At 39.3% G+C, this 144,179-nt stretch overlaps 3 protein-coding genes and 1 long non-coding RNA gene across 21 annotated transcripts in view; all 4 read left to right on the top strand.

Moving 5' to 3' along the window:
• The window catches only part of LOC111251477 (secretin receptor-like), a 112,434-nt gene extending 82,986 nt beyond the window's left edge, over positions 1–29,448 (top strand). Inside the window, exons 4-12 of one of the 6 annotated variants that reach the window (XR_015328793.1) lie at positions 7,248–7,368; positions 10,196–10,355; positions 10,476–10,536; positions 14,599–14,665; positions 14,952–15,043; positions 17,423–17,561; positions 25,006–25,189; positions 25,541–25,757; positions 26,365–26,505. Coding sequence is in view for 5 of the 6 variants with exons in the window: in XM_086990638.1 (XP_086846764.1) it covers positions 7,248–7,368; positions 10,196–10,355; positions 10,476–10,536; positions 14,599–14,665; positions 14,952–15,043; positions 17,423–17,561; positions 25,006–25,189; positions 26,365–26,573 (1,033 nt within the window). In the remaining variant the exon portion in view is untranslated. Of the gene's footprint in view, positions 1–7,247; positions 7,369–10,195; positions 10,356–10,475; positions 10,537–14,598; positions 14,666–14,951; positions 15,044–17,422; positions 17,562–21,232; positions 24,837–25,005; positions 25,190–25,398; positions 25,488–25,540; positions 25,758–26,364 lie in introns of those variants that run through there. The other 5 variants (XM_086990639.1, XM_086990640.1, XM_086990638.1 and 2 more) reach the window with 5 other exon arrangements.
• LOC147755222 (uncharacterized) lies at positions 18,151–21,204 on the top strand. The gene is made up of 2 exons (XM_086990654.1): positions 18,151–20,288; positions 20,772–21,204. Exons 1-2 carry the CDS (start codon positions 19,704–19,706, stop codon positions 20,790–20,792), a joined length of 606 nt encoding a protein of 201 aa, XP_086846780.1. The 5' UTR covers positions 18,151–19,703; the 3' UTR covers positions 20,793–21,204.
• A 3,743-nt stretch (positions 29,449–33,191) lies between the features above and the next one.
• Positions 33,192–40,980, top strand: LOC111251987 (uncharacterized). 2 transcript variants are annotated; one of them, XR_002674062.2, is made up of 3 exons: positions 33,192–33,316; positions 39,253–39,512; positions 40,110–40,980. It is a non-coding gene; the product is annotated as an uncharacterized LOC111251987 (long non-coding RNA). The 2 variants fall into 2 exon arrangements; XR_002674063.2 differs by lacking the exon at positions 33,192–33,316 and adding an exon at positions 33,982–34,116.
• An 11,261-nt stretch (positions 40,981–52,241) lies between these two features.
• LOC111251572 (secretin receptor-like) lies at positions 52,242–134,808 on the top strand. 12 transcript variants are annotated; one of them, XR_015328447.1, is made up of 12 exons: positions 52,242–53,087; positions 82,899–83,184; positions 97,482–97,677; positions 98,886–99,009; positions 99,222–99,381; positions 99,781–99,841; positions 111,713–111,785; positions 113,099–113,190; positions 113,891–114,029; positions 116,846–117,023; positions 122,878–122,993; positions 123,295–134,808. XR_015328447.1 is itself a non-coding variant. In XM_022808247.2 (11 exons), exons 1-11 carry the CDS (start codon positions 53,046–53,048, stop codon positions 122,880–122,882), a joined length of 1,356 nt encoding a protein of 451 aa, XP_022663982.1. In that variant the 5' UTR covers positions 52,242–53,045; the 3' UTR covers positions 122,883–134,808. The 12 variants fall into 12 exon arrangements, 8 of the variants coding, with proteins under 8 accessions (XP_022663982.1, XP_022663981.1, XP_022663980.1 ...); XR_015328445.1 differs by having other exon boundaries at positions 122,878–123,506; positions 123,870–134,808; XR_015328446.1 differs by having other exon boundaries at positions 122,878–124,033; positions 124,507–134,808.
• Positions 134,809–144,179: the final 9,371 nt, after the last annotated feature.

The raw sequence follows: 144,179 nt of genomic DNA, 5'->3' as shown, positions 1-144,179 counted from the left end.
AAAAGATCGTAGCCATTTGAAAATGTCTAATTTGAAAAGGCCGTCCAATGAGGACAATGATAGGAAAACGCGAACTTATACAGAACAGACCGCAAAGGCTCACGAGTGATAGCCGGTTCAGGAAAATATCGGAAGAAAGTTTTATATTCATGTTCTAATCACTGCTATTCGCCATCACTACTTCGGCTTTCGGGATAAAATTTATCACTGTATTAGGTTTAAGCTTTTGGGCTTACAGGTACTTTTGTGTGGACTAATAACAGCGCATTGCTTTGCAAACGCTATGTTCAACTACACATAATCGAAACTAAATAGCTTATTTATAAAGAGGGCACAAGTAATGATATAAATTCAGCATAATATTATAACAAATTCGAATCCAAACCTAGAAGTGTCCTACTACGTGTCCGTCGTACTTTTTGTCCTTTGCTCCGCTTTTTTCAGCCTGCGACATGTTTGGCAGTAGAGAGCGTGTGTCTGTGCAACGGCCTTGCCTCGCTTTTAGCGGCTCAGGCCCTCCGCCCGTTTAGGGTAGTACTGCTAGGCCGGCTTAGGGCTTGCTTGGCATCTCTGCTACTATATACATACATATAAGCTTTAAGTATTTCCTTGCCTGTTCCATAGAGTTGTCTTCAAAGAGTTCTAGTGGGATCAGACAAAGGCTTACAATCTTTATGAGACTTGCAATGGTTCGAAACGGTCTTTTGCTCGTCGTATTTCAGGTCGGACTTATGCTGAGCCATTCCCGAGTTGACCAATATACGGTTTTCTCTATTGTATACATTGAATATTGTATACAGCATCGTGCTCTTCTAGGAGAGTCATTGTCTTTTTTTTTTGGTTTCTTTTGGCCATTCCCGCAAAAAGACAGTAAAAAGTGCGATGCTAAAAAATCAGCTAAATGAAATCTTTCGAATATTCGGTGGACCAACTAATTAATCTACGACGATTCAAGGAAAGATGATATACTCTACTTAGCATTAGAGAAGACGCAAAAAAGCCTCCTTGCCATGGCGGTCCAAAAATGAGCCTAAGATCGAACGGTATTTTACGATCTGAGACAACGCCCCAAGTTCCCATAATAGCGGAATGGAGTGTACAGTACTGTGTCGCAATGTGGAAGAAAAATTATACGAACAGGAAGTTTATTAAAAAAGGTATAATCTATATTTTATGATGCGAATTAATAATTTATTTTCTCTATGAATTAACCCAAAATAACCGTGGAATATGTGTAGAAGGTATAAGATAATAATCTCTGCTACTTAATACTAACTTACCCGTAACGATATAAATTAGAAAGTGTTTACAAACTTATAGGGGTTCCGACATAAGAGTAGTATAAAACTGGACAGGTAAACAAGTGAACTTTAACAATATCCCCCCTTGTCTAATGAACGCCCGTTAGAATGTTCAAAGGCCTTTATGGTAAGGGTCACCACTTAACATTGTTATAGGCTTGTATATGTAAATTCTTGTAGGTCACTATTTTATTGATCAGATGCTATTCAAGAGGCGGCAATCGAGTGTGCTAACAAGTGCGTCCCTGCGGATCCAAATGAATTAGGGTGTTATGAAAATCTTCCTATGCCGCGTTAACTATACCTCCAGTACTACGAGCGGAACATGTTACATATATAATTTCTCGGCTTGTTAGAGGCGTTAATACTTCTGGAGGTGTTCCAATATGCTTATCTAAGAATATGCTTCAGAAAGAAAGCAAGTTTTGCTAGGACTATCGCTTGTGCATCTAAACCAAAGCTTCGCCAAGTCCTATTCCTTATATATATTCTTTCCGTGTATATATTTTCCTAAATAAAAGAACATTCGGTGCTTGAAGGCGTCGAAATAGAAGTTTAGGCTAGTTGCAAAAGCCTTTCGCTCCCTTTAGATGATTGCTAGAGGAATAATAGCTATTTTGGGATCTATTGTCTTGTAGAGCCGACTATTTGAATCAGAACATCTTCTAAATATTTTGAAATCTATGTGACAAGTTGGACAAGAGCTCGTTTGAGCTTAAAATCTTTCTTAAAATAGCTAGAGAAATTAGGTCGTATAGATCAACCGCTGATCATTTAATTTACAAGCTAATTACGGTCTAGGGACTTACAAAAAACGTTCTACGGAGGGAAATAGAGCTATATAGGACTATACAGGTCACTCCATTTTTTAGCAAAAAACCTTCAATTTTTTCGAGATGCAAACAAGTCAGGTATTTATCACAATTGGCATTACTGGAGATTTTGTTCAAATCTTAAAACGTGTGCTGCTTGGAGCACCTAATTATTTTCTTTGCATTTCGTCAAAACTAGGCATAATATTGAGTATCAGACCTTCATGTGGATCCGTGGTAGACGAATTATAATTTTTTTACTTGCCTAACTTGGCGCTAAATATCTATAACGTATTATCTTTATGTATAAAGTATCTCGTTTAGCCGTAACAACAGCCCCTTCTAAGAAGAAAAGCGTTTTCAGTTCAGTCTTATTGAACGACAAATTTTTTCGCACGAAGTCATTAGTGTCCTATTTACACTCACAAGATGGAGAGATATGGGCCAGAGGCAGAATAACGACATAGCAGTCCTTCTCTAATTGATACTTTCACGAAGATAGACCAACTGTATTAAACCCATTTAGACCATATGATGAATAATCCGTTGACCAGTATTCACTTCCCTGGACATCTGCATAGAGAAAAGTGGAGCTATATGGGACAGGGGCTATATTTGCCACTTCGTTTTTTTTTTTTTTTTTTCGAGCAAGGGAACGTGAATTTTCAATTTAAATGTTATTGGGCCAGAGATTCGCGCACACATTTTTTTCCTCGATCAAATTTCGAAAGATGGGGAAATATGAATAGTAAACCGTTCGTTAGAGTTGTATTGAACGATGAAAAAGCAAAATGACCGCCCCGTTTGTCTACCATGGTTTTACCAGGCATGAAGCTAGGATTTTTGAAAGTAAATTAAAGAAAACAAAGTTGCGTTACATGAATATTATTAGACCAACTTATCTTGCATAACAACTTGTGAACGATATGGGTCAATACGAGGTGGAGCACCACAAGCCAGTGAGTTTCAAGCGTGTATAAAATCTGATGCTGGTGGCACTAATTTGATAGAAAATTGAAGGAACAAAGTGCCTTAAAAGTACAACTTAACTTGATAGAAATGCGAATATGTGTATATATGTCAGGTTGAATTAACACATCTTAGTTTCGCACTCGTTGTAGCACACTGAGCATAGTTAACGTGCCACCTATGTCTTCTAAAGGAGCGTTTGACAATATATTAAGGTAAAGTATTGCTCGAGTAACATAACATTGTCGCCATAATCATTATGACTAATTATTTGTACTACGATCATCCATGACCATTACCTGAGCTGATTTTGGAGCATATCAGTATTATTTCGTTTAACTTCTCGAACGAAATGCAAGTTGTTGATAGGCCCATGTTTAAGCCACTCGAAACCTCATTTGACACCGCGTAGCAGAACTTCATGTGGACCTATGCTAGGTGAGTCACGGACCTTAACTTGGCAATCGATGGTTAGTTCGCATCGCCTTTTCCGATTATGATCTTCACACCCCCTTTGCAGAAGGAATTCTTTAGCTCCGTTGTTCATACAGAGTCATTAGTAGTCTATATAGCCCTAGCTCTGATCCATAAAAATGCCTATAAGCTGCTAAGTAGATGTTTTCGACCGATGTCCTGTTACGTAAATGAACTACGGCGAGCTTATTTAGGTATCCTTCGACAAAGATATTAATATAAGGTTTTTCTTTTTTATGGCACCGGCTGTTTTTAACGATAGCGTACAGGTTTTGGTTTATATAGCCACATCTTACGCTATTCAGATATTATACGATGCTCTTCTCGTTAAATAGGTGGAGATACTTTGTGTACTTACCTTTCATAATTTGGAACAAGTTAATAAGAAAGCTGATAACTTCGGGCTTTAGAGGCGGGTTAATGTCTTGTTAACGGTTGCTTTTGTTATAACTTGATCTACTTCGCCTCATAAGGCCAATATGTGAAGTGATTAAAGTGTATGCTGGCACTTGATTTATGCGGTAAAAATAACCTTTTTACGTTTTTCATTGTTAAAGATGCAGCTTCCAATTTTTGGTATGAAGACGCTTTATGTATATATATATATATATATATATATATATCAAATATATTGAAGCTTTCAAAAGTTTGATATCTGAAATATTCAGGTTACATAATTGGCAATTTTTCGAAATTATGCTTGTGCCTGTATTACTAATATATTCGAATATTAAGAAAGGAATAGCTACTTGTATTGATTGGGTCCTCTCTCTTTTATTTACTGACCCTCAAATGATATACACCGCTCTAAATGAATGATACATACGGAGATGTCGTATTTCTTGTTCAGATCACAAAGTTTCAAGTTGGGACTCTAAACATATGTATGGCGGGAAGCAAAAACTTCCATGTTGCGTGTTCGACTCGTTATTAATCTTTCCGCCCAGGTCAAAAAGCTGCCAAAACAACTAGATACGGTACGTTCATGGAGGTTTCAGAATACTATTTGAGAAAACTTTGGCATATTAGAAAATCGCATTTTCAACCTGTTAAGAAAGAATCGTCTTAAACCGCATTTTAAACAGGAACATGTGTTAATTAAATCTACTGTAATAATGCAAGCATAATATAAACTGATAAATGAATACAGGTGTACCCCTATATGAGCGAAAAGAGAGTCATTATGAAGCTTTCGTTTTTGCTCTCGTTAAATTGAACCAATCCACTTAAACTTTATGATCACGATAGGAAGGTTGGCGATATGGCTGAAGATGCGGAAGAGCCGCTTCAAGTGATCATTGATTAAAAACCACCCCTAGTGTAGTTCGACTAGAGGAAACCCAAGTGATAGGCTGAGGAGCACGAGCAGTTCTCAGGAAAACAGATATGGGCACCGGACCAAGTCGTGAAGCGGGGACGTAGAAATTTGCGATGAGGGGGATAGACCCGGTTCGATTTTGAGATCGATTAGAAAGAAAGAGCTTTTAAGCGAAGCTCTGGGAACGCTTCCCTTCGTGGGAGAGTGTCTCGACAGTCCAATTACTTTATCGCTGCAGGAAGACTCGACTTCCAGCGAATTCGTATGTGCCAAGCAGCCTCTGCTGGAAGAAATAGGTGACAAAGGGTTTGGTGGAGTATTCTTGAATTGCGTTCAAAGATTGAGAAGATCCGACCTTTTTGTCAAGCTTTTACAGCGGCAACCAGTAGCTTCACATGGTAAGCGGATTCACGTGGTTCCGGACTACGCGGGAAAAGTCCAATATCGGGGCCACATGAAGGCAAACACAACCGTACTTTTCCTAGACAAGAGGATATGAGCTAAGGCAAATACGTACATAGGTGTGGCCTATACGCGAGCACCGGCTTGCAGGAAAAAAAACTAAGCAAGTGCGCTTTCTTTTAAATTGTCGGTAAAGGTGGTTAGCATCGGCGAGTCCATGGGGTTCGAAAGAAAATTTTCCCCCCGGCACGCACCCGTACAGACGGATGTAATGGAGTCAGGAGGTGGTCGGCAGTGAAATCAATAGGCCGTAAGAGATCAGTAGGCTACGCCGGGTACGCATGATTTAGTTGTAATAATGCAAATATAATCAAAAAAAAAAACAAAAAGGGGAAAAATAAACAGGAACGTGTATTGCGCGAGAAAGTAAAGAACCAGGACGAACGGCATCGATTGTTTTTCTTAAAATTATAAATTTTAAGGAACGTAAGAGAGGAACTCTCGTACGTTCCTTAAAATTTTCTGTATTGGAGAAATTTAAAATGCGATTAACAACATTTTACCGCAACTACAAGGCTAGAAAAAAATAAAAAGACCTTGACGATAAATGCCACGATAATTAATTAGATGTAACAACTGATGCGAACTCGGCACCTATCATGACAGAAGTGCCAGGAAAACCATTAGCTACCATTTTTTTACGACAAAGATAACGATAATGTCTAACGTTACTGAAGGTGGAACAGATGCTACTCACAGGCTATTTCGGATGTGGTCCCAGGTTCCCAGAAGGTGTATATTTTCACCTGAGATGATCTGCTTCATTTAAGGTATTTTCGATAGTATCTCAGGCCGTCATAAACGTAAAGCCATTCATCGTATTTAAAGTGCTGTCACAAATTCTTCCGTAGTTATTGTTGCCACGGGAATCAAATGTTAAAAGCCAAATGGACGCGACAAGCTTGAATAGATGCAGCAAGTAGTTTGAAAATTAACAGCACCAGCAACCAGCTTTTTTTACGTCTAGTCTTTTTCTGATGTCAATTCGTGGCTTTTTGATTTTTGCCCCATTCTTCATGATTTCTCCCTTGTGCAGGATTAAGCCCAGCAGCCATGGGGTGGATGGCTATCTCCTTGTTCTGTTTTACCCATTTTTTCAACTATTTTGGGGAAAATCAAAAAAATGCTTTTGGTCCTTCATCCGACGGTTCTGCAAGATATACAAGTAACATATCTATCTAGTTTTGAAAAAGCTGTTCTTATTTAGCCTACGCCAAACGGATAAATAATAAGTAAGTAATAAAAACTTGTACATTGCTCACAGCTATAGTGAATAGTTTCAAGCGCTTGAATTTTAAAAGTACAACTCGTATTTCCACCTAACTCAAAAAGAAACAATTTCTAACATCTTGTCTAAAAGTTGTTTCGGATTATATATGTGGAACTTATTGTTTCTTTGCGTGTAGTTATCTAAAATGGATTCGGTAGCTATCATGCAGCGTGTGTACTTCAAGTAGGGAAATCTACTGTAATAGGTTATATTAAGAGGTTTTACGCCGCAGCTAATTAGAAACGAAGAAACACGTAACAAAGCGGCATTTTTTTTCTATGTAAGCATCGAAATGTTTCGCTTCAACTTGTAAGTTTCATATTGCAAATTCATGTAGGTCTTCCAACCCTTAACGACAAGCTTCCTGTAGAATTTATATGCAGAATTAGTGGTGGGATTACCGCCTGTAATAAGCTCTGTGATAAAGTATTATTCTCCCAAAAAGGATACTCCAAAAAGTTTTAGTCAAAGTGGAAAATGTTTTGTAATTGTACTCTGTTGTGGGGAACTCGATGTTACTACATTCAATTTGTTGATTCGTTATGTGGTTTGTTGTTTAAATTGTCAATTTGGCTATTATGGGAGACTTCTAACATTGATTACTCTTCCTTACTTCTGAATCATTTCTGATTTAATTACAGACGGCTGAGATGCGCGCGGAACAGGTTACATCTGCATTTATTTGGGTCATTCATACTCCGATCTACGGTTCTCGCCACCAAGTTTGTTGCCTTCCCAAGAGGTGTTCAACTTTTCGGGCTGGTATGTATGTTACATACATACATACATATAATCCGTAAAGAAGACGTACGCCACATGCTTGAAAGTCAGTTGGCTAAAATTTTTGAAGGAATCCATCATTAAAAAGTAGTTTTGAGACAGCTGTCCTGTAGCTATCTAGGCACTTACCAGGAATGGATTCCAACTATTTTAGGATGCTTGTTGTCAATTTGACGATCTAGAAGAGGGCACCAATCGATTTAGTTAATGCTTAAAGAGTCAGTTTATCATTCCATCTTCTTCTATAGCGCGATGTCTGTCAACGTTTCTTATTGAATAAAGAGCTCGGCAAAAATGTTGTTTCGCACATGCAACATTATACAGAAAATTATTTATCTATCTACTTGCAACTACCAGAAGGTCCTAAAGGAGAACGAAATCTTATCTATGGCTTGTTATCTGTTTTAAATGCGTATATTAAAATATGACCGCACAACCAACTCGTTGCCATCCAGAATGACCGTTCCTTCTCATAAAAAACGCCCCGCTACGATTTATAAACGATGAAAAAGCCGTTAGTGGGTTATTTCGGTGGCGGAACTATCAGCTTCCGCTGTGAGCGTAGCATGAACAAAGTTTACTAGTGCGAATAAGAACTGTGCAAACGCAGTAGATATTTGCAAAACTGGAAGCGATAGATAACAGTCGCCAACGTTCACCGTTCATAGGTCCTGATACTGCGTTGAAAGTTAGGCCTTACAACCTGTACGTGTTAGACCACATCAAGTGGGAAGGGGAGGGAGGAGGGACGGTAACGAAAACGACAACAGTAAGGGCGACGAGCACTTTTTTGCCCCTACAGTGCCTCTTTTGCCTGGGTGACTCCTGATATCTGCACAATGGACAGCACATCAAGATCAGCATTTGACCATCATACAAAATAAAATCAATTTCAGAATACAATGTTTCTAATTTATGCAATTGTCTACATTACAATATAAAATGAATAGAACCGTACGTATGTATGTCGATGTAGGAGCAGTCTACATTGAATCGTAGTTTGTGCTTTTCGATCTTCAACGATTTGGAAGAAGCTGTAAATTGCGAAGGAAGAAGGATTTCAATTCTGTGGAAAGCTGATCATCAGACATTAATTGAAACCCATTCATATCTCCTGACAGGTCATGTGATTGAAGACTTCTTGCGGGCGTAAAGGTGTATACGGCGAAATCAGGTGTTATTGAATAATAGCATAACATTGCATCGTCCAAAAATTGTTTTAAAACCAGAACTGAAGTAAATATTATCTTTCATATTATAAAATAATAGTACTAAGCTTTGTACGCGCCGTTTTGATCGATTCATTGCATTTAAACTCGATTAACAATATTAAAAGGGTTCTGCAAGGACCAAAGCAGACGTGGTCAAATGGTGCAAGGCTCGGGCTCAATTGATGCCAGCCGGCTAAAAGCGTATATAGCCTGGCGTCCTTCATTTGGAAAACGGCGCTTTTTCTGTATACTAGTTACGGTTAATTTGTTTCAATGCGCTGTCATAAGCTTCGTAGCTGTTAATAGTAGATATCGAGACCAAACATTTTGTTCAGCGGTAGCAATTCATAGTGTACGATCCCTTTTCATCAAACGCGTAATATCATTTTCCTCGACGTCAGCCTGGGCACTGCTACAGATTGTGGAGCAATTTTTTTAATTTTCGTTTTTATTTGCACATTATTGTTGTACGTAATCTAGCTTTCATGACCCGTGACAAACAAATCGAGTTGCGTTTCTGTCAAATTTGGCAGATGGCATACGCTCTAGCAAATTCTCTATGCCGATTTTTACAGGATGCTGCCTCTTTGTGCTGCTTATTCTACGAACGCATTTCGACTATAAACAGTAGATAATTTTTTTTGATAAACCTAGACAGCGATTGTGCCTTTGTCCTAATAAAATTGTAGAACATAACTAGCGAAAATTTCCTTCCACTCCCTTAAGTCTGAATGGAGGTATTTCCACAACTTCAACACATTTTTTTACTGCCAAATGTACGCTTTCGAACGACGCGACTCATATTATCGAAGACGCACGGCTTTACAGCCATCTAACTAAAAGAAAAAAGAACAATCAATAATATTAATATTATTATCGTTACCTTAAGGAGGAGAGAGAAATTATGGACGGTTGTGTAAGGATGGATATCGCTGGACGAACTTTTTACGCATTATGTTTTTCACGGAAGTACTTACTCGATTGTATTAAAAAGTGCTGTGAACGTTATAAACGCAATTCTGTTGAGCAAAAACCATAGACCATTGGCGGAAAACACATTAACAAACAATTGACCTTTTACATAACGAGAGTCTTCGACTCTAAACCCAAACGAGGCTATCGCAGTAGATGTCGACCAACGGTACTTACTGATCATAAGCGTTAGCCAAAATAAATACTCTACCAAATTGAAGCAAGTCTGTTCAGATGAGGCAGGCGGCGAAAGGAGCAGTCAACTCGATAGGCCTCTCTCGGTTTTTCCGACGTCACGGCCCGTAAGGCTTAGTAATTAAAGAAACGTATTTTTCAATCATACGTTCTAAAAAAAAAACTACCGAACAAGTCATATTAAAAAACAGTCGTACGATGCAGTGCTACGGATTTACTGAAAAGTCAAATTTGAAAAGCAGGTCCCTCGAACGCAGAGCCCGAGCTACCCGGAATGGCAGCATGGTTGTGCTTTCATGTGAAATATTCGTTAACGCTTTGTGAGGCACGATTTCCTATTTAACCTCAGCAATTTTTTGTGTCGTTCAGTTTACAGTTTCGAATATTATATTAGCGCGTTATTATTATTATTATTGTTGCTTGTGCTCTAGAGTTATGCGGGATGCCGCTGCTTCATGGTGTTATTTCATTATACCTTGGCCGCCAACTACTGCTGGATTTTAATGGAAGGCTTCTATTTGTACAACCTCATCTTCATGTCGGTCTACGCGGATAATTCCAAAATCACCAAATATGTCACCATGGGCTGGGGTAAGTTGGCAACATTCAATCAACCAGTGACTTAAAAACTAGCTACATATGAACCTAAGGCTCACGTACCACATTTGTGTTACATACATTCATTTTTTTTTGTGTGTTTGATTTTTCCAGGCTTGCCAGTACCCTCCGTATTAATTTGGATCATCGTAAATGCAATCATGAGCAACACTGAGTAAGTGAACCCCTTACTGTTAATCAATCATCCGTCCATTATCCGGATTTGCATTTTTCAGTGCTTTGCTTAATACTGCCAGTAGACCATTCAAGCTACCAGCTTTCAAATACAGACCTGCCATATTTGATATCCCGTATACAATGGCGGAACGGCAGCTTATCGCGTATAAACATAGCATCCGTTTCTACTGTATTCAAGCTCCGCTCCAACAAGTACCTAAGATTTTTAATCAGTTCAAGAGAAATTCGCAGAGCGACAAATGTTATTGTGTGTTTACATTAAGTGTAACGAGTTTATGTATTAGCAACATCCGCGGTTTTCGTTAATACAGCAAGTGAGATAAACACTTCATGCGCATTATATATATTACTACTGTTATACTTACCTGCACGGTTGCCTCGAGTAAACAATAGTTGAATCGTTTTTAAAGGAACTAGGCTGAAGAGATAGAAGAATATCAATAATAGAACGTGTGTTTCATCAAGTCGAACTCTTGAGCAATAGCAAGCAGCAACAAATTTATATTTACTTTTCGTCACTTTTATCAACCTTCTCTCGACGTTTCTTGTCGTCAGAAATTTTCAGCTTTGGTATTGAACAGCCAGTTATTGACACCATCTTCATTCTCAAATGTACAGTTACGAGTTTCATTTCCAATAATTGGAACAGGTGGCTGCCTGTTGGCGTGAGAAAACTGCAGAAGGCCTCCCGCGCAAGCCCCTGCAGGGCAACTATAACGATGTTGGCCATGTGCGGCCTGCTATTGTCGTGCAAAAGAATAACTTTGTCTTGTCTATTTGACCTTCTCTGTCAAATAGCTTCGTTCCATAGGCGCAATTGGACCAAATAGAACCTCTGGTCCCATGACGGCACTTAATCTGTTCGTTCTATTCACGAGGTTTGTGCCAGCCGTTTTGCTTCGAGGGTGCCTTCAAGGGGTCCTCGTCGACTTCGGATAGTCGGGCGGTATGAGCACATTTTAGCTCCAGGATGCCATTTTTGAACGTTGTTAGCGAGCTTTTATCATTAGTCGTACGCATACGATTCGGATATTTGACTGCCTTGGCAGTTGTTTGACTTCGGCAAGAGTAAAGCAGGTGTCGAAAATGGCATCTTTCTTTGTCAGGAGCATTTACTTTTCGAGTCTGAACTTGCCCTACCATTTCACATATCATCGGGCAGCGGGATGATAACAGATTTATTCCACCTTCAAACTGTGTACAGAAATGTGAAAAGGAAGAATATATTTAAGAATATACTACAGCGACACCATTTGAACTACAATAGTTAGTTAACATATAACGCTACGTACTTTCGATCCCTAGTCGGGCGATTCCTCTCTCGCTAGAAGATGTTCAACAAGGTTTCAGGTAAAGCCCAATTCAGACGATCGTATTCCTGAAGTTATTACTTAGTTGAATATACATTATAAGATGAACATACTCATAATGATGGGTTGTTTCATTGATATAAATTGTAGTACGTATCGTTGACAGGCGTTGAAGCGGCGACGTCTCGTCCAACGTATCGGCAGCGATCGCATATGAAATTCATCGGTAGTGCAGACAACTTCTTGGACGTAAATACGTTCGCTCGTAAGGGAAAGGATATAAAACGTACTTAAAATGACCCTATACATGCAGTTAAGGAAGTAATGTGATCAAAGGGAAAACTGAAAGCATATGATTTAGCTAAAACCGCATGATACGAAGTGAGCTAAGTATATTGGGAATACAAACATAACGCACTCAAGTTACAATACAGAGATTTATTTTTTCTCTTTTTTAACTGAAAACGGCTTTCCTAGTAGGTGAACTAAAGTGAACGGTGCCACTTTTCTAATGAGCACTAGAAACAAGAAGAAGGTAACAAAAGTATATGCCATGCAACAAATACACTACGTTTGTGAAGACTACACCTACCGCTGCTATACCGGCTGTTTAAGCATCATGCGAATGTGCGATTATCAGCCACTGTTTTTGCAGGTAACAGCGTTGCTATAAATATAATGTTTGATATATTGATTTTCGTCTGATCCTGCTAACATTTTCACAAATCCCATATCTTTTGATTATGTGGCATTCGGGTTCAGTTTTCGATTAAATATGTTTTTTACGTTTAGAATGGCCACGGTGCGAGTCTGTGGGCAGCTTGGCCTATAGCATTCATTGTCATATGCAGTTGTGATAGTGTATCGTTCTTAAAAGGCACACGTTCATTATATTTCAATTTAAAAAAAAAGAGAAAAAAGCACAGAGTAATATCTATAAAATCTCCTTTTCGAATATATTTATTCTTCAGCATTTACCGAAAACGTGTCTGGCCTGAGCATTTTGAAAGGGTAGAGACCTTTATCCGAAACCAAAACTGAATCGTTCGTATAGAGACATAGCTCACGCTAATAATAATTGCAAACCCAACCGCCCGACTTTGCCCCAGGTCAGCTTTAGCATTGTGGTAATGTCACATCAGGCATAGTCCATTCAGTCAATAGCTATCCCGTTGCACTGCTGCATTATTGCACTACCTGTCTAAGACTATTCCATCAAATGATATATTTAGAAAATAAATTCCCTCTTAATAAGTTACTACTAAAATTAATTGTATTTTCATAGGGGGAATATTAGCTTAAAAATAAAATTATAATTTATTAATCATTAGGATTTATTTAATCATTAGGAGTTGAATGAAAAATTGAATTCTATTCTCTTGTTTACATCGGCCCATTCTGATAATGGAGGCTTTAATAGGGTTACAGCCAATTCAAGATGGGCTGCAGCTTGACTACTGACTGCCAGAGTCACAGCAAATTTTGTCAGACAGAGTGGTACTAGTTCTTTTATTTCATAGCTGGCCTGTTGTTACAGTTATTAAATTTTTATAATTAAATGAATTTATGGTTGCCATCTCTCAGGCACTCAAGAGACTCTTTATTCCAGTGTTCTTTTCCCGAGTTCCGCCACATGACACAAAACTGAACCCGTTCTTCCTATTAGTTACCCTGCTGCATTTCTACTATTCAGGTTGACCTCATTCTAAATTAGTCGGTTTTTGTCAAGTGCTGCTTTACTTCTGAGTACAATCTCCTTATGAATAGCTTCCTACGCACTTCTCCCAGTGACTTTATCCGTTCAGATAGTAGATAGCCTCCTCATTAAAAAAAAAGCATCTGTCTCCTGAGTGAGACTTCGAACCCAAGAGACAGAAAATAGGTCGTTGATGTCATCAATAGTAGATGGAGCTTTTGGCTACTTAACATTAATTTTTTTTTAATCTTTATAGAAATATCACCATCCGACACAAACGATATTAAACAACAAGTGAGTGCTCAACGGATGCGCAATTATATCATTTTATCTTTATGTTGAGGTTGAAAACCTAACATGAAGGCGAATAGATGACGTTCGACTTAAATTTGCAAATCGTTAATTCATCCGATACTTAAGACGTAACGTACGGCTTCCATTATCAAACGAAGGTTCGTGATCCTAGATCACCATGTGTTTTTAAACAGAGAAACACGTTAACTGCTGCGGTTTCATGGCAGCAGGTTGATTCGTCAGGCCGATTCACCGCAAACTTAAGGACTTTGTATTCATAGCCTAACAGTGTCTTCTCAAACTGCGCCAACAACAAAAAGAAACAATCTAACCACTTTCTGTACATCGATCCTAACTGTATCGTAAGCAATCACTTAGCAGACGCATTAATTTTAATATTATATTAGTTCGATCGTAACGGGTGAGCATACGTTATAGTAACCTAACAATGTTCACTAATCGCTCATAAAAATAGTACGACGATCCAAGTATTATAAATGTTATGTTGCATCTCGTGAACTTGAAACACTATGCTTAGCTTCAATCGAACGTTCGATCTAGCCTCTTATCAATTGTTTTCAAAGGAACGAAATAAAAAGCATTGTAAAAATAATGGCGCTTGCTATGAGGTGCTTTTGACCGACAGTCTCGAAATGAACTTCGAATTTTTCTAAATTGTCTACGGTTGTTTTTCAATGTTGCCAAACAATTAATCATTACAGTTATTCTTCGATTTCAGTTGTTGGGTAACGAGCCCACTAGCAGTGACATGGATTCTTCGTGGACCAATAACATTTTCAATTGTTGTAAGTATAACGAGAATCCAGATTGCTTGAAGCTTATCATTTATTATCTATAAATTTGCAGATCTAACCAACGCTATATAGTTGGGTCGATAATACGTGTTTAATCTGTGAATAATCGAAGGAACGAACGAAGGAAGGGATAGTCATCGTCATGATGGTGTGCGCTCCTTCTACGCGCTTCTGAGCTAGTCGATCACTCAGCCATACTCGTATAATTACCATTCTAATGAACAGAATGGCACACGTGAGCTTTTTGGTACCACTGATATCTCCGTTACAATTTCAGTTAAACTTCTTTTTCTTCCTAAGGATAACTCGGGTGGTATTTTTGAAAATGTCCTCAGCATCCTTTCGGGAAAGTCGACATATGCGTTACAGGTGAGTTGATTAAACTGAATGCAGCTTTAATGGATAATTTAGATTAACGCCGTTCGGCTATTGGCGAAAGTTGAACTTAAGAAATGTTTCTTGAGTAAACGTATCTAAGTCGAAAATCATGCCTAAACATTATATGAAAAAGTGATAATTAACAAAAGGACAGGTTTAATTGTTTAGAAGACGGGATTCACGCCGGATGAATCGACTTCTAGCCAGTTCACTTATAAACCTCCGGAAGTGAGGAGATACTTCACAGTACAGGTCGGCAATGTTTTTTTTTGAAGGACGATTATGTAACGTTAACGTAGAGCTCTTTGTAGATTTCTATCATGACGTACTGGGCCCTGAAATATTTTTTAGTATTGATCATTATCGTTTGCAGCCAATATAGCGTCCTGAGTATCTTTAAGAGTATACTTTATTAAGATAAGCTCATAATCTATTAAGCTGCTAAACACCAGCTCGGCCAATTCTTGACGAATACAGTGAATAGTGAGCAGGTCCAAGTGAATTCCATCACGTCATGGCGTACTACAATCCAGTGAGTGCAGGAAAGAGTACTATTAGTTTCATTATTTATGAAGCCGCATTAACAAGCGACATTTCTCTTCATTTAAACATGAAATATAGATAAAATTCACTCCGAAGCTGAAAATCGCCTATGTTAATTTAATTAGATATGTTTGATTGACTTCAAATTAACGAGACGACATTTTACATAAGCTCGATTGTTTTTATTGAACACAATCGTATGAAATGTTCAACGGAACTCGTCTATCATCATCATTTTGTATATGCTACTGTTAACATTTCATATCTGTTTGGCTCTTGCGCGTAGGGACTTAACCGCTAGGGGTCCTTCAAAATTATTTTCGTCCGGAAGCATATGAACAGCAGCAGGTACTGATAATGGCAAAATTATTGTTCTTAGTATTACCTTCCTCAATGCTGAGTTCAGGTTAGGTTAGTATCGGCCGTACGAATATCTGGATGAACGAAACAGTTTTAAGGAAAAGTCCGCTCTATGAATTGTTGAATATGGTCTCGTGATGCCGGCAGTATACACGTATGACTTTGCATTTGCAATTTCCCATGAAGACGGCACGGTAGATCCTTAGAGGATCAGACCTCCAGAGCAGCTCAAGAAAGACTTTGAAACTTGTTTGAAGCTTTCCAGATAAGATGCAGATACAACGCACTAATCACAAATTATCTTTCGTGCTATAAAATTCTGCACTCTGTGTGTTAACAGATCGTTAATCGGAAATGTTATGTTTGTATTGGATACTTATGCAGGCTTGGCGCTGTAGAAGACTCTACTGTTATTACGATAATGAGGTCATTTTTCATATAATTTGAGTTTAAATCAAACGTTATTTAGTCCGATTGGATAATAGGTTCCTGCGGTCTTCTGTAAAATTTACCTGTCTTACTTGTCTGACGTTAACTTGTGATATACCGTTAGAAAATGCTGCAATATCACCTTGGAAGGATTCGTCAAAGGTGGATGCCTCAATTGGTAGGAAGTGCATTTTTGATATGTTCTATATATCATTTGTCCAGTGTACGATAATGTCACTGTTGTTGAAAACACTGTGCAAAAGTAGCCTGTCAAGTCTCAAAATCGTGTCCATGACCTGGAGGATGCCCCCGCTCTGCCGGCGGTATGAGTTTAATGACGCTCATCTAAAGGCACTTTTGAAGGAACACGGCCGACAGACCACCTGGCAACCGGCTGAGAAAATGGTCTGCAGCCACAAGACTGTTGTTAACCGTCTCAAGTACTTTAGGTTTTGCAAAAGCTTGGAACCTGGGTACCTCATGAATTTTCTGAATCCAACAAGGAATTACGGCTAAACGGTGCATCTCAACATAGCGTTCAATATTGAAGTCACGTGGCCGATTTTTACACGAAATTGTCACCAGTCATGAAAAGTGGTACCTGTAACTCTGCATGAACCAGACATCAAAATGAGCGGCCTAGGGTTCAACCGGACCATCATCCAAAAGCGATTATGCTATTGTATTTAGTGGGGCTGCATAGACCTGATTCACTGGTAATTGTTTCTTATGGACTATAAAATTAATCGGCACGCTTGTCTACTTCAGTTACATCAAGACAGCCAGACTATCTACAGAAGGCGCAACAGAAGAGATCACTTGATCTTGTTCCATGGTCACGCACGCCAAACATCGGCAAAAAAAGGACCGCGGGAGCTTACTATTCAACGTGGCACACAAGAAAAGCTATAAGTGGTACCATAACATAGAATAACCAAGATACCGAAAACTAAAAAAAAATATGGAATCTAGAGCTATATAGATTCGCAGAAAGAAATCCTTATACGTCATGAACGAAATGATCTTTTTATATTCCAGAAAATGGTTTCGATCGACGTTGTTGCTGGTTCCTCTTTTCGGGGCTCACTACACTATCCTTTTCATCGTATCGCTTATAGATAATGATCTGGTGCAGATTTACTGGCTTTATATCGATCAAATATTCTCCTCGTTTCAGGTATGTGCATATAGGCCGACATACCTAATATATGTAGATAGGCTTCAGTTTCTAATAAATGTTACAAGTTTTACGCCCGGTATTGCGTTTAAGTGTTGTATCAGATAACAGTAACCTGTAAAACCTAGGACAAGCATTTCGTTATAGTTTGTATTGGATTCAATTTACAAGATGGTAATTATTCCTGTTTCTGCGAAGAGTAGCAGAAACAAACCCATACTTCTAAACAACAATCTTAAGAACTGATCGCCATCTCAAAATAGAATGCATGCTTGCTTGCTTTGGTACTAACTGTAACCCTCAGAATTTTGGCTGAATTTTTCTCTATCTGCTTCAATCTATTATAAAAAATGTTTTGCTCCTAGAGACGTCATTCTAATAAAGTTATTTTTCTCAAGTGGTCACGTAACATCAGCCTTAGGTACGGGTGTGTCTAAAATTGAAAACGCATCTACTCCACCTGCAAACCCCAATTTTTTTCATGACTGTAAGCCAATTTCTTCCAGTTGCATACTCACGTTTTTTTTTTCACCGAACCCGCGGCATAGATTCGGCTTTTCATTTTTATATATTGGTTCTGCCCCAGATATGAACCACGGGATATCCACGAAAGGGCACTTGGCAAAACTGGGTCCATTTCATTCCTCCGCCGAAACCCGCACAGGGCAGGCCTATATTACAAAGTGTCAGCTTCGACGCCAAGTATTGTACGTTTCTTTCTTTTTGATCCGAATATCTCGCCTGGCTTATCTAGTTTTTTCCAACAGATTTATGAAACGGCATACCCCTTGCTGAAAATGACCCAGCGATAACTGCGCCGATATATATACAACTCACGTAAATTCCCACACATTACGATGTTTTTTTTTTTATTTAAGGACTAACTGATCCCCCATATTGACCATAGAATAGATAAATAGAAATACTTATCCAAAAGTACTTTTAGCTAAAAGAGCAATGCAGTACGTAAGAAATATAAACACTTTTATTACTAACAGAGAGACAACTTTGTATGGCTACTAATAAAAGTATAGCCATATCTACGCGAAACAAACCTTTTGCTTACAATGTTCATCGTTGCAATTTCGCAGCGAGCTGGATTAACGAGCGACTCCTCTCAAGTAGGTTGTGTGGGACTCGTAAAGCTTGCAACCTTAGGCAAGTTTATTATTATCTCTAACATCAGAATTATGTTGATTTTGTCAGTAATGTTAACGAGGGCGAAGAGATATCGTACCTTTGAAAAAAACTGGACCGGTAAAATAGGAAAAGTAAACATTTGTTTTGTTTCATACAAGGGAAGGCCACTGATGTGCTCGGTCTGTCCGGTTGGGTGCAGCTAAACTATTCATTTAATTGAATAGAACATGGTTAGCCGTACCCCCAACAGAGGAAAACCTTGAGCAACGCATTACACACGGGAAAGATGGCCTTGGATATAACCACAATAGAATACGATAAACGTGATTAAACGTAACACCTCTATAGATCTTTGTAAAAAGCTACCTCTATAATGGCCTATCACGTTAGCTTAGTATAGACAGCACGTATATTAGATGACTGAGAAAACGATTTATTAGCATCTACCTAAAGCATTCTAAATAAATGCAGTCAGTGGTTGGAGTAGCGCATTCGTTTTTAATCGCGCAGGTGTAGCACTAGGAACGCTTCAGTGTCACGCATCGGAAGATAACAAAGGACCATGATTTACGTATGAATAAATCAATAAAGCGTCGTTCAATGGTACCTTAAACTCTTAGTTTGCGGCCTGGTTAGACGACATAACTGGTCACATTTAGTTGTAAACAACGATGATTCTAGATTATGACGAGTATAGAAGTTCAGTTCTTGCCTATTTAAAATGGACTTCTGGCTATCTTTAGGTGGACAGTAGACATGTGGGCATGTATGTGCACAACAAGTAGATTTCGATATAGATATCGTGCCTAATGTCATAGTTACTCTCCCAGAGTCATCTCGCTAACCATATGACACATGTTAGGCAGCCGAGCCTAATATAGGATCTCAGTGTAGGGGGGTTATATCTAAGGCTTTCAGGAAACAACGTGCACTGGGCGTTCATATACGCTTAGTGACATAACCGTCCCGTATACCACAAGTCATCTTTTCCCAAGAACAACGATGTCTCGCCAAACGCAAAAATCTGTATCTAATCCACTTCCAAGAATTCAAGATGATGCGCCACCCCAAGAGTGTACAGACTTGGTTCCTCTGGAAAAAACAGTTATCGAAGGAAAAAATCCGGAAAAGACAGCTCCTGAAAAAATGGCTTCTAAAAAATCATGTAAGGAGACACCAAACTTAGGTCAAGCAGAAGCCGCTAATCAGAACGTCGTGGTTGCTGTAGAGGACCAGGTTCTGAAAGTATTGGCTGCGGCAACGAGCAGTCGGAAACATTCACAAGATCTCACAATAACGTCCGTCAAAGTTATCGATAACAGGGCTCAAACGCGAGAAAAACGGAACAAACAGTTTAGAGAGTCTGTTAAAAAGTCACTAAACACACAAAACTGGACTGCCGCCGAAGGTGAAAAGCAAGCGAGGACGTCATCCGCTGCTCGAAGTCATCAGGCGTCGAAGCAGCAGTACAGCCTTTCGAAATCTCGGCAAGCCCAGTCGAATACCGTTTATGGTGGATACTCTGAAGGTTGTCAAAATAGGTGCCTGGATTCAGATCTCGAAGAGCTGTCATATTTAATATCACAGGTATGATAATTAGCTCTTTTCATTTAAATTTACGCTGCAACACTTCGTGTTTCGGTGAACATACGTTATTACAGTGACAAAAATATGGCCGCCTACCTGTAAAGTAGTGATCAGAAGATGGTTTTTCAATAGTACTTTGAATTGTATGTTGTTTGAGCCAGTGAGGCGAGACACGTGCTATTGCATAATTTATGTTCATGTATGGGATTGCCTACAGACCTTTAATATTATTTACAGAAATCGCATCACAGCGCAGTAATTTCGCGCTAAGACTCTTTCACAGAACGTTCGCTGCATGCCATATTATAGAGAAAAAAAAAAGAAAGGAAGAAAAGAAAAGAAAAAAACAAAAAAAAAAATAACTAGTAAAACAACCATGATGAATGTAAACTTTTTTTTTACTAAAAAACTTTAACAAAAATCACCTTACAGCGACATTTTCCTAGCCTCGTAATCATACGTGTATAATTGATTTGTCCACAGCGATACGTAACGGTGGACTGACTTCGTCGTTTGAAATTGCAGACCACTATTTTTACAAAGGCTATGACGCACGTTACTAACCCTAAAGGAAAAATTAATTAAATTCTAGCGTTCATTTTGAGCACTTGTGAGTGTTTTATGTTTATAAGTCAAAATACGACCGATAGATCGAGAACCAAACTATCCTAATGCTTAATGAAATAACATAGTAATCACCAAAGTAAGAGCGTAACGTCTTGTATTGTATAGCGTCAATGATTAAATCGCTACGTTAACGTCTTATCTATCAAACGTGCTTTTTGATTAACTGAGCTATAAAAATCGTTCTAAAATAATTTGAAATGTGGAGCAACTAGAATAGGTTCAAATGCTTGCCATTAATAGCTGATCGCATTGAGGACTGTCTGAGAAAAACTCTGTCAAAGATATCAATAGATTTTTCGAAACTTTTGTGATGACAGATGGAGAATCTCGAAAAATTGGTGGTGCGCAAAAGTCGAAAAAAGGGTCTCCGAAGTTTCGAACTCTCGCAAAGTCGGAATTTAATTGCCTGCGGCGGTGGCAGTGCCAACAATGACGTCACCGAAGTCGTTACGTCACCGAAAACCATTACGTCTGCTGAACGCGTATCTGCTAGCAGAACTACGCCGTCTGCCACTGCCGGCACCCCCAGGCCGACTAATGAGTCCAAACGTTTTTTAGAAACGGAATGATTGAAACGAGAACGAAAACTAACTCGTTGGCTATTTTTTGTTTTTTTTTTTTTATGCAAGTGCAAGAAAAACGTCTGCTATGCGTTTGCATGCACGAAATTTGCTAAGTAACTTATGCGTTGCGTTCTGTTGTTATCCACATTACAAATGTGCGTAGCGGTATTTCTGCTTCGTTCATACATCACATAATGTTCACATTGTTAAATTTACTATTTTACACTTATGATGTTCTAGCGGCTTTTTAGATTGCCAGGTTAGTTTGAGTAATGCACTTTTCAAAATATCGCTCTTATATACACCTTACGTATAGATACGGAAAAAAAAAGCTGGCGGCGCAGTGTATACACAATTTTGCGGAGTCGGCGTATATACTATTTTCTGATTGAGTGGTTTCTATTATCGTTTGTTCAAAATTACAAAGGAACACGAAGGACAAAATTTCGTAGCAAATTTCCATATTTAAGCGTCTTGAATCTGCTGGCTCAATTAGTAGGTCTGAGCTTCCTTTTTCCAACGAGATTGTTTGCTTCATATTTCAAGCCTACAAAATAGAAAGTTATTCTATGCTAACGCATATTGCGCTACGTTATATCGACGCAAGTACATACTCGATAGAGGGAACTTAGGTAGGTTAAGTTCCACGCTCCAAGACACCCAGAAGCTCCTATTACGCGTGAAGTCTGCTCAGTCATAGGGCTAACCGGTACCTTACCAAACCATTTTGTTAATATGCTTGATGTAATGCATGGAAAACGTGTTTGGCAATGATGATTGAAGTGTACCGAGCTCTTCGATTATTTTCTAAAGAAATCCACCTGATATAATTATAGTATACACATAACTTGCATGAAACTGTCATGCAGGCCGATCTTTGTAGCGGTAGATCCAACAACGTAAGACCTAGAAGTAAATGATACTAATTGACTTCGCTGTCGCTCATTCTAACTGAGCATAACTTATCGCAACCCAAAGTTTAGCTCTCGAAATTCCCCAATATCAGCTAGAGAGCTAAGTAAATCCTTCCGTAACATTCTTTAGATTCTTATTTGTTCTTGTAAATAATACCACTGTTATACCCTTGGTGGTTGGTATCATTAACAAGTTCTGAGTTATCCTACTAGCATTGTTTCGTAATAGCTCGGCCTAGCTTACATATTGTTTTTATGGAGGTATAATAAATATAAGCTCGGAAGTAACAATATACTACGTCGGATTAGATTTACTTTGTTGTCCTTAAATCACCTGCCCGTTTATCCCTGGGGTACACTCACTGGGATATCCTGACTTTTTTTTAAACTATGAATTTCACTGTCTATACAATTTCTATTTTACTATGATTATTACAATTATTATTCAGCCACAAATGACACGTTCTAAGGACTGTCTGTCGTTTTAAAACGTTTGAATTATCCTCATTGACAGTTAAGACAGTTAGCAATGTTCAAAATGGTTCGTCTTATGGCTTTTATGAACTTGTTTAATTAATTAAAAGTTAAGTAACTAATTTTAAGTAACTAAAAATGTATACATTTTCTTAAGAATTCCCTACATCTTTATAAGGTATGTTAATTATTACATACCTTTTTTAGGTTAATCAGAATAATTTTCTAACATAATAAATAATAAACGACAATTTGGTAACTACAAGTAAGAATAGGAATGTACAGATAAAGTAGATCCGGTGAATCTACTATTTAGAGCAACATAGGTCCTAGAATATAATACGACCAAGATATATAATTAGATAGATGCATATTACAATAGAACTAGACTAGTATGACCGAATCTGCTCGTATCTTGGAGACATAGGTTGCGTCGTACTTTAAAAAAATGTTTATTACACAACTTTTTCTTCAAAGGCATCGTGTAGTTATTCTAGACAGAACGACAGCTTCAAATGTAGCACGTGGTTACGAAAATGCATTGCTTTTAGCCCCTGTCACTACAATCTACTTTGCAGAACTTGTGTACGTTTATCAAAAATAATGATGATTGTTGATAAAATATACTACTATTATCTACTTACTGGGTGCCATTTCTTAGGAAAACGTTCCTTTATTAAAGGGTGACACAATATAAAACCTGCTGTCATGCTAGAAGCGACGGTGAACTGACATTCGGACCGCGGATGAAGTTTTGTGTTCTATACTAGCGAGAAGCGGCAGGATAAGACTGACTACGACGGGTGGAGAATTTTCATAAACGGAATGCTATGTATATCGCACATGCCAAAGCATGTTAAAGGGCCATACCACCGCCAGTTGTGTTGGTAATAGCATTACCAATCCGTCCTTAACTCTGCGTAAAATCGAAGCTGTACATTACAATTGTCGCATCTTCGATTAACAGTGAATGTGCAAAGAGAGAACACTCGTAGTTTAGATGTTTTTTTAGGTACACTAATAATAATGTAAACATTGCGCGATATTCTAGAAGTTAGCTTCAAAATAAAGAGTCCTAATTGTCAAGAGCCAACCGTTAAAGCATCTCCAAAGGTCTCGGCGGAGCCTATAAGCTACAAGTTCGGGTCCTGCAGAGGGAGGCATACTTTCGCTGGTCTTGGGCCTAGGTTGATATACTTACGTAACAAATAAAACACATTTTAAAAAGGACTTTTGAATGCTACCATTTTTATGACAATGAAAAGTGATTCTGTGGCCAGCCTCTAGAGATATGCAGAGGATTTAGACCTCTGGTGTAATTTTTTCTCTAGGTGTACATAAGAACCGATTATAGTGTTTTGAACGCCGCGTCTTTCCTAACGTGTGTTCAATAAGTGTGGGAAGAATTTCTACTTAGACTCAAGGAAAATTGTTAAATTTGGAGAGCACTAAAATGAACGATATATTGGAAACCAAGAAAAACCCGGATGTGCTTGGTTTCAAGACAAAGAGGAAAAATATAAATTTTAGTATAGCATATGTAGTATATGTATATGTAGCCAAAGCATGACGTATTTTCCAGAAAAAAATCCAACCTTTTTCGGGGATTTAAATGAATGAAGAATAAACAATAAGCGAGCAAAGAGTAAAAAGGTTGGATATTAAAAAAATTTTAGCTAATCCTCGAAAGCTTTCCGCTAAAGTTTGTTTGCCAAAGAATATTTGGCAATTTGGAAAGTGTTTAGGCTAGCTATACCGTTTTCCGCAAAAGCGTTTGTCAATTAGGTCATTTTATCGAATCGACTTCAGATAAAGATGTTGCATTATTATCACTGAAACATCGTATGACCAAATCAAAAACCAGACGTACAAGTTATTTTTTACATATGCGCTTCCTACTTTTTGAGTAATTTTAATAAAGTGTCGCGTACTTACTGCAGGCAATTTAGCGCCGGAAAAGTTGAAGTACTTCTAAAAAAAAATGACAATTAAACCACCATATGTCTTCACTTTATTCCTCTAGCGTTAAGTAGATTAACCGTTGTACAAAAAAAGCTATAATTACTTCTATGGAAGGTACACCCAACTAGCAGCGCATGTCAATTCTGTTGTATGTTTGTATGACTTACGCGTTTTTAGGGATCGCTTGTTGCGTTGCTGTACTGTTTTTTGAATAACGAAGTGCAGTCAGAGGTCATTCGCCTGCTTCCACAAAGTCTGAAGGGCAAAATGTCATTTCTAACTCGAAGGCCGAGGACGTGCCAGTCATCGGCTAACTACTCTAAAAGAGATTCCATCTTGCCGCATGTCGTCAGGACTAAATGTATGTAGATACACAGATACTTCCACTTTCGGTATTGATTTAAATCAATCTTACAGCGTTGTGAGAAAAATATGAAATTTTTGAGTACGCAAACATATGTCTGATTGCTTTACTTTAGCTGACGTAAAAAACACAGGTAGTAGGTTTGCTGTTTGTCTAAAACCGTGTATGTCTTTGTCACGTCGACTTCTTTTATATTATCGCCTCAGTTTCTCAGTGTCTGCCAAGGCATCATTCAATGGAAGCGCATAATAGTAAAAGACCCATTTTGTCGTCTGCGGGGCCCGGCGCACATACAGTAAGTTCCTTTTACCCAGAACTAGCGTAATCTTTCCACAATTCTGGTTTCAGTTCCTTTTGCGAAGAAACGCCTGATTCTCAAAAACAAATTGCTGGATACGAGAGACATTTTTCCCATGGAACATAACGGGGAGCTTGTATGAGTCTCAATGTACCGGTATTGTCCCTCTAGATATTTCTAGTTTTCTCCAGTGCCTGATCGCCTTCGCTTACTTGCCGTATTTTATTGCAAGGCCAAGTTTAAGGTTTAACGTTGGAGACAGCATCAGTAAGTTTATTTTTGGAAAATGGTATAGAACGACAGGTGAAATTAAAGCGAGAAACACCATACTAACAGATAAACTAGTTGTAATGCAAATTCTAAGAGATTCATATAACGTTAGGCTATAAATTCTGTCAGCTTTAGGTCATCACTAGAGACATATTGTGTTATTGACTATAGATACATCACCCTGCGACATAGAATCGTGTTTCTTCTGCCTATGTCGCGGTAACCTGATTTACCTTTTATGGCCAAAAATCTAGAGCCCACTATATATATTTAGCAGGAGATTTTCAAATCAATTATATCGAGCCGCTCAAAGCCGTTCGATGTAGCTTTCCCAAAAAGAAACCATAAGCACGCTTCTGATACGAATTTGCACAATGCTGACAATCGAACGGAAAGTAAAAAGATATATGGGGCCATTAGACAATATATGTGGAATAATTTATTCTCAGGTTGTCTTTCCGGTTTGTAAATCTACACAGTACGAACGCTGAGCATTTCTAAATAGATGCTGAGAAATAAACATATCTTTTTGGACACTTGTTCAGTGCTGTGTCGTATTCGAAAAGCGTTTACCTTTGTGATTTATATGAAAACCCATTTTTAGATGAGCGTCGGCAACCAATGCAGGGCGGTTCAACAACGAAAGAAGAACTGGAGCAAACCTGTCTTTGCTCTCTAGATAACAGGAGCCCCCCTTTGAGAGCAGCGAACGCCAGCCTTCACAAGGACAAACAAGGTCATTCGAATGGAGATGTAAGTGGGGGTCGACACGAGTGCCCGCGCGAGAGGACGTGCATTGAGTCGGGCATCTGAAGGGCTGGCTACGCACGATATTGCCGTTTGGATTTTTTTTTTATTTGAATGTCATTTTACTCATTGTACTGTTAACTGTAAGAAGACCATATATTCGGATATAAAACTTCGTTATCAGGCAAGATATACGGAAACGAAGGTTTGACATGCCAGCTCTTCGATCGAACCTCCCTCTTCAATCCGAACTGCACGTCAGGGTGTATCCCATTGGGTTCGTGGCAATATATTGCAGCCAGGTAGTACATATTAGCCGTATAAGTAGATGCAACTGGCGGTGTTTGATGACGGAAACAATTTCTACGGTATCGCGCTTGATGTTTGTATCGCAACTTTTGTATAGCAAATGAATACGATTCAAATCAACATAATGTTCTGCTCGGATACAGCACTAGAGATCGAAAAACGATTGCTTGATTGAACCCACGAATACAACTTGCCATTGCGGATTTACAAGAACTAAACGGCTGTAATGAACATTACCCCGCAGCACCCTCACGCGGTGTCCATCTGGTTGAACTTCAGTTACTTCGTCTGACAGAAAGTAATTCCTCTTGTCTCCTCCAGGAGCTGTACTACATGTACCCATGCTTAACACAACGACATATATTTATTGCACGGAGCTAATTTTTAGACTTATAAATTATGCGTATTTACCATGACCTACCAAAGTCCAAACATCCAACACCTTTAAATAAATAGACTAGAAACACCCAATTTTCCATTATCTATCTAAATGGTCCTATGTTTTTTGTTAATCGTAGATCATTGCAGGCGGATGATATGGCTATGTGCAAACGGAATAGAATTATATGCACCCCATTAGAAATCGTTGTGGATCAGCAATTGCCGTAAGCTAGTGAGTTGTATAGAAGGAAAAAAATTTTAATTGGCAGGTCATTATCTAAATTTTGTTGGTGTACACTTCGCATAGAAATATTTTTTCGAAAATGCACCGAAGCCCCAGAAGCAATCGCTTCGTTTCTGGGCATACCCACTTCATTATTAACGATCATGAAGTGTCAGTGTCACGTGCCTTATGCTCTAGCATGTGATCAGCGAATATATATACTGAACCTCTAGTTGTTTGGTCAACTGTATTTTAGGCGGATAGAAATAAAGCTCTTGTCTCAAAAAACTGCTCTTCGATGGGCCGGGTTATTTGGCCTGACTGAAGTGGCGCTGTGACTTGATCGCCCTGTTCATAATCTTACTGGCCTCACGTTATCTATGAGCAGGTCGACTTCTACAACACCAAAATGTCGTTTGTGTTCTTTGGGACGCTATGATCCATTCGCTATTCAGTTTTCACTAAGAGCAAACCGTTGTTAAACCGCTCGACGGCCTTCTGACACGAGTGACACATGAAATTCTAGGCAGATTTATGAGGCACACTTTATATATATACACACACACACACACCAAAGAGCCCCTTGACCTTTGCGCAGTTCGATATATTTATTGATATTATGATATGATCTCAGTCGGTTATTGACAGGCCGTCTACTATCATAGGCATCAAAATTTCAGGCAGTCGGATCGTTTTTCTTGTTTTCAACAACAGTCATACAGTTATGAAATAATATACACTATTTTGAACATAAGTACAATGGTTTAGCAATTTGTTTTTACAGGTACATACTTCAATAGTGTTGTGCAATGTAATAAAGTCGCTGAAAATTTTCCACGTGACAGCTGACGCAATGACCAGTGTGGGATAGTATAGCATTGCGTATCAGCGTGGCGTCTGTGTGAGAATGTATTGGACTGCTGAGGACGTGAACGCACCTAAAACAACTTTGCTGCTATCTCACTAGACAGATGCCTTATTAAGAGATTCAATAGCTAACCGCGATTAACGAGTAACTAAATTGAATTCCCTTACCGTACCTATGCAATTTGCTCTGACCTAGATTTTCCGATCTCACTAGCTTTACGTGTTACAGAGTATCGTCTATCACCCAGATCATGCGTGAATTAATTACATAACAATTCGTTGTTACTCTAGTAAAATTACGTAATATATGTAATGATTTGATCCGCGGACAATAAAGCAGGGAAGTGCCTTGTGTATAAGAACGGGTCACGCTCTAAACGCGGATTGCGAGGCTGATAGACAGCTGCTTTCACGCATGAACATAAGCAAAGCTGCTGGTTTTCCCTTTAGAAAAAGGAAGGAAAGAAAAAAGCAAGTATACGAACCTGTCAGTTCGGAATGACCCTAAAATCAAAGACAAACACGCTCATTTGTTTGATTTCAAGCTACATAAAGGTTGTTTGGTGCTTGTGAACTACCATCAGAAGCGTTGCAAATTACGCGTAGAGCCAATAATAGGTTGAGCACTGATACAGAATTTTTTAGCTTCTATTAACACATTAGTAGGCATCCTCCGTGATTGAAACTAGTACCTTATTGCTCAGTTAATTTGCCAGACACTTGGGCATCGTTGTACATATGTAGAGTATTATCGAAAAGTAATTCACCGTGTATATAACGACGCATACACGCATGTTCATACACAGATCATCAATATATAAGAGTGAAAAGTGCGCGGAGTGATATCAACACGTCTACCTACTCCTGTCTGAGCACTAAAGAATTACAAAGTAACATAGATAGATCAATATAAATAGCATTTTATCCTCGATAGAGTAATATAAAAAAGGATAAGCTACTCTGGTGGGGCAAAAAAATTCGCACGTTTTTCTGGTTGCAATACGCGACATCTTTAGGCTCTTTAAACAGATACGTCTCGTTAATTCAAGGACTACCACTTCATTTGTTTTTATGAACAGCGCAGTAAAATTTCCTGTGACTTTGTAATAATGAATAAACTGTTTTCGAACACCTGGGCCGCCTTGGCTTACGGTAACTTTATACAGTGATTGTTCGCTTTTTATGTTAGTGCTATGAACTTAAAAACCATTTTTTCATGGAAAGAACGTATGCTAGCCCTTGAAGGTCGCGACTTGAATCTAATGTCGCAAACATTTATGTTATTAATAGTAAATTTGTTCGGATATTATCGAAGCGGAGTGAAGGCTGTACCAAAAAACTTTCGCTCTAAACATAATGAACAGCTCTTAGCATTTTTCTTACTTTTAAAAACCAAGACGCATTCCTTTCCATGGCCAAGACTTAAGTGAAAATTTTACCTAAGCACTCTTAGATGAAGTTATCATCTCATTATTAGGAAGCGAGTTTATAAATAAGAAACTTTATTACTAAAACGGAAAGCTCAATTGTTATTTATTTTTATGTACCATGTTATTTATGAACTCCAACTTGTTCAGTTCGCTGCTATACAAGTTTTGGGTACGAGAATTTAAAAACATTCGGCAGGCAGCTTTAGCTTGATTTAACGCTATTAGCGAGAATTTTAATCTGTGGTGCTAGTTTGGTGGATATGGGTGGATAAAAAACCTCCAAATGTACCTCCCGCATTTTTTTTTCCCGTACCATGATTTTTGTTGTGTGAAGTCGCGGAAGAGAACTCGTCAAACTTTAACCAAAAATCTTCGTTGTTACTAGTCTATTCCTTTACTTTTCCGATAGTTGAAAGCACATTTCAGTTGTAACTTACCAAGCAGGGCTCGTGAAGCTGTAGTAGATAATACCTGTAGTCAACGATCAAGTACGTTATGAGCTATTTGCTATATATCTAGTTTAAGATAATGTCCTGCCACTTAAATAGCATCCACCCACAGATGTGACCATGCGTAAATTTTGCAGCAGATACATTTCTGATCTTAACAAGCAATTCAGGTACATAAACAGCGATATCTGTTGGGCTAGGCCAATTCAGTGTTTCAGGTTTTAGAGAACTGAAAGGAGATAGGCACACTTAACTGTACCTAATAAGAGTTTGTACAGCGCCTCCATAAGCGCGCAATATTTGACAGTGTAATTCAAAAGATCATAGTTCTTTCACAAAATTCCCAGAAACTGAATACTCTTACTTGTTATAGGTCGTGATTTTCAATAGCGAGAGAATATCTTCAAATGTAAACGTTTTTATATACATACATGATTTATCGTAATAAGGTAGCTTTACTTTTTACATTGCAACGACAATATAACAAACTTAGGTACGGTCGTACACCTAAGACTGGTAGTCTTAGGTGTATAGCGGGAAAGGATCTTGCTTTCGATTTCTAGACTGCGCTTGTCTACTTTTCAAGTCTACAACTTCAAAGCATAACGATTATGTATGTCATCAAGCTTTTCGAACGTTTTATATGTTTGCTTAATTATTCCAGCATCCTGTCAATATAAAAGAAAAATCCAATGACCCTACGAGGTAAAGGAGAGGTGGTTTCCTGGATATACTTCTGTTCTGTTGCTGACCGAACAACTGCAATCTTAATGCTGTGCGCAACAGGACAAGGCGCGCAGGGCTTCCAAGCTAGCTAAATCTTGTCTAAACTATCGTGTGTACCCGAAAAAAAACCTTGCCCCTAATAGCTCATTTCTGTTGGACTTCATCGGTTATAGTTAGGGCATTAGCTACGATAGGATTTGTGATCTTCATGAGGAGAAATCGTGATTACCTGCAAACGCAAATCATCATGATCGCATGCTTTGGTGGATCAATTTATACCATCGTATACTGTAGTTGTTAGTCAATTATATTAATATTCTAGCGCTTTGAATTTTAATCTTAGAGCTCGAGTGGCACAGACGCTCTTTTTCGGTGCAGCTCCTTTTATACTAGCTACTAAGCCTCGTTTTAAGGGCCATTTTCGGCGACATGGTTTGTCTTCAAAAGTGACGTTCAATAATAGCTCGTATTGGCTTTTTTCTAGCATGTGCACCCTTTTATAATACATTGGTATCAAAGCTCTCAGGGTTGGATAATAACAAGCTTATCTAGAGAGAGGGAAAGGAGTTGCACGTTCTCTGTCTATAGGTTACCCCGTTGGCGGTGATAAATACTTCACCGATATCATGAGTACAGAACGCTTCTTTCTGGACGAACCTTCCAATCGTTTCTTAATGTCAACCATTTACGAAAGATTACTCTAGAGCATTGCTTAGTATTTCTATCTTATTCAGGTTCCTACGAACACGAAGAATGTCATTGCAATGGTTGGACTAACACGTGTCTTTGGCTAGCGATTCTAACCGTGCGTACATTGCAATACAAAACAATCCGCGGCCCGGAATATTTATATTCTATTTTATCTGTTACTTACTGAATCTATTATTCTATATGACCCCGCATGTGGTGGTCTTTCACTGCTTAGAAGCAATATTTACACCTAATATAATATTTTACGCACTAAGCACATACGTGATTTGATACTATCTACATATATGTAGGCATCATTTTTAGAACCAAGAGAAACAGCGGCACACAGGGTCTCCGAATGGTAGCTCTAGCCAGTATGCGGTGAAAAGATTACGTTATTATTGTGTATCATCTTTGCTACTGTTCCCTACACCTTCCTCTGTGCCTTTCGGTCTAACGGAAAAACAAGAAGAGGATACAGACTGAATAGGATATTCAGGTCTCTATATAACACCATACTCTTTCAAAGCAATCCATACTATCGACCCGGTGACAATAGAGTTAAAAAGGAGGGCCTTCCAGGACCGGCACAGGACGTCACTCGGTATGGGCCTTACCGATTTTGGCTCAGATCTCCGCCGATAAGGGTCTCGTTTCAGTTTTTGAAAGGTCCTATGAAAATGTTTTTTTCTTGATATGTGATCTCTTGCTAACAAGTGCATTGTTTCTGAAAAATGGACTCGAACTATAAAACACAGGTCACCGTTTCGATGTTTTGGTTTTACCTACTTTTTTTTTTACCTATCGAATACAATCATCATAGAAGTTGTATATTACTAAGTATTATGATTTATCACTAAGCATAAAGGAGCGAAATTCTCCAATAGAGTCAAACGATACTGCTTTATGCACGCAGCGATTGTCGTGTATTTCTCCTACATGAAAATCAATATGTGTTGCGTGTTCGGTTTCTTTACCGAGTATCTTGAGAGATTTACCTGTCGCCAAGATAATTAGAAGATTTCCAAATGCATTGATAAAACGCCGTACACTTCAGGTAGTAGCAAGTGAACGGCCGCCGGCAGTCGACATCAGCCGATGGACCATTTATTAGTAGCTTAGTTGAGTGTTCGACCAATACTCACTAGACGAGCAAGGCCTTACTTTACGTACCTGTTTTTTTTTTCTATCAACATCGATAAGAAAAAAATAATCGTAAACTCATATAAGAAATGAACGTGTTCTTTTCTTAGACCTACTACGACTATCGTATGTTTTTGCTCAACCAATTTTCATTAGTATACTGAGATTGGAAGTATAACGTCCTTTGGGTCCTTGTCTATTCTCAGCTCCTCAATCGAAGCAGTGGTTATCGCGCATTCGCATTAACTTCAAATATATATATATATATATTATATATATTATATATATATATCTATCAGTTGTATACACACACACTTAGATTTTTCGTGGAAGAGGGAATATAATAGTTTTGTCGTCCCACTGGGAAAACGTGTTTACTGAGCTACGCTGCTACCAAAAAATATCGATCTTAAATTTTGAAACACTCATGGTCAATTGTGGTACATTTTAGATAGCGAAGCGGTCACAAAATTTGCTTTTGCATCTATCGACTGAAATGGATTTCATCCCCTTTCCATGAAAAAAATCGGCGTGTATTTAGCTCTCGACGATGACGGCAGTGAGAAGGGTGTGTGGAACCTACCTCATGCGGTACGTTTTCTGCATTTGAAGAATTCTCTTAGTTGACTTTTAAATAATCGCTCTTTGAGGCTGAAAGCATTTTGAAAGTATATTCATCGTCGTACGTAATTGTTCGCTCTAAGAGCGCCTAAAGATGATCAAAAGTCGGTCAGTGGAGTTAGCTTGGGAAGCGCACTTGTTGCTTTTTTTCAAAGCTGCCTGCACCGTAATCCTAAGCCAGTTTAACCGTTCATCGATTACCGAATAGTTTTCAAAATCTCAGTACCTTATAATGATTGGCTTTAAAAATTGCTTCGGATTTTGCGATTTGCCTAACTATAAGACGAAACTGTCTAAAACATTCCCTCTAGCTCCATCGGCGTTCTCAGTGCTAAGAGACGGCTTCACTTCATTGATAGAGTACATATACAGTAGCTGTACACATACGCTGTTCTTTTTTTTCGTAGCGAGAATGGCAGGGACTTTCTATCAAGCATATTTTCTGTTACATCTGTTAAATACAACGAAGCAACAGATCCGTTGCTAGTTTGGCTGTGACCAAATACGCCTTGAATCTTAACTTTGAGTGCATTTCTTATTTTTAACATCAGTTTAATAACAAGGGCCAGTAATAACATGGGAAGCTATGACAAAGCGAGACGATTCGTGTGACGGAGGTAGTGAGCACTGTGACCCCGCCATTAGAAATAGCAGACACGTCAAACCATTATTTGCGTATTTTTTTTTTGCCATGAACTTGTTTTCGCTTCTGCTGTAGCGGAAAGCTTATTCACTCTGTGCATGCTACTCCATCTAAAAAAATCGCTAAGGTAAGTATTTCTACTTCGCGAATTTGCCGCCGATTAGGGCCTGAACTAGGCCACACCCAATTCTAGTAGTACGTTTGAGCAAAGCTTTCTGTGTATTTGGATCAAATCTTAAATGAAAAGTACATTATATATCCTTCAGTCTTTTGGCTTTAGAAGATAGGACTTTGATTGAATTCGAATTTTCAAACGATTCGGCTGAGTTATACCGTGCAAAAGATAAGTTGTATTTAACGTTTCTGTTTCACCATAAACACCAGCTCTAAAAACTCAACTTTGATCCTTAATAAAGATAGTGAAACAAGTCAACGGAAGGAAACTATCAGTTTAAGCAAGATATTAGATTTTCCTTAAGCTATATAGTATCTAAAGCTTTGCAGTCTGTATATTTCTCCCTAAAACTAATTTTCTCCCTTGCTGAACGTCTCTCAAGTGAACGTATATTATGCCAACATTACGATTGAAAACTACGAGACAAATACTTTAAACATAGAAATCACCAGGCAATCCCGTAGAAAATTGTTTATCTTTTAGCCGTTTTTGATGAATTGAAACGTCTGAATGAACTTCAGCTCACTATTGTCTCATACGAGGGTGATTAGAAACGTCTTATTCAATAAGTTACTATTGAATACAGAGTGAATTACTAATTTCCGTAGAAATAAGTTAACGTTTCAAATTTACGCGCGGTCGACGCTTTTATTTTGACAAAACAAGAAAGGACGAGAAGCTCTGCGAGTCGTTACATCACAACTTGAATCTATTCTCTGCGACTAAATAGCGCGGTTGAGGCAGCATCGAACAAAGACAACCCATACAAACCGTTGTTCTTTGTGACAGTACTTAAACGAATTAGAAAAGCCTCGCACAGGAGCGATGAGATAACGATTGGCTGCTGGAGCTGTACAATATCAATCGGTGTCTACGGTGTCTCGTAGGTGACTGTCAGACTATCAGTCAGTTATTATCAGTACTTGCCAGCGGTACCCGTTATAGCAGTATAAGCTTTGCCATCTAAATCGGCAAAATGACGCGTCTGCATTAGAGTTTTCCAGTGATGTCCGAGCGAAATCTTTTACATGTCCCAAAAGAGTCATTCCTGGCAGCCATAAACATTCAATGTAACCACTGTTAAATTTAGAGCCCACTACTAAGCCGTGAATCAAACGCTATTCGTTGGCGCTAGCTCGTTGAAGTGCTTGTTGCATAGAACGTATGTTGAACTGCGAATAGACCAAACGTCCAAAGTTAAACAATATAAAATGATTAGGAGATCAAAATCAAAAGGGGCGAAAATGACTTGTTGGCGAGTGATTGTTTTATTTTACAAAAGATTGACTTCCTTCTGGCACGAGCAGTAGCCGACGAACGATGCTTATTTCAACCCAGAATTTGAACGAAAAGTGTCGTGAATGAACTGTCTATTCAATATAGCTTCGGCTTATTGCAATTGCAGCTAGAATTTTCGACGAAACCGCTTAAGGGCTAATTTGAGTTTATTCCTGTGCAATAGGCGAACGTCTTCTACCCAAGCAGGCTGGCAGTTCAGAGTGTAGACTGGATGGACTTTTGCTTAATAACGCTTTATACATAGTCATCGAACAGACTCAGGTCTGGGTTATACGAAAATCATAACCGTTTGGCATAAATAGGCGCACTATTTTGCTGCAAGACATAGGGCCTTCGATTAGACGTTAGACATTGACGAGCGCACAAGATACCGATCAACCTCTCCAATACAGCGTACGTGTTCTTAGAAGTATAGTGACATTACGTCTTTTTCATTCGACTTCACACTGAGAACACGAGCATTGGCCGAAAAATCGATTTACTTGCAACAGGTATACACCTTTCACCCTGAGAGCAAGTTAATGATCATTTCTGCGGTTAGTTTTTGAATTTTTAACTCAGAGAAAATTCGAACATGACCCGCTGCTGCACCATTGAGAGAGTGGAGAAGCAACTAACGCCTATCCAATCGTCCGGCTCCATTGAGCTCACGAGGCATCTGTCTGACTTTTACGGTATATTACATGTACGTGAGGTTTTTTTATGACTAATTAGTAACATGGTAGGTATACTCGCATGCAATTCCCTCTTCAATCTAATTCCAGGGTCTGCACTGTTGTTTGTTAGTCATAAAGGTCCTGTGCTGTGCCGGCATCGCCTTTTTCCTTATTTGCATTCTTACCTGTGACTCCGAACACTGCCGATTTTCGGTAATCATACGAGTAGCTTATAGTATTGGTAGGAATGCATCCCACGTGAGGGGATTGAATAATGGCTAATTTCTCTCAAATCACAAGGACCACGCGGTGTTTTCAGCAATCGTTATATCTTTTTACATCATTGTCATTTAATATTACCTATCTGAGACGAGCGCATTCGAAAAATCACTAGGACCAGTCGAAAACAGTTCCGCTTGAAGCCTAACACTATACGTAAGGGTAGTAGGGCTCCGTATGCTTATAGCCAAAGCAAGTTGATTTTAAATTCAAGTACTATTAAAGTTTTCGATTTTTTCAGATGAACACCGATCAGGAATTTAGCACAATCTGCGTTACTGATTCTTTTTGACCAAGCTTCACAAGATGAGGCTGTATAGAATTTTGTTGTACTTCATTGAACGCTCCTTGAGTGGTAAAGAAGCAAAAGAGCGATCTCATTTTTTTCCATAGCAGCTTCGCGTCCCCCAAACTTTAATTTCAATGCCAGACTGAAAGCAAGTTACGCCTCATAAAGGTCATTATAATGGGTTATACTATATGACCACTTTGAAAGCAACATGGGCCAGCATCATTTTAGCTTTAAATAACAAAATGTTGACGATTATTTATTATACAGAGAAATCGGAAGAACTTTGAATACAGATCACCATGATGGCTCTTTCTAGCACGCCCGGATCAGCTTTTGTGCGAGGCATCTTAAAGAAGCCCTTAGCATGTGCCGCGAGTTTAAATAAGGAAGCAGTTAAGGTTTTGCTCAAAAACTTCAGGAAACTGATAAAGTCAAGCAATTTTACTTTTTCAAGTTAAGAAAAAAAATACGTCTATTCATAAGGTAAACAACCCATTAAAGGTACTATGCCTGAAAGAAGTAGCTACCCTAGTGTCATAACAGTAATGCGAGATACTGGTTACGATGTTGGCCTTTATTATCGCAAGTCGAAACAGAACTTCGTCGCTTTAAGGAATATGTGCCGATGGATGAACTAGGGTTATGAATCTAAGGTTTCTTGCTTGTCCAGATGGATTGCAAAGAGAGCGCTTGGCAATTTGCTTTAGGCATTCACTGGCGACCATTTGCTGTTTCTTAGAGAAGTTATGCCCGCTAATCCTAGATAACCACGAGATTCACCCAACCCTGCCTAAGTGTGACCAGGTTGTCCTTGGAGAATGGCGTGTACATCGTCGTACTTCCTTCACGCTGCCCGAATAAACTACTACAACCCTTAGACGTGGCAGTTCTTGGGTCGTTGAAGGCTTGACTTTGTACAGGGCGTACAAGGAGTTATTTATGACGCCAAATATCGTAAGAGGGCTTCAAAACACAGGTTTCGTGTCGATGAACAGAAACGTATTCACAGGAAATAATTTTCTTTTTTTTTCAGTAGCACAGGCTGATAATTAGCCAGGGCTGCTGGGCCATTACGAAACATTATCCTTGCAGGAGAGCTGTTCATCGTCGAAAATGGAGACTCTATTGCGGGCAGCTTGCCACCCCATTGCAAACAGAAGCCATAGATCGTCCATTAGTCTCACAAAATAACATTAGTGTCTCCGTTTTCGAAAATATGGGTTTATTTGCTCCAATAGAATAGAGCTGCTTAATAGGATCAATTACAAAGCTTTACATCTCGATGATATAGCCCCACCAGGAGAAGCTAGGTAGGCCAACAACGTAGGTGTCTTTCATGAATTATTTTTTGAAACCTAACGATTTATTTTTAACCGTTAATAGGCCGCAAGGTAAAAAATTCTTGGCGAATTCGTCTTTAGTACATTTTGGTTCATATGGATCCACCATCTTCTCTAAATGGTACGGTTTATATAAAAAAAAAAAAAGGAAAAAAACAAAGACTCTATTTTTTCTCTAGCAAAAAGATATAGACTTACAGGCTGGATATTGTTAAATTTTCAGAATATTTTAGAGGCATACACATCAGAAATTTGGTGAAATCCAAGTTAATAGTTCTTTCTCTAATCAATTTCTGATTCTGTGTAGAATTAATTCTATACACAAAATAATTCTATACGGAACAAATAACTCTTTTGAATTTGATATAATTTTTGTTGAAAAATTAAGAAGCAGAATAATCGCCTTATTCTTTCACAACAGGTTCGCCTGTCCCAAAGTTACATTTCCAAAAGCAACCTAGGGGTAAGTTTGTTTCATAAAAGTTGAGTTAAAGTGATCAATCTGAAGGCTATATGGGCCATTGCATAATGGGCACGTACGAAACTAAATGGTGCCGATAACAATCCTGTAACAAAAAAATTAAAGAATAAAGTTGCTTCAAGATACAGATCAGCTTGGTAGGAATGCGTATTTGCGTACATATGCCACATGAGCCGAAGTCATCGTAGTTTTGGGCCATGAAAAGTTATACAAGAATCATATAGTCACGGTAGTTGTACACACTTCATTCATTTCGTCGCGAACCTTTTAGAATAACGATGTATACGTTATTATTGTTTTCTTCTATTCGCGTATGGGTTAGTACCTGAGCTATTCGAAACCCGGTTTTGCATTCCACAGAAAAACCTTATGTGGACCTAATAAACGAATCACAGCCGTTAATTTGTTTGCTTAGCGGTAAATGATTTCCAGAAATCGGCTCTTGTCACGACAATGACAGCTCTTGCTAGCTAGAAACGTATTCATTGAAGTATTTATTCATCACTTCTATATCGTTGTCCTAGCTCTAGCGCATATAACTTCAATTTGAAGGCTTACATTTTCTTGTGCAAAGAAATCAATGTTTCAACGAAGCTGTAATTACTGCTAAGAAAAACGATATTTAATAGTTATTTGCTGCCAAGTTAAATTGATAAAGAGTTTTGATCCGTCTACCATAGATTCACATGAAGCTCTGCTGGGTTTTAGTTTTAAATGGCCTAATTATTGACGTATCTTCAGGTCCTCCTTGCGCATGGTCCTGGGCTTATGTGATATGAAGGTGATGCCGATTGTTACCTACGGAAGTTAAATTGTTTGCGAACATCTTTGATCGATAGAACTGGAAAAACTCGATGAAATCAAACTTTCGCTTTTAAAGCACGCCATACACCTATATTGTTGTTCAGTGCTAAACAGACGCAAGCTTTCTATCAGCCGCCGCCAATTCGGACCCTGACTTTCACTATACGGGAGCTATAACTAATGAAGAATGGAAAAAGGTCAGACACAACAAACCGATGCATAGTTACCCTTTTTGTAGTACATGGCTTTTATCGAATCGTATGCGGAATGTTGGCTTTTTATTTCCCAGGGGCTATGTGTATCTGTACAAAATACGACGCCATATCTCTCGGGTATTCCTCATGCAGAGCCATGTGCTGCAGTACCATTGTCGGTCTTTCTAAGCGGGCACTTAAAGTTTCAAATTTGAAACTTTTGAGTTCGTACAATACAATTTTATTTTCCTAAACATAAACAAACCTTATGTACTACTATATGTAATATCGCCATACAGTTATTTTACAGTATTTGTTGTTTTACAAAGAATTCCTTTTAATACAACCGAGTTTGAATCAATGATGTCCGGCTTTGCTAGGCGGAAACATAACTGTATATAGCGCCGATGTATAGATTTACAGGGCACAGCAGTACCAAAATCGAATTCCCTTAGAGAAATATATTTAATAACGAATTAGCCATTTAAAATTTGCATTCAGCCACACAGTAATAATTTGCCAAATTATGACCACTTTTATCTTCGGCAACTTCCTCGTGTCCTTATTCTGTCTTAGCGGATTGTTTTGTTAAATTTACAGTAGATGTACGTATTGATCGACGTGTGGATGGTCCAGCCTTGCACTGACGTCTCCAATAGCCATCTTCAAAAATCCGTCGTAGGAAAAAATCCAGAATCCATTTTTGTGGGCAAGCCAAGCAGTTTAAGAAATGGTGACACCGACCCGTACAATGAGAAGCTAGGTACCATTCCAGTCTAAAGATTTACATAGCTTAAAGACGAGCCATTCAAGAAGTCTCCCGTCTCAACTTCAATCCAAACCAGTGCGGTGCACGATGCGCGCAGTCTCATCCGTCAATTATATACATTCAGAAAAACGAAAGATAATGCTCAATACTCACACCACGATGGGCCAATACAGCGACTGCAGACAACGGCATCTGGATTGAGCTAGAAAACTGTTCAACATTGCCCCCTTGCAGCCTGGGGCAACGCCTCGTACTACCTCATATCGATAGCTTTAGGTAAATCCATGTAAACTTTATCATATCACAAAACAGGCAGAGAATCAGGGAGAGCTAGTAAAATTGTCAAACAAAAAAATTAATCATTGACTGCATGTCAATCACTGACGAAACCGGTAGCAACGGGAACTCGACCGCCTCCCGTAGCTCTAAACTTTTAGCAACGTTTAGTACAGAAGCAAACCGTAACAATATCGTTACACCTATAAACTGCAGACAAGATGAATTACTTCGTGCAGACCACCAATCGAAAATCCCTCCAGTACGTTTTGCAAGAAAAGCCACGCTGATCATAAATCGATGAAACGTGTGATGTCCTTAGATTAACTAACTGAAAAGGAGGGCTCGTTCCTGATGCCTTCAGGATCGAGCATGAAGAATTTATTCATTCCTCAGTTAGATGCCATAATAAACGAGTTAAATTTACGAGACACGGTATTCCTTTAATGTATATGATGGCGGTTCCATTTTGTAATAGCTTACTTACTAGACCATTGCTTGAAATGGAAGCTGAGGTAGCTAAATTTGTACTTTGATCGCCAGCGTTTCAGATTGTAGAATATATTTGTAGACTTACACTAAGTCAGTTTTAAATCAACTTTAGGAGCTTCGAATCTATATATTTTTTTGTGTCAGCTATGCTTAGAGCACTCCATATAGCTTTTATTTTTAGAAAAATATAAGCTCGATTAGAGCAGACTTCCTCCCAAAGGGTTTTGCATAACACTAAGATTTTTGCAAATCAGAGGTTTGAAGGTCAGTGATATTTAAGATCATCTGGAGTCACGTTCAATCGAAGTGCATGTGATCACACTTACTTCCCATAATCTATGCGAAATCAAGCCCTACCATGTCCGTGTTATTATTAACCGGTGCAGGTAGTCGGCTCCGACAAGTTACAAAGAAAGCAATAGGGACACAGAAAAAGGATTAGTTTTTATGTAAGCAACTAGTTTGCCTAAAACTAAGAGATATTGCATTCTCTCTCCAGATCGAATGTGTCGATATATCCGACTGCACCAGCAGATGCTCTATTAGGCGCATCTGAAAACCTAAACCCCTCCGTACCACTTTTATGCCATCGTTATCAACTAACTCTTTTGCGGATTATATAATCACATGAGTTGATGTCAACGGAGAACTATTTTCAATGATACTAGCGAACGGTATTGTACTAATTAGTACACCTGCAAAAAAAGCTTACCTGTTATCTGTATACTCGTGTAATACTCGAATATAACATGTCAAAGTATACTTCGTTGATTCAAAAACTAGCGTTGAATTAATAAATTTAACTAGTATATTCCGAAAATTAGCCGGCCCTTATTGGCTGTTTCCAATATAAAATCTTAGCTCAATTTGTGGTAGCGTCGATATTGTGGACGTAGCAGAAAATGATGGATGTGTAGTAATTGAATACCGTGTCTCGTACTTAACCCTTTAACTTCCTTTAATATATTGTTTGTTTTCAATTGCAGATACTGAGCATTTGAACGAATTTCTCCGGGAACACAAAATCTCATATGAATCATATATATCTATATATATGATTCATATATATAGATATATAACAAGGAGAAGTGCGGAAAAGTGGTCAGTTGAGCTTGTTTTAATGGTGATGTCAGCGTTGCATGAGGAGCTAGTCAGTCTATGGAAGTTAGATGCAAGAAGCTCGAAAATTAGTCAAAATGGCCCAAAAATATTTTTTGTGCACATAAGTCTTTGCTATAAAAACTAGCAGTTGCTTTATACAGGGGAATACTAACTGTCAATCGGCTCATCGAGACAGGCTCCAGAGCCCAGTCCGTTTAAGATTTTTAGCGCCCTTTGTAGATCTCGAATTCTTTGAGCGTTTGAAACCTTTGCACTTTTAGCCTGCAATCAAGCTATACTTTAATTATGCTAAAATGTTTTTTGTAAAGCGTATTCGGACGACCCTTGCGAGTTCGTATACATAAATATTGTCCAAAGCATGGTTTCTATTAAAAAGTTACCTGCGGATTAAAAAAAGAATATTTTACGAAGAAGTTAGCGATTTAAATCTCAAATTGAACTTGTAATCGCGCTGATTGAGAGTTACGCTGAATAAACGCGATCGCTGAAAATGACACTCCTAGCACTTGCAAAAAAAATGTGTTAATTGACCTGTTCCTATTTAGATACAAAAAAAACTCTCAAAGAAAGTTTCAACAATTTTAATTTTTTAAGTAAACTGGTCGTAAAGTTATTTTCGTAAAGACCTATTTAAATGTTTAAGATTCCAACACAATATTTTCTCTCTGGTGAAGCGTTTTACAGGAGGTCGAAATATGACAAGTCGATGCGCTCACACACTCACTACTAGCCTTTTCCATAGAGTAAAGGTTGTAATTCTTCGGGCAGGTGGTCACTGGTTATTCTGGTTAATCCTAACTGTTTTTAACTCATCCGTAGATTTTAACTTTTCCAAAGATGAAGAGGAATTAAAAAAAAATGTTTTTAAAAACAGCACCAATAAGAAGATGTGCTTTAACCAGTGGTTAGTGAGATTGAATCACGGATACCAGAAGAGAACAATGGTGGGCGTAGAAGAACCACATTTTTTTGGATTTACTTGATAAATATGCACTTCAAGAGACAACGGTTATTTACCTTGGGTGTTATAGTTGGTACCAATATACTGATATATGAAGTGATTGTTCTAGCTGAAAGTTGTCCTTGGCATCAATAATTGAAGATTAACTTAAAAGAGGCCAGCAAGTATTCTCCCTTGGGATTTTTACTTATCAATGAATGCATGTTTGGTCGACATGCACGGATACATAGCATAGCTAGTAATTACATTTTTAATAGACTTTATCTTCAAGCCTTTCGTAAGATACTCACTTTTTGGAACTTGCTACGCCGATGGCGAGTCAATGGGTAAAACTTTTCCAGAAGCCAGCACAGTCAGCGGCTTAGTCCTGAGTAGCCCCTATACTACAAGTGTACCGATTGACCTATACAGAGTAATCGTACAAAGGACACTCCGCTGATGGTAGGGCTACAACAACAACATAATCCCAAGTCACACGAAGAAAGTGAAAAACAGCGTAGATCTGCGTAGAATAATGTTCCGTAACAACGACCTGCTCAACACAAGCCAGTAAAGCACTCGCTGCTGTTTCGTATCGCTTACCCTTTGCCAATCATCTAAAGGGGCCAACTGGCAGACAAGATTACCTCGTACTTAGGCCAAGGCTTTGCCTCAATCGGCTTCAATCCTTCTCTTTCTCTTTTTTCCCTTTTACCCGTTTTCCCTTTTCTTTTTGTGAAAATAGTTGTCCTAGAGTAAGCGTCACTGACATCTGTCGAGATAGCGACCAACACGTGAGCACACAAATTTGTGCATCCATGAATATCTGTCCCGGCGTTGGTCCATAAGGGTTTTTTTTTTGTTATGGAATGATTTAATAGCATAAACGTACTACAGGGGCTTCAGTGTCCTCAGAGGATTTGATTGCACTTAAAAAAAAAAGAAAGAACGAATCAAGCGGACTTTCCTTTTACTTTTGTGCTCAGCAGTTCTCTTTTCTATATGAGAGATAATCGCAAAATAGCCACCAAAGCTTTGCCGGTACTAAAGGAAGCAAGCATGTAAAATTTTAAGAGTCAAAGATAACTACCCTGATATTTTTTGAAGTTTTCGATGGCCTTTGGGTCAAGGATTGAGGATCGTGATCTATCTACTTAACAATATAACATATATGTATATATATATTATTAAAGTCAAAGTAATTCTCTCCTTACGGTGCAGATACTTTCCTGCGAGAAAGAGCTCTGCAAAAATGCTTGGGTACAAAAGTTCAAATTTGAACACACAACTTCCGTGAGCCGCTGAGGCTGTCGTTCTTTTTCTGGGTCGTTTTTACATGACAGGCTTAGAGAGGTTCGATTTGATTGGCAGACGACGGTACTGCTCTGACGTCAAGCTCGTGGAACTACTACGAATCGAGTGATGAAACTGGTGAAAAGGGCGAAACCTGAATTCTACATAAATATTTCGAGTTAAGCGTCGCTTCTAGTATGAAACGAAGTATGTCTACGCTTCGTTTCAAACCGTTTTTAAGAGCAGCTAATGCAGTGTGCAAATCAGTCTTCAATGGTAAAATTTTTGTCTTACACCGGGCGACGTTCATCATTTTCGAATCTAGGTTACCTTAGGTGTAGCTCACTTGGAAAACACGCTCTATCTAGCCATGGAAACACCTAATCCATTCTCTAAAGAGTATCTTGCAACTGGCCGTGAGGTGGCGCCAGTAAACATATAATATACGACCAGTATAAACAACAAAAAAGTAAACGTCTTGATGAGCGTTCAGTCACCTTCTATTATATTGGTGCATTGTTTGTAATACGAAAATCAAGAGATATGAATCGAACGAGCCGTTTCATATTGCGGCTTGATTCAGTAGATATCCAAGTGTTGTTAATAGTTATTAAAAGATATGAAAAACTAAGTTAGACAAAGGGCTTATTGTACCAGCAGTATACATCTTCTGTGCCGCTCATGCTAGCTTTAGCTCGAATCGTCTCTTCGTTCAGTTGGCAAAGACCGTGGAGTTGGCTAAGCTAGACAATGAAGACAGATAGATTAATAATTCAGTCAAGTGTTTATTTATCTTCTCTGCGCTTCCCGAGCACTAATAGGAAACACGCATGAATCGCACCTTTTCCCAGATGGGTATCTTCTTTTTGCCTTTCGACAAAGTGATCTTCTTAAACAAGGCTCGGATGGAGTTTTGCCTCGGTATATCGACTCATGTTAGAAATATTTTGCTCCTCTATATTAAACACTGTTGCTTTCATATCCACTACAAAGTGCGGCTGAGACTTGAGTAAACTGGTCGGTGCATGTTACGGATGCTAGATTACAGACTCTCCTAATGAATACGTATGCCATAAATTATATTGCAAAATGCAACGTAGTTAAAGTTGCCAATAAAACTCTGTAAACATGTGTATTTTGTGTTTCCATATTATAGAGTTAATAAATAAATTTAAGCCATCCAGCCAAATGAGCCAATTTTTAGCACGAGACAATGTGGGCCTGCGATCGGTTTTGATACTGGGCCATCGCACTTAAGTGTGCTCAAGTTGAATAGATAAATACGTTACTACTACTAGTACTACTGCTCCAGATAGAAGGAGGAAGCAACGGAACGCTCTGTGTGCTTAAAACAGCGTAATGTGCGTACAAATGCTACCTTGCAAATGAAAATCTTTTCGCAGGCACCAGTTTCAATCAGTCTGATGTGCAGCCATCCATATTCTACGACTGATGGGAATGTACGCCCCTGAGTATTCTCAATAGGTAGATAATACCATTAAATATCACACACTTTTACGCGAAGTTTCAATTTGGTAGTTGTAGTGTTTTGCGATCACTACTGTTAGTTATATTCGAAATATTTTCTTAGAGGATTTTTTTTAACAGACAATCTTTACTTCGGCATGTTTGTTGCTCGTGATGCAGACATCGCATCCTTTTAATTCAATAGATATGCTAACAGCTATAGAATATATATATATATATATATGTACACCGATAACGAAAAGTGTTTGCTTTATAGGTCGAGAACCCAGGAAGTAAAAATACGAAGCAAGCGTTTAATGATAATGTCATCCAAAAGATGCGCAATTGCTTTCCTGCGACTGGTCGAATATTCAGTTAAATAATTAGGACTCACTTCAGCAGAAAAGGTACATAAGGGACAAATTTGACGCTGTTTCAGTCGTCATTGCACCGCAGACAAACCATCTAGTTATAGTTGAAAAAATTTTGTCCTGTTGCCCGGGCTAGTGCGAACGGAGCAAACATAGGAATAACTACAAGTGGGTTAAAAAAAAGTTTAGCCTGTTGACGCATAGGTCTGCAAACACATGCAGGAACATATACACATGTGCTATAGTTGTATTTGAAATAAATATTAGAGAAGACTGCACAGCATGGATAGAAAGTGATATGGGGGTCAATTCATATTTACAAAACCGTTATAATGCTGTCTCACAATGTCAAAGATTTCCAGAATATCTTCGGAAGGTTGTCAGAACTTTCCATATTCTCTTCTATTTTAGTCACTCTACGGCTGAAAATACTCCATCATACACCAAAAAACCTTAAATATATCGTTAGAGGTCCTGCAATTTCATCCATTCTCTATGCAACCAATCACCTTTGCGCTCCTATTTGATCCCTATCACTATTGTTATTATCAGTCCGCTCTGACGAAGCTCGGCAGATCCAGCTCAAAGGCTTGCTCAAAGGCAAATCGCGCAACATGCGTTCCACTTTAGGTGGAACTGCTTTAGGTGGTTTGAAGGTACTCGAGTCTGACTCCGCGAGATTGTACCCTGCAGAGTTGTTCGATTCACACGATACGTGCTACTGTTCTACCAAATTATAGAAAATTGTGGCACGAGGGCGAAACGCACCGCATTGTAGAAACGTTTCTAGATTTTGGTAATAAATAGGTTGCATTTTACAAGGTACCTGTCTGAAGGTAAGTTACTAGGCATACGACTATCCCGAGGACATATCTGACGGCAGACGCCGCTGTAGATGCTTATCACATAAGGTACAAAGCACAAAACTGTTCAGCAAATAACAAATGCTTCCTTTGCCTTTGGTAAATCTTACACTGCCAACAGGAAAGGCTCTCCCCCGGACAGCTTAATGGAAAACGTATTTTTCCTGCTAATGTTAGGGTTCGAATCCGGGCATGGACAGACTTCTAACAGAATGCCGGACAGTGATACCAGATGTGAAACTCGAAATAATATCTCTTGGTTATTTCGATTGCCGTAGCCTAATATACCAAACCAGTAAGTTGTATGGAAACAGGCTTTTATTACCAATGCGCTTTGACTGCCAACAATGGTAAAAGTGCTTCAGTGCAATGCAACTTCGATCGACAATGACAAGTATTTAATTTCCCAAAGAACAGTACAATAAAGCAAAAGCTCGACATGAACCTAATCTTTAAGTCAAGCAAAGATGACGTTTCTTTCATCGATGACGGATATACAATCTTCTTGGCAGAAGACCTATATAGACCGTACGTTTTGTACGAACGAGCTGGCAGAAGAATATGTACGCTAGCTGAAGGGAGGTTTCAGTAGAGCACCTCAGTGAAGTTCAAGAAGCCAGGGTCAACCTTCGCAAAGAGCTAAAGCGGAACAATCAGAAGAAATGGATTGAAATGTATTGAGGAAAGCTACAAAATAGTAAGTGGAAGAGGCCTAGGCGGAGGGCCGCCCAAATTAACAGATTACGGAGACAGCAGAAAAAATGTTTCCGAGAAATCAGAGCTGTCAGTGAGTGAAATTTAGGACAAAGCTAAAGGAAATCGTGATGCTGAGTTGAAGAATACTGGTAGGGCAGGCGGCAGGGTGGGAGAAAATATCATCGGAGGTTGTAAAGCGTTTACTGGCAAATCACTAGGAAACATCTGACAACACGAGTAAAACGAGGCTCATAGTAAAGCCTGGCAGGTATCTGTACCTTCTCAGATCAATGAATAAGGCATTCGAAGCTTTCATTATCTATAAGTTGACAAGCAAAATGTACGAAAAGGGAGCGCAGACAACTAGTTCTAAACTTAAACGATCACGTCGAGCACGCGTAAAGAGAGCAAAACGGGAAAAGGTGGCTATCCTTCTGCATGTAAGGAACTCTCAGCTGAATCAGCTAGTACTAAGTGAACCCGGATACTCTTTAAGTAAGAAGAAGAATTACTCCGCATCTTCGGCGAACTATAAGTAACCGAAATATTCGACATTCGGCAAGAATGCCGTGAAGCTCTACGTTAGAATCAGTCTCGTAAAATCCTACTTATGACGGACTGTTCAAATTACTCATACCAAAAAATGCAGTTGACCTAGCGTTGATGATTATTGCCGCCATTAGGAGAGGTTTCGTAAGAGAATGAAAGCATAGCCCTGAGCTATGTTACATAAGCCATGATATCTATTGGGAAAGAAAAAGTGCGTCAACCTCAACACCAAACTGGAATAACCGGCCAGTCCAGCCAGAGATGACTAGGGTTTAACTGGGGCCCAGGAGCGGAGCAGCCTTGTCTGCATCAAGTCAAGGCTGACGCTGAGGGTTAAGAAACTGTGTGAGAGACGGAAAATGTAAATTTCTATAAAATTTAAAAAAAATGGCAGATTCTATCGTTTTTGACGCGAATACTGGTTGGGTAAAAGGAAAGTACGCCACATGTTCGCTTTCTGAAAAAAAATTAAAAAAAAAAAACTCCTAACCGCTTCAACTTTGCGGTTATTGTCCTGAGTAATTTTATGACTGTTTTCTCGTCAAGCTTACAGAGAAAATAGCAAAAATCACTTGAACTTTTGTCGAAACGCTAGGCACATATATACTGACTTACAGCTTTTAGCGAACCCGTTATTCAATGGGTTCGAGTTATTCCGTGACTTTGTTGCGCTACGATATTACTTAACCTTAGCCATTCGATCACATTTTTTGGGGTAATTCCGTTACTGCAACGCTTTAGTCGCCACAAGTCAGACAGTCTTCTATTGTACCTAAATTAACCCGTAGCCATGCAAAGATATAATCCTGCACCCCATCGCAATGAAATTGTCACCGTTACCTCCGAAGCATAACACCTAATAGTTAGCCCGCTACTTCAATCTGGAACAGATCTCGTTCCTCAAAATTGCTCATAAACATCACATCATTATTATCAAGGAATTAATGTGAAACGCGGATATTTTTAATTATCCATCTTGTTTCAGGGAAGCCATGTATTATTTTATAACATGAATGAACGCCAAAAGTCGAATTTTATGACATACCACCAAATACATTTATATAGACATATATACAACAAGTCTAAATTATCTAAAAGTACCAAATGAATATAGCAATACAACGAGGTGCACACGTGCGATATGAAGTTACGATAAAATATGTACATATCGAAACATCGTGGGTGTGTTACATTTATATTAGGTAGGCACCGTGTTCGTATCGTTTGGCTAGAAAGGATTTTCAGGGGTTTCCGTCACTGAAATCTCATACTAGACGTATCTATAAGTTCTGAGTCATTTTTAGCCGTTCGATATCAGTAATACAAACATGATAAAAGAGATCTGTGTTGCCACTCGCTTGTTGGGTAGACATTCGTGCATTCGCTAATGGATGCTAGCAAGATAAATAGGACAGTGTTTTTCTACAAAAAAAAAGCTTAGTTAATAGTTTTTAATCTGAAAAAGACCGCGAAGCACAGAAATGCCAAACGACATCTTATTTTTATGCTTAACGTAGTGGACGCAGATCTTTTCATTTGATTTTCGTAACATAGCCAATAGCTCAACCTAATTATTGAGCAAGCCTAACACGGAACGACGCTTACATACATGTCGCTCGTGCCGCATACAAGGGTACCAGGTTTATAATGATGATCGTATCTGAATCAGGCGCCTGTTCAAAAGTATGATTTGTAAAAATATCGTATGCTACATGGATGAACGAGACTTTCTACACGAAGCATTGGTACTTTCCGATGCAGCCATTTTGGGGCCCCTAGCTTTCGAAAAAAGGCCTAACATATGGCTTTTGTGATCGTCTGGCCTATTTATAACACATACCGTACCTTTGTTAGATCGTTGATCCTTTTATCTTGGCTGTAATAGTGAGGAAGGCGGTGTGTCATCAGCTGTTCACATTGAACTGTATATTTATTTTCTTAGTAATTTTCTGTTTTACAAAAATCACGCCCCAAATATGAAACTAAAGGTATTCTTATATGCTCTTCATCTGTATGTGTAACATATAAGGACTGCGACTCTCATGAGCGTGATTTTCCGTCGGTTCATTGTGCTCATAGACCGAATGGCGAACATGGTTGTCGCGCTTTTCCAGGTTCAACGATCCATGGCCAGACTTAGATTTAAGCTCAATGGACAGATCAAAGCTAATCGTTTCTAATCGAGGAATCCCTTTACAAATACAGTTTTTATGTTACTTGTTTTTTTTGAGCACCGAGCGATATCAACGTATACCTGCAGGCGCTCTAAACAAATCGAGTTAATTGCTCCTCAGGGTGCATGATTGGCTTCTTCAACATTTAGCTTTACAGAACGAAAAGGACAAGGTACTTCAACTGTACAATGAATTATGTCTAATAATTTCTGGTGTTGAACACGATTCGTTAACGGCACTCCTTACAACTAATAAATTGAATAAGTTCTCAGTGGATCTGCAAAACTTCGAGACTTCAAATCGCCAGATAGATTGATACGCGAAGTAACTGTGTTTGAAACATTTTCACATCTATACATATATATTTATTGAATCTAATGAAATTATTGCGGCTGGAGGGAACGTTCCTGTCTTGCTTAAACAATCAATTAATAATAGGCACCCTAATATCTAGAAGTTACTATCCGAGAAGCAGAAACTTATAATAATTTGATTGAAGACACAAAGCCTTTATAGTTTATAGTACGAAATATTAGTTGGATAGCTCACGTTTCATACCGAAAAAGGTACCGAAAAAGTATTCATACCATAATGAGTAGCTAGTTAAAGAACTCAATCAGCCCTGGAGAACGATGTTAGACCGCTTTTATTAAAAACAGAAATAATTATAAATTAATTAAACAGAAATATTAATTGAGAGTAAATTAAATTAATTAAACTAAAATATAGAACTCTGAATCGCCCCAAAAAATGTTCATGATTTATGTAAGCACTCACCGGCTAGATCAAGTCGAGCAGGTCACCGCTGGGTCAAATCGGTTTACTAGGTACAAATAGAGATGGGCTGCCTAAATACTTAGAAGTAAGGTTAACGTTACTTGAAAGGCGTCGACCTTCGTTGTTATTTTCATTATTGAGCACCCAAGTATATAACGGTTATATAAGTATAAACGGTTTATTTGCGATGCAATTGTACACTGAAGTTAAACATTTGTCTAGATTTAGCACCATTTCAATGACAATAAACATCTACCACCAAACAAAAAAGTATCGTCACGAAAACGCAACATTAAATACATAAAAGTGTATACAAATAACAAAATATGGATGTACGTGATGAAAATTACTTTTACGTATAATTTCCCTGTACGATAGTTACCTTTTTATAACACCCCTAAGTAATTCATTAAAGATCAGCGACCAACTACCTAATTGTATATCTGGAAAATTTCTTTCTTCGCAAGTTTCCTTCGGAAACATTTTTTTTACATAGTATAAAAATATTAAGTATATAACTAATTAGTTGAGAGAGATACCGTTGTTGATGAACGACGATGCAGCACAAAGGGAACTTCCCTAATATTGCCTTTCGAAACAGATAGAGTAATTTCGTTTACCATCTTCATGCTTGAAACGTACGGTCTGCTATGACCTAGCACATTCACAACGAACGAAGACGGTAGAGATAAGACAGGCAAATACGTACTCTACTTAATTTCGTTTCGGAATGTGGAAGAAGGCTATTTTTCCCATCATTATAAATAAAGAAAGACGGCAACAATTTCCAGCCTGAAGGGCGCGATCTGTCCTTTGTGAAAATGGTCAGTCGCTTACCTTCCCTCACAGGCAAGTGATGTCAGAAGGAAAGGGTCGCGACAGAGGAGAGAGAGAGCACTCACGACGCGCTCCGAAATAATACATTCGGCCTTTTGCTAAATAACTCTCCACTGGGGTCCCTGGCACTCTCCACCCCATCTATCGACTTAGCTCGAGCAGAAAGATGTCGAATACATGCGAGTCGTCTATTTCTAACACTTGTTACGTCATCTCTATCTAATACGTATCGCTGTTGTTGTTGCCGCCGTTGTTGCCAGTAGCGGAACTAAAGCAGGTTTAATTTGCTGTGCCCGCATAACAAAAAATTTGTTGTCTTTGATAAAGGAGGCTCTAGTGATAATATAGTAGTTGCTCTTTTAGGGACATGTGAGGTAGTCTAACTTTAAAGTCAGGCGTGGACATACTTCGTTTCGTGCTGGCAGGGGTCTGCCACATGAAACGACGCCTATCGGTAGTACTGAACATGAAACTCAAATGATTTGGAAGACTCATGTATGGTGACGTTACTGTGACATTAAATTCAGAGTAAATGGAGTCTAACGACATTCCAACAAAAACAAGTGGATGACAATTTAGATAATTTGTATTTCGATCAGTGATTGACTATATGACACCTACGGCTCCGAATTACGATACTTGAGTTGTGGAGCAGGCGAGATTCTGTTGTTGTAGAAGTCCCTTCTCTGTCTCTTCCGTCCCCGTACCGTGAAAGCTGACGTAATAGCACGGCTACATCGTGAAGGCGTACTCAGTTAATTTTGTAGTTCACGCATGAGTATCAGATCATAAATTGCAGTTAAGGGAAGATTAGTGCAATTGTTTGGAGTGAAAATCGTGAGATTCGGTACCCGGGAACGACCTGTTGGCATCTGACTAGGTCGCGCCTACTACCGCCTCTGCCGCCGCTATGGATTGGCGTAACGCGAACGCGACGGACGCATCGCTTAACGTGAGTTCGAAGTAGTAGATAAATAATTCAGCTAGCGTTTTTCCTAGTTTGTCTGATATGAAGTTACTGAGCCCATTGCGTGCACTTATTAGAAGAAAATGTTTTATTCCAATGGTCTACTCATACCATATCTCACACACGGCACGATGCTGGCCAGTGGCGATCTTAAAATATACGCTGCTAACAGCCCAATAGTTGTCAAAATATACTATTGGGATCTATGTACTTATAGCGGCTGCCAAAACTATTCGACTATAGTGCGGCTGCAAAATTTACTGAATGATAAACATGAAAAATCTATTTTCTCAATTAGCAGCCTTTACAAGTCTGCAAAAAATCGAAAAAAAAAAAATTAGATGAACTACGAAATTGAAGAAATAGTCAAAATCAGTCCTTCTTAAGCGTTCGGCTGCCCACTATAGGACACGAAGTATATAGTCAAGGAAAAGGCAAACAAAAATTGATAGTAGCTTTGAGAAGTAGATTATACGATGAATGTAAAATGCCCTGACAAATGTAGGGCAATTAGATTACTACATTGGTCAGTCAGCAATCGGAGGAAACGCAGCGTCTTATAAACTAGCGGGCAAATAGGTCTGCTGCGATCGTAAGCAAAGAATTCTGTAAACGTGTGAGGAGCATGACGAAAGATCTTTTCACAGGAACAAACTGTCACGGTTACTTGACTTGTATCTTATTCTAAGTACAAGTGTAAAACCGAAGGAATCAGCTAACGTCAGCTGTTGTGTGAGCGTAAAAGCATACCTTGACGATTTTTGAAAGTTTAAATTAGAGCCCTTAGAACGTAAGTTTGAGTACAAGTCAACTACCCGCCATAGTCCTCTTTCTGCCACGGTTACTATTCGGCAACCCATAGAGCACTTAGGTTTCCATTATTGACAATTTTTTGCGTTAGGGTGTACAGCCACTTCTTTCACTAATTTGCCTAAGGTATTGTTGACTTAAATAGCTGGATGACTAGATCGGTTGCTGTGGCACAATCATTTACCTTTGTCATACATACATACACTAGCGATATAAACGTTCAGCAATTTTCGCCACCTTCTTTGTCTTTCTTTTGCGATTTGAGTTCTGTGCGCTGAATAAAAGAAGGAACCGCAAGAACGACGACAACCAGCTGATCAACCATGTTCGAGAGATATCACTACATATCAAAATGTTATGGGTAGTCTCCGTGCTTTAATTAGAAGATAGGCCTTGATGCGATTTAATTGTTCGGGCGATTCTTCGCGCTGAGATTTTCTGTGCCTACGCGTATCCCATACGTTGCAACTGGAGTTGCTGCGAGGCTGAGCTAACTGAGAGCAATTTCAAAAGGCAAACGATGAAGCGATTTGATGGCCCATATTGCCGAAACCGTTTTTCTGCGTTTCCTGGAAGCGCGCAGGGTAAAACTCTTGCTGTCAACGAAGATCGACAAGCTTAAGGTAAGGAAATCAATAAACATAAGCGGAAAACGATCTGGCCAAGCACAAGGTGTCACTGGCCGCTGCCCTGCCTCTCCTCTTAAGCTTCATCATTCTATCACCGGTCCGAACTGTGCGATTGCCGCAGAGGACCAGCCTAGAACTTCTTCTTCTCTGGGAACCTGTTCGACCCGGCTGTTACTGTCATCTGTATACAGGATGACTCCGACTAGCTTTGTTGTTCGAGGAGGTCTCTTCAGCAAAATGGAGAACGAAATAGGCTTAGCTTGTCCTTCTGTGCCAGTCCAATAATCTGTGGGGAGGCGCAAGTTCAGCCACTCCATTATAGATGATTATTCTGTTCTTTAAAGGAATCGTAGGGAAAGGTTAAGCAATTTTATAAGGATACTCACCTCGGCATCGTGAACGTGATTTTATCCCTGGGCGCCGAGCCAAAGGTTGCCCTGAAATCGATGAACACCAGACACAATGAACCTTTCGACTTGGCCAGTGTTCTTCGGACGTCGGCCATCAGGACCATGCGTGCCGTTTCTGTAGAACGTTCTTCCCGTATTACTGCTCCGTTGGGATGGCGTGTACCTGTTTACCCTCTTTGTCAGCAAGCTGGAGAGAAGTTTTTCTCGATAATTTTCCGTCATGATGCAAACATGGTTGCATCCTCTTTTCCTTTAGAGACCACTAGTACATCTAAATAGATCTCTTGTATTTTAAAGCGGAATCTTCTCACTAGGTTAAGATTGTATCAGCAGGTAAACATTCATTAAACAGTGCCGTCTGGTACAGTTCCAAAACAAAGGCGCAATGCTCGCTGCAAACCTTATCTGGATTGGCCGCTTTGGTATTGCGTAGGTTCCCAACGCCTTGCATGTGTTTCCATACTGTGAAGTCATATATAGAAGGATATGACGTTTCCTTGAGGTTCCCTTCGCTTACGCTGTGGCGAAAAAGGTGTGCTACCGTATTCCGTGACGAGAATACATTCTAGTAATAACTCACTTGGGCAAGCTGTCGCAATGCGATAGCCATTTGATAGCTGAGGATCTGTATCGGCAACAGACAGCCTTGCAGTTGTTTAAAGTACCTCTGCTCTGTGACACGTATGTGTTTTACCAGATAGCCTCGAAAACGGAGCCCAAAGATGCAACCTGGCTTATGCCTTAGCCAGGACCTCTCCTGCGATATAGTCCCTAGCCTGGGTACAGTAGCGAGCACATTGAAACAAGGGTCTATGTTTCCTGAAGAAAACAAGGGGCTGCGCAAACCACTGAAAAGTTTCGGCAAGAAGTTACGCATCCGTCTCGGCGTTCATTACGTGACTACTGAGAGAACTTCGCAAGCATGTTTCAAAAGTTTGTTTACATCTGGACGTCATGACGGAGTTTGGCGCTCGAACTTCGCGCAGGTGCCATTTAGGCCCTGAAGTCTATTGCCACGGGTATGTGAGCTACAATATAATACCTCCAATATGATAAATAACTTATTCTGAAACTTCACCGCGTCTTTAGGTACGTCCATGGCGACCAAGCAAGGAAAGTCCATAAGCGTGTATCGAAGAGCCATGGCACGGTTTGAGTTTGGCCGATAACGAGGGACGTTGAAACTGCTGGCGATCGCTAAGCGAGACACAGAATAAGAGGACATCGCCTTAGTGTGGTGACAAATTTCCACTATGTACAGTGAGTCCAAACAAGCCGGTCGGACATAGGTGGTCACGAGACTTGAAGGCCACCTAAAACTATGACACTATTGGCGTGAAACAGTTTACCATTGAGATAACTCGGTCTATTGACTTACAATGCAGGAAATCGAAAGAAATAGATTTTGCTTTTTATATTTGAAACCGTTGTGTACTCTGCAGGTACATCTCAATTTGACATTCAGCCATCAAGAAGCTCGAATGTAATTAAATTGAAATGTCCTAGTTGTCAATTCACAACGAACTCACTTGTTTGTATTTATATAACTGGGTTATACTTACTTGAGTAGCCAGATTAATTGAGAAGCGCTCCACAGTTACATTCGGGTTGTAACAGTCGTAAAGTTAATTCAGTATTCTTTGTCTCTAGCAGACAACAACAGCGTTATCTGATGTAGGAGTCGCTCACAAGCTTGTTCAGACTAGAAACTGATTCAAGCCGCACTACTGACCTGCTACTATTTGATTAACTGAAGGAACTATGAACTTCATACAAGTAGCTTTACGGGCATCTGCACCAAAACCCCTTAGAGCCGAGTCGTGTGGCTTCAATTTATTCAACTAAGAAAAAACTACTGTATTTAATGTTCTTGTGGCTACTGCGATGCGCCGTTCAGTTACTTCAATCGCTACATCTAACCTCAAAAATCTTCCATCCTATTTGTGCCTAAGCGAATGAAGTGAACTGAAGAAACGTGGTGAAGTTTCAAACTATCAAAGGATATAATTTAAATCATGTAAAAGTTTTTCATATTTGCAGGATCTCGACTACTTCTCTGATTTCCTCTGACTTACCTCTGTAGGTAGGTAGGTAGGTTTGGTTCCAACATGCAACATTGCCTCAGACGTACGCCACACTTGATTCTGATTCTGAGGCTAGTCAGACGCACACGTATACCAACGTTTTTGGCTAAATCAGCTAGCGACACCCAGATCTAGAGACTATATAAGTAGGAAATTGTTACACGCATGATTTCGTCATATATATAGCTGTAGTTATAGGGATTAAATTTTCTGTGACAATAAGCGTCGGTTCTTCAGAGTTTGGAATATATCGCTAGAACGAAGGGATGAAACATACTTATTGAACTCTTCAAACGTTGAAGTAAGGCTATTTACTACCGAGGTAAACAGAATGAATAATTTCATGCTGCTACAGTTCATAGGACAAACGGTATTTAGTTCAATGTTTCATTGAGACAAGCGTTGATCGTTCAGGATGATGCTAAGTGGGTATGCTGACTCCTAATTGCGGTAAGATGGACATTTGGGGGTTTGACCTCAACTTGCACTTGCCCCTACCGCAGATAATCGATCCGCTGTGTAAGACAACACTATCAGTCACGTTACAATAGATAGATATTTAATTACCTAGGCACTTCGATGAAGTCTGAAGATGAGCGTCTCTTAAGTTACTTACATGTGCAATATATGGAGACGTTGAATGTGTACATTCTAAACGTGTTAAGGTCAGGTATTAGATATTATTTTGTTTTCGATATTTATAATTCATTTGTGTATGCAACAATTATTGTGCTTGATAATTTTTGGCCAGTTCGAGCTCCGTTGATGATTTTAGCCAATCAGGCTAATAAGTATGAGAGAAGATGATTATTTTTTGCCTTTGGCCTAGCTTGGCTACAAAGAAATATTAATAGCAGTTAATTTAAGTTGTGTACCTACCAGTAGTGTACATTTCATTGCTTGCTGAAACATATGAGTTAGTTTATAGTACACAGGAAACGTAGCAAGCTTTATGCATCGAATGTTTTTCAGGAATTTTATCAGAGCTCTATCGATATATGCTTCTGGCATACGCCCGATGTGAAACAGAGCAATATATTTGCTTTGAAAAATAAACATCGATCCCCATTCGGAGCACCGAAGAGCCATGAGTATATATTATTCTTGTGGGTGAGATCGTTATGAACAGCAGTTATTATAGCCTCCTGATAAGACCTGCATTAGCAGAATGTATCGGCGTGATCGTAATTATTTTAACAACTGGTCAGTAAACGAGATCCTGGCGGGAGCCCAATAACTTGACCCCACGATTATATCAGTTAGTGAACTTGAAAAATGAAACACGAATATCAGTTAGTTTTCCCACCACAGGAAATTGTCTTGGGACATCACTAACAGGATCGTTCCGTATTTGCAATTTGTGCCACAGAATATAGAAACGCGATAGTTTACGTAGTGTGTCAGATTGTATCAGATGTGTGATGAAAAACGATGGGTTTCAGCATGAAAATGCTTCTACGAATTGTATCTCAACGTCGTGTGTCGATTCACTTCCTTCTAAATGAGTTAAGTTTGTTATTACCGGTAACAGTGTACAGTTAATAACAGAGCAGATAACGACGATGGTGGTGCCACCATTAGTTGAACAAAAACGTTCTAATGATGACGACTGGATCTCGATACAAAAGTGGCGACTACATCTTAATACGCGCTTCACACCAAGGACAAAGGCGAATGTCTTTCCGTAATCCGTAAATGTAGCTCCGTAAATCACAAACGATAATGCCGAGTAAGCATGTTCCTTCCCCCTTAAACTTCTATGCATTCGTTCATGGGGTTAGTATTTAACTGGTTCATAGACATCGCACGGATCGTAGTTATATATTTAACTAATCTGCTTACTAGCATAGTCCATAAGCCTGGTTACAGTCAGTATCGGAAGGCTGGTTTTTTCAAAATATTAAGTAAGACAAGTTAAGGAATACGCCTAGTGAAAATGCAAGTAGAATGGATGGAATAGCATCGTTCCCCTTGACACTGTAGCTTGTTTTTAAGAAGATACTTGTAGCTCTTATACGGTGTTTGCTTGATTTTACCAGAAATTTAACATTACTCGGATAAAAGAACCAATGCTATTACATACGTAATCGACTTTCGTAAAGTTGCCAGATAAACCGCAGTAATCATAGCAAATACTCCACATCTTTGTTCCTTTGAGGGCTTTCCGAATCAGAATTGCGAGTCACGCAACTCCAAGTTTTTATTATTTCTTGGATATCTGTTAGCACAAATCGACCCACCTGCATGGACCGATGCTGAGAAAACTTTTCTGGCGAGCAATCCTTGTAGGATTAGTGTTACCCTGGAAAATTATGTAGTTTGGATTCGTACGATTATAATGAGTCGGACTGAAGTTAAACGTGTGCTATACTGTAACATAGTATACATTATAAGATTACTTAAGCGATTAGATGTAATGCCGTAACGGCTGTCGTATATACTGGGTACTGAAGGCTTGATCAAGACTTTTTGTCGAGGTTAATTTCTATTTCACCTTGTTAGTATTACTCAATAACTCAAATACTTCGAACCCTTTTGTTTTTTTCTGTATATTATAGCATAAACCGCTAATAATAATTGGTGACAAGGGTACCCGTCATTTATAAATTTTCTATTAACGCAGTTAGAAGTTAGTTGTGCAACGCAGTAACAGTTTTTTTAATGAAGGAACTAGTGACAAATCCGTACGCCGAACACGTTCGTATTCTTGCGTATCGTAAACAATTAGGCCATTGTTAGAACTGCTACGAGCTTTTACGTGGCCGCTAGCCTGATTATTAGACAAAGTAAGATCCTTCAGCAGACAAATATATCGGTATAATTTACTAAGCACGTAGAGCCCATGCAAAGAACGAAGGACATTTTTATGGGTTTACATTAAAGGCAAATCGCAGATTAGAATCCCGCCTGACCATGCCAGCATTGAAACGCTTGCCTGTCGAATATAACAGGGTAATAGGTTTTGACCCAACAAATTCTCAGCATATTGGATACATGTTAATAAAATCGTGCTCAAAGAACGTAGGTTACTTATTTTATGTTGGCTATATCTTTATTGATTTTTACTTGACATGTTTCTATTGCTATTTTTTATTTACTTTTTTCAAAACATTACCAGCAAAGTCAGCCTAGAGAAATAAAGCAGGCGCCCCGTTTTTTCACCTTCCCTTAATGCAATTAACTTGAACTGAGACTGTACACCGTTTGAACCCATGCGTAAGACGGTACAACCGTAAAACAGCAACTATTCAAAGATGATCACATGTAAGCAGCTTATGTAAGCCTAAATTGTATGGAAATCAGCTTATGTATCAACAGGTGGTCACTCTCGGAAGCTTTACTTCATAATACAGTGACTAAACGCCCTTTAGTCCTTCGAAACTTCTTTTGTAATAAAGACAAAGCGTCAATGTCTTCGTGGTAGTCACATCTCGAGTGTCCACTCCATTTGAGTATAAACCAGTTGTTGCGTCTGACGCAACTTTGCTTAAGGATCACAGTGTAAGACTTCCCCGAAGGACATAATGTATTAGACGGCTTTTCATCCACGATTTTTCCTGCATTGTCATCTATCGTGAATACAGATCCGTGCGGGGAGCTATAAAAATTGTTAGAGCTTTGAAAGTATATGTGTAACAGCATCTACAGCTCTGACCTAGCGCTCTTCAGATTTCAGGGTATACCTTCACCAGTTCTGTTATATTATGTCTGAAAATTGTTTATCGCCTAGCGACACTTACCCTGTAGAATAACATTGGGTGAACCTTCCTTGCTACCGCTGTAAGGCACAGCGGTAGCAAGGATATCCGTACGTCCTTGCATACATTCGCATGTTAATCCGTTGTGTAGGAAGTGATGCGGAAGTGCAGTTACCATGAAGGGTTGGCGTTCAGCAGTACCCGGCTGAGTGGGTTTTTAAGAAAAACCGCACACGGATAAAGTGTGCGCAAACACAAAACAAAAGCACAATGACGTTTTATCTGCGCCAGCAGCAGCCTCACATCAAACGTCGAGAAATTAGATATTTTAACTAAAATAGCAAAACACTTCGACGCAATGTTATCCTGTTATCGCAATGTTATCGAAATCACCTGCGGCTAAAATTGAATTACCTACATCAACAAGAGTTTAGAGGACTTTTCAATTTACTGATACAATAGTATGCCACACGCTTTCCTAGGGAAAGGGGACCGATGTAGCCCAATCGAGGAACATCCACTACCACAAGCCTTTATCCATCATCTATGATGTAAAAAAATTAAAGCTCAAGAGAGCTCATGTTCATTGCCTCTGGCACTGAATAAAATCCAAGCATATACAGTACGTCTATATACTTCATGTCTGTCACGAATTATAAGTTGTAATAACCTTACGCTAACTTTGTTTCGTCGACCACTATTCAGCACCATTTTTCAGAAATCCCATTTATTTATTCCATTAACAATAAAGCATTTATATTTTGGCATAAACGTCTTTGAACTTCCTTCTGGGTGATAGAATAAGTAGAACTTAAAAGTACTCAGCCATAGATTACTGAAATACGCTATGCACTTCCGACCTTGAACGTGGTTCCGAGACTGACGTGGACTAATTGCACGGGGTAATGCGTGTTACCCAGTACCATCTATGCTTTTATATTATAAGCAATAGGTAAAGTCTACGTTTATTGCCGTTTGCAGTTTCGAATGTACGATTGTAAACATTCACCGTAAGCTAGATGTTGCACGTTTAATACGCCGATAGATCAACTAATCTGTGTGCTGTCGAGCAAAAATAAGCATATGGACCATTTTTTTGATATCCGTACACCGGGACTAGCATATAACATGTTTTAGTTGAAAAGGCATACTGCCAACCACTTATGTTTTGGAGTGTATCAGGATAAGGTTATGCAGACAATGCTCTAAGGCTATACCAACGGTTGTCAGCTATGACGCTACAGGCAGGTATTTAGAGTTAAATGTATGTACGGACAGGTTTATAGACGATTACATACCATTATTTTAAAATGGATTTTAATTTTATATCTGTACAGATGTTCCCACAGTTCGTGGTTCCTAAGTTTAGAAAATTTACATAATTTAACGTTAGCGTCATGCTTTTCCTTTTGATGTCTTATTTTGCAGCAGATTTACTTATTATTGAGAAATTTTAAATTGATAATGATTTTGGATATTACCTAAAATATATTGGGTGTATATTATAAAAAAAAAAATTCCAAATACAATATTTTACATATGGAACAGTGTCACCAAGCTACCATAATAACGATGACGATATCTGTGCAGACGAAATCGCTATATTTGTTATTGATGCAGGTATGACGTAAACACCCGTGGCGGTTACTATAACGGTGCCGAAAACAATAGTAATGTGCTATTTTCTCATTTAGACTGGCCATAATAATTTGGGCATATTTTGAAAGATGGTTCTAAATGTCGGACCCCGACATCGCGCTCTTGCTAGCGATCGTGCAGTGAATAGGAACATACTACTAATTCATATATTCCACTATATAAGAAATGCAACTTGCAAATGTAAGTAAGAGATATTGAACTTATATACGTCCTTCATGTTATCGTATATGTTACATTACATACACATAGGTTTTAATATTTATACGCTGAATATTATCCTATAATGTAATGCGAGTGAAGGTTATACGAAAAAAAATACAGACATATGTATTTTTTCAATATTCAAAGCCTAGTTTTTATAAAAGCTTATATTGTTTCTTAGCCAGTCTTTTACTCGTCCGCTCTGGACTGTTGTACCTTTGCTATGCTCACATGTAAAAAAATTGGCTCTTCTAAAAGGGAAGATCTCTCTGGCCGGCGGAATATATATACGTGTATAGTTACGTTGGCGATGAGTTCACCAAAAGGAGAGAATTCACAATTTTCTAGTATTTAAAGTGTTCTTCAGTCTTGCATTAAACACATGATTTGGAACAACCTCTTTTGACTAATAAAACTGTTGAGATGCACGCGCCTCAGGCATGTATTTTGCGTGGAAGATGCACGTAAGCTTGAGAATCTTCAAATAGCGATTTGCCCTTCGTTTTCATGTCTGGGTCGTCATCGGCGAACTAGGAATCTGATCTTTTCAACGCTGGCCATTCCCTTCATTGAGCAAGTCTATGGAAATCCTACTACTTCGTAAACGTAAACTCAGAATCTTACCAAAGAAAGCCAAATAAGTTACATACTTCTTTCAATTCAAGCTGAACTACTATACGTACGTAAATTTTCAGCAACACTGATAACTATCTACACCGACCGAAAATCGAAATAATTGTTTTTTACTTTAATAATTCACTGGACACAACAAGGATAAGCGTTGGATTAGAACGCTTATCCTTGTTGCTCCAAAGGTTTTGGTAGAGAATCGGGTTTCTACAGTTCCAGAAATTGACCTCGACTTAACATCGCAGGAGTACAATGCTGAATAAAATAAAAAGTGGTTTAAGTGAAAATGCATTGCATATTCCTAATTTAGATCTCTATTCACCAGGATACAGTATTTTTCTATAAATTTTTAGCGGAAATGGCTCGCCTCGACGTGACAAAATTGTAACCAAATCTCTACGTAAATCACAGAGTCGTAGGTGACCAGAGAACCTGTTTGTTACTGTCGTTGCTTTTGGATGAAAAAATGTATAATAGGGACCTCTTTAGAGACTGAAGCTTCCACATGGAACGATGGACAAAATTAGAATTTTGTGTTGTTTACTGTATCAAGATCATCGCGAACTTCAAGTTGAAATGTTGGCGTATGTTCTCAACAGCGTAGTTCCCTACGTTCTAGGGTGCGCTCGCTTCAAGGGTGCTTGATATAATGTACCGGGTACTCTAGGTATGACGTTTAACCAGCATTTCAGACAGCCAAGGCGAAGATTTTATATCTAATCTACAAACACAACGAAAATGAAGAAATGTAAAACTTATTCCAACAAACAGCAGTGAGACATTTGAAGTTTTAACATTGTCACATATGTACCTGGTACGTCTTGAATTTGTTTGTGTGCAAGTATCTCGTACTAATATAGGCTCTGTTTTAATATCTACTTTAATAAAACACTTTAAATTTTTAAAACACGGAAGTCCGAAAACCATCTAGGGTTTCACGCATCGCATACCACTTCAACAAGCATAAATTTTGTAATAATCCAGTCAAATATGCACGTTATAGATTACTTGAAAATTTACCTTATCCGTCTGTGCCTCTAGAAAAACCTCATTGATAATTTTTCTGGTAACTAATGCGCTTTAAGTCTATGGACTATTACTGATTTCATGCGAGAACGGAGTTAACAGAAGAAAGGTATAAAAATAATTTTTTTACGATTATAGAAAGATGTAGTTGGACAGAGCGAACCCGGAAATCCGTAGTTGTGACACGATATTGTGAAATTAAGCTTTGCCAATCTCAAGTTTTTTTTATGCGCTGGGTACTCGGAATCATTTATTTTTATTTAGCATAAATGATATGCCCCCTTCATGGTCTGATCAGAGTGGGTTCTGGGGAGGAGGTTCTTGGACGGTTCTGAGGTTTCTGCAACTGACTTATGCAACGTGATGGCAACCTTAATAATAAAATTTTATTATCTTTCTCAATTCCTAGCTTTCCTCATTATTATCTTTATTAGTATTATTTGATATTAACCTTCACTAACAGTGCGAGGAGAGCTAGCATGCTTCATAGTTTTAATTACCGTGACATCATATTTTAAACGACGCGTCTTAAATGACGCCGTCTCTTTATAGGCAGGTAATACCATACTTTAATAAAAGTTATGCAGTAGCTCACCTAAGCACTACGGTCACGCTAAGAGCATTGAGCTCCGGCACAATGAGTGGGCCACATCGCACTTACGGCCTCGCTGAGCAGATAAACCTGCGTACTGGCTAAAGATGCAATTTTCTTACGAATCCGTTATATCGCAGATTAAAAGTTGTAATTTCGTTTTGATAGATTGCAGAATACTCGGGTCGACTCATGATTTTGAGGCGTAAAAATGGGTTCACGTTCATCGTAACTTTACCATGTGCGAATTTCATTTCTACAAATCTATAAACGAAAATTTCCATAGGGTGAAGAAGGGATCAGCCGTGCACCTGCACGTCCTGTGTGATGTCCTGAGACGTCTTGAAACTCGAAAGGGTAGCCCCAATTGATGTTCTGCCGTTTTGTGCAGGCGGACATCTATCCTAAATGCTAGTACGAATTTTTTAATAAATTCTTTGCTGACCGGATACTCTATGTTTAGCTATCAACCGTTACTGTGGTTTCGTTTCACAATTATTATGCAAGCAAATAGATCATCATTATTATATCATATACCAAGTAAGATTATTGATACTATTTTGATCTGGTTAAAGGAATACGGCCGCATTTTTACGACAATTTGTGCCAATCACCTTAATTTTGTTAAATGGAGGTACTTTTTGCAATAAAAGAAAGCCCAGTCATTTTTTTCGATTTATTGTTGGTAGCTTTGATGTAAGACTTGATGATTGCTGCTATTTGTCACTGTAGAAATCACTCCGACCCACCCAGACGACAGCCACTCGCCTACTAGGCTATTTTTGGACATCAGAACCCGTGAACTGTAAATATACTGCTGCTTCTGCTACAAATCCAGCATAAGAATGCTCATTGCTTAAGATAATGCAGGACAGACGTTGATGAAAGCTGTCTACTTTGTGTCGACAGTACAGGTATCTTCAATAGTGGTTACGTAGCAGACACCAGAGAACCAGGGCTCTTGCCCCATAGAGTTGCTGGAGATCCATACCATCATGGAATGTGCTCTAGTTAGATGGAGCCAAATAGCTCAAAAAGGTGTCAGGCTACGTACGTGGTAGGCGGGATATTTGCTGGTAACTCCTTGTGTGAGGAACAGCAACGGATACTTGTTTTGCTTATACCGAATCATGGTGCAGGCGTCAGGATGGAAACATGATAACAGAATGAATCGGTCGCCGGAATGCTGAAGAAGTTCGCTTAGAACGATATCCAGGTGTTCATTCATATCGAACGGATAGTCGAGTTCCCAGCTACCGTCAGCATACTGTAGTGCAGCCTCTATCTCAACATTACAACCGACACTGCCATCTACAGCCTGTTTTTGAAAGAAAGATATACCACGTTGGCAAGCGGAGCGTTCGGCTATAGAAAGGAAGACCTATGCTGTAAAAGTTGTAAATGCAGTCTTCACTACCGTCAAAATTGTTTTTAGAGTCGGGAATGGCTGGTTGTCGTCGACATCTTCATCGGTGAACTCGAGTCGCGCTTCGGCGTGCCTCATTTGCGGCATTTGGTTGAAGGTGGGTACCACAACACCTAGTGAAACTTCCAATGGCTACCAAACGTATTTATGATAAGAGAAGGTAAAACAAAAATATCTAGGTAAAGCTTGCTTTCGTCAGCCATAGAAACAATGAACGTATTAAGACATATTTGGGTAATAGGTCACTACTATATTCCCGTTCGAAAATGTCAAACCTAAACGTACCGAACTGACTTACCAATAAACGTAGTCTAAAAATTATGGTAACATACAGAGAAATCGTGGTGTCAATGTGTACGTACGCCTCAAACAAACATTTTACTTACGGAGTACGAAGCCACAACTGCTAGGATAGAACAAATACAAAGATGATAAAGTTCAAAGCCCTTAGGATATGTTTTGGCTCACATAAGGATGGATGCAAAGAGTGACTAATTCTTAGCCTGGTTCCCCTGTCCTCCACAAAAAAAGATCAAAGAAATGTGAGGACCTCGTATAACACTAATATAGTAGTAATACATAATGCAGATTCAAAGGACATACTTTTCAAATAGAAATCTTTGAACGAGACTTATTCAGCACGAATTGCATTGTGTTGACACGTGAATTCTCTGTTGACCTAATCAAGTCATTTTTATCTTATCATTTATTATCGACGCCTTTATAGTTCTATTCAAATCCATGAGTATTTGTCTTCGCAGTCCTTTATTTTGCCTGCAATCTACTCGAAAGAGTTCGATAATTCTATGTATATATATGGTTTTTTATTGTTTTTTTTCGTTCGGCAACGTTCTACTTTTCTTTTTCATTACTCTTACTCTCCCCCTACCCTTATACACATTTCGGGGTTGATCTGGTGAACTTCCCTACTCTGTGGAATTGATTCTGAAGGGTCGCGATGATCTTTTCGCGAACAAGCTACCCTTTTCGCAGGTTTTACTTGCAGTCGTTGTTTTTTTAATGCGCTGCTTTTTTTTTTGCAAACAATAGTGGTGAATATTGAATGGTCTACCAGCTTCGTATACTTCAAGTCACTGAAGGACGATAGAGTATTATTTAATATTTAAAAAACGACTGATAATAAACAAAATTAGTTTAATTGCTCCTTTGATATTAAAAAAGCAGTTACTACATTTGCTAGCATGTAAAGCATCTTATAATTTCTGAGTAATTTGCGATATATTCTCAATATATTTTGAAACGACGTTATGAACAGTCGAACATTTCTAACTTCTTTTAGCAAAAAGCAGATCAAAGTATCTTTACTTTTTAATTGGTAACGATATTCTCAGGATTTCATTGATGAACTTGAAACTAGTTTTTTCTAATTTTAAATAAATATGTCGATGGATATTTTAACATCCGTTACTAATACTTTTTTCATAAGGAGAGCGATCAATTTTAGAGATAAGGAACGACAAACCCACTTCTTGGCGTGGCTAATCAAACGAGTTAACGACAAACGTTATCATTATAATACAATTACATTATCTCATGATGTTAGTCAAAATAGATCAAAATTTATTGGCAAAAATGCTCTTTATCTATTTTAATTTACTTTTCATTTTTTGGCCACTAGTTATATCTGACTAACATTCTGATCTAATGATAGTTGCCAAGTCGATCATTTCCAGTGTTCCTGAACTATCCTATGTTCTTTTTTTCATGAGCATTCAGTGAATATCCCGCAAACATCTACCTTTGGCGTGGGATGTTGAAAACGCATTTTTAGAAAATAAAAACTTTGACTTTAACCTCTGGTTATAATGATTAATTATTAAAAATAGCTTTACAACAATTTTCCATAACGTTGAGCATCCTAGTAACTATCTAAACTACAGATACTAATATTGAAATTATTAGCGTGCAACGGATAAAAAATGGCTATGCGAAATTTTAAAAACACACACGCACATCGCTATTGTTACAAGGTGACCTTTCGCGTAACGGTAAAACTACTTAGCATACTTGTGTTCAAAATGAGCCAGTCAGACAGGGTAAGTGATAGGGTCCTTTTACTTATGCTTACCTAAGTTAGGTCCCGAGAAGCCAAGTCTTTAGTTATACGAGGAGTCGAATTTAATACGGTAGTGCTCAGTGCATGCATAATGGCTTCATGTATGTTGCGAAGAAAAGCGGAAAGCTGAATTTCTAGCTCTTTGGTCACTCAGGAGTCTGAGCTTACTTAACATTCTATTTGCTTGCTCTTCAAAAGTCGAGTGGGACAAGCACCCCCGTCCCCTCAATGAAAGAGCATTTAGAGTACGTTACGTGATCCTTGTGTGGCTACAGTATAAGCTTTTTCGCCACGCGTGTCGAAAATCCCCGATCGAGCAAGGGGTAGATTGATAGCCCTGGAAGAAGTTAAAAAACGCATCAGACGGGAAGCCTATCCGCTGATGCCGTGCTGCAGATGCAAGCACAATGCAAACTTCAAGGGGCAAAACGACCGGTCTGTATCAAAGCAAACCCAAACGTCATTGTATTATGAATAATAATTACTTTTATCTGTTTCAATTCTATAGAGACTAGGTCTGCATTCAACCAACCAGAAATCTAAGAAATAAATCAGTGCACTGTTTATGTCGGTCCACAGCCTTGAGCCTTGCTGATAAGATGATTGGCGTGATAACAATGGTATATTGCGCTTTCTCATTCGTAATAGGACCATTCAGCGAACGTACTTTTTACAATATTCGCTGATCGAAATTTATTGAGCTTCTGTTGTTTGTTGGCTGTCAAAAGAGGCGAGTGTATATATCATTATCTCTATTCTACGCATCTCACATTCTGACTGGTTTCTTTTGGACAAATAGGTTACTTGAGCCTGTCGTAGATGCTTGAAGGCTATGTTTATGTTCAAATTAGACTACCTACGATCCAACGGCAATGCCAACCTAATTCACATGGGTAGAAGAAGTTATAACCGTAACAGCAGCAGCAGCAGATTCGCATATATACGTGGGATGGACTTACTGCTGTGGTCATTACGGAAGGATATTTACTTACTAAGTACTAACGTTGTCGTCCTATTTAGTTGTCTTTGTTCTTTTTCTCTCCTCGATGGTTTTTTTTTGTTTCATCTGCTCTTGTCGTTTTCCCAGCTTCACCGGCATACTCGCTCGCTCGGTAATTCCAGGGTCTGACTCGCCAGCCAGCCAGCCAGCCAGCCTCGGCACCACCCCATTTTTTCTGCTGCACTCATCTACTGCTTCCTCTTTCTCTCCATTCCTTTGCTGATGTTTATTTAGTGAAAACCTGAAAATGCATATTGTACATAGTGTGAAGATTGTGTTTATGGAACTATATCAACCACCACAGACGTTTGCTGTTAACCGCCATAGAGCAAACACGTCTCCTGAATAACGTTAATATCGCGTCCTCTCAGGCTATCAACTGTTTCCTCATCTTCAGTTTCAGCATAAATAGCAATGTACCAAGAAATGGGCAATGGAAAGCTAACGTTGCATCACCAGCCAAACAGGACAAACTACCTTGTTCTGTGTTCTCTTACCCGCCTCAATACTTTACGCTAGCATCAGCTGCAACGTAAGAACTAACTTCCTGTGCCATAAGGCGTCTTGCCGAATAACACTTGCTTGCAGGACGAATGCTTGTTTCTCACCAACTAAATATCAGTCGGCAACAAACGAGCACTTGTCATGCAAGGTAAGACTCCGTAAAAGGTCGACGACTGGTCGTTGTTTACAAAAGCATAGTCATTTAAGCGCCTGTAAAGGCTCACTGAGTATTAATAGAAAGCTTTCTTGGGGAGTGCGACGTACAATCCAGGAAGACCAATGGGAAATGTAGCACAAAATGCTGAGTTTAGCCTGAAACCATTTTCCAGATCGCTGTCATCAGTTTACAGTATTTCGCATAAACATCTATAGTAGCGAAATGCGTTGGTTACAGTATGCTCGACTTTGGTCAAATCATATTCTAAACTACCGAATAGAATTAAATATAGGCAACTGTCTATTGAATAGAGGTAAGTTTGTCTTCGCCAATCCAATAAGTTTACTACAGGTGCAAAAGTTAGCCGCTGCCAACTTCATTGAGGTAGCGCTACTCTCACTGTTTCTAGGATTTTTTCTTAATGATCGCGTCGCATATACCACTTTCGGTACAGCAGGTTATCTGCAATGATTGGGGAACAAATAGCCAATGTAGGGGGGAACAAAGGGAAAAACGAATGAGAATCAATATACTTTATGCTGTGCTCAACTCTAAATGAAGAAGGTGGTATTTATTTTTCGCGAGGACAATTGCTAAATTTATTACATAGTTAGAACTGGTATGAGCAAGGCAAACAAATTTACTGTTCTTGGCCAAATCCGTGCCACCGTTGGATTTTACACGTAGTCCATTTAGAATCTTTCGCCCTTAATTTGCTCGCTATACAATTCGAATGGTGTAGGAAGATTAATGGAGGGAAAATATGGTTTCGCTTACATTTTTTTTATCTTTAGGAATGGGAACATTTGGACCTTGTCCAGCTTTCCTTTAAAAGTAGTCTATTTAGGCCAACATTTAATCATGCAGGCACAGCTTATTGCAAAGCTATACCAATTGTTTTTATTGCGAGAGCAGCATAGTGTTACGGTTTCGCTTTTAATAACAATGACGAAATATCTGAAACGTTTTCGCCTGAATTCTCCTTATTATTGAAGAAATTATGTTTGCGGACTATCTACCGTGTTAGCGCTCTGTAAAAATACGATGCTCATATTTATACGAGCACTTTAACGAGCGTATACGGAATAAACGCTTCATTCTACGGAATCTAGCAGCGGTTAGTACGCCGCGTCATTTTTTTGGGTACTAAGTAAACCATCGTGTATCGCGTTCCTGTAGTTGATATGAATTGTTGGCTTTATGGTACAGCCGCTTATTGTGGTGTTTTTATCTAGTACGTACTATCGAAAACTTGATTTCTTTTACTAAAAATTGTTTCTTTAAACTTAGAGATTTTTTTTAAACTATAGTAGTGTTTGATTGATATCGCTTGATTAAAATGTCTTCAAGTTTGTTCTTAGGCCAACTGACAGATTTTAAGGGCTCGTTAGTATTGTATAAATGGCCTCCAAAAGAAAAACGCAAGTAGACGAGATCCGAGTTGTCAGTTTCCTTGGAGCCAATAACCGCACGTATAAAACAACGCCCGAAAGCGGCAGAAAGATTTCGTTCACTGCCCATGAAAAACGTCGTTGCTTTGTGACTTACGGTCGGCGACGCCGTTCTGATTTTTCTGGCTGCTTATTAATAAGATAAGACAAATATTTCCTAAAGTACCTTCATTTGTTTAGATTTTGATCGAGACAATTCATCCGACATAACATTATCTCTTATTGTCTATTTTTCAGCATGCTTTTTTAGGTATGCTTAGACTATACGGAGGTACTCAGTCAATATCCTGTCAGTTGAAAACGTACGCTCGGTTTTTCTCGGTAAACAAGTGTAGGCCCTGTATGGTATTTTGATCATAAAAGCGGAGATCCGTCTATGGCCCTCGTAACAGCTTCGTCCGCTGCCGCCTTTACCAGTTTGAGAACGTTGGTCAGAGGGAGAGAAAATGTCGCAGAAAAACGACTTTTCAGTGAAACACACCTATACAACGATTTAATTAATAGTAACTATTAACTACGAAGCAGTTAGAATTAGAAGTTCTGATGGCAAAACGATATATTCGCAGGCTTGGACAAATGATTAAAGGTGATGAAGTATTTGCGCCGACAGAAGCCTTTATTCAGTGTACAACCCTCATTCAATTTTGAATTGTAGGTCTAAACGAGTGTACTACAGAAAGTGCAACAAAAACAACGGCCCCCTATTTGGAGTACTCACTAATTAATTTCGAAACTAATCGATTCGGTCATTTTTCGAGTTTGACTCTTTAATTATTAAAAATGGCTCTCTCTCCCATTTCAATCGGTTCTGACCGGAGCTCTGCTGTGGTTAACTTGTCACCAATCAAAAAACTCTTCAACCTTTTTAAACACAAAGACATTAGAGAGGGTATATTTTGCTCATATATATACATATTGGAAAGTAAATATAGTTGATTCTTAATAATGGCTTTGCAACTTACCTTGTTGACGACAGTTTATTCTAGATACAAACGGCCCCGTAGCCGCCTCAGTGTGCCTTCATAGTGAAAAAGTGATCCAGTGATTCTTTTGAACTGTCGTTGTACTTCTGTTCTAGGAGGGTGGCTAAATATACTATATATGTATATAATATACTATATATATATGTTCTAGGAGGGTAAATGTGGCTATTAAATAATTGTGAATAACGTTGGGGGCCAAGTCCTAGGCAGGACTATTCGCTTGAATATTCAGTTGGTGCTAGCTCACTCCATCGTTGTCATCACGTAATGCTGTTGAATCAGCTGTTAAGAAGTTCAGTGTCTTTGTCAGGAGTTCGTGATATGGCAGCTGTTCGAGTACTTGGATTCGCGAGCCGATTTCAGGTGCATCGATGAACACACTATATACAAGTTGCCCCTTCCGTGAAAGTGCTGCATCATCTAAGGACACTGAGCAGGCCAATAAGGTATTTAAAGTCCGCACTGCTCGTTCGGGAGTGTCCTAATTCGGTGAATTAAGAGATCTTCCAGAAGCTTGCAAATATCTTTTTTTTTTTGGTTATTCCTCGCCTAATTGGTGAGTCTGCCAGTGATTTTTTACGTTCCAAGATTTAAAACCTTCCAAGAAAGTAAAACTTAGTCCCTGTCCTTATTATACTTCCGGCATTTCAACAGCTGTTAGAGGTTCGCCTCGCAACACAATTGTTCGCTTCAGATCTTTGTCCCGTAGGTCGTTCAGGCCTAGTAATTTATTGTTTGCGAGCTGTTATATGACCTCGGATAGCACTTATACTGTGAAATCTAGCTCTATGCTGGTATTATCCTACTCACACTAGGCACTTAAGTACCAAGAGACATTGTAAGGGATGATATGACGCGGTTCCCGTATGTATTGTTGAAGAAGACCTTCAGAGCATCAGTGTCTACATAACAAGATGCGCTAAAGTTTCGTCCCTTCCTTAACCATACGTAGGAATGGCCTGAGGTTCGTATAGCAGACGTTCTTCTTGCTTATGTTCATATTCGTACTTCGCTTACTTTTATGTGCCCCTATCTAGGCTATTAAGCGGCACTGAAAACCTTCATTTCGAAACGAGCTAAAGCTCTTTTTTTTTTTTGTTTAATATCGTAGAGCCTTACTCCTCGAGCATTCGTGATTCCACTGAGGTCTGCCTTTTCAAATCTTTACCTTTTCTAAGCATAACTAAAGCCACTCTTGACACCTGGGTTCCGATTGCACGGGAATAGAGCGAGACCCGTTTGTTCTCTATGAGCTTGCCTCAATTTTTTGGCACGGAGGCCCACTACCTGTTATAGTCCGTACCTGCCCTTAGTGTGACTTCATTCGGACGAGAATGTGATGAGTAATTGCTCAGTTGATGTTTAGAAACATAACTTCCTTTTCGGTCAGGCTCATTGCAAATGCATACAGAACTGAATTGCTCATTGGGAGGTTCGACGCGCGAATTGAGGTGCGGGTCACCACCTAGTGCTCTGAGTAACCCGTCTATAACAGCGGCTGTCTATACGTGCCTCTGTATATTTAACCTTGCATTAAAGTCCATAACAATAATTGTCTATATCGAATCATGTCGTCGACCTTTCACTTCATCGTTTTAGACTTCTGTTTTCGTAACCTCTAAGTCTCGCTAAAGCGATTCTATTTGGAATTTTCGTTGTGCTAAGGTTTCGAAGACATCATAAAGGAACTCTGAACATTTCGCTCAGGCTTGATGTGTCTCTGTCTATTGCTAGAGCCCAGGTGAGCTACAACTGTTGCCTTGTCTGCCACTTCCAAAGAAATCACTGCTTGATATCCTACAGGTTCCTTGCAGCTTCTTCAAGAGTTTTACTTCTCGCTTGGTAGGAACAGCCGTTTTTATGTGCCATCGTTCTATGAATCGTTTGATCCGCAATGACTTATGACACTTGTGGGTACAATGCAAATTCTAAGGCGTCTTTTATCTCACTGACTCCGCGTTTGTTCACTGACGCTCATTCCAAAAGTAACCGATGCTTTTTTTTCAGCAGCACGTAAAGAACCTTCTCTTCTACCTCTCGAAAGCACCTTGCTTCGGCTTCCAGTACGCACTTCGGTTCTTTTTGTCGGCGCTACCTTTGTTGATGCGCTGGCTGTTAACTCCTGCGATCTTATTTATATTAGCCTATTATGAAGTATTTTGATAGATCGCCCATTCATTGCAGATGGCAGGACAGGTTTAGGTTTCCTAGTGGACGCTTCCTCACTTTAGGCAAATCACCACTCGTCTAATATATTAACGCTTCGAGTGATCCAGTTTGATATGTACGTGATAATATTATCCAAATAATACTATTATTCTTAATATTACCATTCTTTACTTAGTAAAGATATAATACATACGCGCTAAATGACAAACGTTTATTTCAACGTCGGCGTTGCCACTTACCATAAAAATGGAGCAATAAGATCGATATTACGTATGGGTCAGTGTTTAGCTGGTATCTTCTTTTTACACTTATTCGTATATAGATTATTTAGGTGACATTGCAGAGAAAGCACGCGTTTGATTGCGGATTGATCCAATCACCGATCCGCTGTAAAACTTAACCATGGATATGGATGCGTTTACAGTATATACGAACCGTTACGATAGGTAAAGATTAAGAATAAATGCATTTTGCTTTGGAAGCTGTACTCTTAAACATTGTTTTTCAATGACTTGCATCATACGAGGGTGGTCTTCTTAAGCAGATATTTTTCTAGGTTATTGATCCCTAATAGAAAGGTTTTTCGCAGATATATTTTAATTATTTGCCTACTCAGTTGGACATTTCAGGCGAATGATTGGCTTACTAATATCATTTATTTTCATCCTTATATTAAAATATATATGAAGAGCAGAAATGAAAAGGGCCTATGATTCATTCAATGGTGCTATTGAATAGTGGCTGAAATTCCTTCAATAGGTGGATCGATCTCTTGAAAAGCTCCCTCAGAGCAGTTGTAAAATGGAACATACAAGCCTAGAAGCAATGCAGAGAAACAGATCTCACACTATTGCTACTTTTTTTTTTATAAAGACACACGCTAGTTTGATAGCTGTTGATTAATAACGTTTCATGAATAATGCATTAATGATACGACGTTTAAGCAGCAGATTTTCTAGGAATGATATAAGATACTATATTTTACCCGTGAAACATATTATGCCAGACACACATACGATACGGCCTTTGTTGTCCAAAGGCCGTGTGTACGACTGCGCTGTCCTTCTGCGCGCCATGCTATTGAGGAAGGCGTCCTAGAATATGACCCCATGTGGTATCGTACAAAGGCATAGTTTAGCTTTCGTTCGAGTGATGGTAGAAGTCATTAGCACACACACTATGGTGAAAGGCATACACTGCGTAGCGGACAAGCACTTGTCAGCTGCTCCTGTGTCGCTCCTTCTATATTCCGTCCGCCATAGCACGAGTAGGGAAGAATTCCAGATAGATTTCAATCATTCATCCTTTCCATTGTCCGGCGAATTTTAGGTAGACGGGCGTTTTAGGTGAGCCAGACTAGCTTTGTAGATCCTCAACAAACAGCGGCGTATCCGCTAGGAAATACACGTCGCGGCTATGGCAGGCCCAGAGTTCTCTTGAAGAACGCAGACTTCACGCGGTTCAGCTTACCCAGCTGGGCTGTGATGAATTTCTCTCAAAAAAGCTTAATGCCACATGAGACCATCGATGCAAGCTCGATATTGAAAAAAACGTATCGCCATATTTAGGAGAAGGGGCAACGGCTTTTCTATGCCTGCGCCATCTACTAATATTTTTCTGACGTGTTCCGTTACATGCCTAGTGGGACAAACTCCGGAGCAGGATTAAGTCAGTCCTAGATAACAAAACCTGCGTCACGTATCCCAAAGGTAAGATGCGTAACTGGAAAGTGTCATTACTTTTCGAAACCTCATGGCTTCTTTAAGTTGATTTCCGTTGCATAGTTATGAGTCAAGGCTAACTTTGAAGCTGGTAGTAGCGGTCCTGCAACGAATAAGAGGGCTGTACAAACCATTCTCGTTCTATGTGGCCTGTCATAATGAGTATGAAAAACAATGTGTAGGAAAGGTAAATAACTTGCGCTGGACGATCGCCGAATTATCGTCAGAATAACTACACATTTCTTACAAATCATGCCGAGCCAATTCGAAGCATCGTTCGATGCTAAAAGGGCGACCAACAAAGACTAAGGCGAACGATCTGAATTTCGAGCAAATGCAAACTTGTAACCAACTGTTTCAGGAGAACTTGAACGCACTCCAGTAAGAGCTAGGTTTACCAATCACCGTGGCAATTACGAGCGGCAAGACATTTGTGTATGGTAATGACTTTGAAATGATAGCCTAAGTGTTTGACCTTCAGTTCAAAGAAGATCTAAAATTGCAAGAAAGCTGCAAGATCCGGTAAGAACGTTACGAAGAACAACATTGCTCGGTAAAATGATTCTGAAAGTTGATAGAATAGGCCGAAGGTGTTTGTTCACAGCAGTACACGGGCTTGCACGCTATTACTTGTAAAACGTTTTTTGCAAATAAAGTCAATGCCTGTGATGAGTCAACCATCGTAGTTACTGGAGCATCGCTTTAACCTTTTCCTTTCTAAATCTTAAGAAATCTTGAAAAAGAAAATATTTTCGAGAGAAGGGAGAGCAATACTAAGGTTTGTGCCTACGATTTAGTTCGAAAGCTATCTTAGGCAGCGAAATAAACGGCGGCGTATTTGTCTTAAATTCGGCCGGGGTTACTTGCGAGGTAATAACTAGGATTTAGAAGATCTGGCATAGTTTGTACAAAGTCATTCACATCACAACTGTATGAATAAGAGATTAAATAACAGCAATTCAAACATGTTTCCTATGTAATAGAAGCGACAGGATGCTAGTGAGGCTAGAGGCTAGTGAGAGCTGAAGACTACGCAGCCGGTATTGCCATTTACTCAGAAAACTTATTTTCCCTGCAGCAGGCACTTTTAGCGTTAGCCCCCTTCTTGCGTACCAATTAATCCTGCAAAGCACTAAGCAGGCTTCGAGCACGCGATATGTTCATAACTTTGTATGAATTCAAACTATAAAATGAATTCATTGAATTTGTAAGCCGTTTGTCTAACTTAGAGCTCAAACGTACGTTTTCTCTAAACTTATTCTGTAGCTAGTTTTGTCCTACAGTCGTGTAAGTTAGCGGGTTTGGAAAGGCTTGAACGCGAAACGTTTAATAAAAAAATCTTCCAAACTCTCATTGGCTACAAATATTTTTTAATCGAAACGTTAAACTTCCAGTTAGCTATTTTCTTTAGACAGCTTATCCCAATGAGTTTGTATTAGCCAAATGCGTTCAGGGCGTCTCACATGAAGAGATCTTTGAAGAGTCCCAAAGTTTGCCGCAATCAACTTGCTTATCTCGTAGCCAATACGTTCTTTTCTAGAAAAAATCCCGACGCCAATCAACCTCAAGCTAACAGGGCATTTACTGAACTGTATAGAAAAAGTATTAGGTACTGACTGATATTTCTACAGGACCCAAGCTGTCGTAGAACTTTTGTCCACCCTAGACAAATTTCCACCCTAGACAGTATCATAATCGCTACCATATACGTATAACGACATGTGACACGTGGTTTTTAGTTAGCATGGTATCTGTTAGAGCTTAGGTCAGATCTGTTCATAATACAATGGTTAGTCTTCGACGTACCATTTGACTCATTTTCAAAGTACCATTGTTTTCTACGTTCTGGTTTAATGTAAGTGTCATTTTGTTGTATATACTCGACCAGAGATACAGTTTTCTAATGGAGTATAATCTAGCGCTACATATATGTAATGTCGTACATGTCTTTGATCCTATTTCGATTGTTATGTAATAACAAAATAATAGCGATGGTTCAATACAGGTCTAAGCCATTCCACTGCAGCCCGAGCTGCATTTGGCGGACGTTACAAATATGATATGTGTTACAGATCTTGTTTGTTCTTCTAGCGTTTAGTAGATGGCCATAGAGATGCATCCATGTGTTAGGCGCTGCTTGGCTTTATCTGACGCTACCTAATCACCTTGTACCTGCGATTTTTGATATTAAGTTTTCGCAGGCAATAGCCTGTATGTCATTGTGTTTGGTAGGCTCATCCCTTCCTATCACTGTCAGGCTCACCTGCGCCAACGTTCATTAAGATACCGATCAGTTGGAAAGACGTTTCTATGTCAATTGACGCGCACAGGGTTGACTTTATTAATATAAATAGAAATGTATATATCAGTGCCAATGACGCTCAGCTTTATAGGGAAACATAGCAGCAAAAATAAAACATTTCCTGAGCCTGATATTATAAAAAAAAAAAAAAAAAAAAAACGATATAAGAGAACGATGGAAACCGGATAAACTTATAGCAGAGTCATAAAACTTCTTTGAACAAACATAATGAAATTATCTAATACGAGAAAAGGCAATACCTCTTATGTTTTCAATCCCAGTAAACGTGTAAATTTTGCATTTTAAATCTTTTTTCCGTCAATATTGTTCCTATGCAGAGTTCAGGTTCTGTGCGAAGTTGCTTGGTCAGAAGATAAACGGTTCTCATCACACGGTTTTTAACGTCGGATACTCTTTCAAGCCGCCTTATTATTTGAAGACACATTATCCTATCTTAGCAGGCACCTACGGTCGCAAGCAAGAAAACCTGTTGCCATGTTTTAACAATTGCACATTGCTTGCGGCGTTACTTTTGTAGAAGTAGAATTAAGGACAGATGCCTAACAAGCTGATCAATGTTACTGTGAACGGTCTAAACCATGATCCGATAAATAATTTGTATATTAAGAAAGTCGTGCGACATAAATTTTGTTTCGATCGCCCTATGATATTTCACACAACAATCTAGCGGTCTTCTCTTTATTTTTGTATAATACGAAAGGACGTTATTGGCTTACCCTCAATAATGAAATGCTTGTGACTGTGATAAATAAAATAAGGGGTTTGCATATTTTGAGATAAATCAAGTAAACAGCCCATAGATTACGCACGTTTGCCATTGAGGGCAAGCAAACTCCTTGTAATGTGTGCTATTGTTTATAACCATTATATATATATATATATATAGCATGCAGATTTACTTACTAAGTCAATCATCAAAATTTTTCATAAACTGAACACCCATCTGTATATTCCTTCTAAATTTTTTTACCGCCTTTCAAATCGAAAATCTATCGTTCTTTGCAACAGGACAACTTATTAGGTTTTTGTATGACGGTCTTTTGGGTATACTATTTTGGATACGCGCAGTCAGGAAAATATTACCTGTTGACTCTACACAATAGCTTAAAAGTTAGAACCTTAAACCTATACATATAGATCGAAGACTGCTAAGAACACTAGGCTTTCAAGGAGACCTTTAACGAAGCAGCAGTTCGTTAGTAATCGACGAATTACAAGAATAAAAGTTGAAGTTTTAAAGAGCATATAGAACCCCGGGATCTCAAACGGAACCGGGATTCCTATGATCGGGCACCGCGTGCCTCGAAGTACGCTTTATGATACTGTAACGAAAGCACTGTAGATGGGAAAGAAATGCAAAAAAGATTTTTGACAGTAGTTATCATTAAATGATACAGCCATTACGAAACGGTCAATGACGCCAGGCGTCACGGATTCTAGAGCTTCTGAGATCTATGGCGCGCTCATTCACACTATTCAAGCTACTTATTCAATAACAATACATGACCACGCGCCAATTACGACCTGGGGTTGTAAACACGAGTTGAACGATGGTTTTAGCCTCCATACTTCCGAAATTCCAGTTCCTGTAATTTCGATGGCTTCCAAGCTCTGAACAACCATATATATATATATATATATATATGTACTTATGTTTGATGAGCTATAACCAATCGAAGGTGAGAAGCTCTCTAGACAAAGAACGATGCTTCAATAAGAAGTTGACAAATATTTTTGTTAGCTGTTTAGAAATATCGCTTGTTCTTTACAATAGATAGATTGTTTAGGGTTTCAAACTGTGAGACTTCAAGCGATATTGGCGCGCAAATCGAAAGCGGCAAAGATATTGTCAAATTTTAACTAAATATAATAATTACGAGATTTACCTTTGTTTATTCTCGGGTCGTTGACATCATTACAATATATGAATTTGCTTAATAATGCTTTTTATGCGATACATGCTTAAGTTGGCTGAAAATATGATATAAAGCACAGATCTCTTATTAGGGTAGAAGAGATTTTTCACTGCAAAAAATGCACTGCTGTACCTTGGGCATTGCGTAACAATTCTGTGGTAAAGCTTAATTTAGAAATGAAATAACCCAGTTACATTTATTAAATAAAACAGGGTAAAAAGAAAAGCATAATCATACGGTCATCATCGCTGAAACTAGTGTTGAATAAAAAAATCTCTTCTTGACCTTAATAAAATGCCAGCTTTCACCGTCATCATTCAACAAGTATATTAATTGAAGAGAAAAATACAACTGCGCATCTATAGTAGCTCCCGTACGATATTAGAATAAACGCTTGTGTCCTTCGGCGCCTTAGGTCTTCTTAATTGTTTCATGTAGTGCTGTGTTAAAGCGGTAATAGATTTGTTTGCGTTATAGGACTGTTAAGGCTGTGCTAGGACCTACTATATGTCACTGTATTACTAAAAAGTACTAGTTCATAATTGAAACATATGCTAGTGAGCTCCTTGGATTTTCGTCAAATAGTTGAATTCCAGCGGAAAAAGTAACTCTAACTAGCTTGGACATTTCATTAGTTCCCTGGGCACTCAGACGGTAGCCGATAAAATGTCTGAATTTTAGCTTGACGCATGCTATATTATATAAACATTTTTTCCGGCACAATAATATTAAGTTCTTGAATATTACGTAATAGCATGACGAGCTTAAAACAAAGGGGAATTTCCTTAGTGACAAGTGGCGTTGCAGTTTCGCCCATAGCAGTAATTTTCGTACAGTTATACTTACTAACTAAGATAATGTCCATAGTATAGTTTTTTACACAATTTTTTTCGGCATCTAGCCTGAGATGTTGCATTGGCGCCGTCTCCTTGTCCGCAAAGAAGACCTTTTTTGCTGTGCTCTTCCTTACCCCAGAAATATTGAGGCGATCTTCAAGTCTTGAAACACGTCGTGCGCAGAAGTAAGAAACTGGGTTGGTCAAGCCTTGATTTGGCTCCTAGACGAGGTCCTGTAGCAGAGGTGACAATATCATATATATATATATGATGGTGATAGTACGTATAGCAAACGTACGCCCGGAACCTCAAAATGTAAGTCGTAGAGGATGACATTGCGCGAGCGTGTCTGAGCTGATGATAGCCGCTTACCGTTACAACGCTACGTTTTCACCCGGCTACATTTAGTGTGACGTTAAGCCCTATAATACGACCGATTATGGGTTTATGAAGCTTTTGATGAACAAAGACAATAGTAAAACTCACAACAGTCGTACGGATCATAATCCCCTTGGACATTTTTCACTCATTTAAAGGGCGGCGAACAGCGTAATATAATCATTGCTGCACAAATGGATACGATGGATCCTTGCCACCCTATATTTGACGTTTCCCTAGACGCGCTACGTCTGCCTGCGTCATTCATAGATCTAAGCTGTTAACGCCTATTATAGATTATACGAATTATATAACGATGCAGCATTACGTATTATATAGCTAACTCGCTTTTAAAATAGAAACTTTCGGATTACACTTTTCTATACGATGTACTACTAAACCGGTTTAATTCAGGCTGCACCTTGTACAAGTCACTAGGTTTGTCACTATCACTACGTGTACGTTTATGGCGAAATATACAGGCTCTAAGACTGTCGAGAGCTTTTTCTCTCTCAGTCACTTATATACAATTTATATTCGAACATAGCCGTTTGAGCGATTTACTGTTACAATGAAAAGTGTCTTCGCTCAGAGTTAAAGTATATCCTCAAAAACGCAGACAAAGGTGTTCGAAGGGAACAAGGCAGCCCAATGTCACCAGTGTAGTATGGTGGTTCGGACATGGCGTGATACGCCCTGATTCACGGGCGCGTTCGACATACCGCGGCTGTATGTAATGTGACGCATAGGGCATAGTACAAGTAGTGCGTCAAAGTGGTGACAGCTCGTTATTGTGACAAAGATCCAACTGCTGCCGCCTGTAGGAACTGCACGTTCGACAAAAGGAGTTGCTTCGAACCAGGTAGGCTCCGACGTTAGCCACGACGGAAGAAGGGGGCAGGAGGGCAAAAAGGAAGAATGTCTGGGCTAAAAAGCGGAGAGCAAAAGAAGCTCTGCTTAGAACGATGGTCGATAGCACCTCATGCCATAGGCAAAGGTCTCACGAGGGACAAATTAGGCAAGGGCAGCCTCTTTTGCCGATCGAAATATATTACAGTTGTATGCCACCATTAAATACACATACATATATACTTTTGCATTAATGTTAACTTTCAGGACACGGATGCCCTGTTCTCCGAATATGGATCGACCCGTACTGCTAGCTCGATTGCCGGTGTTGCGGTGACATCGTCAGTCGGAACAGGGTCATTGGGCATTGCTGCGTCGGCTGCCGAGTTATGCGTTGGAACAGCTTTGAACAGCAGCGATGTTGCCGTATCAGCAACATCTGAGGGGGTTGCCTGCGCCGCTGAATGGGATGGCCGTTTATGCTGGAAGAATGCAGCCCCCGGCGAGGTCGTCGCCATGTTCTGCCCAGAAGGACGCTTCTTTAACTCTTCTTGTAAGTGATGATCATTCAGTTATCCCAGTTCTACCGCATTTGCATCGGTGTATATAAATATATAGTTTTGCCACGTAAACAATAGAGTGTTAAACATTATGCCGGTCCAAAAACTGCCTGACAGTCAATAAATAGATGTTTAAATGTCTGTCGCGGTCGTTTACCTATGTGGCTACTTGTGCTTATAACGGGAGAAATGTCAGACGATACGATACTTTATGAAACGACAAAAGTTTTCTTTTTACCTCGCTCACCTCCAGAAATTTTTACATGGCTAAAACCATGGATCAGAGTCGAGTAGTGTGCAATATGTCATGCGACATTTCAATGGATGTAGTGTAACTTTGATGCCATAGAACTTTGTTTGGTTATGAGAAACTATAAAATAGAACAAAAATACATCCTTTAAAAAAAATGGCATCGTACTGTAACGCTTTTTTGAACAAAAATCGATCTGTTGTATGTAAGTAACATCATCGTCGATTCACTGACGAAAAGTCGCCGGTCAGTCTTTCTTATTATTACCGTCATTGATTAAGTTAATGAGTCTGCTCACCGATTACCGTTTGCTTATGCTGTACCTCTTTCTCTGATCAGTCCACTTCCTCGTCCTACAGAATAATAAGATTATCCTAAAACCACATAGAGATTGAGACATGTGGCGGTAGATGACTGCCTTGTAGACAACGTAAGTGGAATGTCCATGCAGTGAGATCTATACATCTTCTTTCCATATCACCATCCTGTCGTTCGAACATGTCACGCCACCATTGATCGTATTAGGATATAGCTATGAACACAATTTCCGCCAAACAAAACCGGCTCGTATCTTATATCAAGTATGAGGCGAAGGTTCTACGGACATCAGCGATTCACTCTAACGGCCTATAGACCAGTTCTACATGAATGCCAATGACGAAATTGGAAAAATCTGACATTGATACTCGTGACGCGACAGGCATGTGCTTGCAGCTAATATAGGTATTCACTAGTCTATGACGTAATGCACATGGCTTTTTTAGAATCTATGCTTCGTATATAGCAGTGCGTGCATATAAAACAGGTCCTTAAGGCCGAAATATACCTATATCAATCTAATCCAACCCCTATGCCGCAACTCCGAAGAGAAAAGATTGTTAGGAACCGGCTTTGATAAGCCTGTTAAGCGACAGAAGGAGCCACGCTTGCTGCAAACTGTTCGAAAGGACAGACAGACGGAGATCCATGTTCAGATAAAAAGTACGACGTTACGCACTTTAGTACGCTGCGACTTGTATTTATATACCAATAGCTTATGGCGCCTGGTGCGGGCGCTATCTATTAGAGCTTTGTTCCTACAGAGGCCTGATTTATTGGAGTACGACTGAAATGTAATACTAACAACTGGAGAATATTGTGGCAAAGAGTAGGCATCTAAGAATAATGAAGAGGGCTAAGGCACTGTTACTGCCCGATACTGTTTGATCTCAGACCACAGGAATCATGGTGACGAGAACAAAAGGCTGTAACGCAAAGGTCGGAGATTCTCTGCCATAAGCTATACTTAGTGCACGCTGCTCCCACAGATGACCATTGTTTTCTCAATCTTGTCAACTTGTCGATCAGAAAATTGTTCAGATCTCAACGCCATGTCGAAGGTGCCCTTTGAAATTTTATAGATTATCTATAGCTTATGAGTTATCATTAAAGTAGTAAAAAATCACATATAATCAGGCCTGCAAACTTTGATTAGAAACGGAACACTTAGGCTTGTTCAAACAGTTTGGGAAGTTAGGAATTGCATTTCATGCTGAAAACTTAATATTAAAATCAATGGTAAAAAACGTAGCAATGTATGCAGCGGCCAAAGACGACCGGAAAAAGCTGCTATCCCAAAAGACTGTCAGAGCACTTTTACAGAAAACGTATGTTCGTTTTGGTCGGATTTATTAAACAACACATTATATAATTTTTATGACAACAGATTTATTATAAAAACACATTATTGTATTTTGGGCATTGAAATCTCGGTTCCAGTTATTATCCTGGGGCGTACGCTATTTAAATTAAGCCTGCTATCAAATACCTGGGTCTAGTTACAGCCACTTCTTTAAATATTACTGGGATTTCAGCCGTGCTATGCGTTCGTTCTCAAAAATTCCAAACTGTAGACACAATTATATAAACAATACGTTACTTTGTTTTGCATTGGCCCACGGGCGCTCATTAACTTGATAACGATGAGAGCCTGTTACAGTGCATATAGAACTGTGGACGAGCTTTAGACGACGTACCGCTCATAGAACTGGTACTGATTTAATGGTACTGATTTGGGTGGTTATTTTAGTGAATATGCAAATCTTTACGGAAATCCCAGCCGGTGATTCATCTATTGAATAACTAACGCAACGAAAAAGACGATACCCCATAAAGGGGTCCGTTTTTTTTCTTGCACATGATTAATTGGCTGCTAAATAGTTAATCAGTCAAGTATGGCGGGAACACAGCTTACAGCAGAATTTGTCGATACAGTTAGGGTGCTAATTTCGTAATACCTTATAGCAGTGATTATGGCCTTAAAATGCGGTCCAACAGTCTTCCAATCTGGTTGTTCTGTCTTTTCCACGGTTAGATTACAAGACACTTTCATGCGTTGCACAAATCCGTCAAGGTGCTTGAGTGAATCTGGCATAGAACGTGGATACCACTTACCCTGTTTCTGTATTTATACAAATTCCTGACCTTCTGTGAAATAACAATATCCGTTTGTCACAATGGAAACGCATATTTTACTTGCCCCCCAAACGGGAGAGGATAAAGCCGCGAAACCGGCAACAAATGCTGTTGTCCTCTGAAAAGACCCCGCTATGCGGCCGTGTACAGCTTTACGTTCAGGTAAGCCGCGAAGAAAGCAGATTTTGGCGATTTACAATCGTTGCTTAGTTGGCTGACTGTAGCTTCCGCAGAGCGTCGCGTTTAGTGTTAAAGTGGGCTGGCAAGAAGATAAACAGACTTAAGCCTCCGTCGCCGACGTGCAATACACTCTACACTCGCAGCACAACAGGCCACGAAGCATATTGGCCTTACCCGGTTTGCTCTCGCTTTTGCCTTTGCTATTAGAGATGTGACGATGTGCTATGAGATATTTTACCGTTAGTAGAAACGGGAAATTGCTTGCCAAATCCAGTCGACCCGATTTGTGCCACAAAACAATGAATGCACTTCGTTTTTGGCCTCCGTCTCTATTGGGACAATGGACGAAGAAAGCGTTTAGCTATTCGGCTCACTGTCGGACGCTTGAATCGCTTGTTATTGGTCTACATCCTCGCAGAGGGAAACCGTCTGCCAACAGTCGCTCACTCACTTCGATCGGGCGTCAGCCAGAAACGTGCGCCGCGATCTAAGTAGACTAGTTCCAATTGTAGATGCGCAGGTTCTACAACGGGTGAGGGGCTCCGACAGTTGAACTGCCTTCGCCTTTTTTCCTTCTACTGCTTTATGGGTTATTCCTCATCCTAATAATGAATGTTTTCTTCTGTTTTTTATAAGTTTTTTTTATGCTAAGCATGAATACGATCACGCTTTGATTAACACTTAGCAAGATTATATTGCATTAGCTAATTGATTATCGTATTGTAAACAAACTCAATGTTAGCTCGCGAAGAATCGCATTTGTTCTGACTGAAATCGTGTAAACTTTTCTGACATGTTTTTGTCTAGCACGATACGTCATAGCAATTGTTTAGGCGTCTGGCACATTGTTGTAAATTGTTATCACAATGCACTATCAACTTGTATGTGAGTTCTATGATTACAGACTTACATACCCCGACCCAAAAACTGCGTGATACCTTTTGTCTGAATTTAGATTAAAACGATACGCTCACCGCAGACTTCGGCTTGGATTTCATTATTTCCCTTCAACGCTATAGCGTCTATTCTGTTATTTGCTTGTGTCCACGTACGTCGAACTCCGGCAGTACAACAATAGATCGTTTCTCTCAATACAAATTTTAGCGGATCAAAATAGGCACCGGAGAACACGGTCTCGCTCGCTACGCGACCTTCTTGGCAATGTTTGGACAGGATTTCTTGACCTTATTGGCTAACCTACCTTTACTATATATCTCGGTTTTGAGATCTACAATTGTAAGGTTGCTGAGTCCTTACATATTTTTACTTTCACTCGTTAGTCTCCTTCGGTGACGATCTGTTTCAAACGAGCCTCACTCCGCTTCCTCCTCCTCCTCTCGTTAGTGTCTTTATGGCGCGATATATGGCAAGCAGCATCACTATCTTCACATATGGAAGCGTTGGAACGTTCAGCTTGGGAACGACTCGGCGCTTCACAGCGGATAGTGACCTATTGTATACGCTGCTGATTGCATATCCAAGATTTTTTGGAGAAATCTCGCGTCTTATATTCATGCCTTCGGATAGTTGCAAACTTTGTCAGGTTTTGTGGTAGAGAGGCCAGGTAACTAATGCAGCAAGAACACCGGAATAATTTAACACTTAGTATCCTGCGGTACAAAATATAATAATGCTTACCGTGGGAACCACTCGGACACCCACGCCTTCACTTCTACCTGGCCACGCTTCTTACAGCTCATAAGAAAACCAGCGTTTGCCTGAGTCCATGAGAAATCTAAAGGCAAGCCCGGCTAATGGCTTGAGACCAGCTGTGGATTCAAGTCGTTAAGTGTGTATGAGATTGGCGATCCTTACAAGAACCATGACTCCGCGTTCGCGATTTGCTCTCCTCTCGCTGCCGCCAACTGCACTGACAACTCAGAAACGCCGATAACATACGTTTTATTCGCGCGATATCTTGTTTCCATATAGCGAAGGCGATGTAAACACCTAGAACTTGATAGTGGTAAGATATGTATATTGTACCGAAAATATTTAATATCTAATCCTAGGGATATATATATAAGCCAAAAGTCTTTATTTCGCATTTGTTAAAGCCGTGTGGAATACACAAATGATAGATTTAACCATATAGTGTATGTATAAGAGCTGTACGTTAATAGCATGGCCATAATCTGGATAGGTCCATGTCGTGTCACAGAATGTGACATTATAGTACTGCATTTTGAAAGCACAATTGAGATGTGTTTGACTATATTATGCAGCTAGCAGATAATCCCTTAAAATAACTTTTGCCTAATAAGCGTCCAGAATCGATGCTAAAAGGTCTACGGTAGTTGCCTATTTATCTGCATACAACTTGTCGTAAAGTGTGTCATATCTAACGTATGGAACTGCGTGATCTCTTATTTCAACTGAAATCGACCGTGAGAGTCCCTAGCGATTTGACCATTCAGATATTGATTAAGAAGACCATATGAATGATCACAGTAGTCATAAGATGCGCCGAAAGTAATATGTTTTCCTAATGAAGAAAAGGTCAATATCCCCAGAAAACAAGGTTCTGCAGAAGTTTTTATCTTAATGGTGATCACACCTAGAATTTTTAATCTATATCGCCAATGGTGAAACATCAGTCAAAATTCTCGTGACCGCTTAGATAAGTCAATTATCTCCGCAATATTTTGATATCAGAACCGTGCATAATTCAGTACCAATTTCATAATTTCATGAGTGCGGCGTCTCAGGTCGTGAATTATTTTCAGTGCTGGTTCACCCACACTTCCCCTTAAGTAGCACCATAACTTCAAAATTGTTATTGTGCATGACGTCGTATTCACTTGTTTCCCCGTACACCCCGTTGTGTCCTTCTAGACGAGTTTGTGGCTTCCTCACATCTCGAAGCAAGCTGGTCTTTGTATATTTGTTGATTTTCTCAATTCATGATATCCTTCATCAATGAAAATACCACCTAAGGATCATGTAGTACCATAGGAATATAGTAACGATATCAAGGTGTCTCTGTTACAAATGCCTGTGTATATTAGTTAAACGAAAGAGAAATGAAGACCCTCTAACCATCCAGAGCTTCTGGCTGTGCCACGTATATACAGACTTTACAACCGCTGTGAATAAAAGGAGCTAGTACCTATACGTTAAAGCGAACTGGCTGAGTTATTGGCTAACAGGAACGAACGTTGCATAACCACTCGCTCTTATTTTATGATAGCAAACGTATATTTATTCATATTACAAAATGAATTGCGACTCTGTACTGCTTATCCGGTAGGATGTTGTCTTGTCTAGTAACGTTGCTTTTCCTAGACCCTTCCATAATCTCTTCTTACGCTTGTCCGGCGACGTTCTCAAGCCGAGTAATAAGTACCATAACAGCCGGCCTTCGATGCCGTGTGGGTACAAGCTCGGGGCAGCAGGTCCCCAAGCCTATTCCTAGAGCTCGAAGGACACTTCTCCGTCGTAAGAGTGCCCGTAATAATAACGGCTATTCGGTTCGCCTAACGGAGAAGGTACTCGCCTCATACGAGCGGAAGATTTGCAGATTGCTTATTGAGTAGCGAGGAGCGCGCTTTGGTATCCCCCGTAAGGCGGCGCCCGTCGCAGCCGCGTGCGTACCTTATATCCTTTTGTCTAAACAACGAAGATAACAGACTGCAAACATTTAAGCTTCGGCTGATTTTGGCAAGGCCGATTTTGATTCGCTCGGACTAAATCAACATAGTGCACTCCCGCTAAAGGTAAACCCATTGTCCTTTCGGGTACCGATAACTGGTTAATTCATGCGCCATGATGAACGCACGAAAAGCGAGCACACAGGCTTGAATGACCACAGCTCGGCCTTCGAGTCTCGCAGTGCTCACACAACCGTGTTTTTCATTCCCGTTTGCATTCCTTCCTTACTGCAACGCTTATCCACCGGCCCTGTGCGTTGATAGGCCGTCCTTCAAAGCAACAATAGCAACGAATTCCCCCGTGCTTTGAAAGCAGATGTCAGCTCGGATCAATAGAGGCAATTTTGCATGGGAATCAACTCCATCCATTGTTATCAAGTTTACGAAAATAGCCGATTTCATAATCCATTGGATGTCCAGGATCACGCTAAATTTTAGCCCAGCTGTGCTCGTTTAGCGTATACATATAGTTTCAAAGCATTTCTGTAGCTGCCCAATAACCCTTTGGACGACACGGCTTTGGAGAAAAGCAGACGTACAGTCCCATCTAAAAGCCGTCTTATGCGGACGAGTCAAACCGCACTAGCGAAATCTGTCGTAGGTATTGTCGCGCTTTTTGTATTATCTCGTCAGCCGGCTACCGTGCTTAAATTTTTCTATCCATCTTTTTGGTCAAACACCACTTCGTGCGACAGCGTCCAATGACCCAACACTCGACGAGTCGTCTCACCGACGCATCTGTGTCACGGGTCATCCCACCGTTGCCAAATAAGCCCAATATGCGGTATTTTTATCGATAAGCTGCTGTTATTTCCTGGACAAAAAATTGTGAGAATTTGTTTGTATTCCTTCATTGAAGTTAAAACCATTGTTAATGGTTCTAATTATTGATAAGCTTCTGTTTTTTATTTTTTAATTAATAAGGGTTCTGCAGAAACCAAACCGGTTGTTGGTGCAGTGTCGCGGCTATGCGGCAGATACGTCAAATATCCCGTCCAGGTTTTTTTCAATTTTTTTCACGGTAGTTGAAGGTATGTGTATGTGACTCGGCATCGTCGCGATGGCAGACGGCGTTCCTCCTGCTCGTTGATTCCAGTCGATTCTTTTCAAGGCCTAAGCGGCTGTTCACCGTAAAGGTTCGAATCAATATTTTGCCAGGTAGCAGCTAATAATAATGCACGATCCCTTTCCAGCCCCACCAAACACATAGCAGTATACTCTTTGTGCGTCAGTTTAAACCTTAATACAGATCGATTTTATTTGTCTATTGATGTTGTATGCGATTTACTTTTCATCGCCCATAATCGCCTGCTTCTCGAGTTTGTTAACTTTCTTTGCGACTTGGTAAACTCTGTTGCGTCAACTCCCATGTCACTTAAATAATATTTTATAGCGGGTTTTCTTCTGGTTTAAAACTGTTTGGTAATAGGCGTTTGGTTCTTCAGCGATCTCGTGGCGGGCCACGCGTCGGTCTCGCTCAGTTTTCGCAATATCAAATTTTTCCGTAACTGGCCAACCACTGCGAAAAACAACGTGCACATAAAAATTTTCAAGACGAAAGATGTAGCCGGCTCCAGATAATTAGAACAATAGGACGCCTTGATCATAACCAAACTCGGCTAGCGCACAATTTTTGAAAATTCCCGGCATTTTTAAAAATTCCTTGCTGCATAATTCATTCAAAGCACTGGTTTCAATGGTATTCACATATGTGAAATAGTAAAAACTATGCCAATTTATTGCGACGTACTAGCTAATAATACAATTAAATATTCGCTCTATGAGGTAAATAGTAGTTGAAAAATGTTCATCCAGCTTATACAGAGAGCGAACAATTTTAAGGATGAAAAGAAAATTAGAAGCATGTCGAATAACAGTTGTAGGCCGAATCTTTTCGAAGAATTATTAATATGGTATTAGTATTTATTAATATTCTATGCATCAATGAGAGAAAAATGTTAAGGTGACAGATATTGATTTGTAATGAATGTATGTCTGCTTAGACAGAATGCAGGAGCATAGGCGCACGAGGGCAGCTTTTGAAAGTCGCGGGCTAGGTTTGACCGCCGTCAACAGGTGCAAACAATGTACTTTAAATAAACTATGCTAATCATGGTTAGTGCTCGTTTGTTTTCGTTTGGCTTGCATAATGCTGTGATCTGTGGCGTCATAAACTGAGCGGAATAAAGCGGTAAACGGGTGTAAAAACGCACACTTATGGCAAGAAGGAGGGAGAATTTTAACGGACAACATTTAGCAGAGTCGATCCGAAACGAATCTCATTAGAAGAAGTCGCGTAAAATTCATTTTAAGTCGTTTGCCAATTTAATGACATTGTACGCACTAACAAAAATACAAGACCACCTCATCAAATGAAAAATATGATTCGTCAGCACATAAAAATATTTAGGAATTGTACAGCTGGCTACACATAAATGAGAACTGGTTAATTAAAACCAATTGTCTAATTTGTTGCCTCAACGCAAATACGTGACCCTTGCTTTCATCTCTATAGAATTGTTCGCGCTGTCTCCCGCCAAAAAGGAAACAGGAAATAATAGCAACAACGACTACAAGCCAAGAGCCTAAAGCGTTCGGAAAACCTCAAATATTGGGTTCGGCCTAATCAGCTAAACAGAGCAGATACAACCCAAATATTTGTTATTCGTTCGCTAACATAGACATAATGCCACTCAGTAGCGGTAGCGAAAGTGAATTACGTGTCTCTATTATATATAGACAACTACTTTCATATATTCATACGAGCTGTCTCATTTCGGTATTTTTGTGACGATATATTAAATTTATAGTGGTTCATCTTTTTTTTTTTTTTCACTAATATACAAGGTTATGCACTTCCTTATTTTGTTTAACCTGATCGTACAAATGCACTACATGCTCATCTGTTCTTCTATCACATAGGCAATAATCTCCATGTACGCGGTAGAGGCCTAATTGATGGCTGACATATGACAGTATGAACTCACTCTCGAACGCGCCAAGGCTTAAACAACGTCAATGGGTAGACAACAACGAACAAGTTTTCACAAATGTCGCTCATTGAGCTTTTATTATCGTGCACCACTCACCAACGACTAAGGCTCCATGGCGCACGAAAGCTAATTACTCCGAATCACGTTTATCGATCCGGTCAAGCGATTTGACTCTTAAACTATTCTAGGCATTGCTTCGAAACCTAACAACATTGAACATCTGTTATCTAGGTAAATACCCTATAGTTGCTAGCCTTTCTACAATAGAATTATTTTTATGTTGTATCTAATTAAAAAATCGTATCAATCGTCCATGGCTTTTTGAACTAACCTTGGCAGTACTCACGAATATGGCCACAGCTGGTGACGGTGTTTGCTTAAAAATCTGACAGTGATCGTGTTAGCAACAAATGACTTTTGAAAAAGAAATAGATCTCAAACTTCGTTTTGAACAAGTTTGCTTGACTAACTGTTATTCTGCACAACTTTTCTCGATTCGATTAAAGTGGGAACTGAAATATTATAGTTTTCGACTCGAATCAATAGAACACCTGACGTCAGTTCACAGCGACCACGGAGAGAGATTATAGGGGTCCACCTTTCAAACTTTTATTCTGAAGGCTAAGGAGCTTCCTCAAGGGCGTTGCTCAAAGTAAAAAAGGAAGGAACATGGCCTAACCTTTCAAAAACCTTGGAAACTATCCTGGTTCTTCTCCTATTGAAACGCTAGTAATTCCAACAACGTTTATGGGCAGAAATATCGCACACTTTACATACTTCACGACTCCAACATATGCATATTTCCCTACCTTTAGATCGTGTGAACTGGTTCTTCGACGTCAATCATTTTCACCTATGCAAAGGCTCAACCTTATCAAAACTTGTCAGCTTCCTGGTCTTCTCGTAGTCTCGGTATGGCATTCTGACCGTTGTTGAACGACACTACTATTCAGGTCTTTTTAGAAAGCAGGGGAATAACTGTTTCAAGTACAAAAACGTCGGTTCATCGTGTTTCAAATTGATTGTGACTGCAAAGCTTCGTGGAGAAGGTTCATTGTAAAACCTAAATATAGACATGGCGAAACAACTATAGTATAAGTTCGTCTTCGTGGTCTTCAGGATGAACCTTTAGCGATGATCGAAGAGAATAGAGTGTAGGATCACCAACTTTAAGCGCCTAAGCTGTAATTGTTTCAGTAGTTCTAATTTATGATATAGTTCTATGTTAAACAGGATAGAGTAAATGAAATCGGTCAAAATCCAAGTTACAGCTAAGAGAGCCAGAGAGACGGTTAAACAATAAGAAAGTAGAATTCAACGTGAAAATGCAGGTCCTAGTATAGGATAGCCAACAACTGGAGTGCGAACATTATCCCCGTTTCGAATTTGGCTAGTTAGCACACGACTTTTTGATGTCTGTCGGAAACGACATCGTTTATTGGTTACGTTTTATAACTTCTTTTATCCTTTAAATTTTAACAACGGCAGTCACTCAAGTGAGATGTCCTGGTACTTACAGATAGGTAAGCTGAAGTATTACTACAAGCTTCCTAGAATAAAACCGAGAATACTATGCTGCACCATATTAGAAAAGCATAAACATCTATCTGTCATAATCTATTAAGGATTTAGCCTCTTTAATTTCTTATGGATTTGGTTTGAAATGTTAGTAACAATAAGACTGCGATATCCGATCACTGGCTACTAAAATTTTTACTTTCCTTTTAAACATCGTAACTCGTTTACGGTAAATCGACAGGCTCTTCGTTCAGTGCAATTTCTGCTAGTGCTTTTAAAACGGCTTTGATCTGACATAACAAAAACCGTTCAAAGCTGGGCAAGCCGGAATCAAATTAGTTGTACTTTTTCTGCCATGCTGTCTTTGATCCTGTTACCCTAACAACAGGAAACATGTAGCCAATTGCTTTCTGTGAGACAGCTAGAAGTCATGTAGAAAGGCTTATTAAAATTTCCTCGTAGATGACCTGTAATAGACACATGACATAATATAAGGCTGTTTTTATAGATGTATAAACAAACGTTGCATCATGTAACACAAAAAGCTCCGTTATTAAGAAGAGGCTCGGATGACCTTGTACCCTCTTATATATTCGGCAAACGAAACTATTATTTACAATATCAGTAGCCACTCCTGATGGTTAAATTAATAAGACGCTCCTCGGGCTTATTTTCTGAATTGTGGGGATCACTAAGTGTACCATTTTGAGTAAGATCGTTAAATAGCAACTCCAGTAATGATTCCGCTACGCGAAACGTTGTGTTTTCTAAAAGGGTATCCTACGTAGACTTGATATGTTAAGTTCGATGTAAACAAAAGTTTATATGGTTAAAAATATTTAAACTTGTCTTGCACTAAGAACATCTTAGAATCAACTCACACATTGAAATAGATCTTCGGTATTACAATAAATGAATGTATTCAGGGCGTACCGGAAAGTTCGAAAAAGCCTGTATAGTTCAACCAAAAGCGAACTGTAGTCGGCGTGGTGGCAGCGGTTGGATAGACGAAATGCAACGTGACTTCGTGAGAGCTCCACAGTGAAGAAGGAACGAAGCGGGGGGTTGAGTCTAACGATAGCAAACCGAGAAACTGGATCGAGTAGCGTCGAATAGGTTAAGAATAAGCTTAAGGACAATGGCCTGAACCAGAGAATCAGGAAGTACTTCAGGGAAGCCGCGCTGGTACGGTATGATCGCGAGGTGGTAGGAACTGATACGTGACAGGGATTCAAGTACAAACTTGCGGATGGCTTTCCGGGTGAAGAGGTTAGCTTTTGAAACTCGTCAAGGCGTAGAAACGCACATTTGTGAACTTGAAGCAGAGTATTTGTATATAAGTGGAGGTAGAGCCCGACCTTGAAGTATCTGTAGCGAACGTGCATTAGAGGGCAAATTAGGTCCCTTTTGCTAATTTGATCATAGCAGTACGAGTTAATTCATATGCAATACTAATCTGTACAGACCGGGACTACTTGTCGAAAGGACAGTAACAGCTTCGAGCGTAGTATTGCAACCAGGATTTTAGCCTCGCGTTGTAAGCACCATCCACATGCCAGGTGGACGTATGTCATTCATAAACCAAACGCCACTCACTGAACCTGCAGTACATTAAATAGTGAGTTAATCGCCAATGATGAGCGTACTCAAGGAGGGCTGAAAAGTTGTGAAGGATACGCTTCGTCATTTTGGAGTACAGGAGTTACGTATGGTACTGACGCGGTAGGCCGGGCCGCTGATATTTTCAAGCTTTGACAAGGTTCACGTTAACGTTTTTGAGGCTATGCACGAATAAACAACATGATTTTATAGGAGCGAGGAATGCGAGCTCGGCAACGCTTCGTCAGCTATGGCATTTTCTCGCCAACTACATGCGAGAACAAAGGCAGACCGTTACGGACGGCCGTGGAACCATTCATTAGACGCTACAACAGATTCCCTGAGTTACAGCTTGGGAAACCTTCTGAAAAGTGAAACATCGTTGACGATTTGGAGGGCTCGCTGCACCCCTTAGCATGATCCAGTGGAACAGCGTTATTCACAAAAACTTGCGCCGTATTCTAAGGTCTCAATCATCACAAATAATCGAATTTCCCCTGAACTGAGACAACGACGCAAAGCGTAAGACGTGTAGTAACCGTAGCGGTGAACTGAAGGCATACCGCCCGGCCGAGATGGCCGAGTAAAACGGAACGATATAGTCGCAGTTGTTAAATCGTATTGGATCAACAGACTTAGCCTTGTCCATCCAAAGACATTATAACCGACGCGTTGCAGTATGTGATGACAATCTGATTTCAGAATTTCACTTGCGTATTTAACGTAACCTGTGTAGGAGCAGTCCCATATTCTTTCTAAATTGCAGCGTGTTCTTGCTATTCCGTACCGTTCGTGCACTTCAAGCTACAGTAAAAGTTGTCCTGTTAAAGGGCATTTGATGTGTCTGTTGTATAAAGAAAGGACCCTGGGGAAAACATGCGCAAAGTCGACACTGAACTTTTTTGTTATCAATACAAAAAAACACCGTTGTAACTTTGTTCTGGCAGTAGCTTTTCACTATTATGTCTCGTTTAACGTTTACGAAATGTTAGCCTAGTTTGGCATCCGCTTCCTCGTTCTCGAGATGGTAACTTTATGTTCCAAGCCTTTCGGTTAAAAGAAAAATTTAATAGTTCTAAATATACAGTCGATAACTTCCAAGATGGTAAATGACAATTGCAGTTTTCATCATTCTTTCGCTAACCAAATTCAAATAACTGTAAGCGAAGGACAGAAAATTCTACAATACAAAGAAGAAGTACCTGTCAGAGACAAAATATGTAGACTAAATTGTGTGAATTACGTCAGTAGTACGGTGTATTTGCATTTTGTTTTGTTGGGAAGCGTTATATTTGACGCCCTCGATGGAGCAACTGTAGGATGTACTGATCTTCCAGTGAAAATAAATGCAGCGCCCAGATAATCTAAATGATATAGAGAGACGCATTTTTGTCAACAACTTAAGTTTAGTCAACATGTGAACGCTTTCTATCATTATGTGCCAACAGGTGGAAACAAAACATACAAAAAAGTCAAATATAATTAGACTTTCAAACTGATTGAATTTTATTATAGATCACTTTTATAGGAAGCGTACTTGAAACAGTTCCCGCTATTTTAACCTTGGAATCGTATAAATGTATTGGAGAAATGACCGCCATGATTTCCACCACTATGACAATGATTTTTCATGGCCTGTTTTCAGATATGGTGGAACGGTCTTGCAGCACACACGGTGTATGGAGTATTGCAAAGTACGAAGCGTGCTTTGAACAGGCCTACTATGATTACATTCATACGTTGCAGGGTCACCTCTCGACACTAAATCGAATTTCACTTATCGGTTATTCATCGTCTCTTTTTTTACTGATACTGGCTTTTTTTCTTCTAACTTCTCTTAAGTAAGTTTTGGAAACAAACGAATATGTTTAAGTTCGTTTTCAAAAAGAGATAGCAGTTTCGTAACCTTGAATACCTGTAACTGAGTTCGTGTTAGGTAAACGACGCTAATTGTAATGCATGTTGTACACTCGATCCATAACAGATTAAAATGTAAAGCAGAGACAAGCGTTACTTTTTCACCGCTTTAAACTGAAGGTTATTCTGTGATTTAATTAAAAAATCAGAAAATGCCAGAAGAGTTCACGATGTCAAAGCTATTGTTTAACAGAATTACATTCGAGATTTGTAACGCGTTACTATACGGCTCATTGCTACTAACATAAATATAATGACGAACGATACTTTCTATGAATACTTAAATACCAGCTAACAAATGACAACCTAGTCCTTCGTTGTACAAGCTAAAGAGGCACCCTTCTTGCGTTGGTTTATCTCCCATTAATAGGAGTACTCTGGGTCATCTAGTTTAGTTTCTGCTAAAACGTTGCAGTAACGCATGAGGTGCATTGGAGACGCATGTACTTATAATACAGTCTTGTTTACGACCTCCAGTCTAGAAAAAGAAAAAAGCAGATGCTTTTACTTCAGACCTTCTTGGCACACAATCTGCTCTAAGGCCAAAAAAAAGATGCACTGTCGTATGAAACAATGACTATAGACAGTATGCTATGATCTCCTGCTGTTCTACAATTAATTGCCATCCTGGAAGTGAGATAATGTTGAATAGCTTTTATTTATAAACATTGCCTAGCAGGCCGGTAAGCTCATATCTACAATATCGATGTTTTCGACAATAACGACGACAGTTAAGCTTTACAATATTGTACTAACCAGAATTAGCTTAATTTTTATATTACGTCAAAAACATAACAACGATATAATAGCAGAATATATACTAATCCCAAACAAGGTTAAGAAGACTACGATGGAGTACTGTAACGCTTCTGTCTTCATTTAAAAAAAGCATGAGGTCATGGATAACATGATATCATTGGAAATCACGCAAAAACGCGCTTAACAAGGCGAACATTCGTCTATTTGTTGTTTTGTCTTCACTGATTTGATACCGTCAGTTTCGTATTTAGATAATTTTTTTTCAATTTCATTATAGAGTGTGCTAGAGGGGTCGCCTAAAGTCTTTTATTGTTATATAGTTATATATTTTCGTGTTATTAAGATGTAGTTTTACTTCGCTGATTAATTACAGACGTTTACGGTGTGCTCGTAACAAATTACATTTACATCTGTCTGCGTCATTCATCCTTCGATGTACTGTACTGGTATTTAAGCATCTCTATTTTACCAGGGGCATAACATCCTTCAATAGTCATGTAAGGCAGACGTATACATGCAAATAGAAATCGATCTACCCTGAAATAAATGTTGAAATCTATAGAAGAAATAATTTGCCATTCGTATATCGCCAGTAAATGATTAAAATATTATAATCCAAATATCCATAGTCTACTAAGCAGATTGTTGTGATATAGGTTCGTTTAAAAGGTAATGACTGCGGTAACTTATGAGGTAATTTTTTTTTCAGGAATTCATCAGTTGTCGCATCTTCACGCTTTCGTTTCATTACTCGTTGATGGCCAATTATTGTTGGATTTTGATGGAAGGCCTCTATCTCTACAATATCATTTTCATGTCGGTTTACGCTGATAATTCGAAAATTGCAAAATACATAGTCATGGGCTGGGGTAAGTTGAAGGGAACAAAACTCGTAGAACTGGAAAGGCATTATACTTTGCTATCTACGGTAGCGTCTTGAGCGGAACATTATAAGGCGATTAGTATATGTTGTAATATCTGACAAGCATTAATAGAAAAAACCTGTGTCTATGATCAGCTGGCCTTAATCAAAGATCGTACTCCCAAAATGCGTATGGCTTTATCTTTTTAAAAAGTTATTTTTGCGTTACTAGACATATGCATATTCCACAGTTTAACTTTCTGGATCGAGTACTATTTTTAATAAGATTTGAACTGAGTTCTACTTGAGCTAGAATTTTCCTTCAGTTTTCAACGCCGCGTATATACGACTATCCGTCCATAAAGTATGTTCCGCTTTGTTATATTGTCATATGTTAATTATGCAGGTCTTCCGCTGCCTTGGGTGGCGATCTGGGCAATAGCACGGCTCTGTTACGACAATAATCGGTGAGTTGCCTGAAACCTCATTGTACTCCGTATGGGGAATGAGACATGATACGATACTGCGGTTTACATCACACTTAAAGGGTAATAATAGCTAAATTTTGTCTTCGATCAAAAAATTCACTTTTTCAAAATCTTTCAACAGATGCTTAAATCATAACTACATAATGAAGTTATGGCGAAACTATTTAAACCAGTGTTTGCCACATGTGCAGCAGGTATATTTAGAACAATGTCATTAGGTATAAGCGTAGAATAGATAACTGTTCGCTAATGTTCTGACTATTGGCAGCCTTCGACACTTTAGAAAATTAAAGCCTATTATGTCGCTGCGTGTAAGGAAGGTTCGAGGCAAAGAAGATTTCTAATTTGACCAGCGACCAGCTTGGTTGACAGATGTATATCTATGGTATATGTTGGCCACTTATAGTATAAACATTCCAGGATTCAAGGAGGAGGACGTACCCTACGCGATTAAACGTCTCTGTATACATATATATATAGTGACCCATGCATTAAACATTTTTATCAAAGTGGGTTTAGTAAGTAAAGTTGGCTCGTGGAAATTAAGCCAATTTCGCACGAATCGGAGCGCCGGCAGATTTAAACAACGCGTTTCTATAAGTACACGCATAAGTCAAGGCACTTAAATGAACGAGTTACGGTCTCGATGCTTATTTTTCTGGCGTATTCCTTAAACGCTAAAAGCAGCTTCTATTTCTTACTGTCTTGGGTTGCTTATTATCGAATTTTAGGCATTACAAAATGGAGTTTCCCATACGCTAGGCTTATGTCCTTGTCGTATAATGTCTTGCGACTTAATATATCAATGTGTAGTGTTGAAGTATAAACGAGCGGTGTCAAGCATCTAAATCACTCTAGGAATACAAGAACACATAAAACGCGTGTTGTCATCAAAAGTTTTTCTTAAATATATACCTATATCTTCGCTGGACTATAATTGTGCGAGCAATACGCGTTCGCGAGCATTTTGTTGTTATCGTTTTTGTTTTTCTTCGCTGCCTTCCCACACTTCTGCCGCTTCACTCTCTCACTCTGGGTCTTTCATTCCATTTCACCCAACTCTTGCCTTTTCAACACTTCGTATTCCTTGGCCAAAACAGATCGCTATCCTTAATATTTTCTCAGGAAAATCATGTAAATATCTTCGCAGCATCGAGCAGCACGAAGTCGTATGACATGATGGCATCAACCACTGCGACAGCAATCATTGTTGATGCACATAATAGCGACAGTCCTTACATCTTTATTGATTTCTTTTTGGGTCGCCGGACTCGATCGCCATAAATCGCTTGTGGTGCTCGCGTACTCGTTGTGACCCAAATCCTGCTGGATCGTCTAAAATTGACTGCACTTTTGTACACATACACGAGGATGAATATATTGCAATGAGGCTGATAGCTCTGCGGGATTCTTTCGTTGCGCCGGCTCCCTAGCAAACATCTTTCATTCTTCCTAACAAGCGTTTGCTATACGTTGCGTCTCCACCGTTCGCCAACTTAGCGCATTCGAATTCAGTAGATAGCTTTCTTGGGATAAATATATGCCAGCATGCATCTACTATCTCAATAGAGGTAAAATATCGTCTCGAATCCAATTTATGACGGAATAAAGTTCCGCTCATGCGCATTGAGGTAGATCATAACGTGTGATCATCGATATAACGAAGGGTCTCAACTTTATCAAAATCTTCATTGCATATATTTATGATATGTGCACGTTCGTTGTCACGAAAGGCCACAGATGCTATGTAATATGATTTATAATAATAACTTATAATCCGCCTTGTTAATGCTAGAATTATTATTTTACGAATACATTTCACATTATAATACTGACAAGACAGGACAACATACCGTTTAAGTCTAATTGATGTTATAATACATCATCTGACAGATGTCGCACCCCAAAGAGGTTCTTTCTTGAACCAGATTGAAAATACATTGTCCCTAGATTTTGCCTAGTGCTAATAATCTCACTTTTTCAAACTGTTTTTTTTTTAATAAATGAAAATTATGTTTTAGATGAAAAAAAAAAGAAAAATTATGGATAATTATCTATTAAAGCAGTGTGACGGAAAGCAGTATTGCATTTTGCAGGATGCACCTCTCTGTTGACCCCCACATTTTTATTTGTAGTCATGTCATGGCAGGTGTTTGTATCGGGTGCTCGAGTATCATATGAATGTTACAGATAGCCATACTGCCCTAAGGAATTCGTGCATATTTGTCGGAGCATCTGATAAAATTTCTGAAACAAAGGCTGAAATAGAAGTGATTCAGTAGAAAATGTCTTAAGGGATGTTGCCGTAACTTCATGTTGCCGTTCTGACAAAAACACCCTGATGAACTGGCAGTTAGAAACTCATCTTCCCCATCATTCCTCAACTAAATTCCGAAACAGACAGCAGCGTTTTCGCATCATTATTTACGGCAATAGAGCATGAGGCCTTGACTCAGAGGTTCATTGAATTCGGAAGTATCGGTAAATGACTAAACGCACCATTCCCTAAATAAATCAAGACGTAGTGTTGCCTTTCGAGAAAATGTTATACTTTGATGACAGCGCTAAATCTGTTTGGTGAAGAAACAAAGTAAATTAACGGGTAACTACTTCGGAAGGTTATAAAGCCACACAGTTTTCAAAGAAACGCAAGTCGCCATAGAAGCAACAGGTGAAGTGTTCAAAAAAAGAGTCAGTCTTGCGCGTTTCGATCCTGCGAAATAATACGTTTAAATAGCCACACAATATTGCATATTTCTTGAACACTGTGGGGTATCATGATTTTCCTCATGAAGCTCATGTTTCGTCGTCATGAACCGGCTCGCGTGTAGGCCAGAATGCTCAAGTAAAATAGTTTCATATCAAAAAAATGCCTTCGAAAGCCTATATTGTCAAGCTGAGTACGGAAAAATGAGGGTGGTGTTCGACAAGTGCTTCGTCTGCGCTTTTCTTCCGTACCTAATGTGCCCATATCCCATGTTGCTCCACCGCGCACCGAAGTGATCGCACGCGGTATATATCGCTACATACAACATGTTGAACACGATTCCTTCTCCGATCTACAGCTCTACGAGTGTACGCTGCCGACATTCGCAACGTCTGCAAAACTATACAAAACGAATTTTTATACTCGGACTCGCCGGATCCATAAAAACGGCCATAAGTAATTATCTTTTATGCTGTCGACGTCGAATCTTATCCCTCAAAAATACCCTCTACCCAAATGCACCTATATCGTAAGCTCGATTTAGACCCACAAATGATATTCACGCGGCTAAGTAGGAATGAATGTAGTACCTCTTTCGACTGTCCGCTAACATTCGTCTAAGCAAGCGATTTGCGTCTGTTACAAGACTTATCAATCAAGCGCCTTCGATGATCCTTTGGTATCCACAATAATCATTTCATGTTTCGGTTATTCATGCCGCTCATAGCGCATGATCGACCTTTGCTGCCACGCGTTTTAATATTTTCCAAAGGATCCCTTTTAAACTCTTGAATACGATGTTGGGTTTGAGTCTGTTGTTTGACACTGTTAAGTCAGATTGTTCAGGGGAAACAATCTAGTAGACTGGCCTTCAATGGCACCCCATTTTGGAACGTTACTTTTTGGGACAATACATAAACATGGATGAAACGGTGTACATAGTCCACAGAACACCACCATGTGTGTACAGCATCGTAGCAGTACTTGGAAAATGCTTAAAACGAGGCAATAAGCCAACCAGAACGTGTTAATGTATTGGAAATTGAGACTATTGCACTTCATTACGATGCGATATGAAGTTTCCCGTATTCAAGCAGTTTGCAAAATGATTGTAATATATAGTAGTATAGGACGGGTTTTCTGTAAACTAATCTTGCCACGCGCCATTAAAAGATGATTAACAGTATCATGAGTGGCCCACTTCAAAAGTACCGATAGGTGGGCTACTACGCAGATAATTTTGCTTTATTTCAAAGACGTTGCTAAGAGAACCGTTCTTATTTTGTTTGCGAAGCATTGATAGGTTATATTATTTGGATCGATGGAGGATAGCACATTTCCATGCTACCTGTCTTAGGAAACGTCCTGTACTTGCTGTGAGAAATTTATATTCTTATCATGTGATAAGCCATAGTTTTGGGCAACAAAACCATCTAGGAACAAAAGTCGTGATTCCACAACTAAACTTTATAACAGGTTCAAAGGTGGAATCTGATTCTTTGAAAACCAGTACATTATGCACCTGGTCTCCATCTAGAAAAAAATTAGCGTCACCCGGAAGAATTGTAGTAACAGCCCACTTTGGTGTAAATAAAAAAATTGTATTCTTATTCATTCAGAAGGCAGCTAAGTCAATCGTCTCTTGGACGGCAAGAACACCTGTGGCTTTTCGGTACAAATTTTGCTGCTCGTCGGCGCATACTTCATGCCTAATAGAGACACCTTCAAATAAGCTAATAATGGCAATATCGAGATAAAGTATTTAATGAGGATTATTTAACGTGAGTACTAATTAACACGTGTGATATTATCGAGCGTACGATTCACTACGACGAGTATTTGTGAGATATGTGATATTAGATGAATGGGGGTAGACATTGGACATTGAGCGGGTTTACTTAGGTGCCTGTAGTCTAAAATCAAACTATTGCCGCCACTAATGGGTAGCTGCATGCACCTGTTCATCGGACTAGGGGGTCCACGAAACCAGGAAAATCTCATTAATTAGTGCGAAGGCTTACTTGAAATAAAAAATCCTGCGTAAACACTAGTTACAATTTCAAGAACACCTTCCACTTTTCTCTAACCCATCGGTGTTTTGCTTTACAATGCTTACCTTGCTATTCTCATCTTGCCACCACAGGTAAATTTTTCGATTAGATGTTATCTAAACGTGTAGCTAAAATTGTGTTTATGAGATGAGGGATGGTGTAGTTCTGTGGGTCAAGGTTAACAACAGAAATCACTGCTGAGAGGGTGCTTCACTACTCTGTTTATAAAAGACTCCTTGCAGGCTAAACTGTTTTGAGTTTTGCCTCCCATATTGCCATTACGCATTGCTGCAAACGACAGTAACTCGGTAAATACGCTGCTGCTATCACACTATCATCGGAACTTTCTTGCAACTGGATATTAGGCAATATGGGTTACTAATTATATTTGTAAAGAGATCAATGACTCAGCAACACTGAAAAGAAAATTGTCTTCCGTAAGACTTCTGTTACTGAAAAGGACAAAAGGACACGCCGGCTAAACCGAGTGGTACCGAAGGCTTATCCGTCGTGGTGGTCGCTAACCCAAAACAGTTATCCATGTAGCCTTCGATGACAATCAGTAATAATACAGTGATGAAATGTTTGAACCGTATATTTCAAAGATACTAACAGCTTAATTCTGTTTCATATCAGAGTTAAGGTTTTCTTGTTAGAGAAAACGGAGGAAATCATATAGCTCCGTGTCCGTATAGCTCCATTAACCCTTAGGCGTACTTAATGTCCCTCGACAAAACTAAATCTTGATTTTAAATTTAGAGATACCTAGATTAAGGCATTAACCGTCTTGAACAAAGTCAGTTTTCTAAATTCGAGTGGTTAAAAAGGCTAATCTTTTTTTTTCTTATCGGTTTCTCGACGACTTCTACAAGTGAAAACTACGCAGTAGCCTGAAGTCCTCTTGTCTTGTAGCCTGAAGCCTGTCATTATCTTTGACGAGTTCTAAAGAGTGATACGTGTTTACCTATACAGTGTTTTCGTATGTGCATATATTCCACCATTCACATGCATGGGAAAACGAATACGTCAATGTACCCTGGTTAAATAGCTTGACGGAACTCACTATTTATCTATTGGCGAAGTAAAACTTTCGTTCGTTTAAACGGGCGGCGATATCTCTCCGAAACGTAGAAGAGGTTTCCAGTGAGCGTAGATTCCCAGTCTGAGCTGTCATCAATAAAACTATCCTTATCAAGTAAAGGTTCGTTGAAGAAACCCGGTCACGGCTACAAAAAAAGGCTGGATTCACACAAGCCTTCATTGCCTCTAAAGGCACTTCAGACAACGATTATTGCAGGAACTGTTTTCTGATTGAAAAGAAATGTCGAAGCGAAATAGTAATACTATAGACGATTCTTATTATTCGTGCACTAATTTGCTCCTTGCTTCACGGGGGTTACTAAATCCACAGCCGTATCTACGAATTTTGTATACGTTGTTCTGGCCCAGCTAGAAGTAATGAATTTATGAATTGTTAGGGCCTAAGAGCAAACATGGTTATGGCTTTCTGCGTAACTTTCGTGTTTAACATGACAAAAACCTTCGCTAAGAATCCTTAATGGCAAGCATTCAAAATATTTTGCTTTTTCTTAAATCATTCGTCATTCGCTTCCTTGGCCTGGCGAATAGGTCGGGGGGGGGGGGGGTGTAAAGGGTAAAGGGTACACAAAACGTTTGCTGAGTCATTTAACATAACTCGCCAGTATTTCATGTATACTACTATTGTATATTTTTAAGCTTTAGGTAAAGAATGAAATGAGACAGGGAATATAGGCGAAGCTAACTCGCTTAAATACATTTCCTGTTTTTTGATACAAGTGCCAGCATTCGACTAAGTAAGCATTACTTAGCTATTAGAGCCAATCAAAAATCATGTAAGAATCATAAAACACTTCTAGCATGCAACAACAATAGAATAGTACCTATACAAGACTACAGTATACGATATACAGTTATCAACTGAGTTTCATTCATTCACCTTCGCTAATAATAGTCAAGTACTTCATATATTCACTTCAATAACACAGTATCCCAATATTAGAGAGTGTGTATGTATGGCCATTAAAACGCTCCCTGTCCCAAATATATATATATATATATATATATATATATATATATGTATGGATGTCTTGAGTTTATACACCTTATTGAAAAGATTTTCCAGGTGTCCTAAATATGGTACCAAGGGGCAACGAGCAGCAAACAGCGGACAGTATGGCGACAAAAGCATTGCATTTTAGGCTCCATTTAAGAAAGTGGCTATCCTAACGCAGATGTATGATTGTTTCTTCAAGGTTGATTGAGTCACTCAGTATGTTTATGGAGCATTAAAAAGTTCTACATTTTTCTTTTTTTTGCGATTAGTTAAATACTATTTGAACGAGTTACAAACGACAAAAGTCAATCTAGGAGATTATTTGTAAACAGGCACCGAACGAGATGATGTTTAAGGCCGTTGCAAAATCGATTGAGATTATAAGAAAGGCATTGTCTCCGATTCAGAAATAGGTAATGTAGTTATAAACATTACAGAAAGCTAAGTCACAGTATTGCGAACCGGGAAAGCGATATGGAGAGCTCGATAGATATTCCATAATTGAGCTAGTACCTAACTTATTTTTCGTTCGTACACACACATACGGGTTATAGCTTTGGCTCGATAGTTTATTAGGCTACTACGGCTACTTTTACCCTTAGATAAGAGGATAACGCAAATGATCTGAGACGATGTTGGGAGAACATGAATTTGAAGAAATATTTGAATGGTTGTGCTGGCGAACGCGCAGTAATCTGCAATGTTTGCTGAAAAAGTTTAGATGATACAGCGTTAACCGGGTTAGCGAAATCGGTCTTCACAGACATGGCAGAAGACTATCAGTCTTCAGTAATAGGTGGGAAACTAAATACAGGAGATGTTCTAGGAGACGCGTCGAAACAAGGAATCGTGGCAAGCTTGGCAATTTGGCAAACTGGCTTTTGAAAAAAGCAAATAGGGTAGCTGCTTTATTAAAGCCTCCGAAGGTTAGGTTAGCAGACCCCACAACGCTTAACGGACAGGTCTTTATGTTATGGCCGCAGAATCTCAGAAGCTACAGTGATTTAACATTAGGGCAAGCTTAACAACCTTGCTTTGCTCCGGAGTTTCGAGTAGTGTCTGAGTGATACTTTTCACCGCTCTGTACTGAACGTACTTTCGTTGTTGATTGGTTTTATCCTAAGCACATATTCTCTTAACCTTTCAAGAACAGATTTGAAGTGACAACGCTTCACCGAAAGGCGTCCAGGAGTAGCCTATTTACAATGGATCAGATTTTTCACTGGAAAAAGCACCATCCTTAAAATTATGTACCTTTTTTTGTTCACACAGGTTGTGTAGTATGCACTATAGATCTACCTACTTTCTATGAAGGAGACCGCGGAACCAATCAGCCAAGGAAGGATGTCTAGTGCAACACTCAGATTTATTTATATCGGAAGTTGGTTAGAGTAGAAACATAATAAATAATTTCCTTTTTCTAACTAGTAAATTTATATTCGTGTCCCGGCAAACGGTCATGGGCTTATTTTGTGAGTCGATTATACATTCAAACAATCCAGTCAGTGTGTAACAGCTTTGGCGATTGATGGGGTAAGTTTCAGTACAATGCACTTACTAAATCATACGTTGATTTGATAGGCAGAAGAAGTTGACGTTTCAGTGAAAACGAAGTGCACTTCTTTGAAGCCTTATGTCGAGGGCGAGCGTAGTTATTTCCTTTCAGGGAGGGCCTCTTTGAAACTTGGTAATTGATGCGAGGCGAGACCTCATTTCGTATCTTTATGGCAGCGTCGGAGTGCTACTCATGGACAGATCAAGTAGCCACAGTTCCTCTTTCGTATTGTCATCGCTGTCGCTCCGATGATCGTCCATGCTCTAATCGTTGTTTCCTTGTCGTCGCTCCATTCACCGCCGGCAGCCGCATCCCCGTCAGCATCATGAAAAACGCATCGCTGATACGCGGATCGTCCGCACGGTCATTTTTGTACTAATGGTAGATCAGCTATGTTGCTATTCGTCAGTACTTCTGTTGTAAAGTAGGCTTTATATGATCCGCCATTGAGCGACAAGCAGACGCGTATTTCCGGATACTGTAATATTTTTAGTGATGATTCGATTTTTAAGTTAATCAGGACAGAGCAGCCTTCTTCAATGCGACCAAAAAAGCCGCAGCCATCTATGACTTCGTACTACAATTCCTTTGTATGAGACAGGACCCAGTAGCCACACGCTGCGATAAAGTTCGGCACCGGCTGTATCATTTCAAAATCTACCAAACGGGTACCTGTTTAAGAATTAGTAGATCTCTTTAGTGTACTTGACCGGTGATATGAATGATTCTGTCGCCTCTCTTCATTGAAAACCATTCCAAATTCACTGCTTTAAACTGCCACTAGATGGAAGCTATTCGAAGCTTTTGATGTTCGGCTTTCTGCTACTTACACAGCACCGGAAATTTTCAGCTGCCCATCTTAACTTTACGTATATTACGCTATTTAACGCGGGTTTTCAATGACCAGTTCGAAATCGCGTTTTTGGGCTAACTTAACAGTGCTTAATGGCTTCCGCGTTTGTTACATTGTTTACTTGTCTATAGGGTGCAGGGCTATTAGGGCTTGCCGCGTCATCGCTTTCTAGTCCTGTTCAGGACATAAGAGACTAATTGTCATTAAAAAATCTAGCTGGCGCGAGAGGTAACTATCTTTATTAGTTCGATTAGATGATAACGACATCATTTACTCCTTTTATTAATCTTTATATATTTTATTATTAATCTTAATTACGTATTATGCCTATAAGGTTTTTTGAGAGGAACCGAAATTAATTTACTATTTTTTGTTGAAAGACCACAGCGTGTCTTGTTTACCGATTCCGACTGAAACCGAGTGATCTCATCATAGAAACAACATAAGAATGAAGATATGATTCCGTTGTTACTCGAGAACCTTTTGCGTTATCCAGATAGCATATATCGCGAATATACGGTTACAGTGCACGGGTAAAAAGGGTAAAAACAGCAGGGACAAAAAATAGTAAGCGGTTGTAAGCATAGTTGTCTGTCTCATCAATCAACTGTAACTTCGATATGCTATTTATCTCTTCTAGAAAATATACGCACTACTTCAAGCGAAGCTTGAAGTCGATAGTATCCCTGTACAATCAATTGGCAGCCTTTTATATATTAAATATTATTATATAATATATTAAAGACTGTTAATTAAACTGCTTTTTTTTCAAGTCAAACAATATTTTCCAATGGCCGCTGTTGCTATTAAGGAGGGGTAATGGAAACATTTCTGTTTGATGCGTTTGTTATCCAGTTTTTTCGGTCAGTCTCTTTACACGTTAGGAGGAGCAGTCTGCTTTGCATCACTGAATTTGTGACGAAGAGAGAAGAGGTAGTAATCTCAATTCTTTCTAGCAGACCAATGAATACCTGCAGAGACAGCCGAAGTGATCGGGGCCACCATTACTGTTGACGAAAGGGCTTGGGACGGAATGCACTAGTTTTTTCCTACACTATGTCTTTGATGCCTTATTTTTGCTATTTTAATAGGCCACCAACGTCCAGAGGATAGTTCTTTTTGCTTTTTCATTAATTATAATTATAGACACGCCGTGCATTTTGAGGTTCTGAAATATATTAATATTAAAAACGTTATATAATATATGATATGAAAAATCTCTAGGTTAAGAGTTGAAATAAATAAAAATTAGGTCTTCATTTAAATTATTAAATTAAACTTAACAACCTGCTATTTTCCCCGCTCTTTCTGCTCAACAAATTATTGATTTAGTTGACAATGCTGTTTGAGCTGCTGGTGATCCTAACTTCCATGGTTCTGCCAAGAAAGTATGTAAATTAAAAAAAAAAAAAAGCTCATAACCTCCTTTTATGACGACACGAGAATCTATCTAAAGTAACTAAATGGACGGTAAGAAAAAAGACAGAAACGAGTATTGTATGTACAGTTGAATAATCTTTGGTTTTATCGATTGGCTTCAATTCTGCAATGCTTTTAAAGCCAGAGTAGAATCAACAGTAATGTTTTCTTGCCATGGGTCAGGGCGATCTGGGTTGTTTCGCTATTGGGGTGCGTAAGGTAAAATAGACTATCGGTGGAGATCACATTGCATGACACATCTTTTTATCGTGACGTTTGTTCGTCCGGCATGATCATCAAGTAAACTACTTCTAGTAACCAACGGTAATACTCTTCAGTATTCAATGCATGAGCTAATGGTTCGTACACACAAATATTGCACCAGTGTGTAAAAAGGTTTTGAAGGCATTAAAATAATCCTAAGCGATGGACAATAAGAAAAAATATTTGTAACCACTCCAGGGTGGATCTGAAGGCTCCACACGGTACGAGATCTATAACTTCATATTTCTAGCGATTTGTTCAGATGGCACAAATATATTCGATTTTAGATCCTTTTTGGTAATATTGAGAAAGGTCATATTGAGCCGGAAAGACTAAGCCACGGTGTGGTACGGCATAATCTGATTTAAATATTGTGGCATAAATTTTAGTTCAATCATAAGCTTTACGCTGATCAAAAATTGAGCCGCCGAAAAGTGAGAGAGTTCCAAAAATCTGCTTTTACTGTTACATGTTTCTGGCGCATCACGCTTCCGCATGCTGAAGCATTGTCGTCTCCTGTTGCAGAGAAACAAAGGGGACTTCAACCGAGTGGTGGTATATGCATGAGGATGTGTTATCAAGCCCGAGTGGTAAGCTGATTAGAATAGTCCAAATCCTTCCTTTGTTGATTCGTTTCCTCCTCGGACAAAGTTTTTTCGAGGAAATCTTTTGAAAGGAGAAACAGCATCTGTTTAGTTTCAGTGTAGCTGCTCCAGTGCTATCGCCATAAGGCAGTTGCTGCGAGCCAGATGACATTACATGAAGTAGAAGATGCGTCAAAGTGACGAAGAAAACGAAGATGCCGGTTTTCTTGATCTGATGGTCTTTGTGTGCGTAAAATGTGTGTGTGTGTGTATGTAGGTACGTCTGTGGACTACTTTTTTATGTACGGAAGTCGTGTTTCAGGTGTTGGGAGATGGAGCCGAAGTATCGTGGCATCACCTGGATTCTACGCGGACCCATTTCACTCTCTATCATTGTACGTATAACAGCAGCAGCAGGCATATATAGCAGCATCGATTTAGCGCTTATTTATCTGGCCATCAGCAAAGGTTAGCGTTAACAGCGTTCAAGTAGGTCGCGACAACGAACTCGTTAATCTGTTCTGTTTTTTTAGTTTTTAGCTTCGGTCTGAGACTCTCTTGTTGGTCGCTGGCAAAAAAGGCTTAGCTCCTATGGGCGATATATATCTTTATACATGTTCTGCCAAGTTCTAAGTTTACCAAACAGTTTAGCAGATAATCGGTATGACCTAGTTGGCACGCTTACCTATAGACGCATTCCTGCCCACCAGGTAGCCTTTATTGTATGCTGTGCCAGTAAGTATAATTATTCATACTGGAAGGATTCATATTGTACCTTATCTCAACAAAGAGAATCTCATTTATCAATAATTAGTCCAAAATCATATGGTATAGTTTGCTGTTAGCGATCAATTAAGCGCAAAAGCAACATACTATCTGCAGCCCCTAATAAAAGAGAACCAGTTGAACTCATCAGTGCCTCCTTGGTGGGCTACTTTTTTACAATGTATCAACAAAAAAAATCGCTTATTTGGCATACAACAATCCCGCATTCACATTGAGGTATTATTCAGATGTCACTGTCCCTTATCCAAACATGGGGGAACGAGCAGCGAACTTGTTACGAGACAGAGCCTGTGGAGCATACCACTCCGTGCCAGGCTAATCAGGGTCGAAGACCTATTTCCAGAAAGCCGATTAGGCCAGTGAGTCGTCAGCGGTTTTTAGCCGCCATTTTTTAATGTGACAGCCGTTGGTCTTTATGTTACTTTTGTGATCCGTTTAAGCAATCTACAAACTCCAGTTGCTTAATCGTCCGTCGATTTCCCGACAAGCACCACCGGCTTGGCCTATAGGCCTTGTCCTTTACGGCCCCACGTCCAAGTAGATTGTAGCACAAAACGTCCACTGCAAATAACAAACTGTGCTTTATGGTGGAGGCTCAAATAAATTTTCCTCTCCAAAGCGAGACCTCGAAAGGATTTGGTGCTATCGCGCTAAAAAATACGCTAATATCATCATATTATTATATATAATACCACATCAAATTTAGCCAGTGACAGAGGTGCGTATAGACAAACGGGTTGTTCTTTGTCTTGCGCCCATATCGCAACGACCTTTCGCGATTCACACAAGTGTATAAAGCAATTATGCGCGTGTCTACGTATGTGGGCACGTTTGTTCAGTCGAGCCATACGGGTCGACGGCGGCGACACAGCTGTAGACGAAACATAACCAGATTCTGTTGTCGTTGTTATCTTTATTTCAGTTAAACTTTTTCTTCTTCCTAAGTATCACACGAGTTTTATTTGTCAAAATGTCAGCTGTGCACATACCGGATGCGCGAAAAGTTCGATACCGGTAAGCTTATTGGCAAACTTAGATATGCAAGATAGTACCTTAGTGAAGCTGTTGCATTACATAATTTCAGAGGTAAACTATCTTCTAGTTCTTTTATTGTTAACACGCTTTACGGGTAGAAATTTGTTTTGGCGAGGGACACTACCCCTTACTCGACTATTCGCTAGCAGGTTTTTTTTTTTTTTTTTTTTAATAGAATTAACCTTTGAAACTGGCTAGAATACAATCAAAAGCGAGTAAAATAGTTAAGGTAGACAATAAGAAAAGAGGAAACAACAAAGGATGTTAGCAATAAGAGTGGCTTCAGAAATCAGTCAATACCTTTTAACAAATTTAGCGTCTACAAAAACATATGGCTAGAATAGCAAATTTGTAGATTCTAACATGCGTGTCGAGTTGTCAATTTTAATGATTCCTCGTTTGAAACCAGAAAACATGAAAAAAAAATTACATTATTGTCATATAATTTTGACTAAAATGAGGGCTTAGAATTTCTCCGGCGTTGTAGTAACCATAGGGGTAAAGCTATAAAATGATCTTAATAGGCTCACTAAACTAAAACTTGTTTTTAATCTAGCGTGTTCGTACTTATAGATGGGAAAGTAATTCATCCCAATGCGACAAGTATCTATTTTCGTAGACCTTTAATATTGTCATAGATCGAAGTTGAAATCGGTTAGTATTACACGTTACGTTTCAGAAAATGGTTTAAATCAACACTCGTTTTAATTCCGTTATTCGGCGCTCATCAGATACTTACTTTAGCAGCCAGCCTCCTGCATAACGACCGGATGGAATTTATTTGGCTTTACATAGATGTCGCCTTTACTACGTTTCAGGTAACTTTCATCTTAACTTATATCATTTTAGCTAAAAAAAACAAATATATAGTTATTGTTCTATTAATTAATCTACTACTCGTAGGTGACAAATATCTCAGCGTCAATTGGAAGCGCCACTGCGTTACAGACGATTCACTCAGCACCACGTATTGCTTACTCAAAACAAAACCTAAGATATGTTCTTGACGTATTATTTTGGATAGCCTTTAACTGGTAAGTGTAAAGCTGAAGTTCGTTAACTTGGTTGAAGTAGAGATAATAAAAGATGTACGCTCCTAAATTACCAAAGCTAACAGGAACGGGATTATTATTCCGGATTATATTTTGACGACCGAACAAGCTCGGTCGGATCTTTCTGTCGCTGCCGGCGTAGTATTCGGATCCGGCTCTGCGTAGGCAATATCCGAGACATATCGATGCAGTGGACGACTAATTCACACCTTTCTAAAGTTTGATCAGGTAGAACATTTCCCAGCCGCTTGACGAAAAGACAGATAGTTTAGTTGTTGAGAAGGGAACTTGAAAGAACTGAGCATATGAAGAGGGCGAACATTTTCGGTCGAATAGCTTTTAGTAAGCGTTCACACAGTTGGTATCCAGGAGAAGTAGCGAAAATGACTGTAAGTAATGAGTAGCTTGGCTCATAGTAAGTTGCGTTTTAACTTTTTGTCCTTCGAACATTTTGGCTTTCGATAAACTTAACGCATTCATTGACCACTCAAGTTCACATGAAGTACGTGCTTGTTTAAGCATTTTTAAAAACTTTGTCAATGATTAATTCATATTAACATGACAAAAAATATAGAGATTGACACATAGTAACGGGATTAATATGTTCCGTATTTCACACCAAAAATAGAAACAAGACTACAGGATTTGTTGTGGGCATCGATGAGGTGAAGGTAATACATAGTGTTGCTAGGTGCATTGTATCGCCCCAAGGCACTCCTGGTCATTTTTTCTGACAGTATCAAGATAGATGGGGGAGCCGTACAATGAAGATACGTGCAGAAAAGAGCAATCATATGCATCCCGTCACAGCTTTGCTCGCTGCTTCTAAATTAAAACTAGCGTAAGTGGATTATTCGTCATTGCTTAGTAAAGTCGAGTTTCAAACTGTCTAGGGGACCGAGTTGTTCCTTCAGGTTTCAGCGGCTGATTTTATCTTCAACTTGCTTCTCACCGCATTATAGACTAGTTTATTCAAAGTGAGCTCGCTAAAATCAAACAGTAAAATGGCCGTAAGTATTTCAGTTCAGGTTTCATGCAGTTGTCGATCTAACACGTAAACTAAGATTTAGTATCCAGCAAAATACATATGTAGTCCTTGTTGGAACGATAACGATAAGTCATCGGTTATGTAAAAACACAGCACAGCAAAGAAAAAATAGTAAAAAAAAAAAAAAAAAAAAAACGAAAGAGCATTGTTCCTTTGAATTTTAACTAAACGAACTTTACCTTGTGCCCATCTTGCTGTGGACTAGAGTAATCGGCTTTGTTGACGTTGCATTCATATTACGGTAGACTGTAATATGTCCCGAAAATGATCCCGTTCCAGTGACTCTTCTTCAGCTAGCCATTGTAAAGTTCGTCAACCTATTCTATTGTGAACGAATTTAACGCGCTTTACATCTAACCTAGCTCAAATACCAGATGTACCTTTGCGCTAAACGGGCGACGATTCTCTTAAAATTCTAGCACAAACTCCGTTACTCCGTTGTCGTAACAATGTCTCCTTAATTTAAATCCATTAGTAACATGCACTTACTTTTTCTATCTTGTTCTCCTATTATATTATTCCATTAGCCCTGCTACTAGGTTACAAGTATCTCATTGACTTATGCCTGGCTAATATTTGACCTACGTTCCTGCCAGCCTAACAAGCATCCGGAGGCCGACGCCCTTAAAAGCCTCCAACCTAAGTTCTCCTGACACTCTCGTGTTAATTCGATATTTCATGGCAACTATCCGATAGAAGTAGTTATCATTTCTGACATCATCGGTTTGTTATTTTTATCGATTTATGTTATCGGTCTTGTAGTACTGCTAGAGTTATTCTAATACTCTGATCCAACAGTAAATTTTTTGCTTTGCTGAAGTGAATTCTTCAGCAAGCCCGTTACTTCATAGCAATTAATCCGTTCAGCCACAGGCAGTGATCTGCTACCTGAAAGCAAAGCAGCAATAACCGACCTCGAAATAGACAACGTAAACCCAAATAAAATTTATTCCACTCGAGTAATGTGAATCATATATACCGAAACTTTAGGTTTTTCTTGAGCATTTTAGAGATTACTACAGTTTGTATTACATTTTCTTACGTCAGAAACGACTACTGCTCGGCAAAAAAAATGCGTTTATGAACTCTATTAGTACTTCATTACCTATGTCCTATTTTCACTCCAAGACGACTAGACCGCAAACATGTAAAATGTCTCCAAATCTAATATTGTTCTTCGGAGCTTGAAGGAAGATAACTTTTCATTATAAATATTTAAATACTTCTTGACGATTGCGGAGCAATTGCCAAGACGTAAAATTCGCCTAACTAATCACTAAGCTCTATGAAGAAAAGGATTTCCCAAAAAAAGAAATATATAAAAAAAGATGAATATTTCTAGCTGCAGCTTTTCCCCGGGTAAAATTCTGGCAGCTTACCAAAAATCAGCCCAATGCGATTGCCCTACATGGTCGATAATTGATTGAAGAGATCTATTTCTAATGTAACTCCACACACCATTCTATGCCACACGAGAATAAAGCCAACGGAACTATCGTAGATTTGACCTTCCTCTCTGATATATTTCTTACAGGGTTCAGTGGTAGCTCTACTATACTGTTTTGTAAATAATGAGGTGCAGTCAGAGGTGATCCGACTGCTGCCTGAACGTTTTCGACGAAAACTTCCCTTAGGAGACGGTGGAGGGTTCCCATCATCGACGAATTTCTCTAAACGAGATTCGCTGGCACCGGGTGTGTGTACATTCAAAGGTATTACCTCATTCCTACTACATCAAGCAGCGGTTATTATCACTTTTTCAGTTAATCACACCACATATAGCGTATGCATTCTACTTCTATGTTGATTATGGCCTGGCAGTGTTTAGATCTACCGAAATCGGCTCTTGGCGCCATCTTCATTTCAGCTTTGTTTGACGGCGTATCACGATTACCAAACGACCACAAGTCGTTATCCGTGCATGATACTACACGCTTTGCTAGACCCTATTAGACTATCCGATGGACAGTGAAACCCAACATGTTTGCCCTCTCCAAACAGTTACTTTATTTCAATATAATAACAAATAAAATTTTGACTCTCAACTATTAACGCTATATGATGTCTTGAGATCGGATGATGTCGGAGATACTTGAATTTGTGCGTGGTTGAAGCACATATTTACTTGACTACTTCAAGGGCAGTGAAAATATTGAGCTAGTTAATCGACGAAAACTAATTAGACAAACAGCAATGGTAAGCTCATTACATTAGTAATGTAATAGACATAGTTACCACAGAAAATAATCAAAAGATCAGTTTTCTAATATCAGAATATCGGAATTCAGTGCCCTTGGGTAGGCAGAAATCTGATCAAAAACGATTAGTAAATCATGTTGAAGCTAGATGCAAAGCAATTATACAGCCGCAAGCGCACAACTTCATTCGATTTGCTATAAAGAAAAAAAAAAAAACTATCGTCATAAAAATATTGGAGGAAAGAAGGATTGTTATTTTCAGGCCCATTTAGCAGACAGCCTGAGCGAGTTGGTGGGGTGCGGGGGTACAGAAGAGAGACCGAACATTCTGTGCAGCGCGTTGTGAGGAAGTGTCGTTGATCTGCATGCCGTCATTGCTTTACTACATGTTTACCTATATGACAAAGCAAGCTTTTTTTGTCTGTACTTCATCAGTCGATGACGCCAAACTCCGTACAGTAGACATTAATCATCTTATTTGCCTGTCTCCCTGTCTTCACGTATGCGTACGATGGAAACAAAGCGGCACCTGGTCAGGGACAGCTGCCATCAGCGGACATTGCTTATAACGTTTTGTTATTCTGATCGCAGAGGCGAATTGTCGTTGGTCGACCATCTCCGGGTAGATATCACGCGACAAGGATTTTACGCCTAGTTGGCCTTGGCTCATCGATAAAAATTGTTCGATTGCGCCATAGTGGCCAGCTGTAATGGGTGCAGCTACGTTTGTTGCACTTTTAACGAGATGCCGATTTTTTGGATGCTTCTAAAACCGCTAATGTCGTGTGAAATTGAAGCACTATTAAATAGTTTTAGATGTTTCATTTGATCGCGTATAAAAGATAGGTTAAGTGTGGACCTAAAGACGCGGAGGGCCAAAACGATCGGAGACCAGACTGTCGAAGTCAAATGCGACAACGAACACTAACAAGGCCGCCAATTCAACATTTGAGCAACATGCCAAACGGGATAGGCAACGCTGGGGAAGGTCCATAGATATCAAATGCTTGTCATAAAATCCGAACGGTCGTTCGCTACAAACTTATTAGCTGGCAGCAACTTAACCAGTGTCTACAATGGTACCATTAAGACATGATACGTTACCATTTTCCAGACACGAACGTCGTTAAAACGTGAGGCATCCGGAACAAGCGCGGTATGATTTCGTCGCCGAGTAGATATCGTTTAAATATGAATTTATCTTGACTGGTGACAAAGTCAGTAGACTGTCCTAGCTATATTACTTTACTCCATTCGATGTAAAACCGGCCAACTGGATTGCAGGTTCAGCGTCTTGGCTAAGCTTTGAATTTTTCATGAGATGAACAAAACCCTTAAGATGGTTCCTTTTCTAGCGATGTGTATAGAGATGCAAAAGTTTGTAATTGTATTTGTGAAATGGAATCCATCTTACGAACATAGTAGATTCCCATAAATATATGCTTTTGCAGTTGATTCGTTTGTCTCTCCAAAATTCATAGAAGCAAGACAGTTTGACACAATGACTTACTTTACATAGGTGGTACTGTTTTTTCATTATTAATTTGGTGGTGTTGCACCACCCTGATCCGGAATTAGCGCGTGGACCTTCCTTTCATACGGTTCTCAAGTAATGAAAGGTCTGATCGTCTTTATTTCAGTGCACGGGAAGCGCCGTCTACTTCGACAGGGATCCACACAGACGTGCACCGTTCGCGAGGAAATTAGTCTAGATAATATACAACAGTTGGGCAACATTCGGTGCCAGGATAAAAGCAATCACAAGAGCGGGCTCAGCAGCAATGGAGACCAAAAAAGCAAGAATAATTCCAATGAAACTAAGCTACTGTTAAGCAGAGGACGTCCATGCAGCGGTCGAGAAGATGTGCTCGATGGAGGTTTACATAATGATTCATGTGTCTAACAGAAACTCAAATGGAGCTTACCTCATGTTGGATAGACATCACTGAACCGACAGTCAAGTACGATACTGTGCAAAAAACGCATCAACGTTTGCGAACAAGCCTCAAAACATGTTGAACACAAAATATCGCAATTACATGATGTGGCCCTGGTGTGCTGATTTGAAGGGCGTAATTTGTTCTTTGCGGTGTACCTGTGTGCTCTCAGGAACACATAAGAAGTTCTTCGAACAGTGAGGCACTGACACGTCTCTCATTTATGAAAACCGTATGCGCAAAAGGAAAAGCTCGTCTTTCCAATGTTCGCTTCTTTTGTTTTTGTCATGCCACAGCCAGCAGCAGTAGAAATTATTCACAGGCTAACCTGCGACGATTCGACGGCGTAGAATTTCTGTTTTCAAGCGGGATGTCATTCTTAGCCAGGCAGCAATTTACTTATGCAAAACACAAGTTAAACTTTTCTCCTACCACGGCGTTTGGCCCGTATGACTTATACGACTAGAGAAGGATTAGTTTGTCATGGGCGAAAAGAAACCGCACGATGGGATCTTTCTTCGCGCTGTCTAACCCTATGCATACGATCATTTTGCAGTGATCCATTAGCAGGTATGTGAAGTAGCAGACGGGCTTCATAGAGTGCTCTAGGTACTGTCGATATTTGCTATGGGCCCTCAGAGAATAGAACCAATAGTGTTAGTATGTTTAATTGCGAGTATGTAAGAAGTGAAGACGAAAACTGACGTACATACGAGACGATTAGTTATCAGAGATATTTTCCTTACGCGACCCTTAGGCACAGAGTGTTATGGTATTTCCCCAACAAACTTCTGCTCTTGCATAGCTCCTGACTACAACACGAGCGGGCGTAAAAGTGTTATTTCGTTTCCTAGACTAAAGACTTTTGGCACGGTCGTACGGAGACTTGCAAGAGTGCTTGCAGTCTGTGGATACTATTAACATGCCTACTGCACAACAGGGAAATTAGTAGAAATAGCAGAGCTAGCTCATAACAACGTAAATTATGTACATACACGCATGAACATGATTATAATGAACAATTATAAAAATATAAAAACAAAAAAATCATATACATTGATGTGAATAAGCGACGATACGACACAAAGTTGCAATACAATGCGTGGAAAAGATGATTGGGAGAACATTCATCTAAAATTGCTATTACGTATACGTGTTAATTCATCGTTCCAACCATTATCTGTGTTGATTAATGCTTGTTCAACTAATGAAGCACACGATTGGCCTTGAACGTGTTTTACGGTTGGTTGGCAGGGGCAGATATGTCATCGCCCTTCTTCACACACTTCAAATAAAACAAAGAAAAACCACATACATGCTGTTGTGTGTTGAAGGATGCCATTTAAAAAAAATGAATTACCATATACTATCAGGTTTGTGTCATGAGAGAGATAACGTGTGTACCAAATAAACTCGCTTAATATAGCTAACTTACGTCTGATGTAGTCCGCACATTCAAGGAACACCAAACGCAAAAAAGCTAACTTACAACCGTAATTATAGCAGGGCTTCCCCTGCTTTTTATGGTTGGGATGACCGGCTAGTATTATAATACAGTTTGTATCTAAACTGGAGAAACTGTTAGGCACAATAGGGACCTACACTGGTTTCTCAGTGTTTTCTATGCACGTTACTCCTGCACAGAAAGAAGCTTTCATTGTAACGGAAAGAGAGCTATTGCGAGTTCTGTGGCATATTCGATGTGCTACATTTTACAGCTAATCCATAACAAACTAGCAAACCTATAAAAAAGATGTTAATTTCCATCTTTAGCACAGCACTCAAATACACTACGATGATAAACAACTAGTTACCTATCCGCAGACGGTATGATCTCTTGAGGTGTAATTTCGCGAGAAATTAACGTCCGCATGCAGTTGTCCTGAACACCTACGACGTGCCGAAACGTTTATGTTTGCCGGTAGAGTATAGGATTTTTCGCATCTCCTATCTCTAATGAATACCTGGGATCGCACTCTTGTTCAGCGAGGCGAGCTGAAGGTCTGAGAATTATTCGAACTCTCTATCAACGTATCTCTATGAGACAGTTTACGGACGTGCCGAGGCGTCTTTGTCGATCGTTGACCTGCGACTTGTTTTTTTTAAAGCCTACTTGAATTTTTTTGTCCGTAAAAAATGTCATCACAGAAATATAAACATGAATTTTGAAGTAAAGCCAGAGTTGCTAACTGTCGCCGGAATATATTAGTACATAAAATTTACTTTATTGTACTATATTGTTCGATATTGTTTACATTAAAGCTGCATCAATTACTCACGGCGGCATCATGACGACCTTATTGCTACGTTCACCTAAAGTTAGCCGTTAATTAAGTGTGAACTGTGTACAGACAGACATATGAAATGTGGCTAACGAGCACTTACGATCTACAAAATAAACCTAAATTATGACTCTGTATAATTCGTCGAGTATTTTTTACATATAGAACAATGTGTACCTGTAAAATGGATGAACGAGTCAAAGGATTCCGTTCAACAACTCGATAGTTCAAGTTCAAATCCTTGAATCCATAAATTCCATGGGTCATGGTGGATAGTGCCGGACTTGAGAAGTTTTTCCAACAGGCATATGAAATGGCATGGTAACTGCACAACCACCAGCTATTAATATTAATCCCTAATTTTTTCGTAATGTTTTGTTTTCCTGATTATGCTTGGTCGTAGTTTCGCCGAAGGCTAACATTTGAGCTAGAGTAATTGCATGCTTGCTAGTCCACGACTGCCAGAGCAATGAGCTCAGAAAGATCTGTATCAGCCGTTCAAATTGCACCGTTATCTCTGCTAGATAGAACATTGAATATGTTGGTAAGGATAAGGCTTCTTTCGTATCCACCCGTGTCTCATGAAGATGTGAATTAATGTATCAGCTGCGTTGTATTGGGCGGCTACATGTAACAAAAAGGTCAACAGGCCATTGTTAATTCAGTCATCCGGCCATGCACTATCGAATCAACCAAAATTCAAATCCGACCTCTACGGACATCATCCTGGCGGGGGGTCTCTAGGCTTACACCGTTTTTCTCTCACGAACCCTGAAAATTTTATACATACAAAATTTTAACTTAGGTATTGATGTATTTAAATTTATCGCAGTAACGAGTGTGAAATATATGTAGGATTTCCCAATTTGACCTTTTTTTGACCTGCATGAATATCAAGAAATACCGAATTTCATACCCTGCAATAGCATGCAAATTGTGCCCCTCAAATTTAACTGTTATTAATTGAAACATGGGAGCTAAACATCATACGCTGATATTATGGAAACTGCTTGGGTACCTGTACAACGTTGGAGCTCTGTAATGCTCAGCTTTTCATTCCTGCTTCGGAAACTTGAACCGGCTTGCCAAACATCCAACGATTAAAGAAGGTTTAACCATCACTAACGTAGTTTTCCTTGTTCATTTAAGTATGAAGCCTGCCGAAGCGACACTGACCACTGTGCTTCTTGACTGTGATACTGTTTCGTCGATAGTCCGCCGTTGAGTAACAATGGAGAGAGGTCCTTCTCAGAAGCATTCTTACGGTAAATACAGAGGATTGTGTCGAGTTCTTGGTAGCGGCAAAGCAAGCTCTTAATGCAGATATTATCTAGAAAGTTAGAAAGGCACTTCAAGTTCGTTGGACGATGTGCACTTCCGTCACTTAAAAGCAATAATGCAAAGTCAGCATAAAAGTAGGATACAAGTAAAGGCAAAGACTTTTTTAACTTCTTGTGTTAAACCCCACTACAGCGGGTCAAAGATCGGTACTTGTCTATACACGCTCCTGGCAGACATAGTAGTTAACACGCAGGACATTCGTTCGTTAACAGAATTATGTTTCAGAGTTCCACTTCGTGAAGTATCATCCATCTAATTGCGGCAAACGAACGCCTCAAGTAAGCACCTGCGTTTTAAAAAAAACACCAACAAAATTAGGCGCATCGCCTAACTGTGATATAATCGAGCCGTCACACAGGCCAAGTGTAAAGATCTTTCTTTAACTGAAGTGTGTCAAAGACTTTGATAAGCCTCCTTTGCACAAATTCATGGTGCAGGTAAAGTTAAATGATTTATTTATGATTTTTTTATTATTAAGCGGAAGAAATGCATTTACGATTGCGTAATATTATAGTCAAAGTATTAATCGTGCAACATCAGAAAATCAAATTTCTAAATATACTACTGTAATTAGAATTCTTGCTTGTTTATATGCATGCACACAATTCCAGTCTTTAATAATTAAGACTGATTAGGACAGATACTAGAGTAACGTTAGGGTTCAATCGTTTTCACAACACAGATATACTGACGGATATATTTAGAAGAGTGCATCTCTATGGAAGGAGTATCGACAAACAAGGTGTGCCAATAGGACAGCAAGTGATTGAACATAATCCTTATAGTACATTATTTTTCAGCTTGTAAAACACACCGTTGAAGCTTAACTCATCGGGGTCATTCCGCGCTCCCTACTGTTAGCCTAATCCCGATGCCGTTCAAAAAGTAAACGCTTTAGCATTAGTATTGTTACAGACCACTGTGATGTCAACAACGCAAATGTCGTCCGATGGCCGTCAAACAAGTAAGCTAAGTTGATCACAACAAAATAGCCGTTAAATCTGACAATCGATCGCGTGCGGCACGTGCAAGTAATGTATAGTTTTTTTTGCGTATTTAGACTACATCTGCTTTTAGCGTTAACTTCGTCATTTTAATTCGACGCTAATTGGGAACAAACAGAATGGTGTTTCACCCCAGATGCCCTTCCTAATCTATAACGCCGTTCTCTCATAAAAGTTACATTTGAGTTACATTACCACGCTTACTGAAATCAGACGCATACACTACATTAACTAACATAAAACTAATTACGTTTTAACAATCAATTACGAACATACGTGGCGCCTCTTAGCACCAAAGAACCCGGATATGTATCGGAGGACAAGGTCAATAATGTCAAAATGAGGCTTTTCCTAAGCACAAGGGGCACTTTGTCGCTTACGTCGATTTTGAAGCGATACTCGACAAAATATTAAGAGGTCGGGTTTTGTTCAGAAATTTTTAGAAGCTTATCCGGACCATTGGCTCGAACTTGCGGAAGGGTTTTACTACAACACAGGATGGCGCGGCAGAACTAAACCCCTTCGAACAAATTGCAGGTTAGGCCTTTGACGGCAACCTCAATCCCCTATTTTTCTCAGTATTCCTGAACGATTTCCGAAGGAGGATAAGTGGCAGATACGAAACTCTGAGGGCAATGTGGTATGACACGTTGATGGTCTACGGGAAAAGTCGCTTTGAGGTGCCGCAGGCAGTATATAATAAACGCCGCCCTAGAAATAACATTAAAAGAGACAAAAGCCATGAGGTTCCGAAAGATAGAGCCACTAGCAGCAAATAATATGTTCCGGTTGTGTTCCTTGCCCCTGGAGTGCGTGACTAGGTTTCACTTATCTAAACCTGGCCTTATCCTGCTCCGGAAATCGCTACATCAGGCATGTAACAAAGCACGTAAGGAATATTAGTAGATAGCGTTGCACTTCTTGCTGAATACGACGATACTCCTTTTCAGTATTAAGCTCGCACACCGCATGGCCTCATACGCTACTAAATTCCTCTGGAAGAACCCTAGCGCAGCATAGCTGTGTACGTGGGATCGAATGATGCCTAGGTGTACCAAAACAGCACTGGGCCTGCACAAATCCTGCCTACATCTATTTGCTAGCAGATACGTAACTATTTTCTGAGGATCTCCAACGCCAGTCTGGCTTACTGAATAGCTGGAATTCATTTGACAGCGGGTCGAATGAATGGCTAAAATCGACTTAGTTGTTGTTGCCATTGGCGCTTTGGTGGACGAAACAGGAAAGAAATTACACGGACACGTGATAGCCTGCTACGTAGAACAGAAAACGGCGTTTATGTTTGCGCTGCGAAGACCTCCGTAAACAGTAGCACGCTAGCCAATGACGCGTTCTTTGAATAATGCGTTACTTTATTTACACTACAGTTCATGAGATCTTATGTAGTAAAGTAGTTGACAAAACTGAAAACGAAAGATTACTTGCCGCAGCTTATTTATCGATTGGATTTTTTAAAAATACCTGTATATTTTGAAACGGTTCGGTTGCCCAGACAGATCAAATTTGTTTCTATCATTGACACATTGTAGAAATCCGTATGCATGCAGAGATAGCAAGCGATCTTCAAGTTGATCGTTATAGCCCGTGAATAGAATAATGTGTGGTATAGTATTGACACCACGCAAAGAAGATGGTTTTCCGTCTAAATATAGCGTTAACGCTGCGCTTCTATCTTCAGTAGGGGAAATTTACTCTGGACATCTTCGCTATATGGCTGAGAAACGTAACCCGTAATCAGTATTTCTCGTTAATATCTCTTAGTAGAGTTTCTGTCATGAAGTCTCCAATGCGTTCTGGCATTCGAATTAGCGTGACGGTTTGGCGATTACCTGACCGTTTGCACGTTCTGAGGGTCGATGCTTTATCGAATTAGCAGTGAACGAAGACCGGACAGAGCGTGGTTTTTATTAGAAATTACATAGCTACTCGTAACTACGATATGCATCTATTTTAGTCAATATATACAGCAGAGGACCCATCAATAATCGAAGTATCGAATGTTATCATAACTGAACGTGTATCTATTTCTATCACTAACTGTATTCGGGAGGGATCAATGAAACTCAATCACCCAATGAAATATTAGAGTTATGTAAAGCTACAGTACATCAAACCGGAAGCTGATATATAGAGCATCTGCGCTACCAGCGATAATAGCCTCAGATTAGTATAACGTACATTGTCTCTTGCTTCTGACGCAAACGATACAAAATGAGCATCTATAAACCTCTGACTCTTCGTTAGTCTAGTGGCAATAAAATTAGCGCTCAGCAAATCACCATTTCGAATTTTACTCTGCTTTTTTCGTGAAAGGTGTTCTACTACACCGGTCGGGTATATACATAAACCAAACAAAGTTCAATGAGAGTAACGGGGTTCGACTAGTGGAAACTTTTAGTTTGTATTATAGATATATTGAAGCGTATCGAAATAATGCCCGTGGCTAACAGTAGTCGCCATAACAAATAAAAGTCTCCGATAACCAATAATTATAGCTCTCGTTTTTTGCACCGAATCGTCTACCGGCTAATCGTGATGCTTAAGCTAGCATTCTATTTGAAGCCAGTCTCTTCATACTGGCAAAAAAACTCGGATACGCATACGATGCTTCCATCACTCCGTACGAAGTTGAGCGCCGAATATGTACTTTAAGTTTTAAACACACGAGGAACTATATTTCCTTCTTTAAACCTACGTTGCAGTTATCGTAGGAACAACATGCGCTCTATCTGGTCAATAACTTTACCTGTTAGCACGTTCCAGAAGACAACTTTAATTTCAAGCAGACGGTTTAAAGGCAACTAGCACTTGTGCCCAACAGATAACACAGGACTTATACAGGAGCAGTAAACAAACTGACGCTATCTTCGCCTAGAGATGTGTCTCAGGAGGACAGGAATGCAATTGTATCTGGAACGCACGCTCCGAATGCGGCAGGGTAGGAAGCCATCAGGAGTTTTGCTAAGAGTTTCTTAAGAGCGTCGAAAGCAGCCTTTCCAAAAGAGGCCCACTTTTCTAAGTCACCAAGAACTTTATTTATTAGATCATCCCATAGAAAATATCAGGGCATTATTATTTAGAAACAATTGCTTTCACCCTTTTTCGCCTCTGGCAATCCTAAATAGTTCCCAACCAATTCATATAACGATCTTTCGTCGTAATTAGTTGAAAAAATACTTCAAAGTAGATCCCGAAGGTCGGTGGCCCGTGCGATATCTTTTTGAGGACATCCACAATGTTGTTTAGCTTTGCAAATATTTCAAAGAAAACTCACAGCAAGGAATACGTAGACAAAGAGCGTAGTAAGAGCGGAAAAACATCAATATGCAGCACATACGCAGGGGCAATATGACGAACAGCTATCTCGAAGCGCCTTATGTACGGTTTGCGAAAGCTTTTTGTTTCCTGAATCGAAAACAGCACGACGATACGATTTGATGGTAGTACTTATGGCAGTCCACAGGTCGAACTCGACTGAACCCGTTTCCCGAAATTATAGATCATTGGAAACGCTCATTTAACCAAGTATCTAACTGGATTTTTTGGACGGAAACAGACGCAGCTTACTTACATGTTACTACATATAAATCGTTGTTATCGAAAGTTGACACATTTGAGATAATCTGTTATGATTTTTATATTTGTTCCTATAGCTAGTCTTAGTCAAAATGAAAATATATCTTGTTCGCTATTAAATTGGAATATTGTGTAAATGAAAAACGCTCTAACTGTTTTAGAAGTGTCATGAATAAACGTAAGATAATATAAATCAATGCTATACGTTTATTGCGTTAGGAAATATCAGCGAGTTCCTCAAACGGAAAAGAGTTATTAGTAGATACTAAAAATGCGGCAATTTCATCTGCAAGCAGCAAAAATATACGGGTAGAATATGACGTCGGCAATATTTTATTTATATCGATTAAGGTATTATCTCGTTTGATATGTTTGTTTTGCGGCATCCTCAGTCATCCCGTTGTTTCAAGTGGAACCCAGAGTTGAGCTGGAAGCACGATTAGAAATCCCCCGTATCAATATCTAATTTGCATTCTAGAGAGGAGCAATCTAATTATCAGAACTACCGAGTACTAGTACGAGAAAAAATTGCTACTTAACTGACCTGCGAAAACCAGAAAAACATCAATATACAGTACAGGTTTACGCTATATGATAGATGTGTTTATATATCGGCCAAAAAATTGAAACATAAGGAATATGAAAACAACTGTTCCTTGACAAATGCTATAGATGGTTTGCTACTGTGAAAAGATATGGTAGCTTCCTTACCATTCACAAAAACGCTACATGGGACGAAAGCAGCTAGTGATATAGACTCGATGGAGAAATCAGTAGGCCCTTTAGCACGTCGACATCTTTAGCTACCTTCGCAAGGACATATTGTGGTCGAATTTGGATTGTGTGCTTTAACACAGTATGTACCTCCATCAGGACGCTTTTTTCTTTTTTTGATGGTAATCGATCTTACGAAATTTCTTCCACACAGTTGGCAATACCTAACTTCGCTGGACTTTTGCTTATTAACTTTTTGAGAACAGGAAATTTCTTTAGAAACTTTTTTTACATTTGTAAGACGAGGTCGTTTACTGAAATGCCTTTTACAGTCTGCGGGTGCCCTTAAAACCTCCAAAGTGAAATTCCTTCTGTAGGGTTAAACTAGCACATTTCCTTTGGCCACATCCAGCGACAGCCTTTACACTCAAAGTGTTTTTTAACATTATAATTCTTGTCGCTAGTAAACTTGTCCAAGTATTCCACTATCAAATAAAAGCTCGTTTTTGATATTTCAAATGTGATCCATTCAGGTGTTCATACTCCAAAGCTCAGGTGTTTCGGCTTAAGAGTCAGTAGACCTATGTAAGTATTCACCCAATCGAAATGAAAGGGTATAGCAGTGTCGGCGACTGCAGAGCAAGATACAAGGGCTTTTAATGATGCGGCCGCTAAGATTCGGGCTATCTCCTCGTTAACTATAATTTAGGACTGACATCTCGTTATGGTGTATTGCAATCGATTAAATGTATGTATTAGTTATAGGAAAACAAAGACTACGCGCCAAAGAAGTACAAATAACCGGATCACTTCGTACAATGTTGAGTGAATAGGAAGCCAGTCGGAGACATGCATCCGGGTCGGATATCCACAGATGAATAATTTAAGAGGGCTTTGTATCGAGGTGCCTATCAACTACCTGGTCGTAGCTCTCTACTATTAAAATAAATCACTTATACGCTGATTTATGGCACAAAATAAGTTTTGATCTAAGACGAAATAGGTTGATTAAAGACAAGGTTTCGAGGCAAGTCTGTGTGTACACGCATTTGCTAAATGCGAATGCCAACACTTCATATGATCGCTACGGTAATTAAATACGTGATAAGTAGGTCCTTTTAGTCGGGGTTTAGGACCGTCGGGGTCATAGAACCGCTATCTTTTAATCTGTTACATAACACTTGTATACGACTGTGCTTTGACACATCAGATCGTCAAGCAAAAATCAGGGCTTATGAGGGCGAGCATGGTAAAGATGTCCGCGCAGACTCAAGGAGCAGCTTCGTTGCTCCAATTTGTTCTGTTTTTAATAACGTAACATCCATGCTTATCCTGACACGTGAAAACAGGGGCACAATTTATCAGTCTTAGATACGAAGATCAATGCAGGATTTTTACAACTTTATAGCATAACAGAACGCATACGAGCTTACCTGTTATGATGCCCTTGTACCACATCTTAATCAATTTACTAACGATTCAGGCATATTCTGGCAAAACAGTTGCGCTCTTAGAATGTGCATACAATAAATGGTTCGCTTGTCAAATGCAGCGTATTGAAAGTTGTCTCTGGGTATTTATATGGTACCTGAGCATTTTCTACACCGTGCAGAAATATTAGTCACGCGTATATCCATACTATAATTAGCTGTGCAAGTTTAGTTTAAGGTGTTCGCGTTTTCCAGTACAGGAACTTGGTAGCAATTTCGGTTGTGTACGTAAATTCTGCACAGCCCATGATGAAGCAATGACCGTCGCCTACGCATACACATTATAGTCACTAATCCACATCGCACAATGGGCTCGAGCATGATCAAGAGGTCCCGTGCTAACGGTCCCTGGCCAGTCGTAATGGTAACTCAGCTTGCAGATGCAGGTTTTTTCCATTACAGACAACAACTTGACGCTCACAAAAAATCAACGTAAGTGACTACTATAAACTGGAGCATTGTTGACATGCATTGTTATACAGCCCCAAAACTACTAAGCTGTTACAAATGGATCCGACGGAATTTGACACTGAAGCATTTTGAGTTATGCACCACTCGTATCCAAGCTTTAATTGATAAATGCTTGAGTGTTCTAAGGATTTATCATTAGAAACCAGTCAAGTTTACTCCAGGAGAAACTAACTCGGAACGAAAAACATTTTCCGGTCCCGAAAATCCGCGCTCAGAGTTTTTGTTCCTCAAGGGCCACAGCGCTGCCGGGATTCACCGGGGGGTAAAGACATTAGATCTACACAAAAGCACAGTACGTGAATGGTGCACATATCTCAAGAACGGAGATCGGAGTGTTGAAGACAAGCAAGGGGATAACCAGATGTGGGGACCCGAAGCCGCATTACCGGAATCGGAGAGGCTTCTCACGAATGGATAGCTTCGAGTCTAAGGATAACTGGCACTTAATATCTAACGTATTACAGAAATAGAGCCCAAACCCGCGAACTGCGAAAATTTAGTAAAAATTGGATTTCCCTGAAATTCACCCCGGCTAGTTAATGCAGTCCACGTGCAATGCGTGAAACTTTAATCGATAAAAAAACCGCCTGAAGTGTACGATCGTCATAGAGGAAGAACGGTTCAATCTACACCGTCAGACGAGGGAATGAGGTCACTCTGAAGAGAAGTCGAGCGTGGTGGCAATGTCGAGTATGTTCAAAAGTAAGGTGATAGTGATACTGGCAATGAACCTCAAGGAGATTCGCTGGGGAAAATGAAACAATGAATACAGCACTCTATTTCACGTTCCTCGAGGGAATCATGGACCGTTAGCGCGTTAATCGAGAGCACGCAGCCCGGTTACTCGATAACGACGCCAGGTCTCCTTCCTGAATTAATCAAGTAGTATCCAACGTTGGCTTCATTTCACTTATTTTCTCTATCTAAGTTCATGTGATCACCTAAAAAGGGCGACTGGTACGTAAGTATATCCCACTGCTGTTGATATAACGTGAGAATCCATAGATTACATATGAGAACGTAGATGGTGGGTTATGGCTGCCTAGAATACTGAGATCATTGTGTTTTATTTACTAAAAAATCGGCCTCCTAACCTAGTTAGTTTAGGTTTGTCAGATTCGTTTGTGACAGCCTAACTAGTGATGATCACCTTGTTTGAAGAACGTTTGTGTCTTGTACGGCAACATCTTGTGTCTCATAGGATATTCGTCACTTGCTGATTAGAGACCAATCCGTCTGGGTTTTGTTTACCAGTATATTTTCTCTGCAGCTCCTTTCTCGCACTAGTTACAAACCGGCCCATCAGTAACATCAGTTTTTCTACATGCCGTGCATTAGCAGTCGTTTACAATACGAGTTTTCCAAATATATCGTTCATGTATTGCGCTGTGTAATTGTTGTTTCGCCCCAGGCAGAATTTTTCGCACGCATCTCAACTGACACGCTCGACGTACGTAGCAAACTCCTACTCTATACATATGTATCGTACGTAACTAGGAGAAAAAATCAAAGAAAAGTTTTAGACAGATGCACCTACGCGGCTTACTATACAATTCCTATTTACTAATAAAATGAATGATAAGTTTAAAACTGTTTAGGCTGTTTATAGACAACATTTCCGAAGACCAAAAACATCAAAGGGCCCCCATAGGCTAAAAAAAAAAGCTACTGAGAAGTCGGAACGAAACGTTTCAAAATCTGTAGAACGACCATGTCTTGCGCTCGGGATCAGCAAATCCAATGCTTATCGCACTTTAAAATATCAATCAAAATCAAAAAGTTTCAACAATCTCATATGCTATCAACCGATAGGTAGAGGATAACAATTTTGCAAGTACAACTTAGAAGATCCACAGAAAGCAGGATATTGATAGAAATATTCATATTCAACGGACGATCTATCGACACAATTGCACTCAGAACAACGGTAAACAAGCACGTTTAACAGGAACAATACGTAAAGATTTACGTTGTAGTGCGGCATTTCAGGCAGTCTGTTCTCTGGGCTATTATTAATAGGCTGTATTTGAATTGATATTATCATCACAAAAGCATATATAGGTGAAAATATTCCAAAGAGCCCGGTCCCATAGAACACCCTGGTCAATTTTCAGACCTGACGCCAATGTATTTTCCTTGAGGGAGTACCTCGCCTACACCGGAAACCGAGGACGCGGAAACCGTGATCAAATGAAACAAAGTTGACCCTTATTAGCCATGAGTACACATCAAAATGTGCGATTCATGCATTTTATTTGTTTACGATTTAAATACTTATATCTGTTTTACATATGTTTTTAGATTTTCTTCTGAAACACCCTGTACTTTATTACCATAACGGTTGTTGCAGACTCTCGTTGAGTTTCAACCAAGTAATACTGTTCATTGACTAATTATAATTAATTAAGCATTTGACTAATTAAGCATAGTTCACTATGGCATACAATAATATGTGTATTGATGATAAATTATATGGAAATTTATAATTTGTCATATGGAAAAAATAATGGAAATTAGAATATTTATACGTTATCACTGTATGAGCTGCATTGTTATACGATGTGCTACACAGATATAACCTTAACAAATATACTTTTTCTTTTTTAATAGTTATATATTTTATAATTTTAGGATTAAGAAACGGTAGAACGTATCAATTAAGCGTTATGGTTGAGCTTTAGGATTTTAAAAGATTTGACCGGATACGATTAGGATTACACCTGAAGGGAATCGATTACGGCATTGTTCTCTTCTAGAGGTTCAACGCAGCTATATAAATTATAAGAAACACTCATTCATTTCTAACTCCAATGTTCTTCCATCGTCCATCGGGGAAGTTTCGTTAGCGTTCTTTTATATAGAAATAATACCAAACAGTAAAAATAACCGAAGGTCGCACATGCTAAACTGAACAAGTGCGCACCTCTTTCAAACGTAACGATCGGGTTTTGCGTCTTCTAAACAGCGGTAAAAAGACTATTCGTACGTATTCCCGTTGCGTAAACAGAAGTGTTCCTTAACTACGTCTTCCTATGTACAGTATATTACATCAATGTGTCAAAATAGCTAGCAATACAAATTTTTTATCAGCAGCGGTAAAATTAGATGGATCAGTTATTTTCTATTCCATCCGTACTGTGCCTCTTCAAAGAACTTTCATGACGAAGGACGTCCATTCGAGATACTAGTGGCAAATGCTTTCTATGGAAAATAGAAAAAAAACGTAAAATAAATCTAATACATAGAACAAAATCGTTGCTTATCGTTGCAAAGGAACTGCTACTAGCCGAGGTATTTTTTTCGTGTTTTTTTATTTTTGTTAGTTATTGTATTGAAAGAGCTTTAACTGCATTCAAATATATTGTGTGCTGCTCCTTTCTATCTTTTACTGAATGAAAGAATGAACCCACAATAACATTTCGCGTTTATTTCTTTAGTTTTTTTTTAAAGCCAAACAGTGTCATTGTCAACGAGTTCATCACAGCAGAGTATTTAGCAAAGATTGTATAAAGTTTACAGGTATACGTTACAAGACCGCACTTTATCATCTACCATAAAGGGGCTTTAATGCTGAATGCGGTTCGAAAATTACGCCAACCAGGACGTTAATTATGTAGGCCCTTATGTTATTTCAAACCGCAGAGCAGGAGAATCACATATATATATATATATATATATATATATATATAGATGTTTGCACCTAAAAAAACCGCAATTTTGATTGGCTTTTGATAGAGAAGCAGCAATTAACATAAACAACGTTCGTTAGCGATGTTGCAGCATGTTCAATACTATACGAAACAGCCATACAAAGTTCATATTTAATAGAGAAATTACATAAGTAACACATACTTACTACATTTACGGTGAGCTCCTTGAAGCGTTAATAAATATCTTGCTTATTTTGACGCGATCTTTCTTATATGCTCTCCTTGAAATCAGTGTTATTAATTATACTACTAGGAACATCGTTCTCCTATCGAAAAACCTGCCGCTTCTATGTATCTTGACAAAAAAATCAGAAGCACATATTGCAGGGGTTCTAGAAGTTTGGTGGCGGTCACAGGGAGAAGCCATATACGAGTTGATATTAGATAGCGTAGTTAGCTAAACGCTTGTGGATTTCCAAAGAAATTGGAAAGACATTATATTAAAAAGATATTCCAGTGTGTTGTGTCAATATCAACTTTTTTGTGGATCAAGCTGTTAGCTAAGAAAAAACAAAGAACGGCAAGAGTTATTTGCTTATACCTATGTATTTTCAATTTGCCTATTGAAAACTCAAGTATCAGGGTAGACCTATGAGCAGCATACCATTGCCTACCAATAATAGATATGAGTCAAAAATCGAACACCATTCTGACAAAATTGATAAAAATCAGTTGTATTTTTAAAACGAATTCATTTTTGATGTTTAGTATGAAGAATCAGTACCGAGCAATTAATTCGGATCGTCTAAATAAAGCACCGTTATAATGAATAACAATGAGAAGAATTTGATTTAAGCCTGTTTTGTTATTATTTTAAAGGTAATCTATAAACGACTGCTCTATTATAATACATGTGTGCTTGTATGATCCTGGTATTCTAATTCTACGAAAATGTCAACGACCCATAATATACTTATCAGCGTTTTGCTTAACATGTTTTTGTTTTAATTTACTTTCTTTTTTTATGTTCATATAATTTTTTTAATTCTACACTGTATACTACGAATCGCATAAGGTCTAATCTACTGTCGAGACGTGCCAGCAGAGTGTAACTTTGACCTGAGAAAGCTACGACTATATAAAGTTCCGCGCCAGCTACAAGTGTGTAACAAGTCCCGCAAGAAACAATTTAACTTCGCACTATTGTCCTGAAGAGTTTGGATCAACATGTCCTAAAAGAAAGACATGTTAATAATACCTATAAGATCGGCACCTACATTTATTGGCGAATTATATAGATATTATGAAGTTTTGACGTTCTTTCGGTTTTTTTTCGCATGTGATAATGGTGTGGTAATTTACTGTGTTATGAGGGTTATGTTTTTTTAGTCGTATATAAAAACCAATACACCAATAGTCCTCGTGTATTGCCAAAGTAGCGGACGAAATCGTAAAATTCTAGGTATCTGAGACTTCACAGAGTGTCTATTTGGCATCTTGCGCACGCTATCGTCATTGAAGGCTTAAACTCGAATGAAATTTGCTGTTTTTTTTCTAAAGCTATCTCGCTTAGAACGTGTAATTATCCGACACGCCCGTGAAGAAACCTAGAAGATAAATTCTTTACATCAAATAAAAAAAGATTGTATACTAATGCCGCAATCTCCGTGGCTTGCTTATCTACAGCTTAGACAGACCTCTTGCAAGATATTCGCTGACATTTTTAAGACAACACACTGCAAATCGTAGCGTCTTTTCATCCTATTCAGTTACTTTCGTTGGTTCCGCACCACTCGACTAGTTCCGACACTACGTAATATCACTGCAGACTTCTTTTCGAGGCATATATAAATATTAACGGCAGACGACAACATGGCACACTTTCGTTCAGCGATGCTTTTAGAAGAAAAAGCATTTTCAGGACGAATGAGCAGCGTCCGAATCACCGTTTCACCGTTTCAGTCAAAAGCGTAAATTGCCGAAGGAAAAGGTCACCCATTTTAAGAATTTACTGCGGGAATCTGAAAACAGCTTAGCGAACAGAATACAAAGTACTTTTGGGTTGGTGGGCGAAGGCGATTCAGGCACGGACCTCAGTAGCTATACGGGATTTCACTGGATGGGAGGGAGACACCTCTACCAGTGGGAGTGTCGCAAAAACCTAGCAGAGCAATAGAGATGGAACAATATTTGCACGGAGAAAGAACGCGAAGGACTCGCCGGGAGCATCGAAGTATATGTGGAGCGCTAGTGGACTAAGGCGCACACTGATCGACCTATTGGTGATTTGGTGCTCAAGGCTAGTGCCGGACTTTTTGCCCGGACATTTTCCAAGGACAGTTGGGTTATCGATTGACGTAACACCATCTCAAACAGCCCTTGTATTCTGACCAGATAACGAATCTACTGCTTATATTGTTTTCGATGTCTAAAAATTCGTTGGATGAATTACGTTTACGCCTTTCAAATAGATTTGAATGTGTTACGTGCAATCATACAATAGTGATATAACACATATCAGCCGATCACGCCAACAGACACGTAAGGACCAAAGCAGATGCGTGAGATACTCTGCAACGCGTGTAGTTTCGATTTCATATATTTAGCTACTCACGTAAATCTTCTCGTTGCCAAACAATAAGAAAGATTCGATTTACGCTCGAAAAAAGCAGACACGAAGGGCCCAGTTTCCTGCAGCTAATCCCTGATTTGCCGATCTCGCCGTTCCATGAAAATGAAGTATACACATATTTTCATTAATTTAACGTCACGAGCGCATTCTCATTTCTCTATTCCATAGCGTTGAAATCGGTCTCTGAAGTTTCATTTTATTTATTTTCAATAACAATGAATAATGGCGCCGATATGTTATTTTAATCTCTCAGCGGTTCTAGGTGGGCTTGTTTGTCTGATCGAGTGATCTTTAAACAAACCTGCCGGAGTATCCAAGCAAAACATCAACACGTCGGCTCCGAGTTTTGCTCGAAGTTTTTAGCGCTGATCCATACTATATATATTGCATAAAATTTCTATAACGTATGGAATGCCCGTATGAAGCAATTTCTACACAGGTTCCTTGAATAGGAGAAATCAAATAAGTACGGTTTAAACCAGACCATGAGTATCGTTAACAGTCTACTCTCTTGATTCATCCCGCAGCCATTTTTAGGTATTTTAAATTGTGCAAGAAACTTATTTGCTATGTATAATACCCGTGAGGTTAAACCCTCTATATATATATATATATATATATATATGATATACTACGTTGTCCTGGTTTGCGTATTGAAATCTATCGATCTCGATCCGCGCAACAAAGATCAGAGATCTTTCTTGCAAGACAGTATTTTTGTACATAGCGAGGTTTCGAAAGGCTACTATGAGACACTCCAGACTCTCGGGGTTGGTTTAAGGCCAAAAATCCATCACCAGGTCCGTTTATAGAACGTTTTGTCTGAATAACGCGTCCCAAGTTCAATGAACATACGTGCGAAACCATTGGCTACATCTAGCCGAAGTTGCAATTTATTTGCCAGTGAATCTTATAACAATTTTTGTCATAAACATAAGATCTACCTACTTATAGCAATCGTACCGATAAGCCATCTTATATGCGCTACTCTCTAGTTTAATTTCTATGCCACTGCGCGAAAGTTTGACGAGTTTGAAGTAGCTAAGTAGATTTATCCATGCATCATTAATTTCCAAATTTTACCTGACACAAGCTGCCTGGAAACTGCTGTTGCAACATGTTGCAGCTTTTAAGGACAGGCGATATCAACAAAGACGCAGAACTCTGAGAGAACATGCGGTTGCCCTTCAATCGCTTATCCTGAATTTGTATAAAAAGAACTCTCTATTACATGACGCGTGTCAAGGCACCTACTTCTTGCTTCACAAGAAAAATAAATAGTTTTTTCGACAGAACAAAAGGAGAATATGGATGAAAGACGATAGCCAATGCAGCAACCAATTAAAACAGACAGATCCCCTAAACGCTCAGCGATGCAAAGATTATCTAAAATGTATATGCACATATAGGACAGATTCAGTTATTTGCGTTAAATGTCTAGGCCTCATTTTGATTTTGTATTTCGGATTTATCATAAACGGATTCTATGAAACTCTGGTTAACCGTGTGAGGCTGGAACATGCTTCCATCAGGAGTGTGCGATGTCACAAATAGGCGAACATATCCCCAGTGAAAGATAAATGGTTTACTCAGATGGGGGTTAATATATGATAATTACGAGCTACTTAGTAACAAATAGCAACAACAAATGTGGAAGCGTCAGTCAGAGGCAGATCTATAAACTATTGCGTTAGAAACTTCGCCATTTGCTCAGGAGGTTGAAAAACATCGCTCACTAATTATCAAATGTATAGTAATCGCGACAAAAAAAACTACATACGGCGGAAAGTATACAAGTATATCGTAGGTGAAGGTAAGAGGCCCCACAATAAATGCGGCCTCTCTTCTGAACAGTCAGCCTCAGCAAGAAGGACCTATGCCTGAATCAATCATGATCATACCATGGAAATAGGTACCGGCCAATAAAGGAGGCCTAATCCAGTGAGAAGTGTTTCAAGTCAACATTCTAATTATTCAAACTGTAAAAAAGAGTGCTTTTAGTTGCTATCGATCGAATGCACCGTAAATAGGTATACAAAGTCGATCGGTGCCAACCCTAAATGTCGTGTAGGGTTAAACAGGTTGCCCTGCGATTACTCTACGATTTCTTTTACTCTTCATTTTAATTTATTTTGGCCATTACTGTAAAAAGTACATTTTATGATTCATGTAAGTAAGAAATAGTAATTTTTTCTTACCCAAATATCGAAACGGCTTAAAAAGCTCACGTTAGGTAATGTATGCGCCTTAAGCAAGGGTTCAACTAGGCATATAGGGGCACAACGTAAGGTTTTGTCGTAACCGAAGCTGCTTAATGTCTGTCCCAGGAAATATATTATTGTCGTTTAGGCCTGATTGACAGGCACCAAGTACAATACTTTTGTCGCATTCCGCACCTCTCCCTCAGATAAGCAAGGACTAAACGTTGTCTCCATACGCCGACTAGATCTTCCTCGGTTGCTTCATTGCCACTAGAATTGCGTAGAACCGTTTACCATATGCGTGTGCGATAACATAATCACAAATGGTACATAGAGTTTTTTTTTATACATTACATAAGATTGTCAGACGCTTGCCGATGTACAAGTGGAGGGCGAGTGTAGTATATGTATACCGACTTTGTCCTCCCAACTCCAAGTGTAACTTTTGTCTTCTTGTTGAATCCGCAAAAAATTATATTTTATCGTTTGTCGTGGCAAGAGGACCCTTATTGTTAAGTGTTTCGATAATAGTAATACATATAAATTATTCTGTGTCATTTTGATTTTACGCGCAGCTAAAAGCACCAATGGGGCACTAGTTACCATTCCCAATATGTAGAACGGATATTCGCAGGTCGAAACCGTTGCCTACTATTCATCCTCTTCGATTTCGACATTTAATTGCAACGGTAAACTGTAACGCGATGTTCCATTGTCATGTTTGCTCGTGCGTTAAACACTAAAAACATAATAAAAAATTGATTTATTATAATCGGACTATATCTCGATTATAATATTTATGCCTAATAGTACTATTTGATGAGACTCGCACATCTTGAGCAACAACACTGAGCAGAAGCTTCACCTCGTTTTGAACACCCCCCTCATAGGGGGTTTCCCCAGGCAACCAATGTACCCTTCATTAACAACAGAATATAATAGACAAGTCTCTTGTTAGGAGCCATCTTAAACGCAGGACGAAAGAATCATGTACGTGTGCTTCCAACGGATCGGGGCGAATATTATACCCAAGCGAACTTGCCCAAGCTTCATTCCTATTAGAAGCTTCAAACTATGCTTCAATCAAATCAGATCAAAACTATGCTTCTGTTATTTCCTTCATGCAGGCTTAATGATTTGTTTATTGTACTAGTGCTGTACCCATAGAAATGATTACGATATAATTTCGTCACCTGCACTATGTAAAATTGTTCATTTGTGTTTATAATCTATCTGCTCTAACAGAGAATACGATTAAGATAGAAGGCGACACCACGAAGTACTAGAAAGGTTATAAGTAAGGACATCGTCGTCGTGTCTTTTATCACCTGTCGCATTTTCCACGTAAGCAATACAAATTTAGCGTTCATTTTCTTTGTAAAATAGGCTTTTTGCGCCATGATGTTTCAACAGTGTCGTAACGAGCCAAGGTTCCGCTCAGGTGCCCCGTGGACGCGTTCCGATGAGTAGATCCATGATTACCGTGGAAGACGCTGTTACCTCTATAACGTTATGTAGAAACAGAGTGACTACTTAGCCTAAGTCTAACTGGACATGGACAAAATAATATCATCATTTTACTTAAAATCAAACAATGGACAGTTTGCGAAGTACCCAAACAGACAGGGAGAGCAAATTCGTATTAGAATCAATGCTATGGGGGACCTGAACATCTATGTTTCAGGTTCCACGTCCGGTATCGCCGTCAGTCGTTTTATCAGACAAATTCTAAGATTAATAGATGGATATATTACTCTCTAAGCTATAACGGGGACACGATCCGACAACATATTCATGTTCTCAACAAATTCCCAGATAGCGACCCAGGCTCAATATTATCTACGGCATAGATTACTTCTGTGCGTTGTCATTTTAGCCCAAAGTGGTCATAGTTACCAGTTGATGTTCACGCACTCAACAAATAGCTCTTCCGTGTGGAGCGGAAACTTAAAAACTTGGAGTTATCATCTAGGTGGTCTTATATGAACTGCAAAACATTTGCCAGATTGGTCAATCTTCTGTAGATGTAATCTACATATCTGGTTCACTTAGCTGTTTGCCAAGATAGCGTAGTTACGAATTAGTCAGCCTTTGAAAATGTCGAGAATTTTCAAATTGGAGCGGGGTGGAGAACAACGCCTATTCGGAAAACCCAGTGAAGCCAGTGGCATTGATACAAGGAAGCCAGTGGCACGTAGCGGAAGCTTATCAACCGAAAAGACAACACAATCACACGCGAAGACACCGAGAACGAAACTGGTTCATCGATACTCAAATTAACAAATAGTGAGATAACCAGCAATGTCTACAATAGTAAACCGGACTAGCAAATCCGTCGGCGCTTTTAGGCCGATAAGCATTTCATGGAAAATATGCGCGCTCTCATTTCATCTTGTAGGTTAACAGAGGAGCGACAAGCGTCGGAAGAAGCCAACGCTTGTTCCAATACTAGGTTCTTGTATCACTAAATGTAAAACGATGGTATTGTATTGGACTTTCATTTTTTGTAATGCTATGAAGGCCTTTTTTGGAAGGCTAAGAAGGCTGTAATCAACAGGCTGCATGTTCTAAGGGAGGACACATACTACAGCCATAGCCAAGAATAGAATGGCAATGGACGTGAGTAATGAGAAATCTTGCGGAAGTTGACAAGCACACTAAAACAAGTAGCGTCGGCACAAAAAACTAAAGTACTAGAAGCTAAAACAATTTGCTTTGACGAGTGGAAAAGAACAAAAGGATTCTTTAACTGAAAGTGTCGGCCGCTTCCAAAATCAGCGCTAGATATCATACAGAGTCAGACCACAATGTACACACAAGTGTCACACTTCATTGCGGATAACACGATTGTATGCAGCTTAACAAAAAACAAACATTACCTACAAGAACCTTTTAATTCTTCTGTTAGGTTACAAGGAATTTAAAGGGATTTCAACCTCACTGTCATAACAATACCTTAGTTCTTCGCACAGTTCAAAGAAGGTAATTGGCAGTGAAAAGCTAGCACTTCTGTTCTTCATAGAGGAACTGGCCATAAAAATTCCTACGTAGCGACGCCTAAAGCTAGTAAAGAAGCCGCAAAAAACGACTAGCACGTCAAGTAGTTAATTTTTTCTGAACCGCTACAAACAAAGAAAATAGACCTAAGCGAGATCACGGCGTGGACAAGTTCGACTCGACACAGAGAGATACGGCAAGCCTAAGCGGGACACGTAAAATATCAGCATGATGGAAATGGGAATTGGAACGGCTTTAACGAGACTTGGGGTTACGAAGACAGAAAATCAGAAAGGCGAGTCGGAGGCACTCCAGTTGCAGATGTATGCCGAAATAAAAACTAGGTTTGTTGAAAAAAAGGGAACAATTACTCATCATATTTCAGTCAGAATGAAGTTACTCTAAGAACAAGTAAGGGCTACTACGACAACAACAACGCGCCAATCTTCATGCCGAAAAGAATGAAGCGAGAACAAACGGATTTTGTCATATTTTCGTGCTATCAGAGCTCGGGCGTTAAGACTTATCCCACTTTTCTAACATAGTAGCTCGAGTTATGCTTAAAAAACGTAGAGGTTACAGAAAGGTGATCTCAGTAGAATCACATATGCTCAAGGAGGAAAATTGTTTCATCCGTTTCATTTCGATCCGACACTAATATGTACAATGCCGCATAGAAGGCTACGTAAAGACACACATCAAAACAAATTTTACGCGTACTAGCCAAAGAAAGAGGAACGTATGCTATAGCAAGCCCGGATTGTTTTTACGTATGGCTACGGATGACGCAAAACGCTAACAGTCCTTGCTATGTAGGCCCTGATTATCCAAAAGCCTACTTCACCTATATATCGACATCGCGATTTTGCTGTGTAAGTGCTCGTGGAAACATACATATATATATATATATATATTTTTTCGTGTATTGAGTTTTCGTGTCATTGTGAGTATCATAGAGTCATAATAGGATTCTGAAAAGACCTCGCGGATAAGGAGTGGACCTCAATAGCCAAAGTCGCACACGAGCAACGATTGCAAAGAAAATTTATTATGTATGTCGGTATACAGGGCAGTCCGGAAGATGAAGGATAGACTGATCGAGAAAGACAGGAGTAACCACGCCACGATGAGACAGGATAATTTTAATTGCACTACAAGATAATCGGTTTCTAGAACGTTTTTTTTAGCTCCTCGAGACGGTGACAGAGCTCGAAATCGCCGTGTCTCAAAAAGCTCTTTGACGTAATATTAAAATGAGTGCCTTAGGCTATTGTAAACGAGCCAAAAGTCTCTGTTATTAAAATTATGCGTTTCAAACGGCTGAAACAATTTCCAAATTAGACAATCAAAGACTAGAAAAAGGTCTATTCTTCAAATTAATACCATTTGGAAACTCCGAGCGGCACCGCGCAATACGTGTACAAGCGTTCCGCTGAAGGGTTGTACAGGTTCTGTATAATTCATCAGGTCACATCGTGCATCGTTTACATATCGTTAACGGCATTACGGGAAAACGACACCAGATTTTTAATACGTGTGATCAAACTAGGCAATCTGTGAAATATTTATGTGGATTTATTTGATTGGCCAATGTATATATACGGGATACGTCACCTAAATTGGAACCCTTTCGTATGCTTTGTATTGGGACTACATTTGAATAGTAACGGATATTTCAACAACGTGCTAGAAATGCTAAACGTTTCCGAAATATTCTTCCTTTAATCTGCAAATAACTTTTTTTTCTTTTAGTAGTAACTGTGCGTTAAATAAAATTTTGAATTGATAGTAGGACTATAGTCTCAAAAATACAAGGATTGCGATAACGTGTAAAAAATTTCAATAAAGACTAACTGTTAAAGCTTACCTGAACGGCACAGTCTACAACTCATATTTTTTTTCCTCAAAACGGCTGTGAACTTCTATATCGAAAATAGCTTTTCGAGCCATTCTGATGAATTATCGAGCGTATTAAAGTTGAAACCTATTCAGGAACTTTCGGCAGTCGCCTGAGAACTGGTAACAAGGAAGACCGTCGGCTTTGGAAAGTCAAGGTAGTTTTTGCTCTTAGTTGGGGTATGTTTAGCGCTCAAATTGTGAAGGTAATAAATATTGTTTTCCACCATTACCAACCTGTGCCTTTATTCTAGAAATCACAGGATTTTCTTGGTTCTACTAATGGCGGATGAGCACATGCTCGATACAACAAATAGTCAGCTAAAATTCCTAACAGTTGTATGGCACAGGTTGTGTGTAGGTTGCCGAGGTCTAAACGAGTGTCCTGCAACTGGGGAAATGGTCCTTTACGGAGCCTATAAAGACCTGTACGGGGGAGCATAAACAGGCACTGTTTT

Source organism: Varroa destructor, unplaced genomic scaffold (assembly GCF_002443255.2).
Source record: "Varroa destructor unplaced genomic scaffold, Vdes_3.0 BEIS01000005.1, whole genome shotgun sequence".
Lineage (NCBI taxonomy): Eukaryota > Metazoa > Arthropoda > Arachnida > Mesostigmata > Varroidae > Varroa > Varroa destructor.
Note: the sequence above shows the minus strand (reverse complement) of the source record. Positions and strands in the feature narration are given on the sequence as shown.

What these genes read in the sequence shown, in the direction of transcription:
- LOC147755222 (XM_086990654.1), top strand. Translation starts at nt 19,704, where the DNA reads ATGTCTCGCCAAACGCAAAAATCTGTATCTAATCCACTTCCAAGAATT. An exon ending in TGTCATATTTAATATCACAG is followed by an intron (nt 20,289 to 20,771) that starts GTATGATAATTA and finishes ATTTGTCCACAG; the next exon opens with CGATACGTAACGGTGGACTG.
- LOC111251572 (XM_022808245.2), top strand. Translation starts at nt 53,046, where the DNA reads ATGGATTGGCGTAACGCGAACGCGACGGACGCATCGCTTAAC. An exon ending in ACGCTTCTTTAACTCTTCTT is followed by an intron (nt 83,185 to 97,481) that starts GTAAGTGATGAT and finishes GCCTGTTTTCAG; the next exon opens with ATATGGTGGAACGGTCTTGC. An exon ending in GGGTGTGTGTACATTCAAAG is followed by an intron (nt 117,024 to 119,149) that starts GTATTACCTCAT and finishes TCTTTATTTCAG; the next exon opens with TGCACGGGAAGCGCCGTCTA.